At 51.3% G+C, this 144179-nt stretch overlaps 2 protein-coding genes and 1 long non-coding RNA gene across 7 annotated transcripts; 2 read left to right on the top strand and 1 right to left on the bottom strand.

The window, feature by feature from the left end:
- Nucleotides 1-64008: 64008 nt before the first annotated feature.
- On the bottom strand, nucleotides 64009-71287 carry LOC111749070 (uncharacterized). Its single transcript, XR_002784427.2, has 3 exons — nucleotides 69929-71287; nucleotides 66748-66966; nucleotides 64009-66293 (listed from the first exon to the last, which is right to left on the bottom strand). It is a non-coding gene; the product is annotated as an uncharacterized LOC111749070 (long non-coding RNA).
- Nucleotides 69592-106181, top strand: MAN2B2 (mannosidase alpha class 2B member 2). 5 transcript variants are annotated; one of them, XM_064286233.1, is made up of 19 exons: nucleotides 69592-69758; nucleotides 71900-72046; nucleotides 76524-76629; nucleotides 83842-84014; nucleotides 85619-85734; nucleotides 89508-89685; nucleotides 89820-90018; nucleotides 90704-90894; nucleotides 91899-92064; nucleotides 93393-93526; nucleotides 96285-96559; nucleotides 97672-97863; nucleotides 98799-99048; nucleotides 99922-100032; nucleotides 100115-100307; nucleotides 102019-102135; nucleotides 103423-103535; nucleotides 104265-104385; nucleotides 105715-105934. In XM_064286233.1, the coding sequence occupies exons 1-19, from the start codon at nucleotides 69627-69629 to the stop codon at nucleotides 105810-105812; spliced, it is 3012 nt and encodes a 1003-aa protein (XP_064142303.1). In that variant the 5' UTR covers nucleotides 69592-69626; the 3' UTR covers nucleotides 105813-105934. The 5 variants fall into 5 exon arrangements, with proteins under 5 accessions (XP_064142303.1, XP_064142302.1, XP_064142301.1 ...); XM_064286232.1 differs by having other exon boundaries at nucleotides 104265-104412; XM_064286231.1 differs by lacking the exon at nucleotides 103423-103535 and having other exon boundaries at nucleotides 105715-106181.
- Nucleotides 106182-128512: 22331 nt separating this feature from the next.
- On the top strand, nucleotides 128513-130654 carry LOC100659780 (MORF4 family-associated protein 1). Its single transcript, XM_064286235.1, has 2 exons — nucleotides 128513-129158; nucleotides 129647-130654. Exon 1 carries the CDS (start codon nucleotides 128777-128779, stop codon nucleotides 129146-129148), a length of 372 nt encoding a protein of 123 aa, XP_064142305.1. The 5' UTR covers nucleotides 128513-128776; the 3' UTR covers nucleotides 129149-129158; nucleotides 129647-130654.
- Nucleotides 130655-144179: the final 13525 nt, after the last annotated feature.

Below are 144179 nucleotides of genomic sequence, written 5' to 3'. Positions count from 1 at the left end.
AAGAATGAGGCCTGGCCAACAGGGTGCAGCATTCCAGGGAGAGAACAGTCAGAGGCGTGGTGTCTAGGGAGACGTGCGTCCCAGCAGAGAATGTAGCCACAGAGACAGAGTGGGCACGGGAGGGCCACCATGGCCGCGCAAACGCACCGAACGCACCCTTCACCCCTCCTCCACAAACCCCAAGAGTAGGTACTGCTGTTGTCTCCATTTCACAGATGGGAAAACTGAGGCTTAAAGAGGCTAAGCAACCTGTGCACACAAGCAGTGAACACAACTCAGATGCAGGTGGCCTGTCTCCAGAGCTGGGCTCCAAGCCTCTCCTCATATGCTCCAGAATTCCAGCCTTGAGCCCCGCCCGTTCTGCGCCTCCCCCCACACACTCCCCATTCTACTTCTTCCTGTTTAGCAGTTACCAGTTGCCATTGAGTCAGCCCGAATCACAGCGACCCCAAGTGCGTCAGAGCAGAGCCGAGCTCCGTAGGGTTTTCTGTGGCTGATTTTTTGAAAGTAGAATGCTAGACCTTTCTTCTGAGGTATCTCTGGGTGGACTCAAACCGCCAACCTCTTGGTCAGCATCTGAGCGCGTTAATCGTTTGCACACCCAGGAGTCCCTTTAGCACTAACACATCGCCCGTGTTGCCAGCTCCTCTGGTTATTGTTTGTTCGCCCACTAGGATGCCCGCCGCGCGAGGACGGGTTTTGTCTCTTCTGTTTGCTGCTGTACCCGCCCCTGCATCTGGCACGTAGTGGTCTTCACTCTACTCGTGGGGGAATCGCTAGGTGAGCAGATGGTTGGGGAGCTCTCCCCCTGCCTCCCTCCCTGACCCCCCAGTGCCTCCCACAGAGCAAGACACCTTCAGCGGGGCGATGGCCAGGGTGGGCTGGGGTGAGTGGCACGGTGGGTCAAGTCATGAGGCCGTACAGGCAGCAAGACCAGTCAGGCGTCCCTTAGCAAACCAGGGAGGCCAGTCCAATGTGGCTTCGGGGGGGGGAGGCAGTGGGGGGTTCAAACAGGAGATCAGCTGGGCCCGTCTTGGAGCAGGCTGGGAGCAGGCTCTGCCTGCTGGCCTTGCTGCATGGCCTGGGTGGACTGTGTCCTTGAGGGCCCAGCGAAGCGGGCACAGTGAGGGGTATTGATCAGAGCTCTCTAGCTGCAAGTGACAGAAAGTCAGTCAGAGCTGGCTTACCAGAAGAGGGGAGACAAGCCCAAACTCTGGAAGGTGGGCCCAGCCTGGGAGAGTGGATTCTCCTGTAGGGTGGCCTCAGTCTCTCCTGCTACAGATGGCTGGCGGGGAGGGGGAGGGTAGCCAGCAGCAGCTCCAGGGCAGACAGCAGGGTAGCTCCTCATGCCCACTGCAGCAGGAGCATCCCAGGAGCACCCCAACACCCCTGCCCGGCGCAAGTGCTGCAGGCCTGTGGCCTGCCCAGGGTCGACACTGAAGAGCCATGCCCCACCCCCATGGCCCACCTCTGATGTCCGCTGCAGCGCAGTAGACAGTTCTGAGCAGGCTCCCACTCGCCCTACTGCCCCCTCACTGCCTGTGCTCTGCCCCAAGGCCCTCCCCACTGGGTCCTGCATAAGCACAGCCCAGACTGGAGGGTTAAAGTCTCTGCACAGACCCCTACTCCCGGTCCCCTCTGCCCTCTCTGCTCTTCCTTGTCTCCAAAGCTTGTCCACTGTTTAGCACAAGCAGAGGCTGCTTGTTTATGGTGACGGTTATTTATCATCTTCCCCCCATTAGAATGTCCACAAGGATAGACTCTGGTCTTGCTCAGGAGTGTCCGGAGCACACAGCAAGTGCCCATGCGTGCTGGCAGGTGAACCATGCTGTTGGAACACGTGAGCTAATTTTAGAGTAAAAACAAACGGGGTGAATCCTGGCCATCACACCCGTGCTCTGCATGCACGTGGCACACCAGCAATCCAACCTGCGATGAACTGACAGCCTGCAAAACACAGGATGGACTCTCGTGGGTGTCTCCTGAAAGCAACGCTCGCGCAGCAGCCGCTCCCTTGCTCCCAGCTGATGCGCCCCTGCCGGGTGACAGACACAGAGACGGGCACACTCTGGTTTCACTCTAATTGCTCCTAACAGTCCCAGAGCCTCAAGCTGCATTTCAGCCCTCCCCCAGCCCCACCTCCATGAATGGTTTTCTCTATCTGAGGACTCTTTAGTGGAGGCGCAGCTCTAAAAATCACACCGTTACCTAGCAACAGCTGTAAATCAACAGAACACACTGGAATGTGAAGCTGTCAGTGGCTGGGCCTTTTCTATTCCAGCATGCTCACCTGCCCACCCTCAGCCTGCCCCCTTTCCTGGCCTCGTGGGGCACCCGGGTGGAGCGTCTGTAGAGCATCGCCAGGGCGGTCTGGTTTTACGGCCTTCTTTGAGATTTTGGGGTCTTTCGTGCCTTCTTGCCCAGAAGCACAACTGATGGACGTGGCAGGAGCAGGACCCCACCCCGTCCATCACGGCCCCACAGACAGAGACCTCGGCGACCCTGAAGAGGGTCCTTAAACATAGGGCACCCCCTTCCTCATAAAAAAATGCACAGACCAATTGCTGTGGAGTTGATTCTGATGCCACAAACCTGTGTTGCTGTGATGCTGGACAGGTCTCAGTGGAGCTTCCAGACTAAGACAGACTAGGAACAAAAGCCTGGTGACCTACTTCCAAAAATCAGCCAGTGAAAACCCTGTGGATCACAATGGTCAGATCCACAACTGATCACAGGGATGGCACAGGACCAGGCAGCGTTTCGTTCCGTGGTGCATGGGGTCGCCGTGAGTCAGGAGGGACTAGAGGACATCAGCTAGTGCATGGGGGGCAAGTGGACAGGGAGGAGTGACCCTGCCTGAGTGTAACACCAAAAGGGCAACAAACCCACTCTCCCTGGGGATGGCTCCCGAACCTCTCGGATGATGACACGTGGCCGGAGTCTACAACTGAGTAGGGGTCCCTCGGAGAAAAGTGGGGGATGGACGTGCCAGGTGAGTGATCAGAACCACGTGCAAAGGCAAGGAGACAACAAGAGGGTCGAGCAGGTTCATGGAGGCAGGGACGGAGGCGAGACACTTGTCACTTATTTGTAGAGGAGGAATGGATGGCGGAGGAAGAGGAGGAGTTGGGAAATTTGCCCCATCGGATAGCAAAGACTCAACACCATCATTCTGGAGACAGAGGAGGAATTGCTGCAAGGACAGACAGACAGGCTGGTGGGACAGAACAGAGTCCAGCCCGTGCACAGAGGGGACATGACCCACACAGACAGGACATCACAGATCAGCTTAGGCAATAAGTAGGCTGGAATTCTGTTCTCCTTTTGAAAAAAACTGGATCCTTAACTCAAACCCTACACAAAAATCAAGTCTAAGTAAGTTAAGGATTTAAATGTAAAAAACAAAACTTAAACACTTTTAGAAGACATCACAAAGGACTATTGTTGCCTTACCACTCAGGGGTAGAGTTACTTAGACACATCAAGAGCACAAGCCATCAAAAAATCAAGACCTAAGCTACTGTCAACAGAGAGAAGACAGGCCCACAAGCAGGAAGAATGTACTTGCATACATAAAATCAACGACTGATAGAGCATATTTTATAAAGAACCCCTGAAAATAAACAAGCAAAGAACCTGGTAAAAATGTTTTCGCAGAAACAAGGATTCCCTAGAAGGGGTGGTGAGACATACTTGTCCATTCCTGTGCTGTCTCTCTGCCACCAGACGTCAGCGTTGTGGGTGGCGGGAGGGACGTTGGTTTTCCCACCACTGCAGCCCAGGTGAGACCGTACCCACACGCACTAAGACCTTGACGAACCTTTGTGAAAGTCATCAAAGCTGCAGCAATGGGTCTGGTATGATTTTCCTTCAGTGGTAGAAGGAGGATATGAGAATCTGCCTCACTCCAGCCCTATCCAGCCTCATCCATTCGGGGCAGCTGGCCTCAGGACCTCCCATTGTTTGGAAGGGGCCCGAACCCCGCAGGGCATCTCAGCACCCCTCACCCAGGGCCCAGATGTCCCCAGGAGGGGCCCCTGATGTGGAGTGTGATCAGGCAGAAAAGGAAGGTTTCATCTGAACTGAGTCCTGAGGTAGAGGGTGTCTAGGGTCCCTACTTCCCACGGCCCTGCTTTGCTTACACCCCAGGGTCACCGGCTCCAAACCCCAGCATGGGACAGAATGCTCTAATTTGCAGAATTATCTGCAGCCTTGCGGCAAACAGAAGGAGCTGGGCGCCGTGTTCATGGTAATAAAAGCTGGCGCAGGAAGGCGGCTGAGAAGCCTCACCCCCGAGCACATGAGGCTGCGGAACGCGGGGGCTTGGGAACGTGGGGGACAGACAGCGAAGCCGGATGGTTGCAAAAGCAGAGCGCTGCCGTGTCTTCGCAGCTCTGGGAGGGGTAACAATCGCCGTGATCCAAGGCTTTTTAAAGCTGCGATAATTAGCTATGTTTTTCAGTGATCAGGACGCTATCTTCCCTCTGTCCTTCCGAGTACCACGGCTGGGATGCAGCACTCCGCATCCGCCCTCCCACCATGCTGCTCCCAGAAATCGTCATTGGTAACAGCGGAGGTGCCCACTCGGGTGAGCTGCCTTGAAGGTGGACTGCGACAGAGCCAAGAGGGGAGCCCCCTAAGTCAGAGCAAGGATGGGGCAGGGTCTGAACACGTCCACCCAGTAACACGGGAACTGGACCAGACCCCATTCCACTCTCCTCCTGTCCCCCAAACGCTGGTGGGGACCTGGCAGCTGGCCTTGGGGCCCACACCCCTCCTGAAGGCCTGTGCTCACACGGCCACCCCACGCAGGTCCACTCATGTGAACATCTGTGGCCTGACCACACTTTCACACACTCACTCAGTCTCATTCACTCAGCCGCACTCACTCGTTCACTCATCCATTCGTTCACTCACTGGATAAACATCTGCTGGCCCTGGGCTGGCCTCCAGAGAAGGTACCGGTGGGGGAGGTCAACGAGGCCCTGATCCTAAGGAAGAAGGCTTGTCACCCCCTCCACAGATGAGAAAGCTGACGGTCAGGGCGGCCCTGGAGCTCTGCCCGGCCCCTCTACCAGGCTGTCCCTGTAACCACAGCGACTCCTGCTCCCAAGTGGAGGCAGTGCACCGGAACCCAGGCCCCACCACAGCGAGGACCCAGCAGGCTCCCTCCACCAGGACACAGCTGTAAGAGAAGGGATGAGCCCAGCCCAGGGTGGCATGCTGGGGGCACTCAGGGTTGCCCTCGAATGAATAAATAAAGGAGTCAGAGTCTTTGGAAGGTAGACACTCCATCTATCTCTCCACCCTCCCACGTCAGCATCTCCATCCTCCCACATCCGTCTCTCCGTCCTCGCACGTCTGTGTCCCCATCTTCCCACGTCCTCTCTCTGCCCTCCCACTTCTCCATCCTCCCATGTCCGCGTCTCTGCCCAGACATGAAACACCAAGAAATATGGGGCCTAAGGAAGATGAACAGAACCAGGAAGGACCCTGCCCTAGAGCAACAGAGAAAACACGGCCTCCCAACCACAGAACTGTTCTTACAAGCCACGTGTTGTGGTCATTTGTTACAGAAGCCCGAGGAAACTACAGCAAGTATTTGTAGACGTAGCCGGGTGGGTCCCACAAGAAGCACTCCTGAGAGGTGTTTTATAAAAAGGGGAGAATGGACACCACACACTCAGGGGGGAAGAAAGACCCCAAGGACTGCCCAGGACTACTGACAACAAAGGACCCTACCGTGAGATAATAAACCCCCGTTCTTCAAAGCCACACACTGGGGGTATGTTTTGTTAGGGCAACACAGCTTCTAAGTTCCCACAAGTGCCAAAGCCTGGGCTAGGCCCTGGAGTTTCTTCTTTATTGTCATTAGGTACCCTCAAGTCAGTTCTGACTCATAGTGACCCCAAGTACAAGAGGACAAAACACTGCCCAGTCCTGCACTATTCTCTCAGTTGTTATGTTTCAGCCCATTGTTGCAGCCACTGTGTCAGTCCACCTCATTGAGGGTCTTTCTGTTTTTCGCTGACCCTCTACTTTACCAAGCATGATGTCCTTCTCCAGGAACTGATCCCTCCTGACAACATGTCCAAAGTCTGTAAGACAAAGTCTCGCCATTCTTGCTTCCAAAGAGTATTCTGGTTGTACTTCCTCCAAGACAGATCTGTTTGTTCTTCCGGCAGTCCACGGTATATTCAATACTGGGTATTGAATATACCATGAATAAGTAAGAAAACAAATGAAATAATAATAATAAAATGGAAGAAAATGCTCTGGAGAAATGCACATGGTGATAGGATCGGCTACCCGTCCTGTCCTCCAACAATAAGGCCCCTCTGTCACTTTGTGGGAAACCCTGGTTGCGTAGCGGTTAAGTGCTTTGGCTGCTAACCAAAAGGTAGGCAGTTTGAGCCCACCAGGCGCTCCTTGGAAACCGTGGGGCAGTTCTACTCTGTCCCATAGGGTCGCTTTGAGTTGCAATTGACCCAGCGGCAATGGGTTTGGTTGGGTTTGGTCGTTTTGTGGTGGAACCCTGGTGGCACAGTGGTTATAGCTTGGCTGCTAACCAGAAGGTCAGTAGTGTGAATCCACCAGCCAGTCCTTGGAAACCCTATGGGGCAGCTCTACTCTCTCCTATAGGGTCGCTATGAGTCAGAATTGACTCAGTGGCAATGGGTTTGGGCTTTTTGGGGGGCTTTATCATTTTGTGAGATGGATATACAGCGTCTACATTGTTGCAGTCACTCAGTGCTTCCGGCTGCTCAGGCCAAAGTCTTGGAGTTGTCCAGATGCCTCTCTTTCCCTGAAACCCCCAGCTGATCTGTCCACAGATCCCGCAGGGTCTGCCTGCAAGCACACCCCAGACCCGGCATAGAGCACCTTCACCAGGACCACCTCCCCCAGCCCTGGCCTGGATGCCGCTGTCGTCTCACGGAGTCCCAATTTCTCTGTCCCTGCCACTGTCTGTTCTCAACGCAATGCCAGAGTGACGATCCTCAAATGTCAGGTGGATCGTGTCAGTCCGCTGCTCCAGAGCTCCCCGGATGTCCCATCACGCTTATAGTAAACCCAGGTCTCATGTCATCTTCCCTTGATCTGCCCCACGTTGCTGGGGCCTCATTGCTCCCTCCCTCCCATGGCTCATCCACACCAGCCAGCACCTCAGGGCTTTGCAGCTGCTGTTCCCTCTACCTAGAACGCTGTTCCCCTAGACACGTCCACAACTCATGCAGGCTGAGTCGTGGCTGAGATGGTCCCATTGCCTACTGCTGTGTAACAGGGAGCTCTGGTGGCACAGGGAAGTGCGTGGCTGCTAACAACAGGGTCAGCAGTTAGAACTTACCCAGTGGCTCTGTGGGAGAAAGAGCTGGCAACCTGCCTTTGTAAAAATCACAGTCTAGAAAAGGCCGAGCTGAAAACAACTCGACAGCACCCAATGACCGATGAGGACTTTAACTACTGCTATGCAACAAACTGCCCCAAAACTTAGTGGCTTAAAGCAGGCGTTCATTGTATCTCCCTGGTACTGTGGGCTGACTGGGTCAGAGCCATGCCCACTTGATATCACTCTTGGTTGCAGTTGGAGTCGTCAGAAGGTTCAGCTGGCTGGACGTCCAAGATGCCTCTTTCACGTGCCTGGCGGCTGATGGTGGCTGTCAGCTGGGAGTCGAGCTGGGGCGGTCGACAAGAGCATGGCCCTTCAGCGTGACTCAGGATTCTCACCGCGTGGCTGTGGGTTCTGCCAAGAGCCAGCGTTCCAGGCGCCCCAGACAAAGGCTACTTGACTCACACATGACCCAGGCTCAGAAGGATCAGAGCATAGCAACGTCACTTCCACTGCATCCCACTGATGCAACAAGATGCTACAGCCAGCCCCAAGTCCAGGAGAGGGCAGCTGGGCTCCATTCCTGGGGTAAGGGGCAGCCCTGCACTGAGGGAGGGAAGAAGTTGCTGCTGGCCAGCATGGTGCTGTCTACCTCGGAAAGGAAAGAGCTGGGAGAATCCACAGAAGAAAACAGAGGCCGGGATGTGGGTGCACAGAGAACGAGGGTGGAGGTCGGACGAGATGAGGGTAGAAGAAGCCATGAGGAGGGCAGGTCTGCAGGGCCTCACAGGCCACCTAAGGAGTTGGGTTTTATTCTCAACAGGATCTGGTTTACATTTTAGCAGATACAGCTCCTGTGCAGGTCACGGATTGTAGAGGGCAGGGGGATGATTCAGGAGGTTCCTGAAATAGTCCAGCAACACAGATGGAAGACATGGGAGGAGTCAGACTGCACGTTGTGGGGAGAGCCAGGAGAACTGCCCATGGACTGGATGTGGGGGTGTCTTAGTCATCCAGTGCTGCTATAACAGAAATACCACAAGTGGATGGCTTCAACAGAAGCTTATTCTCTCACAGTCTAGTAGGTTAGAAGTCCAAATTCAGGGTGTCAGCCCCAGGGAAAGGCTTTCTCTCTTTATCAGCTCTGAGGGAAGGTCCTTGTCATCAACCTGCCCCTGGACTAGGAGCTTCTTTGCACAGGAACCCTGGGTCCAAAGAACTCGCTCTGCTGCCAGTGCTGCTTTCTTGGTGGTGTAAGGTCCCCCACTTTCTCTTTGCTTCCCTTTCCTTTTATTTCTTGTAAGGTAGAAGGTGGTGCTGGCCACACCCCAGAGAAATTCCCTTTACATTGGATCAGGGATGTGACCTTAGTAAGGGTGTTACAATCCCACCCTAATCCTCTTTAACATAATATAATCTTTCCTCCCAGGCAGAGATTAGGACTTAGAACATGTAGGAAAATTACAATCACAAAATGGAGGACAAACACACAATACTGGGAATCATGGCCTAACCAAGTTGGCACATATTTTGCGGGGGGGGGGGGGAAGCACAATTCAATCCATGACAGGGGCTGATGGGAACAAAAGGATCAAGGATGACCCCTCCTTGGTTCTGGGCCTGAGGAGCTGAGATGGGAGAAACGAGCCAGGAGGATGGGGATGCTGGTGAGGAAGAGGACTGCGGAGAAAAACCAAAGGTTCTGTTTTGTTCACGTTAAGTTTTTAAGACACCACTCAGAGGGGTTTAGGTTTAGAGTACACTATTCCTGTATGACCTCATTGTTGTTGGTGTTGAACCTGTACGTAGACCAAGGTTCATGTGGGATCTGTACACAGATCAAGAGGCAGTTGTTTGAACAGAACAAGGGGGGTACTGTGTGGTTTAAAGTCAGGAAAGGTGTGATTCAGGGTTGTATCCTTTCACCATACCTATTCAATCTGTACGCTGAGCAAATAATCCAAGAAGCTGGACTATATGAAGAACAGGGCAACAGAATTGGAGAAGACGACTAATTAACAACCTGTGTTTTGCAGATGACACCACCTTGCTTGCTGAAAGTGAAGAGGACTTGAAGCACTTACTGATGAAGATGAAAGACCACAGCCTTCAGTATGGACTGCATCTCAACAAAAAGAAAACAAAAATACTCACAACTGGACCAATAAGCAACATCATGATAAACAGAGAAAGGATTGAAGTTGTCAAGGATTTCATTTTACTTGGATCCACGATCAACAGCCATGGAAGCAGCAGTCGAGAAATCACATGACATATTGCACTGGGCAAATCTGCTGCAAAAGATCTCTTTGAAGTGTTAAAAAGCAAAGATGTCACTTTAAGGACTAAAGTGCGCCTGACCCAAGCCATGGTATTTTCAGTTGCTTCATCTGCATGCAGAAGCTGGACAATAATAAAGAAGACAGAAGAAGAACTGATGCCTTTGAATTATGGTGTTGGTGAAGAATATTGAATACACCATGGACTCCCAAAAGAATGAACAAAGCTCTCTTAGAGAAAGTACAGTCAGCTCCTTTTAAGTGCGGTTGGCTAGACTTCATCTCATGTCCTTTGGACACATTATCAGGAGGGACCCATCCCTGGAAAAGGACATCATGCCTGGTAAAGTAGAGGGTCAGTGAAAAAGAGGAAGACCTTCAAGGAGATGGATTGACACAGTGGCTGCAACAATGGGCTCAAACATAGCAATGTCTGTGAGGCTGGCACAGGACCAGGCAGTGTTTCCTTCTGTTGTACACGGGGTCGCTATGAGTTGGAACCACCTTGACGGCATCTAACAACAACAACACTGGGTGCCGTGGAGTCAATTCCGACTTATGGCAACCCCATGCAACAGAGCAGAAGGGCCCCATAGAGTTTTCCAGGCTGTAATCTCTATCCGAGCAGATGGCCAGGTCTTTCTTCCATGGAGCCCAGGTACAGGGGCTAAGGTTTCAACATATATTTTAGGGGACACAGTTCCATCTGTAACACTGCTGAAGGCTAGACCACTTGCCATTTCTCGGAGCTAGCCTCCCATGGGACCAGCCTCAGGCCACCAGCTCATTTTAGGCACAGAGAATACGAAGCGAACGCAGGCTCCATGCAGGACTGTGCCCTGAGAGTCCAGGTCATTTGCGCCAATCTTCCCCGAAACAAAGATGGCCACTGAGCACCCAGCCACCGAAGGGGGATGGAGACAATACAGTATGAACCATGGAAGCCCTCAGTCCAAGCTCACAGCGTGGTCCCACTTGGCCTTAAACCTCACAGTCTCTCCCAGATGGGGCAGGCAAGGGGAACACGGGGGAAAGCCAGCCCCTCCCTCCCAATTCCTCACGCGGGCTCCCTAACAGCAGAGCAGTCACAGATGCAGGACCTCAACCAGGTGTTTGTTCCGTGTTCACAGGCAGATCCAGGGCAGGCACGGTACTCAGCAACCTACCACTTCCAGCGAGTCAGCCCCGACTCATGGTGACCCCATGTGTGTCAAGAGTAGAACTGTGCACCATAGGGTTTCAATGGCCGATTTTCCAGTAGATTGCCAGGACTTTCTTCTAAGTCACCTCTGGGGGGATTCAAACCTCCAACCTTTTGGTTAGCGGCCAAGCACAGTAACCATTTGCGCTACCCAGGGACCTAAGCCATTTATAAACCCCGTGTTACCCAAGCCACTTGGGAAACTGAAGCTCAGAACACTTAAATAATTTGCCCAAACATACAAATGGTTCGTAAGCGTTCAGGCCCTGGAAGTGAGCACCTGGGCACGAAAAGTCTCCACCACGTATGACCGACCAGCAGAGAACTTCTCTGATCCTAAGTTTATCCATACTGACGTATGCGTTAACAAAAGCACCTACCTGCTCAGCTTCCTGAGGACTAAACCAGATATTCCCCATGAACGGCTTGCCATGCTGTGCTGAGTAATGTGAGGAGTGAAGCCCCCGACAAATGTTGGCTGATCCCAAACCAAAAAAAAAAGAAAACACCTCTTGCCATCAAGTCGATTCCAGCTCATGGCAACACTATGCGACAGAGTAGAGCTGCTCCACAGGGTTTTAATCTTCGCAGAAGCAGGCCATCAGGCCTTTCCAAGGCTGTACTGGGTGGGTTGGAACTGAACTGCCAACCTTTAGGTTAGTGTTGTCGTTGTTAGGTGCCGTCCAGTCAGTTCTGACTCCTAGCGACCCTATGTACAAGCGAAACGCTACCCTGTCCAGTGCCATCCTCACAATCCTTGTTATGCTTGATCTTATTGTTGCAGCCACTGTGTCAGTCCTTCTCTTTGAGGGTCTTCCTCTCTTCCGCTGACCCTCTACTTTACCAAGCATGATGTCCTTCTCCAGGGGCTGGTCCCTCCTGATAACATGTTTGAAGTACATGAGATGAAGTCTCGCCATCCTCGCTTCCAAGGAGCCTTCTGGTTAGTAGTTGAACACAAACCGTCAGCACCACCCAGGGACCTGGCTGATGGCAAACCTGACATGGAAACCGCCTCTGTCATTTGCTGGGTTGTCCGTCAGGTGCTGGCACCATGCGTTTTTGTACCATTTACTTTCAGAACAAACCTGGAGGCAGGTGCGATACCCTCAGGATACAGGAGGACACAGAGGCTCTGAGAATGGAGGTTACTTGTCTAAGGTCACACAGCTGGTAAGGGGCGAGTTGGGACTTCCCCTCACGTGATGACTGAACCATGGGCCTCACCTGACACTTTCACATCCTTGTAGCTCCCTAAACCAGGGTGCGGCCAGCTGCCCCAGGGGCTAGCAGTCTTGGGCTCCAGCCATTGCTGTGCTCACGGGTAAGTGGCTGGGCTCGATAGAGCTCAATGGACAATTCCTCAGCCCAGCAGCGTGCACCAGCTGTGCACTGCCAGGAGCCACCAGGTGAAGAGGTCTGGCTGCCATGCCAGACCCCTCCGCGCCGAGAGACAGCCCCCAGGTGTTGTAACCATCCTGGCAGAGGCACCAGGCAGATGACCAAGGCATCCTGGGTCACCCGGCCCAGTCATGCCTCCAGGTGACTACAAAGGCCACTGAGTGACATAATACCTACAGACGAACTGCCCAACCAAGCCCAGCCCAAGACCGGAGGAAATGGAGAGCAAAGAAATGGCGATTGTTTTAAACCACTAAACTTCAGGGAGATTTGTTACACAGCCATAGCTAACTGACGCACCCCGTAACGTCCCTCCATCCACTCCCCATGTCCCCTCAAGACCAGACCTCACCCTCCAGGCAACTCATTCTCCTCCTTTGGAACTGAGCTTCCTCACCTGCAAAACAAGAGGGTGCAGAGCTATCTTTCTGCTCTGAAAATTCAGTAATTTAAAAAACCTAAACCAAAGTGGTAACGAGCTTCAGAGCATGAAAACCAGCAGCAACTTAGTGTTCAGTTCCCAAGGAGGACAATTGTTGTTGTTGTTAGTTGCTGTCAATTCTGATTCATGGTGACCTCACACGTACAGAATAGAACTGATCCACAGGGCTTTCAAGGCTGTGACCTTCCAGAAGCAAATTGCCAGGCCTGTCTTCTGAGGCACCTCTGGGTGGGTTCTAACCACAAACGTTTCGGCTAGTAGTTGAGCACTTACCCATTTGTCCACCCAGGCACTCCACGAGGAGGATAATTAGGCCACTGTTTTCACTGCAGTGTTTAAAGCAACTTGAACTTCTCGGACAGAAGACTGGATTCCCCACGTGTTGGGACAGGACATTAACAGCCCTAAAACACTCTAACTCGAAACAAAAGAAAAGACTTGGAGGCCTTGGCTGTGGTCCTTCTTGATAATGATGAGCCAGCCTTCCCACAATGTCCAAAGGCAGGGCCAGTGCACTGTGTCAAAGATTTATGAACAAAAACAAAAGCGAGATTGAGGGGGGGAGTCGAAATGTCATTTAGAACTCAATACATGTGAAGAAAAAAATCAGTTGTGCTTCTGGCCAAAAATGAGTAAGTGGGAAGATAAGCCCTCCGACCAGGAAAAACAGCATGCTGGGTAAATCCACCCAGAAATCCAGTTTGCTCCAACGGCATTACGGCAGCTGTGTCGGCCTCTGACCCGTGACCCATGACACAAGCTTGCAGGGAGCACATGCCTGCCCTGCCCGTGGGCACAGCTGTGAGCAGACCACCCTGTGTTCGTGTGTCCAGTCAACAAGCACTCACTGGGTCTGGCCTTCAGTCTGGCTCCACTGTGTCCTCGTGGTGTGGCCTTGGCCTCTCTGTGCCTCAGTTTCCTCATTTGCTCCCACGGTACAACAATAGTACCAGCCGTCTGGGGTCTTCATGAGGGTGGAATGGCTTTGAGTGGCACGTGGTAAGAGCGCTGGGGGGTGATGGGATCTCACTTATGTTTAAAAAAAAAAGTAAGGCCACGTGGTATTTGCTGTGGTCGAGATCTTCAGCCTTCCCCTTCTGCACCCTCCAAGCATGTTGTCCATTGACCCTCCACTTTACCAAACATGATGTCCTTCTCCAGTGATTGGTCCCTCCTGATGACACGTCCACATATAATTGGTTAGTAACTCTTGTTGACTCCATTTCCGAAACGGACCTCAAATGTGTTCAGATCCCTCTGACTCTGCGGCCACAGCCATGTCCTGTCTGGACAGGCATTTCAGGCGGGATTACCCCTCCACACCTGCTTCCCTTCAATCCCCTCTCTACATGGCAGACAGTGGCCTTATTTTCTTATTCAACATAAGTGAGATCCCATCACCCCCCAGTGCTCCCCATTCAGCTCAGAATAAACACAAGCTCCTACCCACGGCTCACCTGGCCTGGCCCAGCCCCTCTCCCCATCTCACCCACCCCTCCCCTCCTCAAGACCCACCAGCCCCCTTTCTGCTCCGAGGACAAGGTGGGCTTGTGGCCGGCCTGGGTTTTTGCACTTGCTCTTCCCTCTCCAAGGAACTCTGGCCCCAGAACTTCCCCTCTTCCCCTTCTGGTCTCAATTCAAACGTCGTCGCCTATGCAGAATTCCCGGACCATCCACCCTCAAGTAGCCCTGCCCTGTCACCTCTGCCTCATCACCCTGTTTGACCTCTTCACAGCACTTGTGTCTATTTGGAACTGTCTTTGTTCATTTGTTTGCTTCTTCATTGCCTGTGTCCCATTGCCACCCCACGTGCACACGCACTGCTCACTCACAGGCATTCACATACATGTTCTCTCACGTGCACACACACATGCACACGGCCATGCTGACTCACATGCACACACACACACACACTGGAATGGAGATGCCCTGCCTCCTCGTGTTAGTTCTGTACCACCTAGAATGGTGCTTGATACACAGGAGCGCTCTCAAATAATACGTGTTGAATGAGTGAGTCCAAGCATCTGATTTGATTTCCCTCACTGACACTCACCAGCTGTGTATTTGAGAAAGTCTCTGTATTTCCTCATTATCACCTCCGTATTATTTCCTCATAAGTAAAATGAGGAGATAATTTGGAGATAATAATAATAATGCCTGTCTCCTGGGACTTAGGTAAGGGTTACATGAGAAAAGCATGTGAAATGCTTAGACCAGAGCCTGGCACAGAGTAAGCACTCAGTAAATGCCAGCTGTTCTGGTGATGACCGTGACGCTGCTGGGGGTGGTGACGCTGCTGATGGGGTGGTGACGCTGCTGATGGGGGTGGTGACGGTGCTGCTGGGGGTGGGGACGGTGCTGATGGGGGTGGTGACGGTGCTGCTGGGGGTGGGGACGGTGCTGCTGGGGGTGGTGACGCTGCTGATGGGGGTGGTGACGCTGCTGATGGGGGTGGTGACGGTGCTGCTGGGGGTGGGGACGGTGCTGCTGGGGGTGGTGACGCTGCTGATAGGGGTGGTGACGCTGCTGCTGGGGTGGTGACGCTGCTGGGGGTGGTGACGCTGCTGCTGGGGTGGTGACGCTGCTGGGGGTGGTGACGCTGCCGCTGGGGGTGGTGACACTGCCGGTGGGGTGGTGACGCTGCTGATGGGGGTGGTGACGCTGCTGGGGGTGGTGACGCTGCTGGGTGGTGTTGGTGTTGCTGGGGGTGGTGGTGATGTTAATGGTGGCGATGATACTAATGACCGTGATTATGGGGATGGTGCTGAGGGTGATGGTGACACTGGTGATGGTTTGATGATGGTTTGATGATGGTGATGATGATGGTGATGATGATGGTGATGATAACAGTGTTGGTGATGACGGCTTTGATGACGGCGACGCTGATGATGCACATGGTGACGGTAATTGTTACGGATTGAATTGTGTCCCCCAAAATTGTGTATCAACTTGGCTGGGCTATGATTCCCAGCATTGTCTGGTTGTCCTCCTTTGTGTAATTTGATGTAATTTTCCTGTGTGTGGTAAATCCTAATCTCCGCCTGTGGTTAATGACGCAAGATTAGATTACGTTAAAGAAGATTAGGGTGGGATTCAACACCCTTACTCAGGTCACAGCCCTGATCCAATATAAGGGGAGTTTCCCTGGGGTGTGGCCCATATCACTTTATCCTACAAGAGATAAAAAGAGAGAGAAGAGCGTAGAGAGAGAGGGACCTCATGCCACCAAGACCAAAGCGCCAAGAGGGAGCTCGTCCTTTGAACTCAGGGTCCCTGCTGAGAAGCTCCTAGACTGAGGGATGATTGATAATAAGGACCTTCCCCCAGGTGGACAGAGAGAGAAAGCCTTCCCCTGGAGCTGGCGCCCTCATCCGCAACCTCTAGCCTCATAAACTGTGAGAGGATAAATTTCTGTTTGTTAAAACCATCCACTTGTGGTATTTCTGTTATAGCAGCACTAGATGACTAAGACAGTAATGATGCTGCTGCTGAGGGTGATGGTGATGATGATGACGATGACAGTGACGACAGCAGGAGGGTGGTAATTGATGAGGACGAGGCATCGCCACGACTAGGGTCTGACGCAGCGATACGGTAGTGCTTGATGAGTGGTAAGTGCCTAACCACTATTGGTTTCATGTCATTTCATTGTAAAAGCACATGCGTCATCCTGGGATAAAACCCAGGAAGCTCAGCTCCAGTAAAACCACGTCATGGAACCCCAGCTGCACAGCACTGGCTGGTCCACACGTTGGATTACAGGAAGGGCCTCCCACGCTTTATCACATTGTAGGGAATTTTTTATAACACCATTAAGTTTGCTCCAAATGTGGGGATTTTAAAAGGACTTGCTGCAGTTAGTATAATTTGATTACATGTCAGAACTAGCAGTTTTTCCAAAGTATGATACCTGATTCATTCATTCATTTAAAAACATATGCTATGTGTGGACTCAACAAGCATTTTCAATTTTAAGAACCTAAGATATTAATGTGGAACCAACCGAATGTGGAAATTCTAGAACAAGATCATTAATATCACACGCAGGTAAAATTTTGCCGAAGATCACTCAAAAACGGCTGCAGCAGTATATCAACAGCGAACTGCCAGAAATTCAGGCCGGTTTCAGAAGAGGACGTGGAACCAGGGATATCATTGCTGATGTCAGATGGATCCTGGCTGAAAGCAGAGAACACCAGAAGGATGTTTACTGGTGTTTTATTGACTATGCAAAGGCATTGGACTGTGTGGATCATAACAAACTATGGATAACACTGCGAAGAATGGGAATTCCAGAACACTTAATTGTGCTCGTGAGGAACCTTTACATAGATCAAGAGGCAGTTGTTTGGACAGAACAAGGGGATAATGATTGGTTTAAAGTCAGGAAAGGTGTGCATCAGGGTTGTATTCTTTCACCATACCTATTCAATCTGTATGCTGAACAAATAATCCAAGAAGCTGGACTCTATGAAGAAGAACAGGACATCAGGATTGGAGGAAGACTCATTAACAACCTGCGTTATGCAGATGACACAACCTTGCTTGCTGAAAGTGAAGAGGACTTGAAGCACTTACTAATGAAGATCAAAGACCACAGCCTTCAGTATGGATTGCACCTCAACAGAAAGAAAACAAAAATCCTCACAACTGGACCAATGAGCAACATCCTGATAAGCGGAGAAAAGATTGAAGTTGTCAAGGATTTCATTTGACTTGGATCCACAATCAACAGCCATGGAAGCAGCAGTCAAGAAATCAAAAGACGCATTGCATTGGGCAAATCTGCTGCAAAGGACCTCTTCAGGGTGTTGAAGAGCAAAGATGTCACCTTGAAGACTAAGGTGCGCCTGACCCAAGCCATGGTATTTTCAATCACATCATATGCATGTGAAAGCTGGACAATGAATAAAGAAGACCGAAGAAGAATTGATGCCTTTGAATTGTGGTGTTGGCAAAGAATATTGAATATACCATGGGCTGCCAAAAGAATGAACAAATCTGAATTGGAAGAAGTGTGGCCAGAATGCTCCTTAGAGGCAAGGATGGTGAGACTGCGTCTTACATACTTTGGATATGTTGTCAGGAGGGGTCAGTCCCTGGAGAAGGACATCATGCTTGGCAGAGTATGGGGACAGTGGAAAGAGGAAGACCCTCAACGAGGTGGATTAACACAGTGGCTGCAATAATAAGCTCAAGCATAACAACGATTGTAAGGATTCTGTTGTGCATAGAGTCACTATGAGTCGGAATCGACTTGATGGCACCTAACAACAACAACAAGATATTAGTAGGAGTCCCTGGGTGGTGCAAAGGATTAACGTGGTCGGCTGCTAACCAAACGGTGGGTTGTTCAAGTCCACCCGGAGGCACCTCAGAAGAAAGGCCTGGCAATCTACTTCTGAAAAACAAAAAACAAGCCATTGAAAACCCTATGGAGCACAGTTCTACTCTGACACATGGGGTCACCAGAATCGGAGTCGACTTGGCAGCGCCTAGCCTTAAGATATGAATGGAACTTCGAGCTTGCTAACTGTATAAGTTAGTACTGGAAACTGTATTTTTCAGTTCGATGTAAACGAACAGGCCCTGGGATGAGGTGGGGCCTGTCCAAAGGGTGGAAACAAGCTGAGCAAGGCTGTGCTCTGCTCCCGTGAAGAGAGGAGGCTGGGGGCTCCAGGTTGGGGATCTGAGGAACTCGTGCCGCAAGAGGAATGGGAGAGGATTGCACGACAGACCAGCTTTCTAGAAAACGAGAAGCTTAACGGTAACATGAAGAGACAGTGAAGTTAACCAGCCCGAGAAATGGCCAGGCCACGCAGGGGACATCCGTATGGGGCTCCAGATTGAGCTGCAGGGACGCAGGGTCGGTGTAGTGAGCATGAAGGGACAGCGCAGGCGTGAGACAGGCAGGCTGGCCAGGAAAGGGTGGCTGTATGGAGCCCAGAGCATCCACCTTCTTCCTGGGCAGAGTGGACTCTGCAAAGATGCACAAAGGGGACGCCTGGGAATGGGACGCCTGGGGCAGGAAGCCCACAGAGGTGCCCTGAAAGCCCCATCTCCCCCCACCTGCTCAGTTTTCTACCTCAGGGAGCCCTCACTCTGTACAGCCCACACATTTTCCCTGAATGAATCACCTCCAGTCCAAAATAACTCAGGAAAATATTTTGCAAATCTGTGTCGAAAATAAATTACATCAACACTAATTTTGAGGCACGCTAAAAATGCTCAAATACAGATGGAGCGTGTGAATCTGGCCTCTTGCAGTGAGGAAGCTGAAGAATAAAAAAGCAGAACTATTTCAATGAGCACTGAATTAATTTTACGTAAGGAAAAACTTACCTCCATTTGATTTTTTTTTATTTTCGGAAAGTACAAAACCTGGTATAATTGAGTTATCCTTTTCCTATGTATCTAAATAGCACATGAAAAAGCTCTGCGAATAATCTTCTATTTTGTGAACCTACAATACCAACAGAAATGTAACTATCAGGAAGGTAATTTCACGCATTGAATGAACAACTGGAGGACTCGTCATTCTATGAAGTTCAATTCGAGAAGCATTTATTGAAGACCAGATGGGATTAGATCCTTCCCAGGTATTTTTGTATCTGTTCCCACTAATGAGCACGCCTCTCCATGTGATATCCTGTGGTCACTTCTACGGATGAGGTGCCCCAGGTCTCAATGTGAGAGTTCACCTGTCTCTGCTCCCGAGGCCCCTGGTATGTGTGTGAGTGATCCTAATTTCATTTTTTTTTAAATGCTCACATGAATTAAAATTACTAGTTACCTCCGACTTGCAGGGTTACAAGTGAATTTTCTTTATTGTGGTAAAAATATACATACAATCATTTACCAATTCAACTGTTTCTGCATGATTATTCAGTGACACTGATCACATGCTCCATGCCATGCCACCATCCTCTCACATGCTCCATACCGTGCGACCACCCTGTCTGCCCTTCTCCAGCTGACTCCACCACGACGAAAGTGACCTCAGTGTCCCTACATAGTGACTTCGCCTCTCCCTCTTCCCCGCCCCTGGTAGCCACTAATAAGCTTGTGTTTCTATTTGCCTGTTTTATATAAAGGAGATCAGACAATATTTGTCCTTTTGTGGCTGACACATCGGAATTTCATTCCTCTTTACGGCTCAATAATATTCCATTGTATGTCTGTCTTGGTTACCTACTGCTGCTGTAACAGAAATACCACAAGTGGATGGTGTCTTAGTCACCCAGTGCTGCCATAACAGAAATACCATAGTCGATGGTGTCTTAGTCACCTAGTGCTGCTATAACAGAAATACCACAGTGGATGGTGTCTCAGTCACCTAGTGCTGCTGTAACAGAAATACCACAGGTGAATGGTGTCTCAGTCACCTAGTGCTGCTATAACAGAAATACCACAGTGGATGGCGTCTCAGTCACCTAGTGCTGCTATAACAGAAATACCACAGGTGGATGGTGTCTAAGTCACCTAGTGCTGTTATAACAGAAATACCACAGTGGATGGTGTGTCAGTCACCTAGTGCTGCTGTAACAGAAATAAATACCACAGTGGATGCTGTCTCAGTCACCTAGTGCTGCTGTAACAGAAATACCACAGTAGATGGTGTCTCAGTCACCTAGTGCTGCTATAACAGAAATACCACAGTGGATGGTGTCTCAGTCACCTAGTGCTGCTGTAACAGAAATACCACAGGGGATGGTGTCTCAGTCACCTAGTGCTGCTATAACAGAAATACCACAGTGGATGGTGTCTAAGTCACCTAGTGCTGTTATAACAGAAATACCACAGTGGATGGTGTGTCAGTCACCTAGTGCTGCTGTAACAGAAATACCACAGTGGATGGTGTCTCAGTCACCTAGTGCTGCTGTAACAGAAATACCACAGTGGATGGTGTCTCAGTCACCTAGTGCTGCTATAACAGAAATACCACAGTGGATGGTGTCTCAGTCACCTAGTGCTGCTGTAACAGAAATACCACAGGTGAATGGTGTCTCAGTCACCTAGTGCTGCTATAACAGAAATACCACAGTGGATGGTGTCTCAGTCACCTAGTGCTGCTATAACAGAAATACCACAGTGGATGGTGTCTCAGTCACCTAGTGCTGCTGTAACAGAAATACCACAGGTGAATGGTGTCTCAGTCACCTAGTGCTGCTATAACAGAAATACCACAGTGGATGGTGTCTCAGTCACCTAGTGCTGCTGTAACAGAAATACCACAGGTGAATGGTGTCTCAGTCACCTAGTGCTGCTATAACAGAAATACCACAGTGGATGGTGTCTCAGTCACCTAGTGCTGCTGTAACAGAAATACCACAGGTGAATGGTGTCTCAGTCACCTAGTGCTGCTATAACAGAAATACCACAGGGGATGGTGTGTCAGTCACCTAGTGCTGCTGTAACAGAAATACCACAGTGGATGGTGTCTCAGTCACCTAGTGCTGCTATAACAGAAATACCACAGTGGATGGTGTCTCAGTCACCTAGTGCTGCTATAACAGAAATACCACAGTGGATGGTGTCTCAGTCACCTAGTGCTGCTGTAACAGAAATACCACAGGTGAATGGTGTCTCAGTCACCTAGTGCTGCTATAACAGAAATACCACAGTGGATGGTGTCTCAGTCACCTAGTGCTGCTACAACAGAAATACCACAGTGGATGGTGTCTCAGTCACCTAGTGCTGCTGTAACAGAAATACCACAGGTGAATGGTGTCTCAGTCACCTAGTGCTGCTATAACAGAAATACCACAGTGGATGGTGTCTCAGTCACCTAGTGCTGCTGTAACAGAAATACCACAGGTGAATGGTGTCTCAGTCACCTAGTGCTGCTATAACAGAAATACCACAGTGGATGGTGTCTCAGTCACCTAGTGCTGCTGTAACAGAAATACCACAGGTGAATGGTGTCTCAGTCACCTAGTGCTGCTATAACAGAAATACCACAGTGGATGGTGTCTCAGTCACCTAGTGCTGCTGTAACAGAAATACCACAGGGGATGGTGTCTCAGTCACCTAGTGCTGCTATAACAGAAATACCACAGTGGATGGTGTCTAAGTCACCTAGTGCTGTTATAACAGAAATACCACAGTGGATGGTGTGTCAGTCACCTAGTGCTGCTGTAACAGAAATACCACAGTGGATGGTGTCTCAGTCACCTAGTGCTGCTGTAACAGAAATACCACAGTGGATGGTGTCTCAGTCACCTAGTGCTGCTATAACAGAAATACCACAGTGGATGATGTCTCAGTCAAATAGTGCTGCTATAACAGAAATACCACAAGTGGTGTCTTAGTCACCTAGTGCTGCTATAACAGAAATGCCACAGTGGAGGGTGTCTTAGTCACCTAGTGCTGCTATAACAGAAATACCACAGTGGATGGTGTCTCAGTCACCTAGTGCTGCTGTAACAGAAATACCACAGTGGTTGGTGTCTCAGTCACCTAGTGCTGCTGTAACAGAAATACCACAGTGGTTGGTGTCTCAGTCACCTAGTGCTGCTGTAACAGAAATACCACAAGTGGATGGTGTCTCAGTCACCTAGTGCTGCTATAACAGAAATACCACAGTGGATGGTGTCTTAGTCACCTAGTGCTGCTGTAACAGAAATACCACAGTAGATGGTGTCTCAGTCACCTAGTGCTGCTGTAACAGAAATACCAAAGTGGATGGTGTCTCAGTCACCTAGTGCTGCTGTAATAGAAATACGACAGTGGAGGGTGTCTCAGTTACCTAGTGCTGCTGTAACAGAAATACCACAGTGGATGGTGTCTCAGTCACCTAGTGCTGCTGTAACAGAAATACCACAGTGGATGGTGTCTCAGTCACCTAGTGCTGCTATAACAGAAATACCACAGGTGGATGGTGTCTAAGTCACCTAGTGCTGTTATAACAGAAATACCACAGTGGATGGTGTGTCAGTCACCTAGTGCTGCTGTAACAGAAATACCACAGTGGATGGTGTCTCAGTCACCTAGTGCTGCTGTAACAGAAATACCACAGTGGATGGTGTTTCAGTCACCTAGTGCTGCTATAACAGAAATACCACAGTGGATGGTGTCTCAGTCACCTAGTGCTGCTGTAACAGAAATACCACAGTGGATGCTGTCTTAGTCACCTGGTGCTGCTATAACAGAAATACCACAGTGGATGATGTCTCAGTCAAATAGTGCTGCTATAACAGAAATACCACAAGTGGTGTCTTAGTCACCTAGTGCTGCTGTAACAGAAATGCCACAGTGGATGGTGTCTCAGTCACCTAGTGCTGCTATAACAGAAATACCACAGTGGAGGGTGTCTCAGTCACCTAGTGCTGCTGTAACAGAAATACCACAGTGGATGGTGTCTTAGTCACCTAGTGCTGCTATAACAGAAATACCACAGTGGATGGTGTCTCAGTCACCTAGTGCTGCTGTAACAGAAATACCACAAGTGGATGGTGTCTTAGTCACCTAGTGCTGCTATAACAGAAATACCACAAGTGGATGGTGTCTTAGTCACCTAGCGCTGCTATAACAGAAATACCACAGTGGATGGTGTCTCAGTCACCTAGTGCTGCTGTAACAGAAATACCACAGTGGTTGGTGTCTCAGTCACCTAGTGCTGCTGTAACAGAAATACCACAGTGGATGGTGTCTCAGTCACCTAGTGCTGCTGTAACAGAAATACCACAGTGGTTGGTGTCTCAGTCACCTAGTGCTGCTGTAACAGAAATACCACAGTGGTTGGTGTCTCAGTCACCTAGTGCTGCTGTAACAGAAATACCACAGTGGTTGGTGTCTCAGTCACCTAGTGCTGCTGTAACAGAAATACCACAGTGGTTGGTGTCTCAGTCACCTAGTGCTGCTGTAACAGAAATACCACAAGTGGATGGTGTCTCAGTCACCTAGTGCTGCTGTAACAGAAATACCACAAGTGGATGGTGTCTTAGTCACCTAGTGCTGCTATAACAGAAATACCACAGTGGATGGTGTCTCAGTCACCTAGTGCTGCTGTAACAGAAATACCACAAGTGGATGGTGTCTTAGTCACCTAGTGCTGCTATAACAGAAATACCACAAGTGGATGGTGTCTTAGTCACCTAGTGCTGCTATAACAGAAATACCACAAGTGGATGGTGTCTCAGTCACCTAGTGCTGCTATAACAGAAATACCACAGTGGATGGTGTCTCAGTCACCTAGTGCTGCTGTAACAGAAATACCACAGTGGTTGGTGTCTCAGTCACCTAGTGCTGCTGTAACAGAAATACCACAGTGGATGGTGTCTCAGTCACCTAGTGCTGCTGTAACAGAAATACCACAGTGATTGGTGTCTCAGTCACCTAGTGCTGCTGTAACAGAAATACCACAGTGGTTGGTGTCTCAGTCACCTAGTGCTGCTGTAACAGAAATACCACAAGTGGATGGTGTCTCAGTCACCTAGTGCTGCTGTAACAGAAATACCACAAGTGGATGGTGTCTTAGTCACCTAGTGCTGCTATAACAGAAATACCACAGTGGATGGTGTCTCAGTCACCTAGTGCTGCTGTAACAGAAATACCACAGTAGATGGTGTCTCAGTCACCTAGTGCTGCTATAACAGAAATACCACAGTGGATGGTGTCTTAGTCACCTAGTGCTGCTGTAACAGAAATACCACAGTAGATGGTGTCTCAGTCACCTAGTGCTGCTGTAACAGAAATACCAAAGTGGATGGTGTCTCAGTCACCTAGTGCTGCTGTAATAGAAATACCACAGTGGAGGGTGTCTCAGTTACCTAGTGCTGCTGTAACAGAAATACCACAGTGGATGGTGTCTCAGTCACCTAGTGCTGCTATAACAGAAATACCACAGTGGATGGTTTCTTAGTCACCTAGTGCTGCTATAACAGAAATACCACAGTGGATGGCTTTAAGAAACAGAAGTTTATTCTCTCACAGTCTCGTAGGCTCGAAGTCCAAAATGGGGGCGCCAGCTCCCAGGGAAGGCTTTCTCTCTCTGTGGGCTCTGGGGGAGGGTCCTTGTCTCTTTTCAGCTTCTGTTTCTTGGTTCCTTGGAGATCTCACGTGGTGCAGCATCTGTTATGGGTTGAATTGTGTCCCCAAAAAATGTGTGTCCATTTGACCATGATTTCCAGCATTGTGTGGTGGTCCACCATTTTATGATCTGATGTTGATTATCCTGTATATTGTAAATCCTAACCTCTGTGGTGTTAATGTCATTCAAACAGAACAAGGTCATACTGTGCGGTTTAAAGTCAGGAAAGGGTTATATGCACCAGGGTTGTAACCTTTCACCATACTGAATCAATCTGTATGCTGTAACATGAGACGACAGTCGTACCCACCGCGCCACATCACTGGATGGATTCAACGCGGGAGTGCTGTGAAGTGCTCACGGGAGTGCCCGGCACACAGGAAACATGCAGTAAATCCTAACTATCTTTAAACGCTTTGGCCCAGTGCCTGGCATACAGAAAGTACTCAGTAAACCTCACTCACTCAGCAAATGTCTATCAAGCTCCTACTGTGTGTCCAACTGCCCACCGTCCCCCACGCCTCACTAGGACCTGTATCGGGGCCCCGGGGTCTCCAGGACAGTCCGCAGGAGTTTCTTGGCCTGCAAGGAGGACAAAGACAAGGACTCCTCCCAGGGACATCAGAGTGTGCACTGCGGAGCTGACACAGACCCGTGGCCTTACCTGGCTCCAGCGCTGCCCTTTGAGGTGACATCCTCCCCTACCTGCAGGTGAGAGGTGGCATCTCATGAAGGGCCAGCCACCCTCCAACCCACGTGGAAGGCCCAGCCCATGTCCTGATCCCAGCCGTCACCTGGCTCCACCCTTCCCAGCGCCAGGTCCTTTGGACGCGTGGACATAAAACTGGGGCAGAACTGGACCAGCCAGGGCCCAGAGGGAGGTTTTCGTACAATCATCTGTGTCCAGGGCAACGGCTTGCCCTTTATTCTGATATTAGGCCCTTTCCACCTGTTGGCCATTGACATTTTATCTTTTCTGACACGGTGGTAACAATGCACTGACCCTACCTCCTGGCTCCTGTAACATGGTGTTTTCACCCCCACACAAGGAGCCCTTCTCCACCACATCTGCCACCTCTCCAATGACCTCCCTCAGTTTACCCTTTGGTCAACACCCCAAGGTGCGAGCTTCAAATCTAGCTGACGGATAAACCCCGTGTGCTGACCTCTCCCCGTCATGCTTCCCATAGAAACCCCAACCAAGGTGCTGTCACGCCTGCTCCATCCCACCTGGGACATCTCCCCAGGTGACCCCGCAGGAGACCTGGGAACACAGGACCTGTGTGGCCAAACCCTTCCATGTGCCCGGCCTCCCTTTCCTGACTCGAGCTCAGCCTTACCATCCCTTAACATCACTATCATATCAAGTTAAAAAGAGAAGCAACCTTCCTTTCAGAAGTCCTTACTCGGCAGAAAAAGCAGCTGGAACTAATGTCCTCTGAGTCTCAGTGGGAGACGTCACTGGCCCCCAAGACCTGCCCACAGACCCCACTCCCTCCCACTGTGAACCCATTCAGCAGCTGTGGTGAGTGCCCCTTGGGCAGGGCGCCTCAACGCAGCCACTGAGCATCAGAAATTCAGAACCTTGGGGCCATTTATAGACGAGGCAGTTTTCCTTAAAAAGCCCTGCTGCTGACGGCTTCTTCCCACTCCCTGGCTCCCAGAAATAGCCTCCCTGTGGCCTCCGGACCACTGACCAGTTCCTCCTCCCCCACAAGGCCACCAGGTTGCTCACTCAGCAGGAGGTTCGGGAACTCTGGGCCAGAGGCAGGACTAGCCCTGCTTGATGACGCCTGCCCAGAGGTGTGACGGGCACCGTATGGGCACACATCCCACCTGCTCTAACCTAGGTGGCCGCCTGGAGTCACCCACCTGGGCCCAAGACAGGCTGGACCACTTGCTAGCTGGGTGACCTCTCTGAACCTCAGTCTCCTCCTTCGCGAAGTGGCAATAGTAAGAGGAATTACCACCCCCAAAGGAGCACTGGTGGCTTAGTGATCGAGCACTCAGCTGCTAACCAAAAGGCTGCAGCTTCATCCTACCCAGTGGCTCTGCCGAAGAAAAGAATACAGCCTAGAAAACCCTAAAGGGCAGTTCTACTCTGTCACATGGTGTCACTGAGTCAGAATTAGCCTGACTACTTACAACCACCACCACCCCCAGGGGTAGACAACACCTGCCACAGGTCAGGTGCTGCCGTAATAGCAGTAATACCACTATTGTTCTCCTGAAACGTAGATGCCTGGTCCCCACTTCACAAACAAGGGGAGGGGAGCTCTGAGAGGCTCTGTGGCTGTCCCACAGTGCTAGGACGAAGAAGAGAGAAGGCACTGGATGCAGGCGATCCAAGAAGTCCTCCTACAGAAGAACGTCCCCCTCCCATGATCTACCTCTTCCCTCCTTTAGCAGATTCATTTCCCGGCGTTCAGGAAGCTGAGCTGGGAGCACCTGGAGCCCGGGGTGGGGGGGGTTGCGGTGCTGGGGCTGCAAGCCAGGCAGAAGGGGGCTTGCACGCAGGGCCCGCTCACAGCACCCAGGGTCCAGGTGGCCTGAGAGGTGGGCACCCAGCTCCCTGCTCTCTCGTTGTCATTGTTAGGTGCCATCGAGTCGGTTCTGACTCATAGCGACCCTATGTACAACAGAATGAAACACTGCCCAGTCTGGACCATCCTCACAATGGTTCTGCTTGAGCCCCCTGTTGCACCCACTGTGTCAGTCCATCTGGTTCAGGGTCTTCCTCTTTTTCACTGACCCTGTTCTTTACCAAGCCTGATGTCCTTTTCCAGACTGGTCCCTCTTGACAACACGTCCAAAGTATGTGAGATGAAGCCTTACTTCTAAAGAGCATTCTAGCTATATTTCTTCCAAGACAGATTTGTTCGTTCTCCTGGCAGTCCATGGTATATTCAATATTCTTCGCCAACACCAGAATTCGAAGGCGTCAATTTTTCTTTAGTCTTCCTTATTCATTGTCCAGCTTTCACGTGTATATGATGCGATTGAAAATACCATGGCTTGGGTCAGGCGCACCTTAGTCTTCAAGGTGACATCTTTGCTCTTCAACACTTTAAAGAGGTCTTTTGCAGCAGATTTGCCCAATGCAATGTGTCGTTTGATTTCTTGGCTGCTGCTTCCATGGCTGTTGATTGTGGATCCAAGTAAAATGAAATCCTTGACAACTTCAGTCTTTTCTCCATTTATCATGATGTTGCTTATTGGTCCAGTCGTGGGAATTTTTCTGTCACGCACTCCCTGGCTCCACCTAATGGTTCCAGAAGTGAGGACAATGAAGAGACCCCCAAGTGTCATCATTCTGCCACCGCCCCCCTCCGACTCTCCCAACCACACTGGGGAACAGCCCAGGGCCTTCGATTATAGGCCTGGTCCAGGATGGCATGGCAGCCCTCACGGGACTGGAAAGGAATGGGATGTAGGGGGAAGGAGGGCAGAGCAGAGCCACAGGCAAATGCAGACCCTCAGCTCTGCCCAGCCCCCAGCCCCACTCCCATCACACCACCCCCTCCACTCCAGCCACACAGACCTCCAGGCCATACTGTCTCCTGCTGCAGGGCCTTTGCACCTACTGCTCCCGCTGCCCTTTTGGTAAGTCTGTACCTCCCCCACCAGGTGGTGAGCTCCAGGAGGGAACTCACATCCATGCAGCCTCGCTCGGGATCCCCAGCACCTGACAAGAGAGCAGGTATGTGTCATTGTTGTTGTCATCACGTCGGCTCTGGCTCATGGTGACCTCACATACAACAGAACAGAACGCTGCCCCTTCCTGCACCATCTTCACGATCGTTGGTCCTGTCTGAGTCCATTGTTGCAGCCACTGTGCATGTTGAGTGCCTTCCCCTGTCAGGGGCTCATCTTCCAGCGCCGTATCAGACAACGTTCTGTTGTGATCACAGGGTTTTCACTGGCTGATTTTTGGAAGCAGATCGCCAGGCTTTCTTCCTGTTCTGTCTTAGCTGGAAGCTCCACTGTGCATGTGGGACCCTGCGTGTGGGACCCTGTGTGTGGGACCCTGTGTTTTCAACCCTGTGTGTGGGACCCTATGTGTGGGACCCTGTGTTTGCGACCCTGTGTGTGGGACCCTGGGTGTGGGACTCTGGGTGTGGGACCCTGTGCTTGGGACTGTGCGTGCTGGGTGCAGCCACCACAGTAGGACAGACTGACATATGGTCGTGGACCAGATACATGGGGAAGGCTTAAACCACATTTGTCAGATAAATAGATACATAAGTGAATTTTGTTAACAGACCACCTGAGTTAACAGGGGAGAGGCTCTCAGTACACAGCTGAGCACTGAACATCGTAGGCTGTGCCTCGGTCAGCTTCTGCCAAATTCATTTGTTCATCCATTCATTCATTCATCAACAGTGTGCACTGCATGACAACACGGCAGTCACATCCCCTGAGTAGCTGGGGTGGCATTCCTCTCGGGGAGAAACTGTCGTTTAAGAGAAGCCCTTTGAAGCTTCTAGGAGCGGGGGTAGGAAGGACCCCAAAGCCAGGGGTCTGGCAGGGCTCCGGCTCCCGCAGAGAAGAAATGACCGTTTCACGTAGCCTGAGGAGGAGGGCCTGGGCACCTCAGTCCCAGGAGCGGGAGGAGAGGCCCAGAGAGGGAGGAGAGGACCGCCCAGACCCGGGAGGCAGAGGCTGGAAGCCTGTGAGAATGGAGGTTCCCTGTGGAAGGGCAGCCTCCTGCCCAGGCCCCAGGACACAGGATGGGGGCTGCAAGAGGGAGGGGAGGCGAGGACGAGGACCAGGCCACCATGACTGCGGGGTGGCTCCCAAAGAGCTCCAGGGGCCTTCCCAGATCCCTCAGAACAACAGGGCAAGGAAAAGCCCCAAGCCTTAAGAAGAATAAGAAACAGAAACACCACGGACTGGAGCCTGGGAGCCGGGGTCGGAAGGCGCAGGCGAAGCAGCCGTCCGTCCTCCTGGGTGAGTGCAGCACCTCAGCCGGGACACCGCAGCTGCCTGTCCCCCCGCCCCCGACCCCGACACAGCCCAGGCCACCCAGCAGCACCCCCAAAGCCCACCGCAGCCGGGACACCGCAGCTGCCTGTCCCCCCGCCCCCGCCCCCGACACAGCCCAGGCCACCCAGCAGCACCCCCAAAGCCCACCGCAGCCGGGACACCGCAGCTGCCTGTCCCCCCGCCCCCGACCCCGACACAGCCCAGGCCACCCAGCAGCACCCCCAAAGCCAGGGAGGCTGCTCGAGTCAGCCCCTGACTCACGACGACCCCATGAACCGTGGGACAGAGTGCTGCACAAACTGGCTGTGGATTGCAGTGCTGCGACCACAGGGTTTTCACCGGCTGATTTTCCGAAGTTGTGGGGTGGGGAGTCAGTGCTTGAGAGTATGGACTTGGAGCTGGTTTAAGGCCTCAGCTTTCTAAGGGGAAGATTTCCCAAAGAGGGCTGGACACCCAAAGGGAGGGGCCAGCAGAGACTGGGAGGCAGGGTCTGAGCCGGGGGTCCAGGGAGGCGCCCCGAAGCCTGGCAGCTGGCACCACCACCCACGGCTCGGGAAGCCAGCCCACTGCCAGACGCCCACCTACACACCACCTGCCACTGTGTCCCGCCTGGGTTGGGGTGAGGGGAGTGGGGAGGACCGGCCGCCAGTGCCAGGCCAGGTGCAGTGGGGTGTGGGGCCCTGAGCTGGGTCGGCCCCACCTGCTGGGCTGGAACACCTGGGGCCTCGCCACTGCCATCGCCCCCTTCAGAGGCAGCAGCCAGCACGGGCTGTGGGCTTTGGGGTTCACAGATGCCCCTATGACCTCAGCACGGCCCAGGGCACAGGGCAAGGCTGACCCTGGAGGGAGGAGGGGGACACGCAGGCCAAGTTAAAGCCACAGAGAGAGGGTCTTCCCGGGGCCAAGAGGGAGGCTCACTGGAACTCCGGGGGCCCCTGGAGTAAAATGAAGGAAACCTAAGACCATGTTCACACAACTGAGAGGGGAACCCAACGGGACCAAGAACAAAAGTGGGAGCTGCTGGGGGTGGCCACAGCCAAGTCCTCTCAGTTTCACAGCGGAAGCTTCCTGCGTGATTCCCAAGGGCCTCCCAGCCGCCCTGGGAGAGCCAGGGAGCAATGCAGGATCTTGTCATTTTATTTGTAAACTTTTCTGTTTGTTTTCAAGTCGCCCCTGCCTCAGGGCGACCCCGTGGTCCCCCACACGGAAGGGGACATTTCTACCACTGAACCATCACTGCCTGGGTGGCGCAAACAGTTAAGCACTCGACGACTAGCTGAGCAACAATTGGCTCAAACGGCGACTGTGAGGACGGCGTGGGACTGGTCAGTGTTTCGTTCTGTTGTGCGTAAGGTCGCTGTGAGTCGGAGCCAACTTGACAGCACCTGACAACAACTAGCCAAAAGGTTGGGGTTTGAATCCACGCAGAGGCACCTCAGAAGAAAGGCCTGGCAATCTACGTCCAAAGCTCACAATCCTGAACACCCCATGGGGCAGTGCTACCCTGTACACGGGGTCCCTATGAGTCAGAATCGACTCGGTGGCAACTAACAACAACAAAGCAGGAAGGTCCCTCCCTGGGGGACAGGGGCCCCTGGTGTGACTCCTCGTAAGACCTGGTCTCTGCCCAAAGCAGAGTGCACCCCACCACCCCCACGCTGCACGCTCGAAGGCCCGCCGTGGGGAGCGGGGGACCCCAGGAACGCAGCGTTAGCTCTCAGGCTGCTAGTGCCTAAGGCTCGAAGCTGGTCACAGCCAAGGCGGGAACGTAAGTCCCGTCCACGTCACCATCCGAGTGCAGGACCGCAGGGTTTTAAGACTCTCTGAGGATGTGACTTCTGCCCGAAACGGGAGTTCAGAAATGAAACGTCACACATCGTCCGTAACTGTGAGCGACGGCTACAACGTCCAACGACAGGAGACGCAGGCCTGTCCACAGGACGGCTAAGGAGCTGACGACTGAAAACGGGGCTCTGAAGTGAAAGATTGTTGCTGCCGTTGTTGACAGCCGCCGTGGAGTCCGCACGACGCCTGGAGCCCCCACACGTGGCGGAACAGAACCCCGGTGAGTACCGCACCGTCCCCAGGGTCGGTTGTGGACTAGGCCGTTGCGATCCGTCGGGTTCACCGTCCCCAAGGTCGGTTGTGGACTAGGCCATTGCGATCCGTCGGGTTCACCGTCCCCAGGGTCGGTTGTGGACTAGGCCATTGCGATCCGTCGGGTTCACCGTCCCCAGGGTCGGTTGTGGACTAGGCCATTGCGATCCGTCGGGTTCACCGTCCCCAGGGTCGGTTGTGGACTAGGCCATTGCGATCCGTCGGGTTCACCGTCCCCAGGGTCGGTTGTGGACTCGGCCGTTGCGATCCGTAGGGTTCACTGTCCCCAAGGTCGGTTGTGGACTAGGCCGTTGCGATCCCTCGGGTTCACCATCCCCAAGGTCGGTTGTGGACTAGGCCATTGCGATCCGTCGGGTTCACCGTCCCCAGGGTCGGTTGTGGACTAGGCCGTTGCGATCCGTCGGGTTCACCATCCCCAAGGTCGGTTGTGGACTAGGCCATTGCGATCCGTCGGGTTCACCGTCCCCAGGGTCGGTTGTGGACTAGGCCATTGCGATCCGTCGGGTTCACCGTCCCCAGGGTCGGTTGTGGACTCGGCCGTTGCGATCCGTAGGGTTCACTGTCCCCAAGGTCGGTTGTGGACTAGGCCGTTGCGATCCCTCGGGTTCACCATCCCCAAGGTCGGTTGTGGACTAGGCCATTGCGATCCGTCGGGTTCACCGTCCCCAGGGTCGGTTGTGGACTAGGCCGTTGCGATCCGTCGGGTTCACCATCCCCAGGGTCGGTTGTGGACTAGGCCGTTGCGATCCCTCGGGTTCACCGTCCCCAGGGTCGGTTGTGGACTAGGCCGTTGCGATCCGTCGGGTTCACCGTCCCCAGGGTCGGTTGTGGACTAGGCCGTTGCGATCCGTCGGGTTCACCGTCCCCAGGGTCGGTTGTAGACTAGGCCATTGCGATCCGTAGGGTTCTCGCTGGCTGATCTTTCGGTGGTAGATTGCCAGGACTTCCTTCCTATTCCCCCTTAGTCGGGAAGTTCTGCTGAAGCCTGTTCAGCTTCACCGCAGCCCACAGGCCTCCGCTGCAGACGGGTGGTGGCTGCACACGAGCTACATCGGCCAGGAATCGAACCCGGGGCTCCCACACAGAAGGTGAGAGTTCTACCACTAAACCACCAGTGCCCTGTAAGTGAAAAATCAGGGCTTTCAAATGCGTATGTGAGAACTCCCACCCCAACGCACGCACAGAAACAGAGGGGCTGAGAGGGAGAGAAGGGGAAGGGACGTAGAGGAGCGGGGACAGGAAAGAAACCCGCACAGTGTTGCCCGCAAGGGGCCGCTGAGCCGTTAGGCCACCTCGGGGGTGGGGGCGGGTGCCACTACAATGGAAACTGAGCCCTCCCACCTCTGACAACACCCTTCCAGGGTCTTCTAGGCCCACCCCAGACAGACGCTAAAGTACTTACAAAGACCTGTGTGTGCCTTCATGAACCCACGTACCTCAGGCCCTTTGCACTGGCCATTCCTGGGCCAGAGCCCCCTTTCCCACGCTCTGACTCAGGTGCACCAGCCACCTCCACCACAGTCTGTTTTGTCCATGACACGAATCAACATTCAAGCTCTGCTCCATTTACCTCTTGGCTTTGTCCACGTCTGTGTCCCTGACCCGGCTGGGGGCTCCCAAGGGCACGGCCACGTCCGCCTTCCTCAGCCCCGTGCCCCCAGGGTCTGTCCAGTGAGTGGGTGAACGCTCACAGCCCACGCTCTCCTGCCTGGCCTCAGACACACAGCCCCACATGCACGACCCCACACGCACAACCCTACACACACGGCCTCACAGGCATGGCCCCACACACACAGCCCCAGACTCACGGCCCCGCGCACACAGCTCCAAGCGCACAGCCCACGTGCACGGCCTTGCACACACAGTCCCACACGCATGGTCCCACATGCATGGCCTCACACACGTGGCCAGCCCGAGGTGGCTGCGTGTGGCCGTATGTGAGAATGACCTGGCTGCTCAGGAGGAGCAGGGGACAGAGTGGCTGGGAGAGGGGCGGGAGCTGAGCAGGGGCGTCACAGGAGGACGCAGCAGAGAAGGGAGGGGAGGGAAGAACAGGGGAGGTGGGGCTCAGGGTTTCCCCTGTCAGACTGAAGCATCCCCTGTGTCCTGACCCCCGTGACCCCCAGTCTGGGGTCGCTGAGCCTGGCATAAGGTTGTGGACACAGCTGACCGGTCACCTGGCAAAGCGCCGCCGTCTTACCAGAAATTTCAGTGAGCCTGGGTCGTCCCAGTGTGTCCGCCGCAGGTGCCCTGAGAGAGCTCACTAAGACAGGCCATTTAACAAAAAGAATCCTTCATCTTTTACTTGTATAATCAGAAAACCAGTAAGGACAAGCAACACCTTGGTAAGCTGCACGGCGGGAGGCGCCTGGAGTCAGAAGCCAGGCCTCTCAGCCTCAGTCTCCGAGTCTGTGAAACGCAGATAAAAACTTGCCACCTCGCCCTCGGGCTGCTGTGCCCTGTGAGGCCACCCTCATGACCCCTCACTTACTCTCTCACTCTCAGCCGCTCCTTCCCCACGCCCGAGAAGGCCCCTGACGTGAGCAGCATTCTCTGGCCGACCTCAGAGCCTGAAGGTGAGGCCCCACGCTGCCTTCCCCTGTGCTGAAGGGAACTGTTACGGACTGAACTGTGTCCCCAAATGCTGGTGAAGTCCTCGCCCCTGTACCTGTGAATGTGCCTGTCTGGAAATACAGTTTTCTTTTGTTAATAAGATCATACTGGAGTAGTTGTTGGGAGATTCCAATTCACAGTGACCCTATGTGACAGAGTAGAACTGCCCCCCACAGGGTTTCCTAGGCTGTAATCGTTACGATGAATAAGGAAGGCAGAAGAAGAACCGACGCCTTGGAATTATGGTGTTGGCGAAGAACATTAAACACACCGTGGACTGCTGGGATGGTTGAGAGTGTGTGTCAACTGGCTGAGCCATGATTCTCAGTGTTTTGGCAGTTGTATCATGTTGTGATCACTTTCCTGTTGAAATGAGACATGTGATCACCCCCATGATGGAATCTGCTGAGTGGTACCAGCAGGGGTGGGGCCTAGGGTGGCTCACCACCCCCTCAGCCTTCATCTCTCGACCTTCTCCCACCTACTTCCTTCCTGCTCGCTTTGCCAAGGCTTTTGGCTTGTTCTGGATCCTGCAGCTGCCTCTTGTCGTCTGACCTCCCGTTCCTGGGACTTGAGCTAGCAGCTTACCTGCCAATCTTGGGATTCATCGATTTTCACAGCCTGTGAGCAAGAGTCCTGCTCCCCGACCTGCCAATCTGGGGTTCCCCAGCCCCTGCAGCTATGTGAATCGGGAGAAGCCTTGCGGTCTTGCCTGCCGATCTTGGGATTTGTCAACCTTCGCAGCTTGTGAACGGGAGCCCTGCTCTCCGACCTTCAGATCTGTGGTTCCACAGCCCCTGCAGCTGCGTGAATCTAGAGAAGGCTCCATCCTGGTCAACAGACTTGGGATATTCCAGCCTCTACAATCATGTGAGCTGTTTCTTTGATATAAATACATATATATATTTTTATATTATATATATGCTTTACTGGTTTTGATTCTCTACAGAACCCAGCCTAAGACAACTGCCAAAAGAATAAACAAATCTGTCTTGAAAGAAGTACAACCAGAATGCTCCTTAGAAGCAAGGATGGCGAGACTGCGTCTTACATACTTTGGACATGTTGTCAGGAGGGGTCAGTCCCTGGAGAAGGACATTATGCTTGGCAGAGTACAGGGTCAGTGGAAAAAAGGAAGACCCTCAAAGAGGTGGATTGACACAGCGGCTGCAACAATGGGCTCAAGCATAACAACGATTGTGAGGATGGTGCAGGACTGGGCAGTGTTTCCTTCTATTATATATAGGGTCTCTATGAGTTGGAATAGGAAACCCTGGTAGCATAGTGGTTAAGAGCTACAGCTGCTAACCAAAAGGTCAGCAGTTCAAATCCACCAGGCGCTCCTTGGAAACCCTACAGGGCAGTTCTACTCTGTCCTATAGGGTCACTATGAGTCGGAATCGACTCAACGGCAATGCGTTTGGTTTTGGTTTACGAGTCGGAATTGACTCAACAGCACCTAACAACAACAACAATCTTTATGGGAGCAGATCGCCAGCTCTCTCTCCCACAGAGCCGCTGGATGGGTTTGAACTGCCAAACTTTCAGTTAGCAGCTGAGCACTTAGCCGTCACACCACCAGGGCTCCTGTACTGGAATAGGATGGGTCCTAAACCTAGTTTCCAGCAAGGGGTGTCTTGTAGAAAGAGCAAAATAGACACAGACATGCACGGGGAGGACAGAGTTCATGGAACACCAAGGAACTCCCTGGCTGCTGACAAAAAAGAACCTTCGCCTAGAGCTGCAGCCTGTATTCAGACTCCCAGCCTCCTGAACTATAAGAAAACAAACTTCAGCTCTTTAAAGCCCCCTACTTGTGCTGTTTCTGTTGTGGAAGTCCTAGGAAACTGAGAGTGATTTAACCCAATTCTCCAGTCAGTGAGCAAAGACCCCTGCCAAGCCTTGGCAGAAATACCCTACCTCCAGGAAGCCCTCCGTGATGCTCATGGCTGCCACTACGGCCCGCCCTGCAGTCCATTCAACTAATTCAACTAGCTCCTCCATGTGGTCGCCTGGCTGCCCTGCCTGTGCCCTGACACCCCCCTACCCAGCTCTCATAACTTACAAAATGTGAATTAAACCAGAAATGTGCCCTTTTTCAAATATGAGAGTAACGAGAAAGCAGTCCCTCATGGGGGTGTGGTCAGTGGGGAAAGCTCTCTCTGCCGTGTCTGGAAGCACAAAACGTGCAGCTCCGTGGAGCGCCACCGGACAAGGTCGGCGTCTGAAATGCAGGCGCCTTGTCTTCCGGGGCTTCCTACAGGTGCCCTCACACCTGCTGCCGTCAAGTCGTTCCTGACTCACAGCGACCCTATAGGACCGAGCAGAACTGCCCCATGGGGTTTCCAAGGCTGTCATCCCTATGGAAACAGACGGCCACGTCTTCCTCCCCCGGCACAGCTGGTGGGTTCAAACCGCTGACCTCTCAGCAGCTGAGCACTTAACCACTGCGCCACCAGGGCTTTTCACATGTACGTAGGCGCTCATAAATGCAAGGAAACATCTGAAAGAATGCCCAAGAGACTCCTAAGAGGGGTCACCTTCGAAGGCACCTGGGTGGCGTAAGCGGTTTGTGCTCGGCTGCAAACCTAAAGGTTGGAGGTTCAAACCCACCCAGCCGTGCTGCGGAAGAAAGACCTGGCGATCTGCTTCTGTGAAGAATACAGCCCAGAAATGCCCAAGGAGCACAGCTGTACTCTGTAACACATGGGGTCACCATGAGGGGGACATGACGGCAGCTAACAAGAGCCTTCGAGGAGTGGATCTGAGGTTAAGGGGAGGGAGGCTGGACCTTGCACTCCCTGTCCTTTGTGGTTTGACCTCGTTTGCCGTGTCCAAGCATTTATTTTACCTACAACATAAAATGTGTCCTGTTTTTTTAATGCATGGCAATTTACAGGTTACAAAACTGCTCCACACCTGTCACCTAATTTAATCTCCCAACGAGCCCAGCGAGCACTGCCCACATCATACAGACGAGGCGGCAGAGAGAGGCTAAATGAGGCATCCCCGGCCTGCATCAGACATGGGCATCAGACCAGATCCGCCCTTCACAGCTCCTGCCCCCAACCGGCTGCTTCCTCCAGGCAGAGAGCGGCTTCTGAAGGTTCAGCAGCACCCGCCTGCCTGTCCACAGACACAGCACATAAGCCACGTTACTGCCCCTGCTGGGTGACTCTGATGATATGAGCAAAATGGAGAAACGCAGTGATAATGTCAACGACTCTGTCAGGATCAAGCCAAACAGGTCCAACCCCAGGGCCTCGCTGGGAGAAGACACACCCCGCCCGTCACACTATGAAGAAAAATGAGACAGTTCATGTCATTTCTCTAATTCCAATAACGTGGAAAATGGCATTTTAAATGGCAATCTGGAGCTGTGCACCATGTGAGCAGACACCCCCTCGCCCGGCGCTTCTCTGAGCTCAGCATCCGGCCTGCACCTGCCCCTCGCTCTGGTGGAAGGCGGCAGCTGTAGGCGCTGGACCCGCTCCAGGCCCGTTAGGTGGTGTTCTTCCTCCCCACCGCGGGAGCCACTGGAGGGGGGACGTGTAGGTTTGTCACCGCAGCTCCTGGTGCTGTCCTGGAGCAGGCACTCAACAAACACTGAACAAGCACCTCTCAGGCCAGGACACCAGGACCCCAGCCCCGGCCTCCCTACTGCTTGTTGTGGTTGTCATTTTTCCGATCTGCCTGCTGGGTCTTCTACAGCCTCCAACCACGTTAACCACCAAAGTGTATGACACACTTATGGATCCTTGGGTGGCAAAAATGGTTAACATGCTCGACCACTAACCAAAGGTTGGAAGTTCGAATCTACCCAGAGGCACTTAGGAAGAAAGGCCTGGCAATCTACTTCCAAAAACTCAGCCACTGAAAACCCTATGGAGCAGAGTTCTTCTCTGACACACACGGGGTTTGGTTTGGGTTCTCACAACAGGTCTTAGCATCATGCGGGGCTAGTCCTGCCATTGCTTCTTTCTCTCCCTTTTCAGAAAATTTCAGCAATTCCGAAGGCTTTCTTCTGCAAAGCCAGGCTTCAGAAGGGTGCATAGATTGGTCCCAGGTGGTAAACGAATGGGGACATGAAGTAATCAGAGCTAAACATTCTGACGCTTGGTGTTCTGTGTTTATCTCCTTTGATGCTCACAATAACCTGAAGAGAGAGTCGGCTCCCACCCGACACGCGGGGTCACAGGCACAGACTAAATCCCACAGCTCACAGATGCAAGGGGGGGTGGGGGGGTGGCAGGCTCACCTCACGTTCTCTGGGCACCAGCCGGTGGCCACGTCCCGCCGACCAACGGGAGCTGCAGACAGCTGTGCTCAGAGCCTCACCCCCGCACCACCAGCTTTTCACACGAAAGCACACGCGCTCTTTTTTTTAATAACAGCTTTATAGCTGTTATTTATATTTATAGGTGACACAGAGATATAGTTCACATACCATTAAATTTGCCCTTTTAGAGTGCACAATTCAATGGTTTTAGTATATTCACAGAGTTGTGTGACCATCACCACCTAATTTTAAAATACTTGCATCGCTCCAAAAGGCCATCCCCTCAGCCGTCACCCACCAACCCACCAATCCTCCAGCTCCCTCCCCCAGCCCCTGGCAGCCATTAATCTGCTTTCTGCCTCTGGGTTTTGCTGGTCTGGACATTTCACGGGAACAGAGTCACTTGGTCTTTTGTACCTGGCTTCGTTCTCTCAGCTCACGTTTTCGAGGTCCACCCGTGCTGTAGCGTGTATCAGGACGTTGCTCCGGTTTATGACTGGGTGACGGTCCACGTGTGGGTAGACAGCACTTGGTCTGCCCAGCCGTTGCGGACGGGTGTTTGGGTCATTTCCATCCTTGGCTGTCATGAGTAATGTACAGGTTTTGTGTGAACATGTTTTCAGTTCTTCGGTATATTCAAAACGCCGAGCTTAGCCTTTTGAAAGCAGCCCTGGTGGTCCAACGGTTAAAGCATTTGATTGCTAACAGAAGGGCCGGAGGTTTGAAACCATCAGCGGCTCCACATGGCAGTCGCTTCTGTAGAGATTTACCGCCTTGGAAGCCCTGTGGGGTCACTATGAGTCGAACGTGACTCGACGGCAGTGGGTGGGTTTTGGCCTTTAAAAAAAGCACCAGGCTGTTGTCCACACGGCCACGTGGGCTCACGCCACACTGGTGACAAGGGCACCACACGCTTTTTCTCTGCACACAGATGGGTGGGCTGAGGCACCCTTCCCTTGCGAGGTGAAGCTGGCAGGGTGCTTTGCTGTGGTTCCTTGCTGTCGAGTGAATTGCAACTCACGGACATCTTACGTACAAGAACTAAATGCTGCCTGGCCCTGTGTCATCCTCACAATCCAGGAGGTTCAAGTCCATTGCCGTGGCGATCCATATCAGCAAGGGTCCCCCTTGCTGCCGCTGGCCCTCTACTTCAGCAAACCCAGTGTCCTCCTCCAGCAGTTGATGTCCAAAGTTGGTTTCGTGCTAAAGGTTGTAGTGATTAGAGGCATGAAGCTGCGGAAGGCGAGTGCTCACGCGGGCCCCCTGGGGGAGGAGGTTTCCACAGAAAGCTTTGTTACAGAGAGAATCGTGTCCCCAAAATACGTGCACCTGTAAGTAGGAGCCTGGTTTGAAACTGGATTATCTTTGTTATGCTAAGTTGGTCATACCCAGCAGGGTGGGTTCTAAACTGAATCCCTTCTGAGTTCTAAAAATAGCAGGTTCTACATGGAAGCAGGAGCCAGGGGGCAGACAGACGCCACAAGAGGACCCCCTACAAGTCAGGGAGCCACAAGGGCTCCCAGGGCTACAAGGAAGGAATCGACAAGGCCGACTCCTAGCTTCCCAAGCTGAGAATATAAATGTCTGTCCTTCAAGTCTTCCCTTTGTGGCCCCAGAAGACTAACACCAGCCTGAAGAGAAGGAAGGATGGGGCATCAGTCACCAGGCACAGAATCCATGTGTGGCCACACAGGACGGACCCTGACGATGACAACAGCTGCTACCACTCAGCACGGGCCATCTCTGGCCACGGCACTCAGTGCTTTGTAGATGCACCCACGGAGGCTCTGCAAGCCTGGGTGTGGTCAGAACTTGACCCAAGAGGAAGGTGCAAGGCCAAGGTCAAGAGAGGGCTGCAGGATGCCTCGAGCCAGACGACTGGCCACAGATGAGGCAGGACTGGGCTGGACATCACATATCCTAGCCACCTCTTGGAGGGGATGCTCTGGGAAACTCTATGGGCTGAAGGACCCCTGACACATAGGAGGTGCTCAATAACCAGAAGACACAGTGATAATATCTTGAGATTACTAAAATCTGTACCACCTCATTCATGTTCAATAACCCCTGAAAGGAGGTGCAATAGTCATGCCCATTTCACAGATGAGAAAATCAAGGCCCAGAGAAGTGAAGTGACTGGTCCAGGGCCACAGCTGATGAGTGGCAGCTTCTGACCTAGCTTCTAATGCCTGCGTCCTTCCTTAACCATCGCAGTGGTCCCTTCCCCTTCTGTTATGGATTGAATTGTGTCCCCCGAAAACATACGTTGAAGTCCTAACCCTGGTACCCGTGAACACTATCTTATTTGGATATAGGGCCTTGGCAGATATTATCAGTTAGGGTATCACAAGGTCACTTTGGACCAGGTAGGTCCTGATCCCATCTGACGGTGTACTTCCATTATAAGAGAAGAGACGCAGAGAGACAGAGAAAGACACCACATGTCATGGATTGAATTAAAAACAATTGAATTGTGTCCCCAAAAAATATGTGTATCAACTTGGTTAGGCCGTGATTCCAATAGTGTGTGATTGTCCATTTTCTCACCTGATGTGATTTTTCTGTGTGTTGTAAACCCTATCTCTATGATGTTAATGAGATGGAATTAGTGGCCAGTTATGTTAACGAGGCAGGACTCAATCCACAAGATTAGATAGTGTCTTGAGGCAATCTCTTTTGAGATATAAAAGGCAGAAGCAAGCAGAGAGACAGGGGGACCTCATACCACCTAGAAACAAGAGTCAGGAGAATTGTGCTGAGAAGCTCCTAGACCAGGGGATAATTGATGACAAGGACCTTTCTCCAGAGCCGAAGGAGAGAGAAAGCCTTCTCCCGGAGCTAACGACCTGAATTTTGACTTCTAGCCTACTAGACTGTGAGAAAATTAATTTCTCTTTGTTAAAGCCATCCACTTGTGGTATTTCTGTTATAGCAGCACTAGGTGACTAAGACACCATCCACTGTGGTATTTCTGTTACAGCAGCACTAGGTGACTGAGACACCATCCAATGTGGTATTTCTGTTACAGCAGCACTAGGTGACTAAGACACCATCCACTGTGGTACTTCTGTTATACCTGCACTAGGGGACTGAGACACCATCCACTGTGGTATTTCTGTTACAGCAGCACTAGGTGACTGAGACACCATCCACTGTGGTATTTCTGTTACAGCAGCACTAGGTGACTGAGACACCATCCACTGTGGTATTTCTGTTACAGCAGCACTAGGTGACTGAGACACCATCCAATGTGGTATTTCTGTTACAGCAGCACTAGGTGACTGAGACACCATCCACTGTGGTATTTCTGTTATAGCAGCACTAGGTGACTGAGACACCATCCACTGTGGTATTTCTGTTATAGCAGCACTAGGTGACTGAGACTCCATCCACTGTGGTATTTCTGTTACAGCAGCACTAGGTGACTGAGACACCATCCACTGTGGTATTTCTGTTACAGCAGCACTAGGTGACTGAGACACCATCCAATGTGGTATTTCTGTTACAGCAGCACTAGGTGACTGAGACACCATCCACTGTGGTATTTCTGTTACAGCAGCACTAGGTGACTGACACACCATCCACTGTGGTATTTCTGTTATAGCAGCACTAGGTGACTGAGACACCATCCACTGTGGTATTTCTGTTATAGCAGCACTAGGTGACTGAGACACCATCCAATGTGGTATTTCTGTTACAGCAGCACTAGGTGACTGAGACACCCTCCACTGTGGTATTTCTGTTACAGCAGCACTAGGTGACTGAGACACCATCCACTGTGGTATTTCTCTTATAGCAGCACTAGGTGACTGAGACACCATCCACTGTGGTATTTCTGTTATAGCAGCACTAGGTGACTGAGACACCATCCACTGTGGTATTTCTGTTATAGCAGCACTAGGTGACTGAGACTCCATCCACTGTGGTATTTCTGTTATAGCAGCACTAGGTGACTAAGGCACCACATGAAGATGACTTATAAGTCCAGAACCCCTGGGGCCACCAGGAGCTGGAAGAGGCAGGGAAGGCTCCCACCCACCAGAGCCTCCAGAGAGAGCGCAGACAACGCCTTGAGCCTGGAGTTCTAACCTCAAGAATAATGAGAGGATAAATTTCTGTTCACTAAAGCTATCTATTCTATGGTGCTTTGTTATGGCAGACCTAGGGTACTTATATCTCTCATATACATGAGAAAGCTGGACAACAAATAAGGAAAACCGAAGAAGAATTGACGCCTTTGGCTTATGGTGTTGACGAAGAATATTGAACATACATACCATGGACTGCCAGAAGAACGAAGAAATATTTCTTAGCAGACATACAGCCAGAATGCTCGCTAAAAGCGAGGCTTAGACTTCGTCTCATGTACTTCGGACATGTTATCAGGAAGGGCCGATCCGTGGAGAAGGACGTCATGCTTGGTAAAGTAGAGGGTAGGCGAAAGAGAGGCAAGCCCTCGATGGGATGGACTGACGCAGTGGCTGCAACAATGGGCTCAAACGTAACAATGATTGTGAGGATGGCACAGGGCTGGGCAGTGTTTCACTCTGTTGTACACAGGGTTCCTGTGGGTGGGAACGGACTCGGTGGCACCTAACAATGATAAGGAAACTGACATCTTCCAACCTTGGGGATACAAAGGTCAGGAAGCAGAGCTCAGGAAGCTAAAGTCATGTGTTCACAGGACGTAAAACTGTGTTTCAAAGGGACAGAAAAGAGGGCCGGCGCCCTCAAGAGCTCATGGACCCCAAAATGCCCCACCTGCTTCCTCGATTTCAGGGCCAAGAACAGCAGCTGACTTGGGTCACAGCGCCCCCTGGTGGACTGGATGAGAAAAAAGCAGGACATGGAAGGGGGCTCTGAGGTTAGAATGGTCTTGGAAAAGTGGGGGGTGGAAGAGGAAAGGGAGAGAGGAGAAGAGGAATGACAGAGGGCCCCCAACTACAGGCAGCAGAGGGTCACCACAAAAGCTCCAAACTGTGCACATCCATCTGCGACTTGGGGGCATGGGGGCGGGGGGCTGTGTGACCCAGACTTGGTCTTTCAAAACATTTACTCAAAACACGGAATCACTCAGAGACAACAGTTTTCAAGATCTACCAATTTGCTTCATCTCTCCCTTTTTCCTCTTGCTTATTTTTCTTTAGGAGTCCCTAGGTGGTGCAAATGGTTAGGTCCCCAACTATTAACCAAAAGGCTGGCCGCTGGAATCTACCCAGAGGACCCTCAGAAGAAAGTCCAGGCAATCTGCAACCGAAACATCAGTCACTGAAAACTGTGAACAGTTCCACTCTGACACACACAGTGTCACCACAAGTCGGAATCAGTCACTGAAAACTGTGGACAGTTCTAGTCTGACACACAGTGTCACCACGAGTCGGAATCAGTCACTGAAAACTGTGGACAGTTCCACACTGACACACACAGTGTCACCACAAGTCGGAATCAGTCACTGAAAACTGTGAACAGTTCCACTCTGACACACACAGTGTCACCACGAGTTGGAATCAGTCACTGAAAACTGTGGACAGTTCCACTCTGACACACAGTGTCACCACGAGTCGGAATCAGTCACTGAACACTGTGAACAGTTCCACTCTGACACACAGTGTCACCACAAGTCGGAATCAGTCACTGAAAACTGTGAACAGTTCCACTCTGACACACACAGTCACCACAAGTTGGAATCAGTCACTGAAAACTGTGAACAGTTCCACTCTGACACACACAGTCACCACGAGTCGGAATCAGTCACTGAAAACTGTGAACAGTTCCACTCTGACACACACAGTGTCACCACGAGTCGGAATCACTCACAGAGAACTGTGAACAGTTCCACTCTGACACACAGTGTGACCACGAGTCGGAATCAGTCACTGAGAACTGTGAACAGTTCCACTCTGACACACACAGTGTCACCACAAGTCGGAATCAGTCACTGAAAACTGTGAACAGTTCCACTCTGACACACAGTGTCACCACGAGTCAGAATCAGTCACTGAAAACTGTGGACAGTTCCACTCTGACACACACAGTGTCATCACAAGTCGGAATCAGTCACTGAAAACTGTGAACAGTTCCACTCTGACACACAGTCACCACGAGTCGGAATCAGTCACTGAGAACTGTGAACAGTTCCACTCTGACACACACAGTGTCACCACAAGTCGGAATCAGTCACTGAAAACTGTGAACAGTTCCACTCTGACACACAGTGTCACCACGAGTCGGAATCAGTCACTGAACACTGTGCAACAGTTCCACTCTGACACACAGTGTCACCACAAGTTGGAATCAGTCACTGAAAACTGTGAACAGTTCCACTCTGACACACAGTCACCACGAGTCGGAATCAGTCACTGAGAACTGTGAACAGTTCCACTCTGACACACACAGTGTCACCACAAGTCGGAATCAGTCACTGAAAACTGTGAACAGTTTCACTCTGACACACAGTGTCACCACGAGTCGGAATCAGTCACTGAACACTGTGCAACAGTTCCACTCTGACACACAGTGTCACCACAAGTTGGAATCAGTCACTGAAAACTGTGAACAGTTTAACTCTGACACACAGTGTCACCACGAGTGGGAATCAGTCACTGAAAACTGTGAACAGTTTCACTCTGACACACAGTGCCACCACGAGGGGGAATCAGTCACTGAAAACTGTGAACAGTTTCACTCTGACACACAGTGCCACCACGAGTGGGAATCAGTCACTGAACACTGTGAACAGTTCCACTCTGACACACACAGTGTCACCACAAGTCGGAATCAGTCACTGAAAACTGTGAACAGTTCCACTCTGACACACACAGTGTCACCACGAGTCGGAATCACTCACTGAGAACTGTGAACAGTTCCACTCTGACACACAGTGTCACCACGAGTCGGAATCAGTCACTGAGAACTGTGAACAGTTCCACTCTGACACACACAGTGTCACCACAAGTCGGAATCAGTCACTGAAAACTGTGAACAGTTCCACTCTGACACACAGTGTCACCACGAGTCAGAATCAGTCACTGAAAACTGTGGACAGTTCCACTCTGACACACACAGTGTCACCACAAGTCGGAATCAGTCACTGAAAACTGTGGACAGTTCCACTCTGACACACAGTGTCACCAAGAGTTGGAATCAGTCACTGAACACTGTGCACAGTTCCACTCTGACACACAGTGTCACCACAAGTTGGAATCAGTCACTGAAAAATGTGAACAGTTCCACTCTGACACACAGTCACCACGAGTCGGAATCAGTCACTGAGAACTGTGAACAGTTCCACTCTGACACACACAGTGTCACCACAAGTCGGAATCAGTCACTGAAAACTGTGAACAGTTCCACTCTGACACACAGTGTCACCACGAGTCGGAATCAGTCACTGAACACTGTGCAACAGTTCCACTCTGACACACAGTGTCACCACAAGTTGGAATCAGTCACTGAAAACTGTGAACAGTTTCACTCTGACACACAGTCACCACGAGTCGGAATCAGTCACTGAGAACTGTGAACAGTTCCACTCTGACACACACAGTGTCACCACAAGTCGGAATCAGTCACTGAAAACTGTGAACAGTTCCACTCTGACACACAGTGTCACCACGAGTCAGAATCAGTCACTGAAAACTGTGGACAGTTCCACTCTGACACACAGTGTCACCACGAGTCGGAATCAATCACTGAACACTGTGCAACAGTTCCACTCTGACACACAGTGTCACCACAAGTTGGAATCAGTCACTGAAAACTGTGAACAGTTTAATTCTGACACACAGTGTCACCACGAGTGGGAATCAGTCACTGAAAACTGTGAACAGTTTCACTCTGACACACAGTGCCACCACGAGGGGGAATCAGTCACTGAAAACTGTGAACAGTTTCACTCTGACACACAGTGCCACCACGAGTGGGAATCAGTCACTGAACACTGTGAACAGTTCCACTCTGACACACACAGTGTCACCACAAGTCGGAATCAGTCACTGAAAACTGTGGACAGTTCCACTCTGACACACAGTGTCACCACGAGTCAGAATCAGTCACTGAAAACTGTGAACAGTTCCACTCTGACACACAGTCACCACGAGTCGGAATCAGTCACTGAAAACTGTGAACAGTTCCACTCTGACACACACAGTGTCACCACAAGTCGGAATCAGTCACTGAAAACTGTGAACAGTTCCACTCTGACACACAGTGTCACCACGAGTCAGAATCAGTCACTGAAAACTGTGGACAGTTCCACTCTGACACACAGTGTCACCAAGAGTCGGAATCAGTCACTGAACACTGTGCAACAGTTCCACTCTGACACACACAGTGTCACCACAAGTCGGAATCAGTCACTGAAAACTGTGAACAGTACCACTCTGACACAGTGTCACCACGAGTCAGAATCAGTCACTGAAAACTGTGGACAGTTCCACTCTGACACACAGTGTCACCAAAAGTTGGAATCAGTCACTGAAAACTGTGAACAGTTCCACTCTGACACACAGTCACCACGAGTCGGAATCAGTCACTGAGAACTGTGAACAGTTCCACTCTGACACACACAGTGTCACCACAAGTCGGAATCAGTCACTGAAAACTGTGAACAGTTCCACTCTGACACACAGTGTCACCACGAGTCGGAATCAGTCACTGAACACTGTGGACAGTTCCACTCTGACACACACAGTGTGACCACGAGTCAGAATCAGTCACTGAAAACTGTGAACAGTTCCACTCTGACACACATAGTGTCACCACAAGTCGGAATCAGTCACTGAAAACTGTGAACAGTTCCACTCTGACACACAGTGTCACCACGAGTCGGAATCAGTCACTGAAAACTGTGGACAGTTCTACTCTGACACACAGTGTCACCACGAGTCGGAATCAGTCACTGAAAACTGTGGACAGTTCCACTCTGACACACACAGTGTCACCACAAGTCGGAATCAGTCACTGAAAACTGTGAACAGTTCCACTCTGACACACAGTGTCACCACAAGTCGGAATCAGTCACTGAAAACTGTGGACAGTTCTACTCTGACACACAGTGTCACCACGAGTCGGAATCAGTCACTGAAAACTGTGGACAGTTCCACTCTGACACACACAGTGTCACCACGAGTCGGAATCAGTCACTGAAAACTGTGAACAGTTCCACTCTGACACACACAGTGTCACCACAAGTCGGAATCAGTCACTGAAAACTGTGAACAGTTCCACTCTGACACACAATGTCACCATGAGTCGGAATCAGTCACTGAAAACTGTGGACAGTTCCACTCTGACACACACAGTGTGACCACGAGTCAGAATCAGTCACTGAAAACTGTGAACAGTTCCACTCTGACACACATAGTGTCACCACAAGTCGGAATCAGTCACTGAAAACTGTGAACAGTTCCACTCTGACACACAGTGTCACCACGAGTCGGAATCAGTCACTGAAAACTGTGGACAGTTCTACTCTGACACACAGTGTCACCACGAGTCGGAATCAGTCACTGAAAACTGTGAACAGTTCCACTCTGACACACACAGTGTCACCACAAGTCGGAATCAGTCACTGAAAACTGTGGACAGTTCTACTCTGACACACAGTGTCACCACGAGTCGGAATCAGTCACTGAAAACTGTGAACAGTTCCACTCTGACACACACAGTGTCACCACAAGTCGGAATCAGTCACTGAAAACTGTGGACAGTTCCACTCTGACACACACAGTGTCACCACGAGGCGGAATGAGTCACTGAGAACTGTGAACAGTTCCACTCTGACACACACAGTGTGACCACGAGTCGGAATCAGGCACTGAAAACTGTGGACAGTTCCACTCTGACACACAGTGTCACCACGAGTCGGAATCAGTCACTGAACACTGTGCAACAGTTCCCCTCTGACACACAGTGTCACCACGAGTCGGAATCAGTCACTGAACACTGTGCAACAGTTCCACTCTGACACACAGTGTCACCACGAGTCGGAATCAGTCACTGAAAACTGTGAACAGTTCCACTCTGACACACACAGTGTCACCACGAGTCGGAATCAGTCACTGAAAACTGTGAACAGTTCCACTCTGACACACACAGTCACCACGAGTCGGAATCAGTCACTGAAAACTGTGGACAGTTCCACTCTGACACACACAGTGTCACCACGAGTCGGAATCAGTCACTGAGAACTGTGAACAGTTCCACTCTGACACACACAGTGTCACCACAAGTCGGAATCAGTCACTGAAAACTGTGAACAGTTCCACTCTGACACACAGTGTCACCACGAGTCGGAATCAGTCACTGAACACTGTGGACAGTTCCACTCTGACACACAGTGTCACCACAAGTTGGAATCAGTCACTGAACACTGTGCAACAGTTCCACTCTGACACACAGTGTCACCACAAGTTGGAATCAGTCACTGAAAACTGTGAACAGTTTCACTCTGACACACAGTGTCACCACGAGTGGGAATCAGTCACTGAAAACTGTGAACAGTTTCACTCTGACACACAGTGCCACCACGAGTCGGAATCAGTCACTGAAAACGGTGAACAGTTTCACTCTGACACACAGTGCCACCACGAGTGGGAATCAGTCACTGAACACTGTGAACAGTTCCACACTGACACACAGTCACCACGAGTCGGAATCAGTCACTGAACACTGTGAACAGTTCCACACTGACACACAGCCACCACGAGTGGGAATCAGTCACTGAAAACTGTGGACAGTTCCACTCTGATACACAGTCACCACCAGTCGGAATCAGTCACTGAAAACTGTGAACAGTTCCACTCTGACACACACAGTGTGACCACGAGTCTGAATCAGTCACTGAAAACTGTGAACAGTTCCACTCTGACACACACAGTGTCACCACAAGTCGGAATCAGTCACTGAAAACTGTGAACAGTTCTACTCTGACACACACAGTGTGACCACGAGTCGGAATCAGTCACTGAAAACTGTGGACAGTTCCACTCTGACACACACAGTGTCACCACAAGTCGGAATCAGTCACTGAAAACTGTGAACAGTTCCACTCTGACACACACAGTGTCACCACGAGTCGGAATCAGTCACTGAAAACTGTGGACAGTTCTACTCTGACACACACAGTCTCCACGAGTCGGAATCAGTCACTGAAAACTGTGAACAGTTCCACTCTGACACACACAGTCACCACGAGTTGGAATCAGTCACTGAAAACTGTGGACAGTTCCACTCTGACACACACAGTGTCACCACAAGTTGGAATCAGTCACTGAAAACTGTGAACAGTTCCACTCTGACACACACAGTCACCACAAGTTGGAATCAGTCACTGAAAACTGTGGACAGTTCCACTCTGACACACAGTCACCACGAGTCGGAATCAGTCACTGAAAACTGTGGACAGTTCTACTCTGACACACACAGTCACCACGAGTCGGAATCAGTCACTGAAAACTGTGGACAGTTCCACTCTGACACACAGTGTCACCACGAGTCGGAATCAGTCACTGAAAACTGTGGACAGTTCCACTCTGACACACAGTGTCACCACGAGTCGGAATCAGTCACTGAAAACTGTGAACAGTTCCACTCTGACACACAGTGTCACCACAAGTTGGAATCAGTCACTGAAAACTGTGAACAGTTCCACTCTGACACACAGTCACCACGAGTGGGAATCAGTCACTGAAAACTGTGAACAGTTTCACTCTGACACACAGTGCCACCACGAGTGGGAATCAGTCACTGAACACTGTGAACAGTTCCACACTGACACACAGTGTCACCACGAGTTGGAATCAGTCACTGAAAACTGTGGACAGTTCCACTCTGACACACAGAGTGTCACCACGAGTGGGAATCAGTCACTGAAAACTGTGAACAGTTCTACTCTGACACACACAGTGTCACCACGAGTGGGAATCAGTCACTGAAAACTGTGAACAGTTCCACACTGACACACAGTCACCACGAGTCGGAATCAGTCACTGAAAACTGTGGACAGTTCCACTCTGACACACAGTGTCACCACGAGTCGGAATCAGTCACTGAAAACTGTGAACAGTTCCACACTGACACACAGTCACCACGAGTCGCAATCAGTCACTGAAAACTGTGGACAGTTTCACTCTGACACACACAGTGTCACCACGAGTGGGAATCAGTCACTGAAAACTGTGAACAGTTCCACTCTGACACACACAGTGTCACCACAAGTCGGAATCAGTCACTGAAAACTGTGAACAGTTTCACTCTGACACACAGTGCCACCACGAGTGGGAATCAGTCACTGAAAACGGTGAACAGTTTCACTCTGACACACAGTGCCACCACGAGTGGGTATCAGTCACTGAACACTGTGAAGAGTTCCACACTGACACACAGTCACCACCAGTCGGAATCAGTCACTGAACACTGTGGACAGTTCCACTCTGACACACAGTGCCACCACGAGTGGGTATCAGTCACTGAAAACTGTGAACAGTTCCACTCTGACACACAGTCACCACGAGTCGGAATCAGTCACTGAACACTGTGAACAGTTCCACACTGACACACAGTCACCACGAGTCGGAATCAGTCACTGAAAACTGTGAACAGTTCCACTCTGACACACAGTGCCACCACGAGTGGGAATCAGTCACTGAAAACGGTGAACAGTTTCACTCTGACACACAGTCACCACGAGTGGGAATCAGTCACTGAAAACGGTGAACAGTTTCACTCTGACACACAGTGCCACCACGAGTGGGAATCAGTCACTGAACACTGTGAACAGTTCCACACTGACACACAGTCACCACGAGTGGGAATCAGTCACTGAACACTGTGAACAGTCCCACTCTGACACACAGTGCCACCACGAGTCGGAATCAGTCACTGAACACTGTGAACAGTTCCACACTGACACACAGTCACCACGAGTCGGAATCAGTCACTGAAAACTGTGAACAGTTCCACTCTGACACACAGTGCCACCACGAGTCGGAATCAGTCACTGAACACTGTGAACAGTTCCACACTGACACACAGTCACCACGAGTGGGTATCAGTCACTGAAAACGGTGAACAGTTTCACTCTGACACACACAGTGTCACCACGAGTCGGAATCAGTCACTGGACACTGTGAACAGTTTCACTCTGACACACAGTCACCACGAGTGGGAATCAGTCACTGAACACTGTGAACAGTTCCACACTGACACACAGTCACCACGAGTCGGAATCAGTCACTGAAAACTGTGAACAGTTCCACTCTGACACACACAGTCACCACAAGTTGGAATCAGTCACTGAAAACTGTGAACAGTTCTACTCTGACACACAGTCACCACGAGTCGGAATCAGTCACTGAACACTGTGAACAGTTCCACACTGACACACAGTCACCACGAGTCGGAATCAGTCACTGAAAACTGTGAACAGTTCCACTCTGACACACACAGTCACCACAAGTTGGAATCAGTCACTGAAAACTGTGAACAGTTCCACTCTGACACACAGTCACCACGAGTCGGAATCAGTCACTGAAAACTGTGAACAGTTCCACTCTGACACACAGTCACCACGAGTCGGAATCAGTCACTGAAAACTGTGGACAGTTCCACTCTGACACACAGTCACCACGAGTCGGAATCAGTCACTGAACACTGTGAACAGTTCCACTCTGACACACACAGTGTCACCACGAGTCGGAATCAGTCACTGAACACTGTGAACAGTTCCACTCTGACACACAGTCACCACGAGTCGGAATCAGTCACTGAACACTGTGAACAGTTCCACACTGACACACAGTCACCACGAGTCGGAATCAGTCACTGAAAACTGTGAACAGTTCCACTCTGACACACAGTGTCACCACGAGTCGGAATCAGTCACTGAAAACTGTGAACAGTTCCACTCTGACACACAGTCACCACAAGTCGGAATCAGTCACTGAAAACTGTGAACAGTTCCACTCTGACACACACAGTGTCACCACGAGTCGGAATCAGTCACTGAGAACTGTGAACAGTTCCACTCTGACACACAGTGTCACCACGAGTCGGAATCAGCTCAATCTACTCTGACACACACAGTGTCACCATGAGTCGGAATCCGCTCAAACGCCATGGGGTTTTTTTGGTTTTATTTTCCTTTACTGAAGATTTTAAAGTCACACCTTACACTTCAGCATGAATCTCTAAAACCATGGGTGTTTCTCACATAACCACAAGGCCTTGATCACACCAGACAAAAGCAACAGTTCCTCATCTAGTAGATTCCATAATGTAATTGGCATAATCTAAGCCATGAGATAAAAGATTGAGAAGGAAGTGGACCATAGAGGGGTCAGGTTCTCACCCTGAATTCACTGGCCAACCTGGGTTTCAGTAACAGTGACACTGGGAGCCCCAGGACGGGATGCACTGGGAAGCCCACCACCCCAAGAACACCAAAGACACCAAATTTCTTGCCAAGAAAAGCAACGCTGAGCGAAAGCTAATAAAACCACTACAGGTGCCAAACAGATCACAGAACGTTCAGAGGACGGAGGGGACTGCCAGCTGACACCACAAGGAAGCAGAGCCACGCAGAAGGGGACATTCTGCAGGACAAACGACCTGATTTCTGCAACAGGCTTGCAGCACGGCGTAAAAGACCCAGGGTCGTCTTTTCAACAAATGGTGCTTTAACAATTGAACACCTGTCCCCGTTACCTAGTGCTGCCATAGCACAGACACAGAGTGGGTGGCTTTAAAGAGCTGGAACTTGTTGTTTCAGTTCTGGGGCCTGGGGTCCAAGATCATGAAGTGGCTCTAGAGGACAGTCCTCCCATGCAGTCGCCCTGGGAGTTTCTTGGCATTCCTTAGCATCTGTCTTCCCCTGTGTGTGTCTGTGTAGAACTTGACTCAGTAGGGTCTTAGTGATTAGGTTTAGGACCCACCCTGCTGTGCTGTGACCTCGTTGTTGTTGTTGTTAGTTGTCTACTACATCAGGTCAGCTCAGGCTCATGGCAACCTTATATATAACAGAGTGAAATGCTGACCAGTCCTGCGCCATCTTCATGATCATTGCTGTTTGAGCCCTTTTGTTCCGGCCAGTGTCAATTCATCTCACCAAGGGTTTCCCTCGCTTTCACGGACCCTTCACTTTACCAAACATGATGTCCATTTTCTGCAATTGCTCTTTCCTGTTGACATGTCCAAAGTCTTGTCATTCTTGCTTCTAAGGAGCATTCTGGCTGTACTTCCTCAAAGAGAGATTTGTCCATTCTTCTGGCAGTCCACGGTATACTCAACATTCTCTGCCAACAGCTCGAACGCACCAGCTCTTCTCCCATCTTCCTTTTCATTGTCCGGATTTCACATAAGTATGAGGTGACTGAAAACACCGCGGCTTAGGTCATATGCACCTTAGTCATCAAAGTAACACCTTTGTTTTTTAAAACTTTAAAGAGGACTTTTGCAGCAGATTTGCCCAAAGCAGTATGTCGTTTGATTTTTTTTTATGTATTATCTTATTTAATCCAACTGAATGCAGAAATTATTGAACAATATCATTCAAAAACGGCTGTAGCAGTGTATCGACAGGGAACTGCCAGAAATTCAGGCTGGTTTCAGAAGAGGATGTGGAACCAGGGATATCATTGCTGACGTCAGATGGATCCTGGCTGAAAGCAAGGAATACCAGAAGGATCTTTATCTGTGTTTTATTGACTATGCAAAGGCATTCGACTGTGTGGATCATGACAAATTATGGATGACATTGCGAAGAATGGGAATCCCAGAACACTTAATTGTGCTCATGAGGAACCTGTACATAGACTAAGAGGCAGCCAATTGGACAGAACAAGGGGATACTGACTGGTTTAAAGTCAGGAAAGGTGTGTGTCAGGGTTGTATTCTTTCACCATACCTATTCAATCTGTATGCTGAACAAATAATCCGAGAAGCTGGACTATACGAAGAAGAACAGGACATCAGGATTGGAGGAAGACTCATTAACAAACTGTGTTATGCAGATGACACAACCTTGCTTGCTGAAAGTGAAGAGGACTTGAGGCACTTACTGATGAAGATCAAAGACCACAGCCTTCAGTATGGATTACACCTCAACAGAAAGAAAACAAAAATCCTCACAACTGGACCAAAGAGCAGCATCATGATAAATGGAGAAAAGACTGAAGTTGTCAAGGATTTCATTTGACTTGGATCCACGATCAATGCCCATGAAATTAAGAAATCAATCGTCACATTACATTGGGCAAATCTGCTGCAAAGGACCTCTTTAAAGTGTTGAAAAGCAAAGATGTCACCTTGAAGACTAAGATGCACCTGACTCGAGCCATGGTGTTGTCAGTTGTCTCATATGCACGTGAAAGCTGGACAAGGAATAAGGAAGACTGAAGAGCTGATGCCTTTAAATTGGTAAATATTGATGGAGAATATTGAATATACCATGGGCTACCAGAAGAACAAACAAATCTGTCTTGGAAGAAGAGGAGAGCAAATTAAATGTAAAGAAAGCGGAAGAAAGGAAATTAAAATAAAATTGATTAGGGTAGAAAGTAATGGGGGAAAACTAAGCATATAGGTAAGCAGGTAAATAAAGTCAAATGTTAGTTGGTTGAAACTACTGATAAAAGGAACACATCCTGGTAAAGACTAGCCAAGAAAACAACCTACAACAAGAAAGCACAGACAGAGGAGAGTGGCATAAATAAAGCTCCTTAGAAGCGAGGACGGCGAGACTGCATCCACGTACTTTGGACATGTTGTCAGGAAGGATCGGTCCCTCCACGTACTTTGGACATGTTGTCAGGAAGGATCGGTCCCTGGAGAAGGACATCATGCTTGGCAAAGTAGAGGGTTGGCGGAAAAGAGGAAGACCCTGAATGAGACAGACTGACACAGTGGCTGCAACAATGGGCTGAAGCATAACAACGATTGTGGGGATGGTGCAGGACCGGGCAGGGTTTCATTCTGTTGTGCACGGGGTCGGTATGAGTCGGAACTGACTCGACGGCACCTAACAACAACGACAACTGTGATTTTTCCTTTTTTAGCGGAAGATAATTTTGTGTGTGTGTGTGTGTGTGTGTGTGCTTTAGGCGAAAGTGTACAGAGCAAATTAGTTTGCCATTCTATTGGTTTTTACAGAAAGTGTTTCATGACCCTGGTTTTATTCCCCACAATGTGTCTGTGCTCTCCCCATTTCCACCCTGGTTTCCCCCATTTTCTTTCATCCTGATTATCTATCCCTTCCGGTCTTCTCATCTTATAATTGATTGTTCTAAGAAATACGATTCTCTTGGGTGTTATCGTTTATCTTATGTGCTTGTCTATTGTTTGGCTGGGAGGCCATCTCTGGGAATGGCTTCAGTTCCACCTCAGAAGGGCATCTTAAGGCCATAGTTTCAGAGGTTTCTCCAGTCTCCATCAGACCAGCAGGCCAGGTCTTTTTTTTTTAATTTCAGTTTTTTTCCTACAATTTTTTACCACTCTGTCCAGGACCCTCTGTTGTGATCCTGATCAGAGCAGTTGTTTGATTTCTTGACTGCTGCTTCCATGGACATTGATTATTGATTCAAGCACAATGAAAATGTAGACAACTTCAATTTCTTTGCCACTAATCATGATGCTGTTTATCAGTCTGGCTGTGAGAATTTTTCTTTTCTTCACTTTCAGGTGTAATCCATACAGAAGGCTGTAGTCTTTGAACTTCATCAGTAAATGCTTCGAGTCCTCTTGGCTTTCAGCAACCAAGGTTGGGTCATCTGCATATCTCAGGTTGTTAATGAGCCTTCCTCCAATTCTGATGCCCCATTCTTCATATAGTCTAGCTTCTCCGAATGTGGAAATTATCAAACAATATCATTAATATCACATGCTAGCCAAATTTTGCTAAAGATAATTCAAAAACAACTACAGCCCTGCATCAACAGGGAACTGCCAGAAGTTCAAGCCGGAGTAAGAAGAGAACATGGAATGAAGGGTATCATTGCTGATGTCAGAATGGATCCTGGCTGAAAGCAGAGAATAGCAGAAAGATATTGTCTTCGTCATCTAGTGCTGCTATAACAGAAATACCACAAGTGGATGGCTTCGAGAAAACGAAGTTTATTTTCTCACAATAAAGTAGGCTACAAGTCCAAATTCAGGGTGTCAGCTCCAGGGGAAGGCTTTCTCTCTCTGTCAGTCTTCTCATCAATCTTCTCCAGGACCGGGAGCTTCTTTGCACAGGAACCCTGGGTCCAAAGGACTCGCACTGCTTCCTTGGTGGTATGAGCTCCCCAGGTCCCTCTGCTCGCTTCTTTTATATCTCAAGAGATTGCCTCAAGACACAATCCGACCTATAGAGTCCTGCCTCACTAACACAACTGCCGCCCATCCTCCCTCATTAACATCATAGAAGCAGGATTTACAACATACAGGAAAATCCCACAATCACGGGAATCATGGCCCAGCCGAACTGATATACACCGAATTCGACCCATGACAGATGTCTACTTGTGTTTTATTGGCTATGCAAAGGCATTCAGCTGTATGAATCATAACAAATTATGGGTAACATTACAAAGAGTGGGAATTCCCGGACACTTAAGTGTGCTTGTGCCGAGCCTAGACATAGACCAAGAGGAGGTCGTTCAAACATAACAAGGGGATCTTGCGTGGTTTAAACTGGAAAAGAAGTGAGGCATGGTTGTATCCGAGAGGCTGGATTACAACCTCACTAATATAAAAAAAGAAATCCCTACTCCCAAACAGCATCATATTTACAGATACAGGGGTTAGGTCTTCAACACATACTTGGGGGCTACAGGCGGGGCAACACAATTCAACCCACAACAGACATATCCATAAAAAAAAGAAAAAAGAACCTGGAAGTATACCTCACACCTTACACAAAAATTAACTCAGTTGGGTGGTAGACCCAAATGAGCTGAGGGTTCTGAAGCTGGGTCTGCCCCTCGCTGGTGTGCGGTACTGAGTAGGCAACCCTTTTCTCTGGTCCTTGGTCCTCACCTCAACACGAAGGTGACAACAGATTCCACAGTCCACCCTGCCACCCTGGAGGTGACCTAGCCCCAGCTGGGGCCTGGCAAACACAGAGCTCAGGAGGTGGCCCCACCCCACCTCTCAGCCTCACAGGCCCACAGATGTGGGGGTGAGCATTAGTGTCTGGGGAGGGACATGCTGAGGAGACAGCTGCAGAGAGTATCCCACAAAGTGACACCCTCACCCTGCCGTAAAGAGCCCCTGACCCACCACAGCGCTGCATTTTTAACCTGTCGCAGCTGGGGCAGGAGCGTCACACCACAGGGGGAGGGGTTACAGCATGGGGTCTAATGGCACAGGAGGCAGAGAAGGGTCACAGCACCGGGGGGGGGTCACAGCATGGTGGGGTCACAGCATTGGGGGGTCACAGCATGGGGGGGTCACAGCACAGGGGGCAGAGAAGGGCCACAGCATGGGGAGGGTCACAGCACAGGGGGCAGAGAAGGGCCACAGCATGGGGGGGGTCACAGCACAGTGGGCGGAGAGGGGTCACAGCATGGGGGGGTCACAGCACAGGGGGCGGAGAGGGGTCACAGCATGGGGGGGTCATGGTTGGGGGGTCACTGCAGGGGGTCACAGCATAGGGACACGGAGGGGTCACAGCGTGGGGACTGCAGCACAGGGGGGTCACAGAATAGGGGGGTCACAGCATGAGCCCTGGAAGTCTGGGCACGGGGGGAATCACAGCACAGGGGTCAAGGGGGAGTAACAGAATGGGAGGGTCACAGCACAGGGGGCAAAGGGGGGGTTGCAACATGAGAGGGTCACAGCTTAAGGGCACAGTGGGGTCATAGCACAGGAGAGTAACAGCGTGGGGGGTCGCAGAATAGGGTCATGGGGGGGTCACAGCACGGGCAGGAACAGCACAGGGGTCACATGTGAGGGGGCAGCCCGTGGCAGGACCTCAGAGGCCCTTTGTCCCACCCCACACTCTGCCTGTGTGACCTTGGGTGTCAGTCATGGGATCCCTCTGGCCCTCGGTCCCCACGCCTACTTCCACCTTCCTTCCCTTCCTCCCCATGGTCAACAGGTATAAGTCCTAAAACACAGGTGCAACCAGCCCCCAGCGCCTCAGGCCAGCACCCTGCGGGTTGCTGTGAGACCCTCCCCACACTGCCCCCACCCTCACCCATCTCCTCTTCTTTCCTCCTGGGCCCTGACTCCCCGGCCAAGCCCCCCAGCCCTCCACTAGACAAGCCGGGCTCTCTCCAATGCCAACACTGGGCGTGCACCCCAGGAGGGCCTGCCCTTCATGGACCAGCTTCTGCTACAGGGAGCCCTTTCCACCCCCAGTTGACACTCCCCCCAGGGTACCTGGGGCAATCCACAGTGCTCCCTGTGGTGGTGGTTAGCTGCCCCATCTCATGGCTGCCTCAGGCACCACGGAAGGAAACGCTGCCCGGTCCTGCACCACCCTCATGGTCAGTTTTGGATCAGACCATCACAATCCATAGAGTTTTCGTTGTCTGATTTTTGGAATAGACCAACAGGCCTTTCTTCTTAGTTATTTTGGCACCTTTCACAGCACTCTTTCTCTACTTTCTGAACAAAGGGTCCTATGATCTCATTTTACACTGGTCTTGAAAATCACATATCTGGGCCTGGCTTGGAAGGAGGGGGAGGACTCGTACTTTTCACTTCAACATTCTCCACACCGTTGAGTGTTTCTCTGACATGCAGGTGTTCAAGGATTACTTTTGCAATTAAAAATACTCCAAAAAGAGTTTAATGGCCACACTACATGTACACACACGTACACACACATGCACACACTGAGCACACCCGCTGACTGACCTGTGTACACACGCATACACACATGCATACTCGCACACGGGGGCCTGGAGCCCGTGAAGGCCCTGACCGGCTACCTGCCCGGCGCAGGCCCTGGGGAGCTGAAGAGCACAGAGGCTGAGAGAAGGCTCTGAAGCCGGCGGGCGAGGCGGAGCCCCTTCGTCAGCAGCCGAGAGGGACAACGTGCCATTCGCTCGTTCCTTCACGCACTCAGGACTTTTTCCCATACCCCGCCAACAGTCCCACGTTCACAGTCACTACTTTCCGAGTGGGTCCAGGATCCGCAGATGTGACTGGGAGCGGCCCCGCCCTCAAGGCGGGCTGAGAGGATTTCTAGAGACAAGGATCCCTGAGCTGGGGATGTTCACAGCTCACCAGGCAAGGATGTTCCAGGTGGGAGGTGGGATGGGACAGACGTTCAGGGGCCTGCAGGGCAGTCAGTGTGAGCGAGTGACCAGGGCATGGTGCAGGGGTAGGGGGATGATGAAGCTGAGGAGCAGGACAGGTCCTGGGGGCTCTCAGCCAGCCCCATGGAGACAGGGTGCCTCATCCCTGCAGTGACCACCAGCCCTTTGACAATCAGGTGCCTCCTCCCAGCAGCAGCTCCCACCCCCTTACACCCCACGCCCCACACCACCCACACCACGCCCCCATGCCCCACACCACACCACCCCACTCCCACCCCACAACACCCCACCCCACACCACCCCACTCCCATGTCCCACCCCACACTGCCCCACCCCCACCCTTCCATTTGTGCTGACCACAGGGCATCTCCTGGCAGCAGAGCTAACAGGCAAACAGGGGAGCTGCCCCAGCAGAGTGCCCTGAGCCCTGTCCCCTGCAGCCGTGTGGCCTCAGCAAGTTTCTGAGCTTCTCTGTGCCTCAGTTTCCTTGGACTGTGGTGGTATTTGCCTGGCAGGCTGTGGTGGGCCCGTGGTGGACATGAGGGGCACTCAGGACACAGCGGGCTACTGACTCATGTTAAACACGGGGCTGTATCTCCCTCCCATGGACCCTTGAAGGAAGGGAGGAAACCACACTCACCCCCTGGACGCCTCCCACCTCCCCACCAGGAGAGGGTGGGCCTGTGAGGGGAAAGGACTGTCTGAGCACATCACGCCCCAGGTGAAGGAGGGCTCCCCCCTCCAAGAGCCCAGGCCAGCAGCCAGAAGGAAATCTGCCAGCCTCTCCAGGGTACAGATACTCCTGCCCAGGGAACCATCCAACACTCCTGCTGTCCCTGGACACTCAGGCCCCTCGGGCACTGCCAGATAAGGCGTCTCCACCCAGCACAGTGTGGCCTGACTCAGCACCCAAAGATGCCTGGCAGCTGGAGAGGCCTGAGGACCTCGGACGGTCAGCCCTATGCTGGACCCTGCTGGCCATATGCCCACACTTTCTCATGCAACCCCCACACCAGTGAGCCCCACGGCAAGGTGGGGCAACCACCCTGGTTTACAAAAGGGAAACTGAGGCTCAGAGAGGGACCCAGGTCTGCCGGCTCACCCAGCTGGTGCCTCTTGGAGCCAGGGCTCCAACCCAGGTCAGTCGGTTCTCTCGAGTCCTCAGGCTTGGGGTGACCCAGTTCTTTCTGTGCCCCGCAGAGGCTGCCCTGCCCAGGACTGCGGCCCGGCCCAGTCCGGGACGCCCCGGCCCTGGATCTGCACCCTCCCTTCACACCGCGTTATCCTGGCTCCCTAGGGCTCCATCCCGGGCGCGGCGCGGCGTGAGGACCTGGCGGCAGGAAAGGCTGGGGGCGCGGGGGGAGGACGGGCGGGGGCTAGAGCGCACCCTCAAGCCCGCGCTTACCTTCGGAAACTTCGGGGTCGCCGGTGCCATTGAGCTGGCACAGGCACCAGGCGGCTTCGTCCCCGGCGGGACCCGCGGGCGCTGTGCGGGTGCGGCCGCCTGCAAGATATCCGGGCGGGAGTAAGCGCGGGGCTGGCCGAGGGCGGGCGCGGGGCGCGGAGCGCTGGCTCACCTGGCTGCTGGGACATGAGGCCGCGGGGCTCCCGGGCTGAGGCTTCTGCGCCCCGCAGGCTGAAGGCCGGGCGTGGCCGCGGCTCCTCCTCCCGCCGCCGCCGTGGAGGGCCTGCGCGGGTGGGGCGAGAGGGAGGCGCGTCCCGAGGCTCGGGCCGGAGCGCAGGTGCAGGTGCAGTCTCGGGGCGCGGGGCTCCGGGAACGTGACGTAGGGAGCCGGGCACCGGGTGTAAGGTATGGGGCGCGGGCTGAGAGGTGCAGGGAGCCACAAAGTGTGGGGTGCGGGCGCTGGACGCGGAGCTGGAGCCACCGCCCCACCAGCCTGCTCTACCCAGCTGGACCGCGCCGCCGCCTCTGCGCGCAGACCCTGCGCTGGGATAGCCGGCCTTATTAAACCGACCTTATTAAAAAATTACGATGCCCATTTTACAGAGAAGAAACTGAGACGAGGAGAGGGGAACGGACTGAGTCGAAGTAAGCGGCCAAGGCAGCCTCAAATCCGGGACTGATGGCCTCCAGCCTGAGACCCATTCGGCGCCTGTGCTCGTTGTTCCCCAGTGTTTCCAAAGCAGGCCACGCTGGGAGGGAGAAGGACTGCTAACCCCCAACACAGTGTCCACCCCTGGAGTCTGATGTCCTTTGGAGGAGGATCGGGTCCTGGTGGGAGGACAGGGGGTGCCCCAAGGAGGTGACCCTGAGGAGGTCACCTCAGCCCAAATGAACACAAATGTCCCCTTCATGGCACCCATGTGCATACAGTGCCAGCACCAAGCCAGGTAGGCAGACGTTAATACCCCACAACACCAAAGAAGGAAGGGGCAGGGGCTGGCCAGGGGTGTTGGAAGGTGAGAAAGGAGTTCCCAGCGGAAGGGCAGAAGGGTGGGCCACCCATCTTGACCTGTCTCTGCTGCCAGACCCTCTACACCTTACCTCTAGGAGGCCTGATGACCATCTCCACCATACCCTGACCCCTGTACACCTCACCAGGCACCCTGCTCACTCTGTTTCCTCTGACGTCAAAGCCCCTGACCCCTCTCCCTTCTTTCCTGGCCTTGGAGGCCCAGGTCCTTGGCCCCTTCCTCCAGAAAGGCCGCCAGGCCCTCCCAGGATCCTCTGCAGCACCAGAGCTGTTTCCTCCACTCTGGGCAGCGCCCACCATGGCCACAGTCTGTCCCATCCCAAGGGCACTCCAGGCATCGCCACCTCCCATTCTCACTGTGCCCCTGGTGCCCAGCACAGACCGTGGTGGGATTGGGGCTTGGTGGGTGTTTACTGAGAAGGCGAGAAATAGAGTCCAGGCGCCAGATGCCTATCTCAGAGCCTGCTCATCAGTGAGCACCCACTGTGGATCACTGGCGGCCAGTCACTTGTCGTTGTCGTTCGCTGCCGTCAAGTCAGCCCCTGACTCATGGCAACCCCATGCACAACAGAACAAAATGCTGCCTGGTTGCAATAGGACCCTTGTAATCCATAGGGTTTTCATTGGCTGATTTCAGATGTAGACGCCAGGACCTTCTTCTTAGTCTGGTTCAGCATCACAGCAACACACCAGCCTCCACTGATAGATGGGGGATGGCTGTCCATGAGGTGCACTGGCCAGGAATGGAACCCGGGTCTCCCATATGGGAGGTTAGAATTCTACCACAGAGCCACCGCTGCCCCCGTGGGGGTCACTCTGTAGGCCCCAAGCACATAATACCTGCAACAACTCTATAGGTGGGCAACAATGTCCCCATTTTATAGGTTGGAGTCCTGAGGCTCCTGTCAGGCCTCCAAGAGATGCGCTGTCCTCCCTCCAAGGCTACCTGACTTGCCCAAGGACAAGCGGAGGTAGGGGGAGTTGGGGTGCACCACAAGCTTACCTCTGCCCTGAGCATAGAAGGGAGACAGGTATGCACCCCCCAATTAAATTCCTTAGTTCTTTCAACCAAAATGCACAGCTCCCCCTTTGTCCCAGGTGCAAATACAGGTGTGAGCAAAGTAGGACCTTGTGGCGCTGATGAGAGGGGGCGAGAAGACAGTAAGGGAACACACATGAACACAGAATTCCCCACAATGATGCATGCTAGTGAAGGGGTCTGGGAGGCTCGTGGAGGCCTCTCTGAAGGTGCAAGACAGAAGGGGGACTAGTGGTCAGCCAGGCAAAGTGTGGGCTAGCTGTCAGCCAGGCAGAGGGTGGGCTAGCAGTCAGCCAGGCAAAGTGCAGGCTAGAAGTCAGCCAGGCAGAGGGTGGGCGAGTAGTCAGCAGGGCAAAGTGCAGGCTAGAAGTCAGCCAGGCGGAGGGTGGGCTAGCGGTCAGCCAGGCGAAACGTGGACTAGCTGTCAGCTGGGGCAGAGGGTGGGCTAGAAGTCAGCTGGGCAAAGTGTAGGCTAGCTGTCAGCCGGGCAGAGGGTGGGCTAGCAGTCAGCCAGGCAAAGTGCAGGCTAGCTGTCAGCCGGGCAGAGGGTGGGCTAGCAGTCAGCCAGGCAAAGTGCAGGCTAGAAGTCAGCCAGGCAGAGGGTGGGCTAGCGGTCAGCCGGGCAGAGGGTGGGCTAGCCATCAGCCAGGCGAAACGTGGACTAGCTGTTGGCTGGGGCAGAGGGTGGGCTAGCAGTCAGCCATGCAAACTGCAGGCTAGAAGTCAGCCGGGCAGAGGGTGGGAGAGCGGTCAGCCGGGCAGAGGGTGGGCTAGCGGTCAGCCGGGCAGAGCATGGAGGAATGGCCTGCCAGGCAGAGGCAACAGACCTGGAAAGGCCCTGCGGTGGGAGAGCGCAGCTGAGCAGGAAGGATTTGGCTGTTTGCGGGGGAGAGGCTGGAGGAAGTGCACCGTTCTGGGCAGAGGAAGCACATGGTTGGGATGCTGTGTAGGAAGGGTCTCGGGGTGGGTGCAGTGGCCTGGCAGCAGTTGCCGTCAGGGCAATCATAGAAGGAAGGGCAGGAGAGGTGAGGCCAGAAAGGCAGGCTGGGGCCAAGCCCTGAGGCGTCTGAGGTGCAGGCTCATCCAGCTTCTTGGGACTAGAACCTGGGCAGCTGTCTGAGTCCTCCGGGGCTGCTGTAACACAAATACCTCACGTGGGCGGCTTTAAAGAACAGAAATTTATTATCTCTCAGTTCCGGAGGCTGGGAGTCCAAACCGGGGCATCAGCTCTAGGGGAGGGTCCTTCCTTGTCAGCAGCCCTGGGTTCCTTGGCTTGTAGAAGGATCTTCATATGATCTTTTCCGTGTGTCCTCATGTCTGTGTACTTTTTTATAAGACACTCTTAGAAGGGATTAGGGTTAGGACCCACCCCACTCGGGCATGGTCTCATTAGCATAACAAAAGAAAACCCCTGTTTGACAGGGTTATGCTCACAGGTACAGGAGTTAGGAATTCCACGTAATTTTGGGGGGACACAATTCAGTCAGTAACAGTTGCTATGGAAGGTTTGGTGGCAGAGGGGTGCTGGGATCCATGCTGGTTGAGAAGGTCATTTGGGTGTGGTCCCAGGTGGTTTGCCCGTCGCAGCCAGAGAGCCCCCAGACCTGACTCGCTTGCCCCAGAGGACGACGAGCACCCCCATGCCACTGGGTCCAGATGCAAACTCCCCCATGCCTGCAAAGAATGGCCAGGTGGCCGCTTTTTCTGGGTCACAGCAACTGAGGCTGTTGAGGAAGGCGAGGATGGGCCCTAGACCGGTCAGGGGCACTGATGGCCCACAGCCCCGTGTGTCGGGAGACAGGTTGCCGTGGCTGTGGGGGAGTTGCAGGCCCCTGTGTCTTCACCATTCAAATCCCGAGCATCTGCGGTACACCCGATTGGAGAGGAAACACACTTGGCACCAGCTTTTTTCTGACGACAATTTGCTACCAGTAAGCAAAGTAAGAGAACTCAAAACCTAAAATAGCCCCTTCAAGCTGGGCGAACCAGAAGCTGTTCCTAGAAAGAACTGTGTCTGCGTGGTAGCCTGTCCCTGCCGTGAGGTGCCTCCCCCAGCGAGGTGAGGTGGCACAGGAGCTGCCAGGCTCTCCCCCAGCCACACAAGGTGTCCCCTAACTCGGCACCGGGGCCCCAGGGTGGACACTTGAAGCTTCCCTTCCTCACGCCTGATGCAGCTCAGAAAACAGCGAGAAAAAACAGAGAGAGAGGGAAAAAAAAGAACCATGAGAGGGTGGGAAGGGACACGAACCCTGCACTTAGGTCTTAACCTGCCACAAACGTCGTCACAGACCTCGGGCTCCCCCTGGGCTCCCCTCCTCCTCTCACACCCACATCAAGTTCAGCAGCAAAGCCCATCAGCTCTTCCTGCAAAGTGCAGTCAAGTCCGAACAGCCTCCCCCTCCTGCCTATCACCTGGGTCCAAACCTCCATCGCCTCCCACCGGGCTGCTGCAAGAGCCCCCCTGCCTCTTGCTTCCACCTGGCCTCTGACCGCAGCTCAGCGGTCAGAGCAGCTCTGTGAAAACTCAGGTCTGATCTCGCCACACCTCTGCCCAGCATGCTTCTCTGGCCCCACACATCCTGAGTCCACAGAGCCCACAAGGCCTGCCCACACCCTCCCACCCTGCCCTCTTCACCCCCTGCCCTACCCCCACCCCGGCTCACTCCACTCCAGCCACACTGACCTCCCTGTGGGTCCTAGAACACAGTCCTACCCCAGGGCTTTCCCTTGGCCAGGAGAGCTTTCCCCAGACATCCACGCAGCTCCTCCCTCGCCTCCAGCTCAGACATCGCTTCTCGATGAGGCTTTTTCTAGTCAGAACCGTGCCTCTGTCCCTCTTTGCTTTGATTTTTCCTTGTTGTCAGGTGCCCTCAAGTTGGTTCTGACTCACGGTGACCCTGTGTACAACAGAAAGCAACACTGCCTGGTCCTGTACCCTCACAATCGTTGCTATGCTTGAGCCCACTGTTGCAGCCACTGTGTCAATCCATCTCGTTGAGGTCTTCCTCTTTTTCGCTGACCCTCTACCTTATTAAGCATGATGTCCTCCTCCAGGGACTGGTCCCAATAGAGTTACCCAACAGAGTGTGTGTACATTTGGCTTATTTATCTCACCTATTGTCTGCCTCTGCCCACAGCACGTAAGCCCTATCGAGGTGGGGGTCTTTCTGCTGACCCCCAGTGCCCAGAACAGTGCGTGGGGTACAGTAAGTGCTCAGTAAACGCTTTCTTCTTCCCGACATGAGAAACCGAGGCAGGCAACTCTGAGACACTGAGTGACTTGACCTAAAAGAAACAGCCCACACCATTAGCCCCACACACAGGTTGCTGCTTTCGCCCTACGGGACTCACCGGGATAACTGTGCCTTTGTAGGCTTATTCCGAATTGATGCATCCAAATTGTGGAGCTAGCTCTGACGTAGGTTTGGAGCTGGATCACCCCGTCGTGGTGGGGGTGGTGCACACAGTTCTGAGAACATGGTAGTGATACAACTGCTCACACATTCACGGGCGTTGAACCAGGGCGTTTTACCCGTGCAAGGAGCTGCATGTTGGGAGCAACACGTCAGGCTTTGGGGGAAAAGCAGAGACAGAGAGTATAATCGAATGATGTTCCAAAAAGTACAGCTGTCACTCTGGTGACTAAGGTGTGCCTGACCCAAGCCATAGTCATTTCAACCACCTCGTAGGCAAAAACTGAACAATGAAAAAGGAAGACAAAGTAAGAATTGATGTGTTCGAACCATGGTGTTGGCAAAGAATACTGAATATAGCGTGGACTGCCAGGAGAACAAACAAATCTGTCTTGGAAGAAATCCAATCAGAATGCTCTTTTACAGTGAGGATTTCCTTTGGGCACGTCATTGGGAAAGACCAATCCCTAGGAAAAGACATCACGTTTTGTAAAGTGGAGGGTCAGCAAAAACAAGGGAAACCCTCCATGAGATGGACTGACACAACAAGCCACAACAATGGTCTTAAACACACCAACAATCATGAAGACGGTGCAGGGCTGGCGACACCATCAGCCGAGCACCAGCACCGCACAGAGGCCCAGAGATGGAGCTGTCCTCTGCAGCCAGGGCTGATGGTGGCAGGTGAGAATAACATGATACAGAAACAAGAGGCCAGGCAGATGCACTAACCATCAGGACCAAGTTTGGTGCGATTGTGGTCATAAGCACCAAAGTCGGACTGGCAGCAAAGTCCACCGCTAGCCGTGGGTGGGTGCTAGAAGACGGCAGCCCCAGGGGACAATCAGACGGACAGCTGGCATGGTGACATTCAGCCTGGATCTTAGAAGAACCCACAGATGGCGATAGCGAGCCTGAGGGCAGTGCCCCAGTGAGAATACAGGGTCTCCCGACTGCTCTCCAGACCCTAGCCCATTGATAGGAGGAGGGACGGTGTCCCTGGGAAAAGGCCTCTATCCCACCATGTGGCATATGGGAATGGTTCCCGCAGTCCTTCCCTGGTAACCAGTCACTGGGGAAAGTGGAATACTGATTTATTTATTTGACCACTATGGTTAAAACAATAAATATTATCATCCTGGTTTCCATAGATGAAGAATTCGGGAGCGGCTCAGCTGGGTGTTTCTGGCTCAGAGTCTTTCATGAGGTTGTGGTCAAGATGGTGGCAGGGTCTGCACACACTGGTGGTTTGATTAAGGCTGGGGAACCTGCTCCCAAGGTGCTGGCTGTTGGCCGGAGACCTCAGCCCCTCTCTGCTCCACATGGCCTCTCTACCAGCTGCTTTAGTGTTTGTGTTTGTGACACAACTGCTAATTTCCTCCAGACCACATGGCCCCACAGAAGACACAGCATCCCCCCGGGTCAAGGAACCCACTTTGCAACAAGGAGGTCAGCGGTGGGCGCATGGCCATAGGTCCACTGGCCCTGTTACAGGCTGTACCATCTGGGAGCTGTGGCCTGATAAAGCAATGGAAAAGCCAGCTGAAGGCTCAGCTGCTGTGCTGTGAAACTTGGCTCTGCCACTGACTAACTGTAGGGTTTGGGGTAAGTATCTCCCCTGCTGCCATCTGTAAAATGGACTAAGAGTCCTCCCCACACAGAGCTGCTGAGAAGAGTGACTGAGTTAACACGTGTAAAGTGCTCCAAAGGCTGCCTAGAAGTAAGTGCTCAACAAATGTTAGCTAGTAGGCAAAAGGTTGGCAGTTCAAACCCACCCAGAGGCTCTTCGGAAGACAGGCCTGGCTATCTGCTTCTGAAAGGTCACACCTTGAAAGCCCTACGGAGCAGTTCTACCCTACACACGTGGATCGCCATGGGTCGGCAGCTAACAACAACAACGTGAGAAGACAGTTCGCCTCTATGGAAAAGGGACCAAACCTGAACGTAAACTCTGACCCTCCGGCTCCAAGCCAGATGCTGGTGAGCACTGCCTAGATGTGAGGGTCGGGGCTGGGGCCACGGTTTTGACCCATGGAGAGCCCAGCTGGAGGCCCAGCCATTTGGTTCTCCACAGCAAACCTAACCCCACAAACTGTTGTTCTCGGGGAAGGACAGACAGGGTGCCAGGCAACAACCTCCCCTCAACCAGCGCGGCTGGCAGGGCAGAGGGGAAGGAGAGCTTTCGCCTGCATCCTCTCACTCTACTCCCATCTCCTCCCACCCATCTTATGGGTGCTGAGCTGAGCCTCGAAGGTCACAGACCCTGCCCCCTGTCACCACACACAACCCGGGCCTAATTCTGAAATCTCCAGGGAACCTTGGCTCCTCACTAGCTGTGGGAGGTGACAAGGTTAGTTTTTCCCTTTTAACCGAGTTAACAACCCCAGAGTTAACAAGCCCAGACAGGGCGTGCTCCTGGGATGGGGAGGGCCATCGGGCCGGCTACTCAGTAGGAGCAGAGGCTCAGGGTGGTCATGTGCAGGTAACACCAAGGGCCACCACACGGGGTGGGGAGGTCTCCTCTGGTTGGGGGAAATCTGGCAGGCTTCCCGGGGTAGGTGGCATTTGGGATTCAGCTCCAAGGCTGGACTAGACGGCCAGGAAACCGGAGATGAGGGCGGAGCCAGTGTCCCCAGGCGCCTCCCTGGGGCACAGGCGCCCAGGGCCCCTCCCCGCTGTCCCCGGGGGCGGCACCCTGTCCCCGGCTTTGGCCCGGCCCGCCGCCCCGCCTCACCCTGGGCGGACCCGGAAGGGAGACCGGCACCCGCCCCACAGCCTGCCCCTCTGCAGGTCCCCGCCGCCGGCCTCCCCGCCGCGATGGGGCCGCTCCGCTGGCTGCTCGTGCTGCTAGCGCTGCTGCGGCCGCAGGGGGTCCGGGCCGGAGGCCCCATCCGGGCCTTTGTGGTACCCCACAGCCACATGGACGTGGGCTGGGTCTACACGGTCCAGGTAGGTGGCGGCGGCGGCGCCCGCGCCCCACAGCTGCAACCCCCTCCTCCCTGCAGGGATCCGGGTGTGGGTGTGGGTTTGCACCCAGCCACCTGGGGCTGAAGCCAGCTAGGAGGAGAGTCAGCCTGGGTTCCAGCGCGGACTCTGCCGAAGCTGGTCGAGAGACTGACCTTGGGCTGCTGGCTTCCTGCTCTGAGCCTCAGCTTCCCCACATGAAGGGAAAGTTGGAGGTGGTGGAGGTCAAATGAAGAGCCTCTGGCCTGCAAGTTGGACCACTGTCACCGTCCTGGTCTGGGGGACCCTGCAGGTTGTGCTCCCTTCCTGGGCCTCAGTTTCCCTTCTGCAGGGTGGTACTTTGACTGGATGGTCCCTGTGTTCCAGGTTGGGGAGGAAGGGGAAACCCAGTGGTAGGGGCCTCCAGTGTGGAGGTGACCCACTCCCAGGGAAGCTGGGAGGAGCAGGAGGGGCGGGGCTGGCTGCAGGTCAGGTGATAATCAGCTTCTTCAGGTCAGGTGGGTGTCAGCTGCTAGGCAGGGCCCCTGTGAGCGGGAGGCTGGAGGACAGCTCAGCCAGCGTCCCTGGGGACAGACTTCGGGGTTGGCCCTGTGGTCACCTCAGGGCTCTGCTCAGCACCTCCGGCGAGGCCTTGCTTCCTGAGCCACACTTGTTTCCCCACCTGCGGAGTGAGAACAGTACTTCCTAGCCTTCATCCAGGGGCCCTGGGAGCCACAGGAGGTGCTGGATTTTCCACACGGCTCTCAGCACCTGGGGCTGCCGGAGCAAGGCAGCCCTGGAGTTCCCAGGGCAGCTGGAGGTTTGGCCTCGGGACTCTGGACAGCCCCTGGACAGCCCCACCGAGGCTGTATTCCCACCCCTCCTCTGCACCTTCAGTGAGAGGGGAGGGAGGGACCAGCACCCTCACCTTTGTCGTCATGTCACTGCGCGTCGCGGGTGTTAGCCGTGTGCCCACCAGCCGAGACATCTAGAAGCTCCTCTCTTCCCTACAACTCTGCAGGCAGTAGTGTTCCTCCCCCCACCCTCCCGCTGCTTCACTGGCCCCAGCCACTCTGACCTCCTGCTCGTCCTCCAGCACCCTGGCTGCTTCTGCCTCAGGGCCTTTACACTGGCCATTCCTGCAATGCTTTCCTCCCAGAGGTCTGCGGGCCTCAACCCTTGTCTCCCTTTAGGATGTGACTCAGTGGCATTCTTGGCGAGGCCTTCCCAGCCCCCTCCCTCCTGTATGTCCTTTATCACTTGTCACCATGGACAGACCAGACCTTCTCGTTATCAGCACAGACCCTCCCCCACCTGATCTGAGCAGATTACCATGAGCACTTGTGAACGAATGACTGACATGAGTGCAGAAAGAGGAGAAAGCTCTGCTTCCTTAGGCCTTGGGGCAGGTAAAGGGTGCTGTTACCCAGGCCTCCAGCACTTTTCTGGGATGAGGAAGGAGAGACCTGAATCAGTGCCTAGAAACCCCTGTGATTATGGACACAGTTAACTTTGCAGGATGTTAATAAGAGAGGTCGAGGGGGGAGCTTTGATGCTGAGTGTCAGCTCCGGTCCTGGGGTGCACTGGGGAGCCTTGGGGTTGTGGGCGACCCACTCAGATGGAGACGCTGAGGGCTGGGGAGCTTGCTGCCGTGCTCAGTTTACAGAAGAGGAAACTGAGGCCCAGAGAGGGCTGCTCCTTGCCCAGGGTCACTCAGGAATAACCCGAGGTCTCTCCATTTATTTAACGGGCTCTCTGGCCCCCTCTGCTGCAGGCCCTGAAATTCCGAGCGGAAGCGGCTGTGGCTGCAGCCGTCAGAGCTCCCAGCTGAGGGGGGTGGCCTCTCTGGGGTCACTGGGCCAAGTCCGCTCACTCTTGGGACTGCCTGTGCGATCCCCATTCCCACCACAGGTCCCAGACTGCCCACCCCCCACCCCAGGAAGCTGTCTGGCCCCCCCATCATCCCTGTGTCCTGTGCTGTCCCCCAAGGGAGCAGGTCACGCTGTCTCTCTGTGCCCAGCCCTCGCCATGCACTCTGGGAGGACAGGGCCCTGGGCACACTCTTTCGCCCGGATCTTCCTTTGGCCCTTGGGGCCCGAGGGCTCTGGGGACCCTCAAGGGCGGTGTTGTGGTGGCCTGTCCCCAGGAGAGCATGCGGGCCTACGCAGCCAATGTCTACACCTCCGTCGTGGAAGAGCTGACCCGCAGGCCGCAGCGCACCTTCATCGCCGTGGAGCAGCAGTTCTTCCGGCTGTGGTGGAGCCACGTCGCCTCAGACGAGCAGAGACGCCAGGTGACTGGCTGCCGGGGTGGCCCTCATGGGGTGGCCGCGGGGGCAGCCGCGGGGGCAGCCGCAGCAGACCCCCCCGCCCCGGGCTTACTTAAATCAGGGAAGGACAAGTTTTGGCCAGCCCCACACCCAGGAGAGACTCTTGAGCCCTGGCCTTCTGGCTATTCCTGAAAACGCCTCAGCTTTGGCCGCCTGCATCACCAAGAGGCGGCCACCTCCTAAGGCTGGACGCTCCCGGGCTCTGAGCCCCACACTCGACTCCCTCCTCTGCCCAGTCCCTGTGGGCACAGGAGCTGGTGAATCATGAGGGTGAGACAGTTCCTGGGCCGGGATGTCCCCATGTGCTGAGAGTGGGCAGGGATCGCCTCCTACAGTCCCTGCTGTATGGCTGGGCAGCCAGACCCGGTCCCGCCTCTGCCACCTCCATGACTGCAGACCCCACCTCCTAGAGAGGCCATTCCAAGGATGGAAGTGTAGTGTGAGCACCCAAAACAGGATGCAGGGGCTCCATGTCCAGAGACATAGTGAGAGAGGGCACAGAGGGGGCGAAAGCCAAGGGCGCACCAGCCGATGCACAGAATGACATCCTGAGGCACCACAGACATGAAGGGTTCCTGACTGGGGCAGCCAGACAAGAGGGAGAAACATTTCTGCTGAGGCGTCGCCACTATCAGAGTCAGTTCCTCTTGAAACTGGGGGCGGGGTGCGACTTAGAGATTGCCCCGGGCACTCATTACCCTGCTATGCCTCTGTCCATGTCCCTTCCCCAGCACCCACCTTCCTCAGAGCAGTCACAGGAGGTAACACGCAGAGAGGCAGGGCCCCTGCTCAAGGTAGACAGCTAAGAAGGTGAGCAGGGTGTTGGCCAAGTGCACTGCCGAGGCAGAGCAACCTGGCATTGGATGGTCGTGCACCTTGGGCCAGGGTCTGGCTGGTACTTCGCACACATTGCCTCTCTGAATCCTCACTACAGCCCTGTGAGGTAGGGTTGTTACCCAACTTTACAGAGAAGGCATGGGGTCAGAGAGGGCAGGCCGCTGGCTTGTGGTCACACAGCTCACGAGGGATAGGTGGGACTCCAAGCCTGTCTTTTCGGGAGTGTCCCGTGGGCAGTACTCTCCTCTTTATGGGACATTACCAAGCCCAACTGCCTGTCCCCATCCCTACCCTTACCTCCCTCAACGAGGTGTGGCTGACTGGTGGTGGTGGTGGTAGCGGTGATGATGGTGGTGGAGGTGGTGGAAGTGATGGTGATAGTGGTGATGGTAGTGATGATGATGATGGAGGTGGTGGTGATGGTGGTGGAGGTGGAAGTGGTGGTGCTGGTGGTGGTGGTGGTGATGGTGGAGGTGGTGATGGAGGTGGTGGTGATGGTGGTGGCGGTGGTGGTGGTGATGGTGGTGATGGAGGTGGTGGTGGTGATGGAGGTGGTGGTGATGGTGGTGGCGGTGGCGGTGGTGGAGGTGGTGGTGGTGATGGAGGTGGTGGTGGTGGTGATGGTGGTGATGGAGGTGGTGGTGGTGGTGATGGAGGTGGTGGTGGTGGTGGTGGCGGTGGCGGTGGTGGAGGTGGTGGTGGTGATGGAGGTGGTGGTGGTGGTGATGGTGGTGATGGAGGTGGTGGTGGTGGTGATGGAGGTGGTGGTGATGGCGGTGGCGGTGGCGATGGCGGTGGCGGTGGTGGTGGTGATGGTGGTGATGGAGGTGGTGGTGGTGGTGATGGAGGTGGCGGTGATGGTGGTGGCGGTGGCGGTGGTGGAGGTGGTGGTGGTGATGGAGGTGGTGGTGGTGGTGATGGTGGTGATGGAGGTGGTGGTGGTGGTGATGGAGGTGGTGGTGGTGATGGAGGTGGTGGTGATGGAGGTGGTGGTGATGGTGGTGGCGGTGGCGATGGCGGTGGCGGTGGTGGAGGTGGTGGTGGTGGTGATGGAGGTGGCGATGGTGGTGATGGAGGTGGCGGTGGTGGTGATGGAGGTGGTGGTGGTGGTGATGGTGGTGGCGGTGGTGGTGATGGAGGTGGTGGTGGTGATGGAGGTGGCGATGGTGGTGATGGAGGTGGCGGTGATGGTGGTGGTGGTGATGGAGGTGGTGGTGATGGCGGTGGCGGTGGCGATGGCGGTGGCGGTGGTGGTGGTGGTGATGGCGGTGATGGAGGTGGTGGTGGTGGTGATGGAGGTGGTGGTGATGGTGGTGGCGGTGGCGATGGCGGTGGCGGTGGTGGAGGTGGTGGTGGTGGTGGTGATGGAGGTGGTGGTGATGGAGGTGGTGATGGTGGTGATGGAGGTGGTGGTGGTGGTGATGGTGGTGATGGAGGTGGTGGTGGTGATGATGGAGGTGGTGGTGGTGGTGATGGAGGTGGTGGTGGTGGTGATGGTGGTGGCGGTGGGATGGTGGTGATGGAGGTGGCGGTGGTGGTGATGGTGGTGGCGGTGGTGGTGGTGGTGATGGTGGTGATGGAGGTGGTGGTGGTGATGGAGGTGGTGGTGATGGTGGTGGCGGTGGCGATGGTGGCGGTGGTGGAGGAGGTGGTGGTGGTGATGGAGGTGGTGGTGGTGGTGATGGTGGTGATGGAGGTGGTGGTGGTGGTGATGGAGGTGGTGGTGATGGCGGTGGCGGTGGCGATGGCGGTGGCGGTGGTGGTGGTGATGGTGGTGATGGAGGTGGTGGTGGTGATGGAGGTGGTGGTGATGGTGGTGGCGGTGGCGGTGGTGGAGGTGGTGGTGGTGATGGAGGTGGTGGTGGTGGTGATGGTGGTGATGGAGGTGGTGGTGGTGGTGATGGAGGTGGTGGTGGTGATGGAGGTGGTGGTGATGGAGGTGGTGGTGATGGAGGTGGTGGTGATGGAGGTGGTGGTGGTGGTGATGGTGGTGGCGGTGGTGGAGGTGGTGGTGGTGGTGGTGATGGAGGTGGTGGTGATGGTGGTGATGGAGGTGGTGGTGGTGGTGATGGTGGTGATGGAGGTGGTGGTGGTGATGGAGGTGGTGGTGGTGGTGATGGAGGTGGTGGTGGTGGTGATGGAGGTGGTGGTGGTGGTGATGGTGGCGATGGAGGTGGTGGTGATGGAGGTGGTGGTGGTGGTGCTGGTGGTGGTGATGGTGGTGGTGGTGATGGAGGTGGTGATGGTGGTGATGGAGGTGGTGGTGGTGGTGATGGTGGTGATGGAGGTGGTGGTGGTGGTGATGGAGGTGGTGGTGGTGATGGAGGTGGTGGTGGTGATGGTGGTGATGGAGGTGGTGGTGGTGATGGAGGTGGTGGTGGTGGTGGTGCTGGTGGTGGTGATGGTGGTGGTGGTGATGGAGGTGGTGGTCATGGTGGTGGCGGTGGCGGTGGTGGTGGTGGAGGCGGTGGTGGTGACGGTGGCGGTGGTGGTGACGGTGGCGGTGGTGGTGACAGTGGCGGTGGTGGTGATGGTCGCGGTGGTGATGGTGGTGATGATGGTGGTGGAGGTGATGGTGGTAAGGATGGTGGTAAGACCTGGTCAAGAACTTCCACGGTACAGTTCCAATTTCTGTCCTTTGCCGCCTGTAGCCCTGGGGCTCAGAGAGGGGGTTGCATGTAGTAAGTAGGTCCTCATTCAACTTGTGTTGAGTTAGTGAACTCCAGATACTGCACCTTTCGGAAACAAACCAAAATATAGTGTCTGAGGGGCATGGGAGCCTCCTATACCCCACATTCTTTGGCCATCATTAAACCTTCCTACTTCCCATTCGCAGACTCAAAAAATGTATCATTGAATCATGAGACAAACCCAAATTGAAGAACATTGTACAAAATAACCAGCTTGTGATCTTTTAAAGTGTCAGTCATGTGAAAGAAAAAGGCGGAGGAACTGTCCCAAAGCAAAGGATATTAAAGAGAAATGATTAAATGCTATGAGTGACCCTCGATTGGATCCTGCCCCCAGAAAAGTGACATTAGTGGGACTGTTGGCGAAATTTGAAACAAGTTTGTGAGTTAGATAGCAGTGCTGTATCCGTGTTAAGCCTCCGGATGTTTGACTGTCCTGTGGCGGTAGTTGTCCTGGCTCTTAGGAAACAGCGGAGTATTCAGGACACAGGGGCACGATCCTGCTGACTTATTATTCAGATGGTTTAGAGAGAAGCACCGTAGGTACGTAGAGAAGGGGGAGTGTTAGAGCAGAATGTCGGCGGCCAGTGAACCTGCATAAAGGCTGTACGGGGGCTCTTTGTACTATTCTTGCAGTGCTTCTATAAGTTGGAAATCATCTTAAAAGTACAACTGAGACACAGGTATATTTAATGTCAAGAGCCCACCATGCCCAGGTGCTGCCCTAGGTGGGGGGCACGGTGCTGACTGGGACAGACAGGGCCCTGCTTTTGCAGAGCTTACAATGGAGGGGCTGAGAAGAACAGGCATTTGAGGATGAGGTGCTCTAAGGGGAGCAGGCCCCCCACAGACCCAGCCATCCCCAGGGCTGTTACCTGACTCTTCTCTTTTTCTCACTGCCTGCCTGTGCCAAGGTCCGCAAGCTCCTGGACACGGGACGCCTGGAGTTCGTCCTCGGAGGCCAGGTCATGCATGACGAGGCCGTGACCCACGTTGATGACCAAATCCTACAGCTTACAGGTTCGGCCACACAGCCCTACACTCAGGGTCCCTCAGCACCTCCACCTGGGCTGGGGCAGGGTGTCTGAAGACCGGGGTTCTGGCTCTGTCCGCCCTTGTAGTGGGGGACCGCGGCCAGTGAGCGAGCAGTGATTCTCCGCTGGTGTCATGCTCACACCTGCGCTGGGGCGATGGAGTCCAGGGATAGAGGGTTCTAGAGCCAGAGAGGCTGGGCGTGTCCTGCTCTGCTGATCCCAGCCTGTGACTCTGGGCAAGGCAAGTAGCCCCTGGGCCTCAGTTTCCTCGTTCATAAAATGAGCTTGGTGGCAGCACCCACCTCAAAGGGTTGCCGTGAGGAGTAAATTGAGCTAATGCGAGTAAAATCCCCTGAGCAGCGTGTGTGGTCCCAGTAAACACTCAGGAAATTCATTATCATCTTGCTGCCATGCTGCCTCTGAACACCTTGGAAGCAGGTGGCATTGTTCATAGCCCTGTTTCTTAGATGGGGAAACTAAGGCACAGAGTGATGCAAGGATTGGCATGCATGAGTAGTAGAGCCAGATCTCAAGCCCGGTCAGCCTGGCCTCTCTGCGTCAGACGTGTGGTCCCAGGGAGGGGAAGAGGGCGTGTAGGGCTGTAGGCGGGGCGCGCGTTGGACCCTCGGTGAGGCCTTTTCAAACCACACGTTCCGATGTTCTCAGAGATCTAGCTTCACCTTACACACAGTGGGTGAGGGGCTCTCAGGTATGTGGGCAAGTCACGCTGGACTTCGGGGTCCCTGGTTGAACCTGCTGAGAGTCGAGCCCTAGACAGGGGAAGAAGAAGGAGGTCTGCAGGCAGGGACCAGGGTGGGTGGGTTTAGGGCCGTGCCTCAAGGCCTCTGACCTTTCTCTGGGCACATCTCCTCCCCCAGGGCCCCCCATCCACCTGCCGTCCCCAGGACCCCCTGGCCACCTGCCATCCCCGGCACCACCCTGCCGCCCACCGTCCTCGGCACCCCCTGGCCATCCGCCATTCCCGGCACCCCCAGGCCGCCCGCCATCCCCAGCACCCCCTGTGGCTTCCTCCATCCCCAGCACCCTCTCCGACTGCCCACCATTGGCCAGGTGGCCATCAGGCCTGCCAAGGAGCTCACTGTTCTCACCTTCCCTCCTCACCACCTGTTCTCTGCAGGCACATCAACACCCAACACCCACCTTAATTTTAGACTTGACATTTCTCAAGAGGGAAAAAGCGTTTGTTCTCAGCACTTCCGGGATTATGAGGAGCTGCTGTGGCCAGCTGCCCTGGGTGGGGGCTTTCACCCCTCTCCCGGAGCTGCGGGTCTCAGCAAAACCTGGAGCAGCGGAAGCTGCGAAGGGAGACCCACCATCCCACCCTGCTCTGGATCGGGGGAGCCCAGCTTGGGCTTTGGAGGTGTCGGGACCCCCTGAGCAGGAGTGGAGAAAAGAGGGGAGTCCAGGCCGAGAGAAGGGAGACCAACTTCAGCCCCGCCTCAGCAGCCCTTACCTGCGCTGTCCTGGGTGGTCACTGTTATCCAGTGTGGTCACTGCTGTCCTGGGCATCACTGCTGTCCTGAGCGGTCACTGCTGTCCTGGGTGGTCACTGCTATCCTGGGTGATCACTGCTGTCCTGGGCATCACTGCTGTCCTGAGCGGTCACTGCTGTCCTGGATGGTAACTGCTGTCCTGGGCATCACTGCTGTCCTGAGCGGTCACTGCTGTCCTGGATGGTAACTGCTGTCCTGGGCATCACTGCTGTCCTGAGCGGTCACTGCTGTCCTGGGTGTCACTGCTGTCCTGAGCGGTCACTGCTGTCCTGGATGGTAACTGCTGTCCTGGGTGTCACTGCTGTCCTGGGCATCACTGCTGTCCTGGGCATCACTGCTATCCTGGGTGATCACTGCTATCCTGGGCATCACTGCTGTCCTGAGCGGTCACTGCTGCCCTGGGTGTCACTGCTGTCGTGGGCATCACTGCTGTCCTGGATGGTAACTGCTGTCCTGGGTGGTCACTGCTGTCCTGGGTGATCACTGCTGTCCTGGGCATCACTGCTGTCCTGAGCGGTCACTGCTGTCCTGGATGGTAACTGCTGTCCTGGGCATCACTGCTGTCCTGAGCGGTCACTGCTGTCCTGGATGGTAACTGCTGTCCTGGGCATCACTGCTGTCCTGAGCGGTCACTGCTGTCCTGGGTGTCACTGCTGTCCTGAGCGGTCACTGCTGTCCTGGATGGTAACTGCTGTCCTGGGTGTCACTGCTGTCCTGGGCATCACTGCTGTCCTGAGCGGTCACTGCTGTCCTGGGTGTCACTGCTGTCGTGGGCATCACTGCTGTCCTGGGTGATCACTGCTGTCCTGGGTGGTCACTGCTATCCTGGGTGATCACTGCTGTCCTGGGCATCACTGCTGTCCTGAGCGGTCACTGCTGTCCTGGGTGTCACTGCTGTCCTGAGCGGTCACTGCTGTCCTGGATGGTAACTGCTGTCCTGGGTGTCACTGCTGTCCTGGGCATCACTGCTGTCCTGAGCGGTCACTGCTGTCCTGGATGGTAACTGCTGTCCTGGGCATCACTGCTGTCCTGAGCGGTCACTGCTGTCCTGGATGGTAACTGCTGTCCTGGGCATCACTGCTGTCCTGAGCGGTCACTGCTGTCCTGGGTGTCACTGCTGTCCTGAGCGGTCACTGCTGTCCTGGATGGTAACTGCTGTCCTGGGTGTCACTGCTGTCCTGGGCATCACTGCTGTCCTGAGCGGTCACTGCTGTCCTGGATGGTAACTGCTGTCCTGGGTGTCACTGCTGTCCTGGGCATCACTGCTATCCTGGGTGATCACTGCTATCCTGGGCATCACTGCTGTCCTGAGCGGTCACTGCTGCCCTGGGTGTCACTGCTGTCGTGGGCATCACTGCTGTCCTGGGTGATCACTGCTGTCCTGGGTGGTCACTGCTATCCTGGGTGATCACTGCTGTCCTGGGCATCACTGCTGTCCTGAGCGGTCACTGCTGTCCTGGGTGTCACTGCTGTCGTGGGCATCACTGCTGTCCTGGGTGGTCACTGCTGTCCTGGGTGGTCACTGCTGTCCTGGGCATCACTGCTGTCCTGAGCGGTCACTGCTGTCCTGGATGGTAACTGCTGTCCTGGGCATCACTGCTGTCCTGAGCGGTCACTGCTGTCCTGGATGGTAACTGCTGTCCTGGGCATCACTGCTGTCCTGAGCGGTCACTGCTGTCCTGGGTGTCACTGCTGTCGTGGGCATCACTGCTGTCCTGGGTGGTCACTGCTGTCCTGGGTGGTCACTGCTGTCCTGGGCATCACTGCTGTCCTGGGTGATTGCTGCTGTCCTGGGTAGTCACTGCTATCCTGGGTGTCACTGCTGTCCTGGGTGGTCACTGCTATCCTGGGCATCACTGCTGTCCTGAGCGGTCACTGCTGTCCTGGGTGTCACTGCTGTCCTGAGCGGTCACTGCTGTCCTGGGTGTCACTGCTGTCGTGGGCATCACTGCTGTCCTGAGTGGTCACTGCTGTCCTGGGTGATCACTGCTGTCCTGGGCATCACTGCTGTCCTGGGTGATCACTGCTGTCCTGGGTGGTCACTGCTATCCTGGGTGATCACTGCTGTCCTGGGCATCACTGCTATCCTGGGCATCACTGCTGTCCTGAGCGGTCACTGCTGTCCTGGATGGTAACTGCTGTCCTGGGCATCACTGCTGTCCTGGGCATCACTGCTATCCTGGGCATCACTGCTGTCCTGAGCGGTCACTGCTGTCCTGGATGGTAACCGCTGTCCTGGGCATCACTGCTGTCCTGAGCGGTCACTGCTGTCCTGGGCATCACTGCTGTCCTGGGCATCACTGCTATCCTGGGTGATCACTGCTATCCTGGGCATCACTGCTGTCCTGAGCGGTCACTGCTGTCCTGGGTGTCACTGCTGTCCTGAGCGGTCACTGCTGTCCTGGATGGTAACTGCTGTCCTGGGTGTCACTGCTGTCCTGGGCATCACTGCTGTCCTGGGCATCACTGCTATCCTGGGTGATCACTGCTATCCTGGGCATCACTGCTGTCCTGAGCGGTCACTGCTGCCCTGGGTGTCACTGCTGTCGTGGGCATCACTGCTGTCCTGAGCGGTCACTGCTGCCCTGGGTGTCACTGCTGTCCTGGGCATCACTGCTGTCCTGGGCATCACTGCTGTCCTGGGTGATCACTGCTATCCTGGGCATCACTGCTGTCCTGAGCGGTCACTGCTGTCCTGGGCGTCACTGCTGTCCTGGGTGATCACTGCTGTCCTGGGTGGTCACTGCTATCCTGGGTGATCACTGCTGTCCTGGGCATCACTGCTGTCCTGGATGGTAACTGCTGTCCTGGGCATCACTGCTGTCCTGAGCGGTCACTGCTGTCCTGGATGGTAACTGCTGTCCTGGGCATCACTGCTGTCCTGAGCGGTCACTGCTGTCCTGGATGGTAACTGCTGTCCTGGGCATCACTGCTGTCCTGAGCGGTCACTGCTGTCCTGGGTGTCACTGCTGTCGTGGGCATCACTGCTGTCCTGGGTGGTCACTGCTGTCCTGGGTGGTCACTGCTGTCCTGGGCATCACTGCTGTCCTGGGTGATTGCTGCTGTCCTGGGTGGTCACTGCTATCCTGGGTGTCACTGCTGTCCTGGGTGGTCACTGCTGTCCTGAGTGGTCACTGTTGTCCTGGGTGATCACTGGTATAATGGGTGTCACTGCTGCCCTGGGCATCCCTGCTGTCCTGAGTGGTCACTGCTGCCCTGGGCATCACTGCTGTCCTGGGTGGTCACTGCCATCCTGGGTGTCACTGCTGCCCTGGCATCACTGCTGTCCTGAGTGGTCACTGCTGTCCTGGGTGGTCACTGCTGTCCTGAGTGGTCACCGTTGTCCTGGACGGTCACTGCTGTCCTGGACGGTCACTGCTGTCCTGAGTGGTCACCGTTGTCCTGGACGGTCACTGCTGTCCTGGACGGTCACTGCTGCCCTGGGTGGTCACTGCTGTCCTGAGTGGTCACTGCTGTCCTTGGCGTCACTGCTGTCCTGGACGGTCACTGCTGTCCTGAGTGGTCACCGTTGTCCTGGACGGTCACTGCTGTCCTGGACGGTCACTGCTGCCCTGGGTGGTCACTGCTGTCCTGAGTGGTCACTGCTGTCCTTGGCGTCACTGCTGTCCTGGACGGTCACTGTTGTCCTGAGTGGTCACCGTTGTCCTGGACGGTCACTGCTGTCCTGGACGGTCACTGCTGCCCTGGGTGGTCACTGCTGTCCTGAGTGGTCACTGCTGTCCTTGGCGTCACTGCTGTCCTGGACGGTCACTGCTGTCCTGAGTGGTCACCGTTGTCCTGGACGGTCACTGCTGTCCTGGACGGTCACTGCTGTCCTGGGTGGTCACTGCTGCCCTGGGTGGTCACTGCTGTCCTGGGCGTCACTGCTGTCCTGGGTGTCACTGCTGTCCTGGGTGTCACTGCTGTCCTGGGTGTCACTGCTGTCCTGGACGGTCACTGCTGTCCTGGCATCACTGCTGTCCTGGGTGTCACTGCTGTCCTGGGCATCACTGCTGTCCTGGGTGGTCACTGCTGTCCTGGGCGTCACTCCTGCTCTGGTTGTTCAAACCGCAGCTGTCATCCTCCCATCAGCTGGACCAGTAACCCCTCCCTCATGTGTCATCAGACTCCCCTAACATCCCTCCGTGTGCTCTGGCTCCTCCCAGCCAACTCAAAAATATCTGAAATGTGATTTTACAAAGAAGGAATGCAGGTCGCTCCAGCTGAGGTCGCAGCCACACTTCGTGTCCCCTTCTGTTCCCCGATTGGCCCCTGCAGCCTGGCCTCTGCCCTGCACACTCTTGCCAGGTGCATCTTGACCTGGTCATTGTACTGGTTAGGATCCCAACTTGCCTTCTTTAATAGGGGCCAATACCAGCGGCTCAAAGAGAGGGAAAGTTTCTTTCTCTCTGTAGAAGTTTGCCCTTGTGGGCCATCGCGGGCAATCGGATGGCTCTGCTCCACGGGGTGGTGCAGGGATCTAGGCACTACCTTCCATATTGTTGCTCTGCCACACCTAGGGTGCTCTCTTGTCCCATGGTGGAGGCTGGCTCACTCCGCTGGATTGCCATTCCAGCCCCAGAGAAGGGGGAAAGGGAGGGAAGGGGGACAAGGCTAGGGTTAGGCAGCCTCTCTTTGAGAGCATGATCCAGAAATTGCCACATCACTTCTGCTCATATTCCATTAGCCAGAATGTGGCTGCATGGCCTCTAGCTGCAGGGTAAGCTGGGAGATATAGTTCATCTCTTTTGCTCACATCCCATTGGTCAGAACTTAGTCACATGGCCTCCACTGGCTGCAAGGGAGACTGGGGAATGCAGTCCTTCATTCTGCTCAAATCTCATTGGTCAGAATGGAGTCATGTGACTTCACTAGCTGCAAGGTAGTCTGGTTGGGAGGTCATGTGCCTTGCTAAAACTAAGAGGGAGCATGTGGTTCAGTTACTAAAAGGAAGAAGGAGAGAATTACAGTTTCTGTCATTAAACATCTCCTCAGGAATGCCTTCTACTGGAGTGCCAGAAAACCTGAGTAACAGTGGCTTTTACGGACATGTATTGCTTAGTTAACAAGATGGGGATAGTTTGGGGGCCAGTCAGGCAGCTCCATGATATCTCTGTTATTTTCCTGAACTTCCTCTCATGGTCACAAGACGGTTGCCACAGCTCCAGGCATCATGTCACCACCCCAGCCATGTTCAAGCAGGAAAGAGGGAAAAGGGGCTTTCTTTCCAACTGTCTCTTTTTAATTAAGGTGGGGAATTTCCCCTGAAATCCCCAAGCAGGCTTAAGTCACGCATCATATTGGCTGTATCTATGGTCCACACCCACTCTAGCTGCCACACAGACTAAGAAAACAAATCTCTGGCAGAAAGGGATAAGCGTGCCACGTCTGGTTAGTTGTTGTTAGGGTCTGTCGACTTGGCCGTGACTCACAGCCACCCCATGTACAACAGAACGAAACGCTGCCCAATCCTGCGCCATCCTCACAATCGTCACTATGTTTGAGCCCATTGTTGTAGCCACTGTGTCAGTCCATCTCATTGACATGCTTCCTCTTTTTGCTGACCTCTACCTTACCAAGCATGGTGTCTTTTTCCAGGGACTGGTCCCAATAACATGTCCAATGTACATAAGACCAAGTTTCACCATCCTCCCTTCTAAGGAGCGTTCTGGCTCTCTTTGCAGAAGGACACGGCTTTCTCTATGAAACGTTTGGGATCCGGCCACGGTTCTCCTGGCATGTCGATCCCTTTGGGGCATCCGCCACGACCCCCACGCTATTTGCCCTGGCCGGCTTTGATGCCCACCTCATCTCCCGGATCGACTACGACCTGAAGGAGGCCATGCAGGAAGCCCAGGTGAGGGGCACCCCTTGTCTGCCGCTACCAACAGGCCGCCAGTGCCCCACCTTGAGAAAGTCCGCGTGTGGTCTGGGGCATGCAGGAAGTCCCAACAGCCTCACACACCTTCCACCAGGAAGCCCCCTCCCCACGTGCCTGGCTTCCCACCATGCTCAGGCCCAGCATGGATGCCCCTGCCTCCAGACACCTTCTCTGCCCTCAGCTGGGGCCGGAGCTGGGGCTGAGTCCTGCGGAGGCCCTGCCAGGGACTAGGACAGACCCCTGTTCAGTAGACGGGATTGCCAGACTCGAGGGAGTGGCGGGGGTTTCCGTGGGAGACAGTCAGCAGGGACGTCCCAGCTCTTAAGGGGTGCAGGCAGCTCTCACAGGATTGATAATAGCAACAAACAACAACACAGATTTTCCAGTCTTGGGCCCCTACCACGCACCGGGCTGGTGGGGAGCAGAGCTCCGCCTTCCTCCTCTTGACTCCTCACAGCAGCCCTAGGGGGCGGGCACTGTCACAGTTATCCCCATTTTACAGATAGAGGAACTGAGGCCCAGAAAGTTAAGTAACCTGCCGGGATCGCACTGATGGTGAGGATGAGGCCTGGGTGGGAAGCCTGAGCTTCTGCCCCGACCCCCACCTGCGTGCTCGAGCCCGGAGTACAGCCGGAGGCCTGCCAGGAGGCAGTTTACAGAAGTGGCTGTGGGCTCTAGTGGGCCAGGAGAGTAACACTGTATCCAGTCACCCAGCTGCCACACTGAACAGGCCTGCGTGTCAGCTCGTTCACCTGCAGGGGGCGCTGTGTGCTGCCTGTTCCCTGCATTTGCGTCTGCAGGAACCTCGCAGAGAGCTCCAAGGACCTGTGTGTGGTCCCAGCACCAGACAGAACCAGGACCTTATCCCCGCTTTGTAACCTTGAGCTCCTAACCATCAGAGCTACTAAAAATAGACCGGGAGACTTTAGCAGAATCCTCATCAAAAGGGAGAATATGCAGAACAGAATTTAAAATTTTCATAGAATCCAGACTTTTTAGAGCCACAGGCTGGATGAACCCCTGAAACTATTGCCCTGAGATAATCTTTAAATCTTAAGCCAAAAATATCCCCTGAAGTCATCTTAAAACCAAACAATAGTTTAACAAGTAAAGAATGTCTGTCTCGAGGATTGTAGCATTTTAAGAACTATCTATATGGGATCAAACTGACAACATCTTGAAAGAGTAAGTAGTTGATGGGGGAGGAACAACTCAGAAAAGAAGGGTGAGAATGGCCACACAACTTAAAGACTGTAATCAATGTCACTGAATTGTACATGTAGAAACTTGAATCGGTGTATGTTCTGCTGTGTATCTCCTCAACAACAACACAAATAAACAAATCACTTTTAAAAAATAGACTGAGAGAGGTGATGAGCTCCCCGCTCCTGGAGCATTCAAGCAGAGTTAGAGGACTCCTCCTGGAGGCCCTGGCAGGGTGGGCTGAATGAGCACACGGCCCCTCCCAGAGGGCAGGTGCCTCGACTTTGTGGATCTGGGAGCTCAGGGAGGGAGACCTCATCTGTGAACCATCCGAGGGAGGGGCCCAGCCCTAACACTGTCACTCGCCCTTCTTGCAGGAGCTGCAGTTTGTGTGGCGAGGGTCCCTGTCCCTGGCAGAGCAGCAGGAGAGCTTCACGCACGTCATGGACCAGTACAGCTACTGCACCCCTGCCCACATCCCTTTCTCCAACAGGTCCGTGCCCCTCCAGGTGCCCTGCCTGTTGGGTCTCAGCACCCACCTCAGGGACTCTGCAGGCTGTGCTTACGCAGGCCCCAATTTCAGCAGTTCTTGGGCAGGTTTGTGACGGCAGCTTGTTAGGCTTCCCGTGTGAGGTTTCCCATTGTTAAGCCTTCCAGCAACTCAGAGTGGATAGCATCATTAACCCCACTTCACAGATGAGAAAACCCAGGCTTGGAGAGGGGACGTGGCCAAGGTCACTGTATGAGTGTCCTGGGATTGCTGCAACAATTACCGCACATCGGTGGCTTCAAACAACAGAGAGGCGTGTTCTCACAGTTCTCGAGGCCAGGCGTCTGAAATCAAGGGGTTGGCAGGGCCGTGCTCCCTTCGCAGGCTCTAAGGGAGGATCCTTCTTGGATTCCTTCAGCTTCTGGTGGCCCAGGTGTTTTTTGGCTTGTGGCCGCATCACCCCAGTCACACAACCTCTTCTGTGTCTGTCTCTTCTCCTCTCGTAAGCACATTAGTCTGGACCAGCGTCCATCCTACTCGAGTTCGAGCTCATGTTAACCTAACTGTTAACATCTGCAAAGACCCTATTTCCAAACAAGGTCATGTTCGCAGGTACCAGGGTTAGGACATGTTGTCAGGTGCCATCCAGTCAGTTCCGACTCACAGCAACCCTATGCACAACAGAACAAAACACTGCCCAGTCCTGCGCCATCCTCACAATTGTTGTTATGCTTGAGCCCATTGTTGCAGCCACTGTGTTAATCCACCTCCTTGAGGGTCTTCCTCTTTTCTCCTGACCCTCTACTTTACGAAGCATGATGTCCTTCTCCAGGGACTGGTCCCTCTTGATAACATGTCCAAAGTCTCACCGTCCTCGCTTCTAAATAGCATTCTGTTGTACTTCTTCTAAGACAGATTTGTTTGTTCTTTTGGCAGTCCATGGTATATTTCAATATTCTTCACCAACACCACAATTCAAAGGCGTCAACTCTTCTTCGGTCTTCCTTATTCATTGTCCAGCTTTCACGTGCATATGATGTGATTGAAAATACCATGGCTTGGGTCAGGTGCACCTTAGTCTTCAGGGTGACATCTTTGCTCTTCAACACTTTGAAGAGGTCCTTTGCAGCAGATTTACCCAATGCAATGCATCTTTTGATTTCTTGACTGCTGCTTCCATGGCTGTTGATTGTGGATCCAAGTCAAATGAAATCCTTGACAACTTCAATCTTTTCTCTGTTTATCATGATGTTGCTCACTGGTCCACTTGTGAGGATTTTTGTTTTCTTTATGTTGAGGTGTAATCCATACTGAAGGCTGTGGTCTTTGATCTTCATTAGTAAGTGCTTCAAGTCCTTTTCACTTTCAGCAAGCAAGGTTGTGTCATCTGCGTAACGCAGGTTGTTAATGAGTCTTCCTCCAATCCTGATGCCCCGTTCTTCTTCATATAGTCCAGCTTCTCAGATTATTTGTTCAGCATACAGATTAAATAGATGTGGTGAAAGAATACAACCCTGACGCACACCTTTCCTGACTTTAAACCAATCAGTATCCCCTTTTTCTGTCCGAACAACTGCCCCTTGATCTATGTACAGATTCCTCATGAGCACAATTAAGTGTTCTGGAATTCCCATTCTTCTCAGTGTTATCCATAGTTTGTTATGATGCACACAGTTGAATGCCTTTGCATAGTCAATAAAACACAGGTAAACCTCCTTCTGGTATTCTCTGCTTTTAGCCAGGATCCATCTGACATCAGCAATGATATCCCTGGTTCCCCGTCCCTCTTCTGAAACCAGCCCAAATTTCTGGCAGTTCCCTGTGAATATACTGCTGCAGCCGTTTTTGAATGATCTTCAGCAAAATTTTACTTGTATGTGATATTAATGATACTGTTTATTAATTTCCATATTCCGTTGGATCACCTTTTTTTGGAATGGGCACATATATGAATCTTTTCCAGTTGGTTGGCCAGGTAGCTGTCTTCAAAATTTGTTGGCATTGTCTGTCAGTTTGTCCTACTGTAGTGGCTTGCGTGTTGCTGTGATGCTGGAAGCTGTGCCACCGGTATTCAGATACCAGCAGGGTCACCCATGGAGGACAGGTTTCAGCTGAGCTTCCAGGCTAAGACAGACTAGGAAGAAGGACCCGGCAGTCTACTTCTGAAAAGCATTAGCCAGTGAAAACCTTATGAATAGCAGCGGAACATTGTCTGATATAGTGCTGGAAGATGAGCCCCCCAGGTTGGAAGGCACTCAAAAGATGACTGGGGAAGAGCTGCCTCCTCAAAGTAAAGTCGACCTTAATGACCTGGTTAAGAGGTAGACATATCTTTTGGGGAACACAATTAAACCCACTGTAGTCGCCCAACCTGGTATGTGGAGAGCTGGGATTGACTCAGTTCTGTGTGACTCCAAAATCCTTGCTCTGAGTCTTCCCACAGTGGGATGATCTGAAGAGTGAGGTCTTACTTCCACCCTGGCCCACTGGGTCCCTCCCGCTCGGTCCTGGGCTTCCCCTGTCTGAGGGAGAAGAAGTTGAAGTGGGCAGTTCCTGGAGCCCCGGCACCACCCAGCCCCCTCTTCCTGTCCACGCCGTCCCCCAGGGCGTGTCCAGCTGTGGAGGAGCAGTGCTAGCATCCTCTGATACCCTCCACCCACCCGCAACTCTTGACAATGACATCACCTCCAGGCCCCCATCCCACCTCTGCCTGGAGGGCGTGGACTTCAAGCCAGAGGGTGCTGGGCTGGGGGTGGGGAGAGGCCCCGCCATGGCCTGGCTTCGTCCCCACCCACCTTGCTCCCTCAGGTTGCCAGGGCAGTTGGCATGGCGAGAGTCCCTATCCCTGCCAGGTTGCAGCAAGGAGGGGAGGGGGAGAAGAAAAGGGGTCCCACAGCGGAGCTCAGCTGGACCACCGCCATCCACCCTCACCTTGATGCACGGCTCCCTGTCCCGGGGAGTTTGGGTGAAGACACAGCGGGGCCCAGAGCCCCAGGGTAGGGTAAGGGGTGAGCCCAGAAGGCTGACCTGTGGCTTCTTGGGGTCAGTGCCCAGAGAGCCACACTGGAGCCTGAGGCAAAAGGGAAAACCCATAATACTGATCCTGTCCTTTTTTAAACATTGATGTTTTGTTCATCCTGGATTTGGGGCATCAATTTTTATTTTTAAGGTGTTGCCTTAAGCTGTCATTGATCTTGATGACTGAGACTCTGGGCACCCAGGGAGTGCCTCACCTGCCTCACCCTAGCCTGGCCCTGCTCCTGCCTCCAGCCCCGGGTCTGACAGGCAGGGAGGCGACTGGACAAGCAAACAGACAAGTGCCTTGATTTGACCCATGGCTGCATGGGGGCAGGAGGCAAGCTGCTGACCCACATGACAGCAGGGGGAGTCAGGGTGAAGTGACGGGCTGCGGTCCCCACTGGTAAATGGTGGAGCTGGGATGGAGCCTGTCCATCTACAAGGCTCTGCTCTCACCTCACAGATGACCAGAGGGAGGGTCAGCAGCCCCCAGCTGGACCCTGCTAGGCCTCCCTGACCCTGGGGGGTTACCTCTCCATGAAGCAGGGTTCCCTGACCCTGGGGGGTTCCTTCTCCCTGAATTGGGGCTACCTCACCCTGAGGTGGACGTCTGTGACCCTGGTGGGCCGCCCTCACCCTGGAGGGTCTCTCTGACCCTGGCGGGGGGCCCTGATGCTGGGGGCGTCTCTCTTCCCTAGCAGGAGCTCCTTCACCCTGCTGCCAGTTGAGGGGCCCCCTGACCCTGTTCTCTCCTGCAGGTCTGGGTTTTACTGGAACGGTGTGGCTGTCTTCCCGGATCCACCCCCAGATGGGGTGTACCCCAACATGAGTGAGCCCGTCACTCCAGCCAACATTGACCTGTACGCGGAAGCCCTGGTGGCCAACGTGAGGCAGCGGGCCGCCTGGTTCCGGACGCCCTATGTTCTCTGGCCCTGGGTATGGGGGTCCTGGTCCTGGCATCCTCCACACAGCCCAGGGACTGCTGTGGCGAGACGCCAGGGATTTGATGTGGGAGCCAGCTCGGGGGGGAAGGGGTGGCGGGGTGGTGATGAGCCCCCACCTGCCCGCAGGGATGTGACAAGCAGTTCTTCAACGCCTCGGTGCAGTTCACCAACATGGACCCCCTGCTGGACCACATCAACAGCCGCGCGGCCGAGCTGGGCGTCTCTGCACAGTACGCCACGCTGGCTGACTACTTCGGTGCGCTGCACGCTCTTAACACCACCTGGGGCGTGCGCGGCCACCAGGACTTCCTGCCTTATTCGTCAGGTACCAGCACCGCGACCTCAGCATCTGTGCCATCTGCCCTCCAGGCCCCCAGGGTGCCACAGGCCTTGTGGGGTGCGGGGCAGGGACAGCCTCATCCCCACCCTCCGCTCAGACACCCTGGCTGACCTCTCACGACTTCCACACCCAGAAGTCCCCTGCCTCCACACCTCTGCACCCACAGATCCCCTGCCCAGGCCCCCCTCCCCTCTCTGCATGGGCCCCGCTTACCCTCCCAGGTCACCAGCTCCAGGAAGCCTTTCTGAGTGCAGCTGGGCCGCTGCCTTCTTGGGGTTCCGTGGGCCCCAGGTTTCCTTCTGTTACTGCATGGTCATGTGGGGGCTGGTCTGCTTCATGCCTGGCTCCTGGGCTCTGGACACATCCCTGCTGGGAGGGAGGGGAAAGGACCAGGCCAAATCCAGCATCACACTGAGAGCCAGGGGAGGCAGAGAGCACCCTCCAAAGCCCAGGCCTGCAGGTCAAGTTCCGGAGTGCCCATCCTCTCAGTGTGCAATCCTGGGAGTCCCTGCTACCCCCAGGTTGTGCCCTGGGGGCCCCCAATCCTCTCACACCTCAGGAGCCCCCGTTGCCCTCAAGGCCACCCCCTGGAAGCCCCCATCCCCTCGGGGTCTCACCCCAGCCCTCTGGCTGGTGCCTGGAGTCTCAAGCCCCATCTCCCGGTCTCCAGAACCGTTTCAGGCCTGGACTGGTTTCTACACGTCCCGAAGCGTGCTCAAGGGGCTGGCGCGACGAGCCAGCGCCCTGCTGCATGCTGGTGAGTCCATGTTCACACGCCACATGTGGCCGGCCCCCCACAGGCTCCTGGACCCGGCCTGGGCCCTGCAACAGCTGCGACAGCTCCGCTGGGCTGTCTCCGAGGTAACAGGACCTCCCCACTCATCTCAGCATGTCCTCCTGCACACAGAACACTAGAGCCCACTTCACAAATGGGAAAACTGAGGGGCCTTTTGATCACGAGGTTGGCATGGAGGCCTGACGGCCTGTGTAAGCTTGAGGTTTCTCGTGTGGATGATTTCACCAGAGGGTTAAAGGGCAGGGGGGTGGGGTCCGCTGTCAGGCATGGTGCCTGCCACACAGCAAGTTGTTCATAAATTCCACCCCCATTGTACAGATGTGAAAACTGAGGGCCAAGAAGTCCCGTAACTTGTCCTCAGTCACCCAGCCAGGAAAGGGCTACCCAGCCATGCCGTTTTTACGATTACCTAAAGAGAATTGCTGGCAGGATTTTCATCGTGTTGGGGTGAAATGGATGGATTTTAAAGCCTGGCAGAGTGGGTGTGCCAAGGGGTGTCACCCGTGGCCTCGGTTCCCCCTCTGAAGTGGAGATACCCTGCCTCTGCCTCAGGGCGGTGCTGTTGCTGCCACTGGCCCTGACCCACAGTGGCCCATGTGACAGAGCAGAACTGCCATAGCCTTTTCTTGGCTGTGACCTTTCAGGAGCAGATCTCCAGGCCTTTCTTTTGTGGTACTGCGGGTTGGGTTCAAACCACCAACCTTTAGTTTGGGACACCTAGGGACTGTCTCAGGGCTGTAGGGAAATGTAAATGTGTGTCGTGTGGAGTGGGCCCAGCGCGGAGTAGCTGCAGGTGTGGGAAGACTGGGTGGAGGAGGGCAACCTGGAATGGCCCTTTCCAGAAGTCTGTTTTCTGCCCCAAGTAGAGAAGCCTGACGAGGTCAGGAAAAGTGAGGCAAGTTCCTCAGTCTCTGAGCCTCAGTTTCCCCTTCTGTAAAATGGGGCGACGCCAGCCTCCCCCACTGCACTTGGTGAGACTGAGCAGAGCTGCTGGGGGCCAGGCAGGCAGCTGGTGCAGAGCGAAGGCGGTCCTGACCCCACTCTTCCCTGACACGGGGTGGGGACACAGGTCCAGCACCACGACGCCATCACCGGCACCGAGTCCCCCAAGGTGAGAGACATGTACAAGGAGCACTTGGCCACAGGGATGCTGGGAGTGCGAAAGCTGATGGCCGCCATCGTCCTGGCCGGGCCTGAGGCGGGGGAGCGGCGAGCAGTGCCGGCGGCAGACTCAGGCAAGCAGCCCCGAACCGTGGGTGAGAGGTCCTGGCAGGGCAGGGAGGGGCCTGAGTGCCATACTCTGAGTCCAGATCCCTCGTCAACCCCAACCTGCAGTGTGAGCTGCAATGCTGTTTCCTGTCTGTGCCGCCATTCCTCATCTGTGAGATGAGAAGGGACAGATGGATGTTCAGTTACACGTTGTCAGGTTGTCAGGTGCCATCGAGTCATCGGCTCGATGAGACAGTCTCTGAGCCCAAGCCTTCCCGCCTCTCCTGCTCCCCACACTAGCCTCCATCGCCAGTCTGCACCCCCATCTCTCCCACTGCTGCCCTTCCCCCATCTCACTGACCTTCAGACGCTCTCCAGGCCCCTGATGACCAGGGATGGAGCAGACTGGGCCCTGCCCTCGGGAACGACACTTGCTGGAGACAGCTGGAGAAGTAGAGCTTGCTGCCAGGCCATTCACTGCAAGGGGCATGCCGGGCAGCTTCCCTGAGCGATGACAAGTCAGAAATACCCAGGAAGGTATCCCAGGCCAGGGTAGCTGCAGAGGCCAGAAGGCTGGGTGTGCGCACCTGGTCAGGAACCCAGGGTCCTCAGATTGGAGGGGTTTAAGACACGTGGGCTGCCAGGATGGGACCAAAGGGCTGGGGCCCTCACTGCAGGGCCTCAGAGGGGGAGCCCAGTCCTCACTGCAGGGCCTCATAGGGGAGCCTGGTCCTCACCACAGAGCCTCATAGGGGAGCCTGGTCCTCTCGGCAGGACCGCAGAGGTGAGCCTGGTCCTTACCACAGGGCCTCAGAGAGGAGCCCAGTCCTTACTGCAGGGCCTCAGAGGGGAGCCCAGTTCTCGCTGCAGGGCCTTGTAGGGGAGCCCAGTCCTTACCATAGGCCTTGTAAGGAAGTCCAACCCTTACCACAGGGCCTCAGAGGGGAACCCAGTCCTTACCGTAGGGTGGCTGAGGAGAGCCCAGTCCTTGGAGGCTGGCTCGGCAGGTGGACATGGCCCTCCAGGCAGCAGAGATGGCCCTGGCCACTTGGTCCCCAGGGCTAAAAGCTTGTCCTCTGAGAGCGGGGTCCACTTGGGCCTCAATGCCCTCATCCGTAAGGTGGAGCTGGGGCAGGTGTGTGAGGAGTGGCCAGGGACACCCCACCCCCTCCCCCATCAGGAGCTGGTTCACAGCAGCCTCAGTGGCCCAAGCCACCTGCAGTACTGATCAGGACTTGACATCTGCCACAGCTGTGAACACCACCTGTCCTCCTGTTCCTCCCCAAGGGCTCCCAGAGGGCGGCTCAGTGGCCAAGTGAGTGGTTGGGGCCAGTCCAGCTTCTTCTCTGTGCAGGTGCGGGGCCTGAGGGGCACTCTGCTGTGGTCTACAACCCGCTGGCCTGGACTGTCACCGCCATCGTCACCCTGACTGTTGGCTTTCCCGGAGTCCGAGTCACAGATGAATCAGGCCACCCCGTGCCTGCACAGGTATGGGGGTGAAGCCCACTGGGGGCACTGCTATACTCACGTGTCATCCTCCCTGGCCCTGCCCTGCGAGGGGGAAACTGAGGCCCCACGCAGCTGGGAGGGGGCAGAGCTGGGATTCTAACTCAGATGGGGCTGGCGGGGGCAGGGGAAGTAATATCAGCTCCTAACTCCAAATGTCGCTGACCTAACAAACCCGTGCTTAGAGTTCCACCCTCACTAAGAGGCCTCACCAAGGGGGCACCTGTTGGGTGAGGGCAGCTGCATGTCATCCAGCCAACCCTGCTTGGGGGGAGACTCAGGGACACCCCTCGGTCCTTCAGCAAACACTTTTGGAAGTGAGTCTGGGCCCAACCGGGGCTGGTGGGGGCCCTGACGTGAGTGAGGCCAGTCCCTACCCCTGCAGGCCACCTTCCAGCAGAAGACACACAGACATGACGGAGGCGGGGAGATGATAGCGGGGCACCCTTGGGGAGAGGAAGGTTCGTCTGGAAAGTTGGGGGAAGCTAACACTCGTACCCGAATTAACACTGAGGAGGAGTCCGCCCACTCACCAGCTGTTGTGGGGTGCCTGCTCCTGGTCTACAGAAACAACAGGCAGAGACCCCGCCCTTGGGGCTGATGGTCTAGGGAGGAGGCAGGCAGCAAATAAGATAGGAGCCCATGGCGTGTGACGAGGGATGACTGAAGAGGGAGGTCGTTGGGGAGGACAAGGGATGCAGGGTGGAGGTGGAGAGTGGGTTCCGCCGGGCTAGAGGCCACACAGCCCATGAGGCTTGTTAGCAGGGCCCCCAGCCTCCTCCCTCAGAGACTGCTGCTTCCCTTAGGGGCTGTCCCCTCTTCAGTACCCCCAATCAGGTAACGAGAGAGGAGAGGCCAGGAGGTCAGCCTGGACAAAGTTGTGTTGACGGAAGACACTGCAGTGGGAGGCATGGGGGGAGGGGCAGGTGGTCATAGCATGTGAGGGCACGATGAGACTGGGCCTGCTGGACCTGCAGACTGTGGGGACAGGGGTGGACATGGGGAGACCAGTGAGGACTCTGAGCAGCCATAGAGGCGGTGCATGGCAGCTTTGACCAAGTGGAGGCCACAGGGGAAGGGGTCCTGGGAGTCCCGAGAAGGGGCCTGAGCAGGCCTTGGTGGAGGGTGGCCTTCAGGGGTGGAAATGGCTGTGGGGGGGTGAGGTGGAGTGGCTGTGGGGTGGGTGCGGGAAGGACCACGTTGGCGCGGGACTGTGGGAGGTGAGCTGGTGTGGGAGGGGGTGGGTCTACTCCGGACATGCGAGTGGCTGCCTCCAACATGGATGTTCATGGTCCTCAGGAGAGGTCTGAGATCAGGACCTGGATTGGGGCCACCCACTGCCTTAGTCTCCTAGTGCTGCTGTAATAGAAATACCACAGGTGGGTGGCTTCAGCAAACGGAAATTTATTTTCTCGCAGTTTGTTGTTAGTTTCAGCTGAGTTGGCTCCCAACCTATAGTGACCCTGTGTACAGCAGAGCAAAGTGTTGCCCGGTCCTGCACCATCCTCATCAGTGTTGCTATGCTTGAGCTCATTGTTGCAGCCACTGTGTCAATCCGTCTCATCGAGGGTCTCCCTTTTTTTCACTGACCTTCTACTTCACCAAGCATGATGTCCTTCTCCAGGGACTGGTGCCTCCTGATAATATGTCCCAAGTATGTGAGACAAAGTCTCACCATCCTTACTTCTAAGGAGCCTTCTGGCTGTACTTTGTCCAATACTGACTTGTTTGTTCTTCTGGCAGTCCATGTGGTATGTTCAGTGTTCTTCGCTAACACGAGTTCAAAAGCATTAATTCCTCTTCAGTCTTCTTTATTCATTGTCCAGCTTTCGCAGGTAGATGAGGCAGTTGAAAACACCACGGCTTGGGTCAGGTGCACCTTAGTCATCAAAGTGACATCTTTGCTTTTTAACATTTGAAAGAGGTCTTTTTTAGCAGATTTGGCCAATTGTTTGATTTGACTGCTGCTTCCATGGACATTGATGGTTGATCCAAGTAGAATGAAATCCTTGAAACTTCAGTTTTTCACCATTTATCATGATGCTGTTTATTGGTCCAGTTCTGAGATTTTCATTTTCTTTATGATCAGGTGTATTCTCGCAGTCAGGAGGCTAGAAGTTCGAATTCAGTGCGCTGGCTCTAGGGGAAGACTCTCTCTGTCCGCTCTGGGGGAAAATACTTGTCTCAGCTTCTCTAGTGTTCTTGGCATTCCTTGGCAATCTCCACGTGGCATGTGTCTTCCCCTCCATTTGTGCTTGCTTCTCTGTGCCTAATCTGCTCTTTTTATATCTCAAAAGTGAGTAGGTTTAAGACACACTACAATGATACGAACTCATTAACATAACAAAACCCTATTCCCAAATGGGATTATATCCATAAGTATAGGGGTTAGGTTTCCAACACTTATTTTTGGGTGACATATTCAATCCATAGCATCTGCCTTTGGCCGAAGAGGAAAGATAGAAGGCTAGGAGTGCTCACCCTGAGTAGAAGGCATAGGGGGAACCAATGATTATCTCTAGGTCACTGAAGGGCTACCTGGGGCCAGTGAATCTGGGAGTCCTAGAGGGTGAAGCCAAGCCCAGGCGAAGGAGGCAGAGAGGAGAACGCAGGACAGTACAAGAAACGTGGATAGTGAGCACCCCCCTCATCGGAGTGTGCAAGCCAGGGATACTGAGGAGACTCGGGTGTCTTCTAGCCATGAAATCCATCATTTCCTTCCATCCTTCTGGCTTTGCAGCTCCAGAACTCAACATCCACGCCATCCACATACGACCTGCATATCTTGACCACAATCCCGGGCCTCAGTTACCGACACTATAGCATCAGACCTACTTTGGGGGCTCAGGAGGGCATCCAGGAGCCATCTGCCACCGTGGCCAGCATCATCCAGTTTGACCGCAGGCCGAGGAGACGTGCCAGCCGTAAGGGCAGGCGCCTGGTGCCCATAATGAATGACTGCTACACTGTGCTCATGGACCAGGACACCAACCTGATGCACAGCATCCAGGAGAGGTGAGGTGCAGCCATGGCTGGCTCTGAGGTGGAAGGGGTGCCCTTGGGCCTGGGCACGTCACACCCCCACCTGGAATCTCTGTTTTTTCACCTGCTCAGAAAAGGACCAGATGGTGCTGCAGACTGTTAACACTGTTACGACCTTTACTTCTAGGAAAGTGACTTAGGAAAGCCTTTCTTGCACTTTTTCCTTCTGGGGTTGTTGATCCATAGACAAAGAGGTGTTGAGCAACTCCAGGGAAAAAATGCAATATTCATGTTACCCACTTTTTTAAGTTTAGAGAATCAAAATCTGTGTTCAATAGTCATACTGGCTTTAGAGTATGAAGGGACCTTGGAAATCATCTAGTCCAACCCACACACTCATCATCTATCCACCTGCCCACCCATCCATGCATACACCCACCCACCTACCTATCCATCTTCCACTCACTTACCTATCCATCCATCCACCCACCTATCCACCCATCCTCCCATCCATCCACCCAACCACCCCCCATTCACCCATCTACCCATCTACCCATCCACCCATCCATCAACCCACCCTCCTATCCATCTACCCATCCACCTACCCACCCATCCACCTATCCGCCCATCCATCCATTCATTCACTGACAAGGTCATTCCTTCAGCAGCTCTTAGTTGACAGCAGCAATGGCCATTGACCACCCAGGACAGGACTTCCCCATGGTTTGTGGCCAACCTGTCCTTTCTCAGGCTTTGTCTCCCATACCCCGTGAAATGAGTAGGCCGTGTGCCCCTTCTCAGTCTGCGCTGCCATCTGCGCTGGCGCATCCTCTCTGCAGTGGCCGGGGTGATCCCCTGTCCTCTCATGATCTGTGATCCACTCTGGGACCCGGGTCATCAGCCTAGTGTTAAAGCCTTGTGGAGACAAAGGCCACATTGGTGCTGGGTGGGGTCTGATGAGCCCGATAGGGACCAGATGTAGGAGCTTTGTTGCCTGGTCCTGGAACAGTTGCCTGGGCTTGTTGGGGTCATTTGCATCCCTCCTGGCTCACAGCAGCATCTGGGGTGAGGGGTACACTTGATCCCCAACAATGACCCTCTGCTCTCTCACCCATGAGAAGAACAGTGTCCTCTTGCCTCTGCAGCTGGAGTAACCGAACCGTGCACGTGACCCAGGAGTTCCTGGAGTACCACGCCAACGGCGACGTGAAGCAGGGCCCTATTTCTGACAACTACATGTTTTCGCCCCACGAGGCAGCCGTTCCCGCCTGGGGTGCTGTGGGGATGGAGATCGTGGCTGGGAAGCTGCTGACAGAGGTCCGGCAATACTTCTACAGGTGCACACAGTAGGGGTGCAGTGAGCGGGATGAGGGAGAGGGCCTGGCTCTGCTCTGGGGTTGCCACTGCGGCTGCTGCTGAATGTGAATAGAGGAAGGTGCTCCGGTGTCTGTCAGTCCCATGGTGTCTGCGTGGCCTGGTCTTCTGGTTAGGAGCTAGGCTCAGGGCTGGGACAGAGCCCCCAGGTCATCAGGTTAGGAGCTAGGATCAGGGCTGGGACAGAGCCCCCAGGTCATCTGGTTAGGAGCTAGGATCAGGGCTGGGACAGAGGCCCCAGGTCATCTGGTTAGGAGCTAGGATCGGGGCTGGGACAGAGCCTCCAGGTCATCTGATTAGAAGCTAGGCTCAGGGATGGGACAGCCCCTGGGTCCTCTGGTTAGGAGCTAGGCCTAGGGCTGGGACAGAGCCCCCGGGTCATCTGATTGGGAGCTAGGTTCAGGGCTGGGACAGAGCCCCCTGGTCATCTGGTTAGGAGCTAGGCTTAGGGCTGGGACAAACCCACACATGGAGGAGTCCTTGTTTTGTCAATGTGTAGACATCATGTCCAGGGCTGGCTCAGCTGCCCTCCAGCACCAAGGACCCAGGCCCTCTCGTCCCAGTGCTCAGTGTCTACACGGGGCCTTCTTCCACACAGTGCCAAATTGTGCCCCACCCTGCCTCCTCACCTGCCTCCCTGCTTCTCTGCCCTCCCCCTCCCTCCATCCCTGCCCCTTCCCCCCGTCCCTGTCCCCTCCTGTCCCTCTCTCCTTCCTTCCCTCCTTCTATTCCTCCCTCCATCCCTCCCTCCTTTTCTCTTTCTTCCCCTTTCTCCTTCTCTCCCTCCCTCCCTCCGTCCCTCCTGCCCTCCCCCCAGCTGACCCCTGGAGAAAGGCAGGAGGGACGGAGCATCCAGAAGGCTCCTGGCTGTATTTCCCGGCTCCACGTCTTCCTGCAGGGACCCAGCAGACAAGGAGCACACATACGCCATCCACTCCCGGCTGGTCCATGTGCCACCATCCAAAGGGGAGCTGCTGTGTGGACGAATTGAGCAGGAGTACCGGGCGGGCCCACTGGAGCTGAATCGCGAGGCCGTGCTCAGGACCAGCACTGACCTGGACAGCCAGCAGGTCATCCACACGGACAACAACGGGTACCAGATGCAGCGCAGGCCCCACCTGGCACACGCCAACAACAGCATCGCTCGGGTACACCCACAATGCCCCGGGGCTGCCCACCATGCACCCTGCTGGGCCTTAGGGGCTAAGAGGTGGGCTTGGGGTAAACGACGGGGACAACAGGTACTGAGTGACCTCAGCCAGGTCACTGAAGGGGTCTGTGCCTCACTTTCCTCTTCTGTAAAATGGACACCTCACCAAGGGTTGTTCTGAGATGAAGGATGACATCAAGTATTTACAGGGCCTGGACCCACATTAGCAGGTCTTACTAGGAACGCTGCCCAGCTGCTCAGCCACCCTCCTGTGTCCTCGGGAGGGGGGTGACACCCCTGAGCTGTGAGGCTGGGGCTGGTACAGGCACGGTGCAGCACTGAGCACTTGTGGCCTTCAGCAAGCCGACCCTGTTCCTCCCGTGGCTCCGCAGGGGCGGTCCCCATGCTGCTCTGCTTTCTTCCTGCTTCTCTCCTTCCATTCTGTCTCGGTGGTTCTCACGGCCACGGCTGGGAGGCCTGTGAGCCGAGGCTGGGAGGCCCATGAGCCAAGGCCGTCCCCTCCAACGGGCCAGGTGCAGGGGCTTTGTGCTGCTACCCCAGCCGTCCCACAGGTTTCTGCCTAGTGACTGTTGATGGAGGGCCAGCCCCAAGCTGTACTGGCCCACACGCATTCACTCGCCCCTTCCAGCCATTGTGTGACCCCGCGTTACAGGTGGGAAAACAGGCTTGGGCAGGCAAGGCCGATCCCCCAGGGCCCTGTGGCCAGGAAGCAGCAGAGCACCCTGCCAAGGCTCTGCTCCAAGCTGCTGCCATGCTGTGTGGACAGTGATTGGGTGGGCAGAGGTGAGCCCTGACCCCTGGCCTCCTCGCCCTCCTCCCGGTGGTCAGCCTAGCGATGTTGTGTCCGCAGAATTACTACCCCATGGTCCAGACGGCCTTCATCGAGGACAACCGAAGCAGGCTGGTGCTGCTGTCGGAGCGGGCACATGGCGTCTCCAGCCAGGACAACGGGCAGGTGGAGGTACGAGTGGGCGCAGGCAGCCCTTTGGCGGTTCTCCTGGGCGCCTGGTGAGAGACTGGCCCAGGAACAGCCTGTCCTGCAGGTCATGCTTCACCGGCGGCTATGGAACAACCTCGAGTGGGACCTGGCCTACAACCTCACACTGAATGACACCTCGATCGTCCGGCCCACACTCTGGCTGCTCCTGGCACCCCAGCCAGTCACGGCCACCCTGCACCCGAGAGACAGGCTGGCGCTGCAGCACAGGCCCGTAGTACTGTGCGGGGAGCTAGCTGGTGAGCAGACGCCTCAGAGCTGTGTTGGCACCACCCCAGAATGCACCAGCCTGGCAGGGTGGGCTTTGGGACAGGGTCTTGGAGTTCTCTAGAAAAACAGAACCAGTGAGATATGTACACATAGAGAGGGAGAGATTTACTTCAGGGAACTGGCTCACTCAACTCTGGGGAGCTGGCAAGTGCAAGATCCATAGATCAGGTGACAAGTAGAGCCCAGAGTCCACTTCTGCCAAAATATCTGTTTGTATTCCGGAGGCAGGACGTGCCCTAGGGAAACTCCCTTTTCAACTGACTGCTTGAGGACATTACGTTATGGAAGATCATTACATCACATTACACTGTTGCTGTTGTTGGGTGCCATCTAGTCGATTTTGACTCATAGTGACCCTATAATTCACAGTAGAACTGCCCCATAGAGTTTCCTGGGCTGCAGTCTTTACAGGAGCAGATTGCCAGGTCTTTCTCCTGCAGAGTCGCCAGTGGGTTCAAACTGCCAACCTTTCAGTTAGCAGCTGAGTGCTAACCATTGCGCCAACAAGGCTCCTTACACTGCATTACATTCTATTATGGAACAGCACCTAGATTAGTGTTTGGCCAAACCACTGAGAGCCATAGCCTAGCCAAGTTGACACATAAAATTAATCATCACAGAGGGTTTGTGCCCTCAGGGATCCAGGCAACTTTTGAGCAGGAAGGGACCTCAGGGACCACCTGTCCAGCCCTCATTTCATAGATGGGCAAACTGAGGTACAGAGAGGATCAGGGGCTCGCTGGAGGTCAAACAGCTCGTCAGCGGCAGGGCTAGGACTCACCCCTCCACCTTGCACCCTCCCCTGAGTCTTCTCCATCCTCTTCCCTCCTGTGCCCAGTTCTTTCTAGTTATGACAATATGACCATGTCAAGCTCAGGGTCAGGAGAGGTCAGGATCCACTCCTGGATCTGTTAGGGGCCATGGGCCTTTCCCAGACATGCGAAGCTTCTAAGTCTGGGAAAGTCCACAGCTCCTGCCTGCCCCATACAACCTGGCCCTGCTCTGGTCTCTGCAGCTGCAAGAGAAACCCCCTTGAACCAGCTTGACCAAAGGCAGTTATTCCAAGGCCCATGACCAAGGGAAGGGCAGGGGTAGAACTGGGCCCAGGGACTGGAACTGAGACAAGGCTGTCCCTCTGTCCCATCCCTCCCCTGTGGATGGCCCTGCAGCTGCAGGTTCCCCCCACCCATGAGGAGCCGAGCCCCAGACTTCCTGGTCCCCAGTGTAAATGTCCAGGGAAAGGTTTTGATTGGTCCTTTTAGGTCATGCAGCCTGGTCTTGAACCAATCACTGAGGCCTGGGTGTTGGGAGAGGGCCATTCCAGCCAAGAGCCTAGAGTTAGAGGGAGGAGGGGGCCGTGGCACCTCCAAGCAGAAAGAGAGACAGACAACAAGACAGGGAGGAGCGGGCTCGGCGTGAATTGCTATGTGGTCCTGAGCAGACCCTATGCCCTCTCTGGGCCTTAGTCTCCTTGTTTGTAGTTTGAAACCGCTGGACTAGGAGACACAGGGTCTTCCCACTGTCAGCATCTATGATCCCACAGGTGGGCGTGTGGGGGAGGGGATCGGCTGGAGAAGGGTAGGGGTGTAGTGGGGGAGCCCTGGACAAGGAGTCGGGCCCAACGATCCTCTCCTCACTCCATCCGTCCGCCCCTGGGGGCTCTCCTGTTCTCACCCCCAGGACCACGGCAGCGGGCAGCCGTGACGCTTCCCCCCAACCTTCACCTGCAGACCCTGAGCATCCCTGGCTGGAACTACAGCTCGAACCACACCGAGCACCTGGAGAGTCTCCGGAAAGGTGAGGCAGGTACACAGGCTATGTGCAGGCCCCAAGCCCCAGATGAAGGGGCTTCCCTGATAGCTTGTCATGACTTTCGGAGGTCACCTGGCCCCTTATCTGACAAACAAGGAGACCGAGGACACAGGGCCGTGACCATCTTCACACCACCACAACAAGTTTCCACAAACCAAGGAACTTAAACAGCAGGGATGTTCTCTCACAGTCTGGAGGCAGAAGTCCACAATGAAGGTGTGGGCAGGCCCTGCTCCCTCCAAAGGCTCTAGGAGAGGATACTTCTGGTCTCTCCCTGCTTCTGGTGCTTTCTCACCATCCTTGGCTTTTGGTCACATCACTCTGCCTCCATCTTCACATGGCAACCTTCCTCTGTCTCCCTGTCTTTCTGTGTCTCTTCTCCTCTTTTACAAAGACATCGCTCCAACATAGGCTCAGGGCCCACACTGCTCCAGTACGGTATCATGTTAACCTAACTGATAACATCAGCAAAGACCCTATTTCCAAATAGGCCAGATTCATGGGTACAAGGATGAGGACTTGAACATGGCTTTTGGAGGACATAATTCAACCCATAACGGGGCAAACGCAGGCCTAGACTCCAGATCTCTGACCACAGCGAGGTCTCCAACCCTCCCAGTTCTCTGAGGGAGTCCCTTCCAGCCTCCACATCCTGCCGACCCTCAGGGGCCCACTTAGCCCTGCCTTCCCCAGGTGTCCTGGAGCCCAGAATGCTGAGCCCACTTCTCTGAGCTCAAGCAGCCTAACTGTTACACAAGTAGGTCCTGTGCTAGGAGCTGAGGATGGAGCAGGGACAGGTGGGCACAGCCCTGGGCTTACCACACTCTTGTCTCAAGGGAGTCAGCATAGTCACCAGACAGGATGGCTGTGATCACAGAGAACCCCTAGCAGAGACATCAGGGAGGGCTTCCTGGTGGAGGGAAGGCCCGTGGGAGCTAATGTGACCTGTCTCAAAGCATTTGGTCCAGCCACAGCCTGCCTGCCCGCCTAGACTGAGCAGCTCTGAGGCTGGGGCTGACGGTACCACAGCCTTCCTCAAGTTCCACACCCCTTCCAGGGCTGGGCTCCCCTGGACAAGACCAGAGGTTTCCAGGCCTAGACTTGGCCCTCCCTCCTGCATCGCCTGGAGCCTTGGTATGGTGCCAGTCCAATGGGGGCCATGGCCGGCCTCATGGGGTTCAAGGATGCACAATGGGGTCATGTGTACACGCCAGGCGCAGACTCAGGGTACAAGGCTAGATGGACCTCTCACTGCTCCCTCTGTCCTCAAAGGCCGCCAGGGGGAGGTCGAGGCCAACCTGCGCCGAGTGCTGCTGCGGCTCCACCACCTGTATGAGGTGGGGGAGGACCCAGTCCTGTCTCAGCCAGTGACCGTGGATCTGCAGGTACACTTGCCACGGGCACCTCAAGCCCCAAGGCTGACGGGGAGTAGGGGCTGCCAGCTGCACCCTTTCTCCCTGGTATGGAGGGAGCCTCTCGTAGTCAGGAACAGCTTGGCTGTGAGCAATGTGGCTGGACGCTGTCATCATGGGCAGTCTCCTCCATGTCCCCACCTGGCTGCCCTCAGCACATGACCGTTGTCTTCCTGATTGTCAACTCAGTGTCACAAGGCATCACAGCATCATGAGCGTAGGGAAAGGCAGAGGGGGTGGGGTACAGCCACCCCTGGGGCTCTCTCCTGTCACTCAGGGATGCTCTGAGAGCCACCACTGCCCCCAGCAGGCTTGTCTTTCCTCCCAGTGGCAGACGGGGCCACTGTCCCCACATCTGTGAGGCAGGCTGGGGTATGGCTATTTGTGGGGGGTGGGGAGTAGCTGTGCCACTCCTTCCCTGGGCTAAGCACGCATCCTGGGCAGGGAAGGGGACTCCATGCTGGGAGGCAGCTAACATGCTGCCCATTCCTGGGTTTGCACATCCAGCTGCCCCAGCCTCAGTTTCCCCATCTCCAAGCCTGTCCTTGCAGATTTGCTGTGAAGGTTAAGAGAGCGACTTGTGAAGCTCTGGGGCAGGGCGGCACCGGGACACTCAGTCCGAGGCGTTGTCACCTGCTGCTGTTCTCATGCTGGGATCTGGGGTCTCCGTGTGGCTTGCCCTCCCCTGCTCTGTCCCTGCAGGCCGTGCTGCGGGGCCTGGGGACTGTGGTGGCCCTGGAGGAGCGCTCACTCACAGGGACCTCGGATGTGCATGCGCTGCGCCGCTGGAGCTGGAGGACACGGACCCACCGCACCCGCGGAGGTGGGAGCTCTGCTCGGCCCCACGGAGGTAGAGGGGGCCCCACGGAGGTGGTACCCCCCTCCCTACTCGGCCTCCACTGGGGTTCCCAACGTGGCCGTCAGCACAGACAGGGAGCTAGGCAGACCAGGTTCAGATCCCAACCCTGCCCCAGGAGCCACAAGATAAGTCTCAAAGAATCCGCAGCCCTCCTCAAGCTATCAGGCCTGCCAGGGCCCCCGTGTGTTTGCATGAATGTATACATGTGTGTACCATATATACGTGTGAGCATTGTGTGCTGTGTGCATGTTTGGGGTATGTGTGTGCATGTGTACTGTGTGATTACGTGTGTATACATGTGTGTGTCTATTGGCCTGTCCGTCACTTTTGGTCCTGGAGCTGCACTAGCCCTGCCCATGCCCCAGGTCAGAGCCAAGCTCTCCAGCTCACAGGGTTGCGCCCAGCCCGGCCCCGCTGTCCTCTGCTGTCCTGCACCCACCCTGCACCGCATGGTCAGCTCCTGCCTACACAGGCAGCTTCTGCCACTCCCTCTGCCTGGAACACCCTCATCCATTCTGGCCTGCTCCCACTCAGCCTCCCCCGAAGCCCTCCCCAAGTCCCATGCTGGGTCACACACCTCCTCTGCTCTCCCAGCCCTTCCCCATGTTTCTGCTGTCTCCTACATCTCTTCTTTATCCACTGCACACATACTTCCAGGTTCAGAGTAGACATTCAGTCAATGGTGGAAGGATGGCTGGATGAACAGATGGATGGATGGATGGATGATGGATGGACAAATGGATGGATTGTGAATGGATGGATGGACAAATGGATAGACAGATGTGTAGATGGATGATGGATGGATGAATGTGTGTGTCTGGATGGACAGATGAGTGGATGGATGCTTGGATGAGTGGATAGATGGCTGAGTGGGTAGATGAATGGATAGATTTGTGGATGGATGGATGAACAGACTTCTCTCCCAAGGGTGAAGCCCAAACATCAGGGCATGGCTTCAGTGGCGCCTAGTGAGGTAAAGGGCAGGGCTCACCTGATGGTCTCAGAAAGCCCTTAGATGTCTAATGCAACACCCTTTGGGGAAATGAGGCTGATTAGGGCCAGAACTAGCCTATTAATAGCTTCCGCCATGGGCTGGGCCCTGGGGGACAGCAGAAATGTGAGAGACCCACTCCCACCAGGAGTCCCAGGGCAGAGGGGTAGACAGCCATCATCACAGTGGGAGCCACGGCAGACTGTAGGCAGGTGTAGGGTTGTGAGGGAGGATGGGGAGAAGCGTCCTGGAGAAGCAGGTGGCTCCAGAGCAGTTCTGGACAGACCACCTCTGTCCCCTAGATGGCACCAGCTCCAGTCTGAGGCCGCCAGGAGGCACCACCGTCACAGTCCACCCAAAGGAAATCCGCACGTTCTTCGTTCACTTCCAAGAGCAGTGAGCCCTCACGAATGCTCCAGGCCACCAGTGACTCCATGTAACAGAACAGAACAGAATACGAAACGAAGGAAAGCAGTGTGGAGGGTGCCAGGAGGCCAAGTGTCTGAATCGGCACTGCCAATTCAGCTGGCTAACTTCAGGAATTGGTCATTTGGGGCCATGGTGGCTCAGTGGTTAAGCGTTTGGCTGCTCACCAAAAGGTTGGCAGTTCAAATCCACCAGCCACTCACTAGAAACCCGATGGCGTAGTCCTACACTGTCCTATAGGGTCACTATGAGTCAGAATCAACTCAATGGCAATAGTTTTTCTTTTTTTTGGTCAGCTTTGCAGTTTTCTTTCTTCATTTTATAAATAAAATTTAAATTACAAGGTCCTGTTTCTTACCCTCCCCCATTCAAGCAGCCTTCCTGTCTCACAGGCATGGTATTTTCACACACACACACATGCGTCTTCATTCACTTTCAAAAGCCAACCCCAGGAAGTTCTGGGAAAGGCAGCGAGGAATCCACAGTGACACCTGAGAATTCTAGAAAGGGCACCATCCTATATTGAAAGAGCAATACCCCTATCCCTCCAGACCTGGGGCAGCACAGGAAACAAACCCTGATATCCCTGCAATGAACACTCAGGTGTTCACACAACACTGGGTGAAGAACCACCACAAACAACTTCACATCTACAAACCAGGTCTCGCCACCAAAGGAATCGCAAAGAAGCGTTCCACTTTCAGAGTTGTTTAGATTTCAGAACTGTGGCTGAGTAGGTGTGGACCTACCTCAATAGATGCATAATCAATTTATATTAACTGTTAAATCATAAAATTTAGTACCTGTATTGTCTTCCTGGGATGGCTGTAACAAAATACCACACACTGGGTGGCTTATAAGAACAGAAATTTATTCCCACAGTTCTGGAGGCTGGGAGTCCGAGATCAGGGTATCAGCCTTGTCGATTCCTTCTGAGGGAAAATCTATTCCATACCGCTCTCCCAGCTTCTGGTGGCTCCAGGCATTCCTTGGCTTGTGGCTGCAGTGTCTCATGGCATTCATCCTCTGTCTCCCTGTCTCTGTCTCTTGTCTTGTAAGGACACCGGTCATATTGCATTAGGAGCCACCTTACTCCTTTATAACCCTGTGTTAACCTAACTGATAACATCTTCAAAGAGCCTATTTCCAAACAGGATCACATTCACAAGTACAGGGGTTAGGATTTCAACATATCTTTCTAGGGGGACAAAATTCAGTCCATAACAGTACCCAAAGTACCTTCTTGCCTTCTACTTGTTTTTTATAAAATCTAGAGTTAAGTTCTTTGGTTAGAAAATCAATAATACCAGGTATCAACCCAAGACTACAACACTGGACAGAGGAATCAAATGTCAACCCAGACAGGGAAATCACAAAAATAAATCAAGATTAAAAAACGCTGAAAACAGGGAAACAGCGATGTCATAATGTAAAAGAAGGCAACGTTAAAACAATAAAGAGGGACTAAGAAATGTAGTCACAGATCTTTCATATGGAGAGGAAGACAAGGTGATATAAAGAAATAAAAGTTAGGTTTAAACTTAGAAAAATAAATATTAAGGAAACCACAAAGGAGACTAACTACCCTACTCACCAAAATAAAATACAAGGAAAAAATAGAGGCTCAGCAGAAACAAAATCAACAACAATGAATAAGAGGAAAAGCCAATATATAAAGATAAACTACTCAGCACAAGAAGGTAAATGGGAAAAAGAAACAACACACAAAGACATCAAAATGATAGCACTAAATTAATACCTATCCATAATCATGCTGAATGTAAATAGACTAAATGCACCAATAAAGAGACAGAGAGTCTCAGACTGGATAAAGAAACACGATGTGTCTATATGCCGCCTACAAGAGACACACCTTAGACTTAGAGACACAAACTAAAAGGATGGAAAAAAATATATAAAGCAAACAACAATCAAAAAAGAGCAGAAGCGGCAATATTAATTTCTGACAAAATAGACTTTAAAGTTAAATCTACCACAAAGGATAAGGTAGGACACTATATAATGATTAAAGGGGCAATATAACAGGAGGATATATCCATATTAAATATTTATGCACCCAATGACAGTGCTGCATGATACATGAAACAAACTAACAGGATTGAAAAGTGAGATAGCTCCACAACTATAGTAGGAGACTTCAACACACCACTTTCAGTGAAAGACAGAACATCCTGAAAGAAGCTCAATAAAGACACAGAGGATCTAAATGCCACAATCAACCAACTTGACCTCATAGACATATACAGAACACTCCACCCAACAGCAGCCAAGCATACTTTCTTTTCCAACGCACATGGAACATTCTCTAGAATAGACCACATATTAGGTCATAAAGCAAGCCTTAGCAGAATACAAAAACATTGAAATATTAAAAAGCATCTTCTCTGACCATAAGGCCATAAAAGTAGAAATTAATTACAGAAAAAGCAGGGAAAAGAAATCAAACACTTGGAAACTGTACAATACCCTGCTCAAAGCAGCTGGGTTATAGAAGACATTAAGGATGGAATAAAGAAATTCATAGAATCCAATGAGAATGAAAACACTTCCTATCACAACCTTTGGGACAGAGCAAAAGCAGTGCTCAGAGGTCAATTTATATCAATAAATGCACACATACAAAAAGAAGAAAGGGCCAAAATCAAAAAAATTATCCCTATAACTTAAACAAATAGAAAGAGAGCAACAAAAGAAACCTTTAGGCACCAGAAGAAAGCAAATAAAGATTAGAGCAGAATTAAATGAAATAGAGAACAGAAAAACAATTGAAAGAGTTACCAAGACCAAAAGCTGGTTCTTTGAAAAAATTAACAAAATTGATAAACCATTGGCCAAACTGACAAAAGAAAAACAGAAGAAGCAAATACCCTGAATAAGAAATGAGATGGGCGATATTACAACAGATCCAACTGAAATTAAAAGAATCATATCAGATTACTACGAAAAATTGTACTCTAACAAATTCGAAAACCTAGGAGAAATGGATGAATTTCTAGAAACACACTACCTACCTAAACTCACACAAACAGAGGTAGAACTAAATAGACCCCTAACAAAAGAAGAGGATGAAAGGTAATTAAAAAACTCCCAACAAGACCTCCTAAAAATCAAACACCTATGCTCATCCAAAGACTTCACCAAAAGAGTAAAAAGACTGCCTATGACATTCCCGATCCGTGCCTGATCTCTAAAATCTACATGATACTGCAAAAACTCAACTACAAAAAGACAAATTACCCAATTAAAAAATGGGCAAAAGATATGAATAGACACTTCACCAAAGAAGACATTCAGGTAGCTAACTGATACATGAGGAAATGCTCACAATCATTAGCCATTACAGAAATGCAGATCAAAACTACAATGAGATACCATCTCACTCCAACAAGGCTGGCATTAATCCAAAAAACACAAAATAATAAACGTTGCAGAGGTGGTGGAGAGACTGGAACACTTATACACTGCTGGTGGGAATGTCAAATGGTACAACCACTTTGGAAATCAATTTGGGGCCTCCTTAAAAAGCTAGAAATAGAACTACCATACAATCTAGCAATCCCACTCCTTGGAATATATCCTAGAGAAATAAGAGCCTTTACATGAACAGATATATGCACACCCACGTTTACTGTAGCACTGTTTACAATAGCAAAAAGATGGACGCAACCACGGTGCCCATCAACGGATGAACAGATACATAAATTATGGTATATTCACACAATGGCATATTACACATCAGTAAAGAACAATGATGAATCCGTGAAACATTTCACAACGTGGAGGAATCTGGAAGGCATTATGCTGAGTGAAATTAGTTGGCTGCAAAAGGACAAATATTGTATAAGACCACTACTATAAGATCTTGAGAAATAGTTTAAACAGAGAAGAGAATATTCTTTGACGGTTATGGCGGGGGGAAGGACGGAGGGAGAGGGGTTTTCACTAATTAGGTAGTAGACAAGAACTATTTTAGGTGAAGGGAAAGACAACACACAATACAGGCGAGGTCACCACAACTGAACTAAACCAAAAGCAAAGAAGTTTCCTCAATAAACTGAATGCTTTGAAGGCCACCGTAGCACAGGTAGGGGTTTGGGGACCATTGTTTCAGGGGACATCTAAGTCAATTGGTGTAATAAAATCTATTTAGAAAACATTCTGCAACCCACTTTGGAGAGTGGTGGTCTGTGGTGGTCTGGGGTCTTAAACGCTAGCAAGTGGCCATCTGAGATGCATCAATTGGTCTCAACCCACCTGGAACAAAGGAGAAGGAAGAACACCAAAGACACAGGGTAATTATGAGCCCAAGAGACAGAAAGGGCCACATAAACCAGAAACTACATCAGCCTGAGACCAGAAGAACTAGATGGTGCCTGGCTACAACGGATGACTTCCCTGACAGGAAAAATAACAAAGAACCCCTGAGGGAGCAGGAGAGCGGTAGGATGCAGACCTCAAATTCTCATAAAAAGACCAGACTTAATGGTCTGAGACTAGAATGACCCCAAGGTCATGGTCCCCAGACCTTCTGTTAGCCCAAGACAAGAACCATTCCTAAAGCTAACTCTTCAGACAGGGATTGGACAATGATACTGGTGAAGAATGAGCTTCTTGGATCAAATAGACACATGAGACTATGTTGGCATCTCTTGTCTGAAGGGGAGATGAGAGGGTAGAGAGGGTCAGAAGCTGGCCAAATGCACACAAAAAGAGAGTGGAGGGAAGGAGTGTGCTGTCTCATTAGGGGGAGAGCAATTAGAAGTATATAGCAAGGTGTTTATAAATTTTTGTATGAGAGTCCGACTTTATTTGTAAACTTTCACTTAAAGCACGATAAAAATTTTGTTAAAAAAATCCATAGTTAACATATTCCTTCAAGTACTTGTCATATGGATTACACCTTAACAAAGAAAACAAAAATCCTCACAACTGGACCAATAAGCAACATCATGATAAACGGAGAAAAGACTGAAGTTGCCAAGAATTTCATTTTACTGGGATCCACAATCAACACCCATGGAAGCAGCAGTTGAGAAATTAAATGACATATTGCATTGGGCAAATCTGCTGCAAAAGGCCTCTTTAAACTGTTAAAACCCAAAGATGTCACTTTGAGGACTAAGGTGTGCCAAACCCAAGCCATGGTCTTTTTAATTGCCTCGAATGCATGTGAAAGTTGGACAATGAATAAGGAAGACTAAAGAAGAACTGATGCCTTTGAATTGTGGTACTGGTGAAGAATATTGAACACACCACGGACCACCAGAAGAATGAACAAGTCTGTCTTAGAAGAAGTACAGCCAGAATGGTCCTTAGCAGTGAGGATGGCGAGACTTTGTCTCATGTACTTTGGACACGTTATCAGGAGGGACCAGTCCCTGCAGAAGAACATTATACTTGATAAAGTAGAGGAACAGCAAAAGGGAAGAAGATGGACTGACACAGTGGCTGCAACAATGGGCTCCAACAGCGACTGTGAGGATGGCACAGACAAGGCAGTGTTTCATTTTGTTGTACATAGGGTAGCTATGGATCAGAACCATGGTTTACGTCAGGTGTTAGCCATGCTTTATGCCATGGATTGGGTCAGGCACACCTTAGTCTTCAAGGTGACATCTTTGCTTTTCAACACTTTAAATAGGTCTTTCACAGCAGACCTGCCCAACGCAATGCATCTTTTGATTTCTTGACTGCTGATTCTATGGCTGTTGATTGTGGATCCAAGTAAAATGAAATCCTTGACAACTTCAGTCTTTTCTCCATTTATCACGATGTTGCTCCTTGGTCCAGTTGTGAGGATTTTTGTTTTCTTTATGTTGAGGTGTAACCCACACTGAAGGCTGTGGTCTTTGATCTTCATTAGTAAGTGCTTCAAGTCCTCTTCACTTTCAGCAAGCAAGGTTGCACCATCTGCATATCGCAGGTGGTTAATAAGCCTTCCTCCAATCCTGATGCCTGGTTCATCTTCATACAGTACAGCTTCTGGGATTATTTCGTCAACATACAGACTGAATAGGTATGGTGAAAGGATATAGCCCTGATGCACACCTTTCCTGACTTTAAACCACCCAAATATCCCATTGTTCTTTTCGAACAACTGCCTCTTGATCTACGTACAGGTTCCTCATGAGCACAATGAAGTGTTCTGGAATTCCCATTCTCCACAATGTTATTCATAATTTGTTATGATCCATACAGTCAAAAGCCTTTGCATAGTCAATAAAACACAGGTAAACATCTTTCTGGTATTCTCTGCTTTCAGCCAGGATCCATCTGACATCAGCAATGATATCCCTGATTCCACATCCTTTTCTGAATCCAGCCTGAATTTCTGGAGGTCCCCTGTCGATATACTGCTGCAGCTGCTTTTGCGTGATCTACAGAAAAATTTTACTTGCATGTGATATTAATGATATTGTTCGATACTTTCTGCATTCAGTTGGATCACCTTTCTTGGGAACAGGCATAAATATGGATCTCTCCCACTCGGTTGGCCAGGTAGCTGTCTTCAAAATTTCTTGGCATAGATGAGTGAGCGCTTCCAGTGCTGAATCTGTTTGTTGAAATATCTCAGTTGATATTCTGTCAGTTCCTGGAGCCTTGTTTTTCGCCAAGGCCTTCAGAGCAGCTTGGACTTCTTCCTTCAGTACGATCGGTTCCTGATCATATGCCACCTCTTGAAATGGTTGAACGTCAACTAATTCTTCTTGGTATAATGACTCTGTGTATTCCTTCCATCTTCTTTTGATGCTTCTTGCATCATTTAATATTTTCCTAATGGAATCTTCACTATTCCAACTCGAGGCTTGAATATTTTCTTCAATTCTTTCAGCTTGAGAAACACCGAGCATGTTCTTCCCTTTTGGTTTTCTATCTCCAGCTCTTTGCACCCGTATTGTAATAGTTTACTTTGTCTTCATGGGCCACCCTTTGAAATATTCACTTCAGTTCTTTTACTTCATCATTTTTTCCTTCTGCTTTAGCTACTCAACGTTCAAGAGCAAATTTCAGAATCTCTCTGCCATCCATTTTGTTCTTTTCTTTCTTTCCTGTCTTTTTAATGATCTCTTGCTCTCTTCATGGATGAAGTCCTTGATGTCATTCCACAACTCATCTAGTCGTCCATCATCAGTGTTCAACAAGTAAAATCTATTCTTGAAATGGTCTCTCAATTTAGGTGGGATATACTCAGGATCATACTTTCACTCTTGCAGACTTGTTCTAATTTTCTTCAGTTTCAACTTGAAATTGCATATGAGCAATTAATGGTTCATTCTGCAGTCAGCCCCTGACCTTGTTCTGACTGATAATACTGAGCTTTTCCATCGTCTCTTTCCACAGATGTAGTCGATTTGATTCTTGTGTGTTCCATCTGATGAGGTCCACATGTATAGTCACCGTTTATGTTGGTGAAAAACGGTCTTTGCGATGAAGAAGTCATTGGTCTTGCAAAATTCAATCATGTGATCTCCAGCATTCTTTCTATCACCAAGGTCATATTTTCCAACTACCGACCCCTTATTCTTTGTTTCCAACTTTCACATTACAATCACCAGTAATTATCAAAGCATCCTGATCGCATGTTCGATCAATTTCAGACTGCAGAAGCTGGTAAAAATCTTCAATATCTTCATCTTTGGCCTTAGTGATTAGTGCATAAATTTAAATAATAATTTTCCTGTATAACAGGATAATATCATTAACTGGCATATGGATATTATCCTATCACTGACAGCATTGTACTTCAGGATACATCTTGAAATGTTCTTTTTGACGATGAATCCAAAATATTCCTCTTCAGGTTGTCATTCCTGGCATAGTAGACCATATGATTGTCCAATTCAAAATGGGCAATGCCAGTCCATTTCAGCTCACTAATGCCTAGGATATCAATCTTTATGTGTTCCATTCCATTTTTGACGACTTCCCATTTTCCTAGGTTCATATTTTGTACATTCCAGGTTCCGATTATAAATGGATGTTTGCAGCTGTTTCTTCTCCTTTTGAGTCATGCCACATCAGCAAATGAAGGTCCCAAAGGCTTGACTCCATCCACATCAGTAAGGTCAACTCTACTTTGAGGAGTTTGCTCTTCCCCAGTCATCTTTTGAGCGCCTTCCAACCTGGGGGGCTCATCTTCCAGCACTATTATCAGACAATGTTCCGCTGCTATTCATAAGGTTTTCAGCGGCTAACTCTTTTCAGAAGTAGACTGCTGGATCCTTCTTCCTAGTCTCTCTTAGTCTGGGAGATCAGCTGAAACCTGTCAGCCATGAGTGACCCTGTTGGTATCTGAATACCAGTGGCATAGCTCCTAGCATCACAACAAAACCCACGTCCCCACAGTACAACAAGCTGACAGACTTTCCAATAGTAGATAGGGTTAATAGATTATGGCCGTTATTATTGAGCCATTGTGGTGACTTGCTGTGCCCCTTCCTGAATGTCAAGTTGCCCAGCTGTGTTGGGAGAAATGGGGAAGGGCTGCAGGTCCCTGGCTACACCCCTCTTCTCGGGAACTCTGCAAGTCTCCTCTTTTTGAAACAAGTGGCTCTGCGGGTTGGGTGAAAAGAGGCAGTCCCACTGGACCCCAATAAGGCCACAGAGTTTCACCAGTGGCTCACCATTTTCCCTCTGTTACTGTTAGGTGCTGCCAAGTCAGCTCTGACTCACAGCCACCCCAGAACAGAACAGCCACAACAGAACAAAATGTTGCCTGGTCCTGAACCATCCTCACAATCATTGCTGTGTTTGACCCCATTGTTGCAGCCACTGTGTCAATCTATTTCATTGAGGGTCTTCCTCTTTTTCGCTGACCCTCTACTTTACCAAGCATGATGTCCTTCTCCAGGGATTGATCCTTCCTGATGACATGTCAAAAGTAAGCCAGATGATTTATACAAAGGCAACAGCCAACATCACCTTAAATGGAGAGAGCCTGAAAACTTTCCCATTGAGATCTGGAGCCAGACAAGGATGCCCTTTATCACCACTCTTATTCAACACTGTGCTAGAAGTCCTAGACAGAGTAATTAGGCTGGATAAAGAAATAAAGTGCATCTACATTGGCAAGAAAGAAGTCAAAGTATCTCTATTTACAGATGACATGATCTTATACACAGAAAACCCTAAGAATCCTCCAGAAAACTACTGAAACTAATAGAAGAATTCAGCAGAGTATCGGGATACAAGATAAACATACAAAAATCAGTTGGATTCCTCTACACCAACAAAGAGAACATTGAAGAGGAAATCACCAAATCCATGCCATTTACAGAAGCCCCCAAGAAGATAAAATACTTAGGAATAAATCTTACCAGAGATGTAAAAGACTTATACAAGGAAAACTACAGTACACTTCTGCAAGAAACCAAGAGACTTACATAAGTGGAAAAACATACGTTGCTCATGGATAGGAAGACTTAACATTATAAAAATGCCTATTCTACCAAAAGCGATCTATACATTTAATGCAATTCTGATCCAAATCCCAATGACATTCTTTAATGAGATGGAGAAACAAATCACCAACTTCACATGGAAGGGAAAGAGGCCCCGGATAAATAAAGCATTACTGAAAAAGAAGAACAAAGTGAGAGGCCTCACGCTACCTGATTTTAGAACCTATTATACTGCCACAGTAGTCAGAACAGGCTGGTACTGGCACAACAACAGATACATGGACCAACGGAACAGAATTGAGAATCCAGACATAAATCCATCCACATATGAGTAGTTGATATTTGACAAAGGCCCCAAAACAGTTAAATGGGGAAAAGTCAGTCTTTTTAACAAATGGTGCTGGCATAACTGGATATCTATCTGCAAAAAAAATGAAACATGACCCATACCTCACTCCATGTACAAAAGCTCACTCAAAATGGACCAAAGACTTAAATATAAAATCCAAAACAATAAAGATCATGGAAGAAAAAATAGGGACAATGTTAGGAGCCCCAATACATGGCATAAACAGTATACAAAACATTATAAAGAATGTAGAAGAAAAACTAAATAACTGGAAGCTCCTAGGAATCAAATACCTATGCTCATCCAAAGACTTCACCAAAAGAGTAAAAAGACTACCTACAAACTGGGAAAAAGTTTTTAGCTATGACATTTCTGATCAGCACCTGATCTCTAAAATCTACATGATACTGCAAAAACTCAACTACAAAAAGACAAATTACCCAATTAAAAAATGGGCAAAAGATATGAATAGACACTTCACCAAAGAAGACATTCAGGTAGCTAACAGATATATGAGGAAATGTTCACGATCATTAGCCATTAGAGAAATGCAGATCAAAACTACAATGAGATTTCATCGCACTCCAACAAGGCTGGCATTAACCCAAAAAACACAAAACAATAAATGTTGGAGAGGCTGTGCAGAGACTGGAACACTTCTACACTGCTGGTGGGAACGTCAAATGGTACAAGCACTTTCGAAATCGATTTGGTACTTCCTTAAAAAGCTTAAATAGAACTACCATACGATCCTGCAATCCCAGTCCTTGGAATATATCCTAGAGAAATAACAGCCTTTACATGAACAGATATAGGCACACCCATGTTTAGTGCAGAACTGTTTACAATAGCAAAAAGATGGAAGCAACCAAGGTGCCCATCAGTGGATAAATGGATAAATAAATCATGGTATATTCACACAATGGAATACTACGTATCAATAAAGAACAGTGAGAAATCTGTAAAACATTTCATAACATGGAGGAACCTGGAAGGCATTATGCTGAGTGAAATTAGTCAGTTGCAAAAGAACAAATACTGTATAAGACCACTATTATAAGAACTTGAGAAATAGTTTAAACTGAGAAGAAAACATTCTTTTGTGGTTACGAGAGGGGGGAGGGAGGGAGGAGGGGAGAGGAACATTCACTAATTAGATAGTAGATAAGAACTACTTTAGGTGAAGGGAGAGAGCACATGATACAGGGGAGGTCAGCACAATTGGACTAAAGCAAAAGCAAAGATGTTTCCTGAATAAACTGAATGCTTCAAAGGCCAGCGTAGCAGGGGCAGGGGCCTGGGGACCATGGTTTCAGGGGACATCTAAGTCAATTGGCATAACAAAATTTATTAAGAAAACGTTCTGCATCCCACTTTGAAGAGTGGCATCTAGGGTCTTAAACTCTAGCAAGCAGCCATCTAAAATTCATCAATTGGTTTCAATCCACCTGGATCAAAGGAGAATGAAGAACACCAAGGACACAGGCGATTACGAGCCCAAGAGACAGAAAGGGCCACATGAACCAGAGACTACATCATCCTGAGACCAGAAGAACTAGATGGTGCCTGGTTACAACCGATGACTGCCCTGACAGGGAACACAACAGAGAACCCCTGAGGGAGCAGGAGAGCAGTGGGATGCAGACCTCAAATTCTCCTAAGACCAGATTTAATGTTCTGACTGAGACTAGGAGGACCCCATTGGTCATGGCCCTCAGACCTTCTGTTGGCCCAGGACAGGAACCATTCCCGAAGCCAACTCTTCAGACATGGATCGGACAGGACAATGGGTTGAAGAGGGATGCTGGTGAGGAGTGAGCTTCTTGGATCAGGGGGACACTTGAGACTATGTCGGCATCTCCTGCCTGAAGCGGAGATGAGAGGGTGGAGGGGGTTAGAAGCTGGTGAAATGGACACGAAAAGAGAGAGTGGCGGGAGAGAGCAGGCTGTCTCATTAGGGGGAGAGTAATTGGGAGTGTGTAGCAAGGTGTATATGGGTTTTTGTGTGAGAGACTGACTTGATTTGTAAACTTTCACTTAAAGCACAATAAAAATTATATATAAAAAAAAAAAGTAAGCCAGATGAAGTCTCTCCATCCTCACTTCTAAAGAGTATTCTAATTGTACTTTCTCCGAGACAGATTTGTTCCTTCTTCTAGCAATCCGTGTTGTCTTCCAAATTAATTGGCATAGATGAGTGAGCACTTCCAGTGCTGCATCCATTTGTTGAAACGTCTCAACTGGTATCTGTCAGTTCCTGGAGGCTTGTTTTCCACCAGTGCTTTCAGTGCAGCTTGGACCTCCTCCTTCAGTACCATCAGTTCTTGATCGTATGCTACCTCCTGAAATGGTTGAATGTCGACCAATTCTTTTTGGCACAGTGACTCTGTGTATTCCTTCCATCTTCTTGTGATGCTTCCTGCATCATTTGATATTTCCCCAGTAGAATCCTTCAATATTGCAACTCAAGGCTTAAATTTTTTCTTCAGTTTTTCAGCTTGAGAAATGCCAAGCATGTTCTTCCCTTTTGGTTTTCTGTCTCCAGGTCTTTTGCACATTTCATAATAATATTTTACTTTGTCTTCTTAGAAACCCTGGTGGCATAGTGGTTTAGAGCTACATCTGCTAACCAAAAGGTCGGCAGTTCGAATCCACCAGGCACTCCTTGGAAACTCTATGGGGCAGTTCTACTCTATCCTACAGGATCGTTGTGAGTCGGGATCAAGTCGATGGCAACGGATTTGGGTTTTTTTGGTTTGTTTTGTCTTCTTGAGCTGCCTTTTGAAATCTTCTGTTCAGCTCTTTTACTTCATCATTTCTTCCTTTTGCTTTAGCTACTCTATGTTCAAGAGCAACTTTCAGAGTCTCTTCTGACATCCATTTTGGTCTTTTCTTTCTTTCTTGTCTTTTTAAGGACCTCTTGGTTTCTTCATCAATGATGTCCTTGATGTCATTCAACAACTCAGCTGGTCTACGGTCATTAGTGTTTAATGCATCAAATCTGTTCTTGAGATGGTCCCTAAATTCAGGTGGAATATACTCAAGGTCGTACTTTGGCTCTTGTGAACTTGTTCTAATTTTTTTCAACTTCAACATGAACTTGCATACGAGCAATTGATGGTCTATTCCACAGTTGGCCCCTGGCCTTGTTGTGCCTGATGATATTGAGCTTTTCTATCATCTCTTTCCACAGATGTATTCGATCTGATTTCTGTGTATTCCATTTGGTGAGATCCATGTCTACAGTAACCGTTTATGTTGGTGAAAAAGATATCTGCAATGAGGAAGTCATTAGTCTTGCAAAATGCTATCATGCAATCTCTGGTGTCATTTCTATCACCAAGGCCATGTTTTCCAACTATCAATCTTTTTTTGTTTCCAACTTTTGAATTCCAAATGCCAGTAATTATCAATGCATCTTGACTGCAAGTTTGATCAATTTCAGACTGCAGAAGTTTGTAAAAATCTTCAATATCCTCATCTTTGGCCTGAGTGGCTGGTGCATAAATTTGAATAATAGTCACATTAACTGGTCTTACTTGTAGGCGTATGGATGTTAACCTATCACTGAAAGGATAATATCATGAACTGGCATATGGATATTATCCTATCACTGACAGTGTTGTACTTCAGGATATATCTTGAAATGTTCTTTCTCTCCAATTTGTCATTCCCAGCATATAGACCATACGATTGTCTGATTCAAAATGGCCAACACCAGTCCATTTCAGTTCACTAATGCCTAGGATATCAATGCTTATGCATTCCATTTCATTTTTGATGATTTTCAATTTTCCTAGATTCACAGCCAACCAACTGGAAGAAATCCCATATGTGTACACATCCCAAGGAAAGGCAATCCAACAGAATGCAGAAATTACCAAACAGTATCATTAATATCAGACAATGTTCCGCTGCTATTCATAAGGTTTTCACCAGCTAATGCTTTTCAGAAGTAGACTGCCGGGTCCATCTTCCTAGTCAAAGGGCCTCTCGAGAAGACAAAGTATTGTAATGACATGTGTAAAGAGCTGGAGATGGAAAACCAAAAGGGAAGAACACGCTCAGCGTTTCTCAAGCTGAAAAAACTGAAGAAAAAATTCAAGCCTTGAGTTGCAATAGCGAAGGATTCCATGGGGGAAAATATTAAACGATACAGGAAGCATCAAAAGAAGATAGAAAGGAATACACAGAGTCATTATACCAAAAAGAATTAGTCGATATTCAACCATTTCAACAGGTGGCATATGATTGGGAACCGATGATACTGAAGGAAGAAGTCCAAGCTGCTCTGAAGGCATTGCCAAAAAACAAGGCTCCAGGAATCAATGGAATATCAACTGAGATGTTTCAACAAACAGATCAGCGCTGGAGGTGCTCACTCGTCTATGCCAAGAAATATGGAAGACAGCTTCCTGGACAACTGACTAGAAGAGATCCATATTTATGCCTATTCCCAAGAAAGGTGATCCAACTGAATGTGGAAAATAAAGAACAATATCATTAATATCACACGCAAGCAAAATTTTGCTGAAGATTATTCAAAAACGGTTGCAGCAGTATATGAACAGGGAACTGCCAGAAATTCAGGCCGGTTTCAGAACAGGATGTGGAACCACTGATATCACGGCTGATGTCAAATGGATCCTGGCTGAGAGCAGAGAATACCAGAAGGAGGTTTACCTGTGTTTTATTGACTGTGCAAAGGCATTGGACTGTGTGGATCATAACAAACTATGGATAACACTGCGAAGAATGGGAATTCCAGAACACTTAGTTGTGCTCATGAGGAACCTTTACATAGATCAAGAGACAGTTGTTCGGACAGAACAAGGGGATACTGATTGGTTTAAAGTCAGGAAAGGTGTGCGTCAGGGTTGTATTCTTTCACCATACCTATTTAATCTGTATGCTGAACAAATAATATGAGAAGCTGGACTATATGAAGAAGAATGGGGCATCAGGATTGGAGAAAAACTCATTAACAACCTGCATTATGCAGATGACACAACCTTCCTTGCTGAAAGTGAAGAGGACTTGAAGCACTTACTGATGAAGATCAAAGACCACAGCCTTCAATATGGATTACACCTCAACATAAAGAAAACAAAAATCCTCACAACTGGACCAATGAGCAACATCATGATAAACAGAGAAAAGACTGAAGTTGTCAAGGATTTCATTTGGCTTGGATCCACAATCAACAGCCATGGAAGCAGCAGTCAAGAAATCAAAAGATGCATTGCATTGGGTAAATCTGCTGCAAAGGACCTCTTCAAAGTGTTGAAGAGCAAAGATGTCACCCTGAAGACTAAGGTGCGCCTGACCCAAGCCATGGTATTTTCAATCACATCATATGCATGTGAAGCTGGACAATGAATAAGGAAGACCGAAGAAGAGTTGACGCCTTTGAACTGTGGTGCTGGCGAAGAATACTGAATATACCATGGACCGCCAAAAGAATGAACAGATCTGTCTTGGAAGAAGTGCGGCCAGAATGCTCCTTAGAGGCAAGGATGGCAAGGATGGCGAGACTGCATCTTACATACTTTGGACATGTTGTCAGGAGGGATCAGTCCCTGAGAAGGACATCATGTTTGGCAGAGTACAGGGTCAGCAGAAAAGACGAAGACCCTCAACGAGGTGGATTGACACAGTGGCTGCAACAATGAGCTCAAGCATAACAACAATTGTAAGGATGGCTCAGGGCTGGGCAGTGTTTCATTCTGTTGTGCATATGGTCACTATGAGTCGGAATTGACTCGACAGCACCTAACAAGAACAACAACAATCATTAATATCACACACAAGTAAAATTTTGCTGAACTTCATTCAAAAGTGATTGTAGCAGTACACCAACAAGGAACCACCAGAAGTTCAAGCTGGATTCAGAAGAGGACATGGAACAAGAGATATCATTGCTGATGTCAGATGGATCCTGGCTGAAAGCAGAGAATATCAGAAACATGTTTACCCGTGTTTTATCGACTCTTCAAAGGTGTTCAACTGTGTGGATCAAAAAATAACATTACGAAGAATGAGAATTTCAGAACACTTAATTGTGCTCATGAGGAACCTGTACTTAGACCAAGAGGCATTTGTTCAAACAGAACAAGGAGATACCGTGTGGTTTAAAGTCAGGAAAGGTGTGCAGCAGGGCTGTATCCTTTCACCATACTTATTCAATCTGTATGCTGTGAAAATAACCCAAGAAGCTGGACTCTATGAAGAAGAACGTGGCATTAGGATTGGAGGACGACTCATTAACAACCTGCATTATGCGGATGACACAACCTTGTTTGCTGAAAACGAAGAGGATGTGAAGCACTTACCGATGAAGATCAAAGAATACAGCCTTCTGTATGGATTTACACCTCAACATAAAGAAATCAAAAATCCTCACAACTGGACCAGTAAGCAACCTCATGATAAATGGAGAAAATATTGACATTGTCAAGGATTTCATTTTACTTGGGTCCACAATCAATGTCCATAGAAGCAGCAGTCAAGAAATCAAATGAAGGATGCCCTTTATCAACACTCCTATTTAACACTGTGCTGGAAGTCCTAGCTAGAGCAATAAGGCAGGGAAAAGAAATAAAGAGCATACAAATTGGTAATGAAGAAGTTAAACTGTCCCTGTTTGCAGATGATTTGATAGTATACATAGAAAACCCAAAAGACTCTATGGGAAAACTACTAGAACTAATAGAAATATTCAGCAGAGTAGCAGGATACAAGATAAACATAAAAATCAGTTGGGTTCCCATACACCAATAAGGAGAAGGATGAAAAAGAAATCAGGAAAACAATACCATTTATAATAGCCCCTAAAAAAATAAAATAAAATAAAAATAATTTTTTTTTTTTTTTTTTACTTAGGAATAAATCTAACCAGGGATATAAAAGACGTATACAAAGAAAACTACAAAGCACGACTGCAAGAAACCAAAAGAGATCTACATAAATGGAAAAACATACCATGCTCATGGATAAGTAGACTCAACATTGTGAAAATGACAATTCTACCCAAAGCAATTCACAAATACAATGCAATCCTGATCCAAATACCAACAACGTTCTTTAAAGAAATGGAAAAACTAATCATTAACTTTATACGGAAAGGGAAGAAGCCCTGAATAAGTAAAGCACTACTGAAGAAGACTGAAGTAGGAGGACTGGCACTACCTGACCTCAGAACATACTATACAGCTACAGTAGTCAAAATAGCCTGGTACTGGTACAACAACAGATACATCGACCGATGGAACAGAATTGAGAACCCAGATAGAAATCCATCCACCTACAATCACCTGATATTCAACGAGAGCCCAAAATCCATCAAATGGGGGAAAAGACAGTCTTTTTAACAAATGGTGCTGGCAAAACTGGATGTTCATCTGCAAAAAAATGAAAACAGGACCCACACCTCACACCATATACAAAAGCTAACTCAAAATGGATCAAAGACCTAAATATAAAGCCAAAAACTATAAAGTTCATAGAAGAAAAAATACAATCAACATGAGACACCCTACCCATTGCCATCGAGTCAATTCTCACTCAGAGCGACCCTATAAGACAGAGTAGAACTGCCAATACAGTTTCCAAGGAGCACCAGGTAGATTCGAACTGCTGACCTCTTGGTTAGTAGCTGCAGCTGTTAACCACTACGCCACCACGGTTTCCAGAGGCCCTAATACATGGCATTAACAGGATACATACCATAACCAACAACACACAAACTTCAGAAGATAAGCTAGATAACTGGGATCTTCTAAAAATTAAATACTTAAGCTCATCAAAAGACTTCACCAAAAGAGTTCAAAGAGAACCTACAGCCTGGGAAAAAAATTTTGGGTATTACAAATGAGACAAAGGTCTGATCTCTAAAATTTACAAGAAAATCCAACACCTCTACAACAAAAAGACAAATAATCCAACTAAAAAAATGGGCAAAGGACACATAAATCAGAGACTACGTTAGCCTGAGGCCAGCAGAACTAGATGGTGCCTGGCTACAACTGATGACTGCCCTGACAGGGAACACAACAGAGAACCCCTGAAGAAGCAAGAGAGCAATGGGATGCACACCTCAAGTTCTCATAAAAAGACCAGACTTAATGGTCTGACTGAGACTAGTTGTATCCCGGAGGTAATGGTCCCCAGACCTTCTGTTAGCCCAAGACAGGAACCATTCCCGAAGCCAACTCTTCAGACAGGGATTGGACTGGACTATGAGATAGAAAATGATACTGGTGAGGAGTGGACTTCTTGGATCAAGTAGACACATGAGACTATGCGGGCAGCTCCTGTCTGGAGGGGAGATGAGAAGGCAGAGGGGGACAGAAGCTGGCTGAATGGACATGGAAATAGAGGGTGGAGAGAAGGAGTGTTCTGTCTCATTAAGGGGAGAGCAACTAGGAGTATATAAAAAAAAGGTGTATATAAGTTTTTGTATGCGAGACTGACTTGATTCATAAACTTTCACTTAAAGCACAATAAAAATTAATTTTAAAAAAATGGGCAAAGAAAATGAACAGACACTTCACCAAAGAAGACATTCAAGCAGCCGACACATGAGAAAATGCCTGCAATCGCTAGCCATTAGAGAAATGCAAATTAAAACCACAATGAGATACCAACTCACCACAGCAGTACTGGCACAAATCAAAAAAAACGGAAATAACAAATGTTGGAGAGGCTGCAGGGTGACTGGAACTCTTATGCACTGCTGGTGGGAAGGCAAAATGATACCACCATTTTGGAAAACGATATGGTGCTTCCTTAGAAAGCTAGACATAGAAATACCATATGATCCAGCAATTCCACTTCTAGGAATATATCCCAGAGAATTAAGAGCCATCACACAAATAAACATATGCACACTCATGTTCACTGCAGCATTGTTCACAATAGCAAAAAGATGGAAACAACCTGGATGCCCATCAACAGATGAATGGATAAACAAACTATGGTACATACACACAATGGAGTATTGTGCAACAATAAAGAACAATGATGAATCTGTGAAGCACCTCATAACATGGAGGAATCTGGAGGGCATTATGCTGAGTGAAATAAGTCAATCACAGAATGACAAGTATTGTATGAGACCACTACCGTCAAAACTCATGAAAAGGTTTACACACAAAAAGAAACAATCTTTGATGGTTACAAGGGAAGGAGTGGTGGGGATGAAAAAACACAAAAATGGGCAATAGATCAGTGGTAACTTTGGTGAAGGGTACGACAGTACACAATACTGGGGAAGCCAGCACAACTTGTACAAGGCAGGGCCATGGTAGCTCCATAGACACATCCGAACTCCCTGAGGGACCGAATTGCTGGGCTGAGGGCTGTGGGGACCATGGTCTCAGGGAACATCTAGCTCAATTGGCATAACATAGCTTATAAAGAAAACATTCTACATTCTACTTTGGTGAGCAGTGTCTCGGGTCTTAAGAGCCTGTGAGCAGCCATCTAAGATACAACACTGGTCTCACCCCTTCGGGAGCAAGGGACAATGAAGAAAACTAAAGATACAAGGGAAAGATTAGTCCAAAGGACTAACAGACCACATCTACCACAGCCTCCACCAGACTGGCTACCACCACCAACTGCTCTAACGGGGATCACAACAGAGGGTCCCAGGCAGAACTTTAGGAAAATGTAGAACACAATTCTAACACACAAAAAAAGAGACTTACTAGTCTGACAGAGACTGGAAAAACCTGAGAGCACGGCCCCCAGACACCCTTTTAACTCAGTAATGAAGTCACTCCCGAGGTTCACCCTTCAGCCAAAGATTAGACACGCCCATAAAACAAAACAAGGCTAAAGGCGCACACCAGCCCAGGGGCAAGGACTAGAAGTCCAGAGGGAACAGGAAAGCTGGTAAAAGAGAAAGAACCCAAGGTTGAGAAGGGAGAGTGTTGACATGCCATGGGTTGTTAACCAATGTCATAAAACAATATGTGTACTAACTGTTTAATGAGAAACTAGTTTGTTCCGTAAACCTTCATCTAAAGTACAAAAAAAATCAAAGGATGCATCGCATTGGGCAAATCTGCTGCAAAAGATCTCTTTAAAGTGTTAAAAAGCAAAGATGTCACTCTAAGGATGAAGGCGTACCTGACCCAGGTCATGGTGTTTTCAATTGCCTCATATGCATATGAAAGCTGGACAATGAATAAGGAAGGCCAAAGAAGAATTGATGCCTTTGAATTACGGTGCTGTCAAAGAATACTGAATATACTATGGACTGCCAGAAGAACAAACAAATCTGTCTTGGAGGAAGTACAGCCAGAATGCTCATTAGAAGCAAGGATGGCGAAACTGCGTCTCACGTACTTTGGACATGTTATCAGGAGGGACCAGTCCCTGGAGAAAGACATCATGCTTGGTAAAGGGTCACTGAAAAAGAGTAAGACCCTCAAGGAGATAGATTAACACAGAGGCTCAGGCATAATGACGATGGTGAGAATGGCCCAGGATTGGGCAGGGTTTCATTCTGTTGTACAAAGTGTCGCTATGAGTTGGAACCGACTCAATGGCACCTAATAACAAAAACTAGCAGTCCGTGGTATATTCAGTATTCTTTGCCAAAATCACAACTTAAATGCGTCACTTCTTCTTCAGTCTTTCTTTTTCCCTGTCCCCAGCTTTCACACGTCCCCTCCACCTGCTGGGGCAGGCCTCTGGTGGTCCCTCCAAAGGGCTTGGGAGCTGTGTGTTGCCAGTGAAACCCTGATTCCATGAAAAAGGAAGCAAACTCTCTTGGCCAATGGATGCCCAGGCAGTGGGCAGGGTGTGGACAAGGGGTATTTGCCTGTTGTGGGCATCATATTTGACATGGACACATGGCGTCCCGATGTTCGTAAGTCATTACAGTCCAGAGAAGTAGAGTTTGGGGAAGCATCCCAAATTTTAGGGTTTGTGACAGAGGAGTTATTCCTAGGGGTGAGATTGGCGACGATTCTGATGATCAGGTTTTATAGGTCCCCAAGGGTGCAGTCTGCCAATAACCTGCACCTCGTAGATGTCAGCCAGACACTGTCAGACAGGCTGAAGGGTGCACAGGGTATGGGTTGGGCCCTAGAGAGAGTGAGCACCTTTTCTAAGGGACACCAGTGGGGGCCCTGGGAGAAAGGATAACAATGACAGGGAAGGGGGGAAGAGATGAGAATGGCACCCAGGAAACAGAACTAGGAAAGGCTCAATGCCAAGAATGGACCATCGGGAGACTGGCGAGGATTTCTGGGCAGCAAGACCAGAAGGTGTATGGGGAAGAGTTTGAGACCCCAGGAAGCACTGGCCCAGCTGGGGCTCATGGGCACCACAGGAGACATTTTTCCATTGTGGCGAAAATATACACAAAACATTGAACAATTCAATAATTTCTACACGTATCATTCAATGACATTGATTACATTCTGCATATTATACAACCATTCTCACTCTCCTTTTCCAAATTATTCCACCAACAACATAAATTCACTTTCCCCTAAGCAAAAATTTCCCTTTTCCCCCTCATCCTACCCGATAATCACTTATAATCTTTAGTTTCTATATATTTGCTGATTTCTTATAAGTAAGATGATGCAGTATTCATCCTTTTGCAACTGACTTATTTTACTCAGCATAATGTTTTCAAGGTTCATCCATGCTGTGGTGTGCATCAGGACTTCATTTCTCTTTATGGTGGAGTAATATTCCATTGTATGTACATAGCACATTTTGTTTATCCACCTTCTGTTGATGGGCACTTGGGTTGTTTCCACCTTTTGGCTATTGTGAATAATGCTGCAATGAACACTGGTGTACAGGTTTCTGCCTTCATTTCTTGAGTCATATGGTAATTCTATATTGAACTTTTTGAGGAACCTCCAAACCGTTCTCCACAGCAGCTGTACCCCGGACAACTTTTAATCAAGCTTGTAGCCAACAAAACTTTAAACAGTTGAGGAAAGCATTAAGAAGAAAGTAGAACTCACCCCAGATCCCGCCCTCCCCCCCCCCACCCCCGACACATCACCACAGATGTTCTGTAGACTCCCTTTCCAAGGCTCCAAACACACCAGTGGGGCTTCTCAGTCGGTCTCTGCGATGGGATGGGGGCGCCACTGGCATGGTGGACCCTAGCCATGCTAGGTGCAGAGAGAATGCACCACCCAGACCTCCAACCGCAGGAAGCCCAACTGATCAAGGCCCGGCGTTGGCTCCCACAGATCCATTCTGGGGAAACACAGGACTTCTCTGACCAGTTTTGCGTTGAGGACCTTGGAACCTATGGCACTTGTGCAACCGAGATTCCAAATTTGTATTGCTGTTCTGGGACTGGGTCCAGGCCTCTGAAATTAACATATCCTTTCTTAAAATTCTGTGCTGACGTGAATGTCAAAGCAAATTTGCTAACGTGTGCCCAGCTCTGCTCAGGGCGTTAGGGACACAGCCCAATGAGAAGACGCCAAATGGGAGTCTCAAGCCCGGAAATGGCCGGGACAGGGCCTCAAGATGAGTCACATCAGGCCTTTTATCTTCGGGCGTGGGGGCCTCAGTGTGGTGGAAGGCTCCCCGCCACTTCTGACTGGAGTCGGAGAAGAATGAAAAGTAAGCTTAAAGCGGCTGCACTGAAGAGAGAGGGCTGTGAGCGTTGGCCCGGGGACGTCACAGCCGCCGGCTACATTATGACGTAGGGTGCGCCGCTTCTAACGTAGGAGGGTTGCGCTTAGACCTGAACAGGCGTAAACGCCAGCAGGCGGCCACTGGAAGGGCCCGCTCGGCAAACCGGGACGAGGTGGGCGTGGCACGGCGCAGAAGGGGCGGACGACGGCGAGCGGGCGCGCAGGCGCGGCGGGCCGGCTGCCTCCCCTTTATTGACGGGCGCGCGCCCTCCCCTAGCGCCTTCCAGCGGCGTGACCGTAAAGAGGCACGGCCGCGTTGTGAAAGGCCGCAACGCGCAGAGCGCTGCTTGACGGCCGGGACTCCATTTTGTTCGCCGTTTCTCAGCTTGCCAGTCGCGTCTGCCCGCGGCTTCCCTGAGGCGAGAAGTTTAAAAGGGCTGAAAGTTTTCGGGAGTATTCTGGAGCTCCGCTGGTAAGCGCAGCGGTCCCCACTCGCGTCTCCCCGGCAGTCGTCGGCCCCGCGGCCCCGAAGCAGCAGAAGATGCGGCCCCTGGACGTGGTGGAGCTGGCGGAGCCCGAGGAGGTGGAGGTGCTGGAGCCCGAGGAGGACTTCGAGCAGTTCCTGCTGCCGGTTATCCACGAGATGCGGGAGGACATCGCGGCGCTGACCCGCGAGCGCGGCCGGGCCTACCTGCGGACCCGGGGCAAGCTGTGGGAGATGGACAATATGCTCATCCAGATCAAGACGCAGGTGGAGGCGTCGGAGGAGAGCGCGCTGAACCACCTCCAGGACCCCGACGACGGCGCGGCCGCGAGGGGCGACAAGGCCGAGGAGAAGGCCAGGGAGATGGCGAAGATGGCAGAGATGCTGGTGGAGCTGGTGCGGCGGATAGAGAGGAGCGAGTCGTCCTGAGCGCGGGGCGGTGAGTGAGGAGGAGTCGCCGCACACCTGCGAGCCGCCGGGGGGAGAAGCGCTGATCCCGTGGGCTGGGAGCGGGGCAGGGGCCACGGGCGTCGGGAAGGGCGACGTGAGCGGAGCCCCAGCAGACACCGTGTTAAAGCTTTTCTTTTTCACCCTGACAATTAGGGAAGTTAAGTGGGGGGGCGGTTTGTTGGCTTATTTTTGCGCGGTGTGGGTTTGGTTCAAACCGAAGGCCGCATTCAGCGTAATTGTGGATAATAAGGCGATGTGGCCGTTGCCGAGGGAGCAGAGACACAACCTAGGCCATCGGGCAGGGGAGGGGAGAAGCAGAGTCGTTGGACAGCCCCAGATCTTGCCGGAAGGCTGCAGTGAGCTTCGTGGCGTCCCAGCAGAGGTGGCCCCTGCGTGATTCAGTTCGCGAGGATTTGGGGCTTGTTTTTCCCTCAGGACTAACCTCTCGGTGGGAATTTTCTCCTGATTGCGCTTTAGGTTTACAGCCAGTGGATCTGGTCGACTGGTGGAGATTGGCTGACACCCTGGAGAAGTTGAAACAACCAGAGAGCCTGTTGCTTTCTCTCGCTCCCTTTTTTTTTTTTTTCTTTCCTTTGTTTTCCCCACCTTCTGTCTGCACTTACACTACGTTTCTGCTTTGGTCTGTGGTTAATGACCTCGATATGAGTTTTGATTGTTGACTGTTTTTGTTTTGGGAAATAACTTTTATTTGGAAAATGCGCTCATATAAGGGAATTAGGGCCTAGACTGTAAGCTCTTGTAGCAGTCACATTTGTTCCTGGGCTTGGGTGGTTATTTTTAAATTTTGAGGTGCTTTGCTCTTTCCTGTGTGGCCTGGTAAGCTCCCTGGAACTTTGGGTCTCTGTGACACGTGAGCCTCAGAGCTGGAGGTCTCCGGCTCCGGAGGTGCTCGAAGAGCTGCATTCGTTCAGGAAGACATCTCCATGCCGCGACTGCTGAAGAAGCTGAGGAAGGGACCGGACTTCAGTTGTGGCGTGAATGGGCTGATCTGGCTGGGATGGAGATGAATCAGAAGACGGGCTGGAGGATGGCGTTGTCTGTGTTTTGGGACTTCATTTCTGTGTGAGACCAAAGGAGGAGAGATGTATTTTCAAAACTCAAATTTCCTGTGGCACATTATCTCATGTAACCTGTCTGGTCAGTTTGTTTGGACAGCCTAACTCAGCTTTATTTGACATAGCAACTAGAATAGCAGATGAGATTTTGGTATTCTGTACACGGGGGTTCTGGGCATAAAATGAAAGAAATATGTGCAGAGGCCTTTGAGGGCTGGAGAACGGAAGCATGGAACTGTCTGCATTGGACCCTAAACTGGACAAGAAAGAGGCATCCTGAAGGTTCATAAGTTGTCCAGCTGTAAGTTCATTTGAGTCGCAGACCTGACAAATATTTGAGGTCAAAACCCTGCCATGTTTTAAAAAAAAAAACTTACCATGTTAATAAAAGTATTCATTTGCTTGAAAAGACAACCAAAAAGTGATTCATTGAAAAGTCTAATTTCTTTCAGAAGGAAACCTTCTTTATCCTTGGCTCTCACTGTCAAGTGGGGTATGAACTACATATGGTTTAGGAGGCTCTCTGTAAGCCTCTCCTTGTGGGGAGGTTTGATCTCGGGGCGCTGCTGTAGGAACTGCCCAAGGGATGAGCAGACAGCTCTCAGTGTAGGAGGAATCACAAAGGATCCTGTGGTCCAGACTCCTGCCTTCAGGGAGCCAAAGTGCCTTCACTTTTCAGCAGATAACAGAATGTGTTGTAGTCCTTTCACTATGGACATAGCAGTAAGATGTAGGGGGGAGGGGGCACATACAGTAGAGGCACCACCCAGATGCCCCTTAGGAGTAAGGGATTCAGTCCGCCAGCTACTGGAGGTGTGCTGACAGAGCCCTCTCTGGGAAGTGCCTCTGTGGAGAAGCCTTGGTCAAGGTCATGCCTCCTCCCTGGGTGGCCCACCTCCAGTAACTAACAGCCTGAGAGTTTAAGGCCTCTGCCCCTTGCTCTGCAACTTGGGACAGCTTTGAAGGGCATCTCAGCTGCAGAGTCCTGGTGGATTCTGCTGAGGCTTTTGTTGGGGCTTCATCACATCCCGACTTCTGCCTTGCCCAGTCCTGCCTCGCTTTCCTTCCACGGGTGTTAATCCCTAATAAATGACCTGCATTCTAGTCTTCATTTCAGAGGCTGCTTCCTAAGGGACCGAGCTTGTAGACAAATGAAAACCATCAAGGACCATGTGCCACAAGCTGTGATACAGATACATGTCTCAGGAGAGCACTGGGGGGAGCGTAGGAAAGCTTTTCAGAGCACTTACTGGTGAAATTGGCCTTGAAAGATGAGTACAGCTTCCAAGGCCGAGAGGAGAATGGGGGACATCCCAGTCACAGAATGAGAAGATGCCAGAAGTTCAGAATCTTCCATGTGAGTTCCAGGGGTGGGGAGAAGTGGGCAGGGTGGAATTATGAGCCAGGAAACAACAATAATATGCTATACTTGGTACGTTTGTCAAAACTAAGATGTTAACGTTCGCACTGAAGGCTTCTTTACGATTTTACGTTTTCCACTAATGGCATTTTCCTGCTCCAGGATCTGTTCCAGAGTACCACACTGCAATAGTTCATACTTAAAAACGGCACAGAATTTAAAAAGTACAAAACAGGTAAAAGCGAACCTCCCTCTCTCCCCAGCTTCCCTGTTCCCTTCCCAGGAGACAACTGTTTACCAGCTTCTTGTATATTCTTCCAGATACGCATGTTTTTGAGCAGGTACATATATAAAGCTCCTCCGCTTTTTTTAGTGTAAACAGCACACTGTGTGGAGTGTTAAGCCCTTTGTTTTTGTTTTTACTTTTAAAAAACAGCTCAGAAATCTTTCCCTGTTTAGACATCTAGGTCTGCACTCTTTGGCTGTGTAGCGTTCACTGAAACATAAATGGTTTACACAGTCACAAGTGATCTCACACAGGGAAATTTGAAAACAATTGTCATAAATTCCTTAGTCCTCTCCTTCGTCATTCCGGTTGCCGTCACAGTGCAGCCACCAATTGCCAATTTCCTCAGCTCCTGAGATTCCTCCCAGCTTGCTAGCAGTTGGAGGAACAGATGGCCCTTGCCTTTTCTAAGCAAAGAATGTGTGGTAAGGACCATTCTGAGAGACAGTCTTACAGGGCTGTACAGTCAACATGAGTCCTGCTGGGGTCATCAGAACTAGATCATAAGTCCGTGTGTCCCTCACAAGCCCCAACCTCTCTGTCCCTGTCCTGGGTGCTCTGCAGAGGCCAGGGCATGGGTGTCTGAAGAAAGGCCAGTGGGGGGATGGGTTTCTGGCACTGCAGAGGCCAACACAAGCTGGGACTACCTTTGCTCAGGATTAGGGTGTTTGATACGTGACAAGTGTCTTTTCATGTCAAGGTGCTGTTACAGAAGGAAGCATGGGGGCTGTGGGAGCTTGGAGGTGTCACCCAGGTGAGCTGTGCTGTCAGGAAAGGCCTCCAGGAGGAGGCAGACATTATTGAAAAAGCTCTGATGAGAGTGAGTGAGGTACACAAAAGGTTCAGACCTGCTGGTCCCACCTGGTCAGAGTGAGGCGGGGGAGACCACAAAGTACTGCAGAGGCCTCTGCATCTGGGTATTTCCTCAGCTGAGATGACCCCTTGGAAGAAAGCAAGCTTAATTCTGGTGGGCATCATGGTGGAACTGGCAGCAGCCAAGGACATGATCAACATTTGAGGGAAACAAGCATTAACAACTGTCTGACCCCAGGTAAAGGGAGGACACTGGGAAGAAGCTGTTCTAGCCCCGCTGAAGATAAAACCTCGGGAGATAAACCCTGGAATGCAGGGGCCGGGGGACAGGAGACCTGGTGTCCAGTTACCCTGCTGCTTGTTCTCTGTGTCATCTCCGGCAAATAACTGGCTCTCTCTGTCCCTCATTTCCTTTAAAATTTCCATACCATAAAGCGGTTGCACTGGTTGGTCTCTGAGGTTCTTTCCAGCCCCGGCATCCTGTTACACTAAGTTCCATAAAGAATCCCTAGCCACTTGTAGAACCAAAGCTTTTCTGGGATAAAATGCGGAAGGTCATTAATGCTGCTCAGCAAACAAACACCAATTCTCCTCTTCTGTGCACAAGACCACCTCGCAGGCTGGCCAGCCTCAGGGTGGCCCTCGTGGGTAGGTGGGGCCAGGTGACTAATCCTGGCCAGTGAGTGGTGAGAGAAGGTAGCACATGGCACAGCCAAGCCAGAACGTACAATGGGAGACCCCCGAGCCCTCTCTTCCCTCTGGCACAGTGTCCAGCAACGTTCCAGATGGTGGTTCATCCATCTGCCTGTGCTCCTGGGGCCTTTGATGAGCCTCAGCCCATTCTCCACCTCCCCCCCGCCCGCCCCCAACCATGATGAGCACGCGGCCACCAAGGAAAAACAGTCGTTTCAAGCTGCTGAGATCTGGAGTTATTTGTACTATAACATAAGCTAGACCAAAATGACTGACTCAGGTGTTCTCACCCCTTCCTTTCCTCCTGTTTTGATGAAAGGTTTGTCGTTCCATCTACCCAAGGCCTCTGTCCTCATTGTGACCTTACCCCTCCCACTTAAACCAAACTCACTGGCGTAGAGTCAATTCCAACTCAGTGACCCTAGAGGACAGTGTAGAACTGCCCCCTAGAGTTTCCAAGGAGCGCCTGGTGGAGTCGAATTGCCGACCTTTTGGTTAGCAGCCATAGCACTTAATCACTATGCCACCAGGGTTTCCTGCTCGGGGACACTGCCCAGTAAATCATCTCTCATCGCTCCTTCGTTCATAGCTGTTCACTTTCCTCTGCCGTCTAATGACCCCAGGGTGAACCCTGCCTAAATTCAGGTCCCTGCCCCTGGGCCCCTCTCCCCCTTCCCACTTCTGGGCAGCAGATAAACATGGAGAGTCCAAATTTCTGCCATCTTCCAGAGGTTACTGGGGATTTGTTACCATGGCTAACATTGTGACCACATAAATTGATTTAATCCACCCAGGACTTGCTTCACTTGCTCCCAAAATATGTAAGAGCCTACCCTAGACCCTCAATGAGATGGATTGACACAGTGGCTGAAACGATGGGCTCAAACACAGTAACAATTTTGTGGATGGCACAGGACCAGACATTTCGTTCTGTTATACATGAAGTCACTATGAATCGGAGCCAACCTGACAGCACCTAAGAACGACAACCCTGGTGAAGGATATTTTCTCCTTTTCTGATCTCCCTAATGCTCTCTGTAATTCCCATCTCCTGGTCTATGTTCCATTCCTTCCTCCTTCCTTCACAAATCTCCATTCTATGATTCACAAAATCCTCCACTTAGTTGTTCCCCAAACTCATCCATATCATTCTTTGCCTCTTACAACAGTGTTTCTTGACCACCTACAACAGCTGAGACTGCGCTTCCCCGAGCCCTGGGCTTTCCTACAGCCCTGTTGATGATGGTCTCTAGCACCCACTAGAATTTCCCATGTTGCCAGGTGCGGGCACAGATGGTGGGGCAAACTGGGCTCATCTAGGGCTGTGTTTGTGCCAGAGGAGAGTGAAGAAAAAAACACAGACACACAGGAGGAGCAAGAGATCCAGGGCTTTGACAAGGACATTACTGCAACAATGGACCGTGTACTCTATCTAAGCAGATTCGGGGGGAAATGAAGAACAGGAGTGGACTGAGGCGTCAGAAATGACAAAGTGTTAGTGACTTAGTGGAAGAGTTACCAGGAAGGATGGGGGGCATGTTGAAGGGAGGAGGGCTGATTTTGTGATTTTGGAGGTGGAGCAGGTTTGAGGCAATAACAAGCCCCAAGTCACCGTTGGGGGTTGGGGGAGCTCACTGGATATGAGGAGGCTGAGGGCCTGGGAGGCCTGGTGTGAGATTCGTGACCTCGTGAGCATGGAACTCACCCAGGATGATGGCAGGACTTGAAGAAGAGAGGAAGCCCAGGGGCTAAAAAAAAAAAAAGTCTGTAATAAATGGCGGGAATCCAATGGGGGTGGATGAGGATAATAGAGATGAGGAGGGGAGAGGGCAGTCAGTGACCAGCAAGCTCTCCGAAGGAGCAAGGCTTTGGACAAGAGGGAGGGCAGAGAGTGGTATGGAAATGGCCAGGGAGAATGTGAATCCCAACCCTGACCCTGAGGCATGCAGGACGTGGGGAGATAACTGGCTTTCCCTTCTCAGGCCTGAGGCACTATCCTGTGAGGACAGTCCAGCAAGGGGGAAGGTGGGTGTGGAAGGTGGAAGCCAGGCAGTCCTGGCAACGCTCACCTTCCCCCAGACCCAAGAATCAGCTTGGGTGGGGAGGAGCAGAGGGCTGTTTCTGACCAAAGAAGAACAGAGCATTATGGGAAACTGGATGTAGAGAACAGCTCCCTGGGCTGACATTTGCTTGGTTCTTCAGTGGGTGACACAGGGTGACAGGCATGGCCAAGTTAGCCCTGAGCTTAGTCTCTTTGAGGGGGCTTTGGAGTGACAAATGTGGTAGATGGAAAGAGGTGGTGGCTGGAGGTTGTTGCCCCACTGTGCTCCTTGCAGTGGCTTCTCTGAGGGAGATCTTAGAAGCCACTAGTATTGGCAATGTAAGGCCTCAGAGGGTTAACAATAAGGGGTCTGTGTCCACAACTGGAATTTATAAAAGGCGGCTCCAGGGGACACTGTTTCCAAGGGAGATGAGACTGAGGCCCCAAGCCTTTCTCAAGCATCTCCACTAAAGGTTCTTCCCAGACGGTGGGCACCAACCACATGGCAAACTCCAGCTCAGGACTGTTACCTTCCCATCAAAGCCAATGGTTCCAATGGAAACCACTGAGTTGAGAGAGTAGGGGAAGGACAGAGCTCAGAGACCAGTAAATAAAACTCTAGAGTCTTTGAAAGATTTTTGTCTGGGATTACCTGCACATGGAACCGATTGAACAAAGTATATTGCCAAAGAAATTTCAAGCCAGGTCTGCTAAAACCTGTGGTCATTCAACCCTTGAAGGAACTCCTGAGCCCTTGTACCTGTACCAGCAGGAAGCAGGCCACAGAAGATGTATAGCTCCCAGAAGGGCACGTTCCCCATGGCATTTTTCATTTATGTCTGGGAAGGTAGTAGACAAAGAAGAATTTGACCGAGGGCGAAAGCCATGAGCCCAGAGGAAAGAAGACAAGATAGTTCCTCTCAGAGAACAGAACAGGAAGTGCTGAATGTGCCCACCGGGGTGTCTGCACTCCCTGCCTGGTGGCCTTTGATGGCACTTACCGGCCAGGGGTGCCATGTGCTTCCCACTCTTCTTTTTTCTGAATGGAAGTTTTATTCAGCCTGTCCTGTACCTGTGCCTTGCCATATGACTTCTCTGAGGGCAGCCCACAACATGGGAACTGGCTTCCCTCCGACGAAGTGATCCAAGAGAGACAAGAGAATGCTCAGACAACAGCCGCAGTCTTCTTACAACCTAATATCAGAGATAGATAGAAAACCAAAAGAGAAGAACATGCTTGGCATTTCTCAAGCTGAAAGAGCTGGAGAAAAAATTCAAGCCTCAAGGTGCAACATTGAAGGATTCTACTGGAAAAGGAAACCCTGGTGGAGTAGTGGTTAAGACCTATGGCTGCTAGCCAAAAGGTCGGCAGTTCAAATCCACCAGGCACTCCTTGGTAGTAGTCAATAAAACAGAGGTAAATGTCTTCTTGACACTCTCTGCTTTCAGCCAGGACCCATCTGACATCAGCAATGATAACCCTGGTTCCACGTCCTCTTCTGAATTCAATTTGAATTTCTGGCAGTTCCCTCTCGGCGTACTGATGCAGCCACGTTTGAATGATCTTCAGCAAAATTTTACTTGGATGTGATATTAGTGATATTGTTTGATAATTTCCACATACAGTTGAATCATCTTTCTTGGGAATAGGCATAAATATGAATCTCTTCCAGTAGGTTGGCCAGGTAGCTGTCTTCCAAGTTTCTTGGCATAGAAGAGTGCATCCAGCGCTGCATCCGTTTGTTGAAACATCTCAGTTGATATTCTGTCAGCTCCTGGAGCCTTGTTTTTCACCAATGCCTTCAGTGCAGCTTGGGCTGCTTCCTTCAATACCATCAGTTCCCGATCATACGCTATCTCCTGAAATGGTTGAAGGTCAACCAGTTGACTGTGTGCATCATAACAAACTATGGATAACACTGCAAAAAATGAGAACTCCAGTGCACTTAACTGTGCTCATGAGGAGCTTGTACATAGATCAAGAGGCAGTTTTTCAAACAGAACAATGAGATACTGGTTGGTTTAAAGTCAGGAAAGTTGTGCATCAGGGCTGTATCCTTTCACTATATCTGAGCAAATAATCTGAGAAGCTGGACTATATGGAGAAGAACAGGGCATCGGGATTGGAGGAAGACTCATTAACAGCCTGCGTTATGCAGATGACACAACCTTGCTTGCTGAAAGTGAAGAGGACTTGAAGCACTTACTGATGAAGATCAAAGACCACAACCTTCAGTATGGATTACACCTCAACACAAAGAAAACAAAAATACTCACAACTGGACCAATAAGCACCGTCATGATAAACAGAGAAAAGATTGATGTTGTCAAGGATTTCATCTTACTTGGATCCACAATCAACACCCATGGAAGCAGCAGTCAAGAAACCAAAAGACACACTGCTTGGGCAAATCTCCTGCAAAAGACCTCTTTAAAGTGTTGAAAAGCAAAGATGTCACCTCAAAGACAAAGGTGCGCCTGGCCCAAGACATGGTGTTTTCAATCACCTCCTACGCATGTGAAAGCTGGATGATGAATAAGGAAGACCAGAGAAGAATTGATGTCTTTGAATTATGGTGCTGGCGAAGAATATTGAATATACTATGGACTGCTAAAAGAACCAACAAATCTGTCTTGGACGAAGTGCAGCCAGAGTGCTCCTTAGAAGCAAGGATGGTAAGATTTAATCTCACATACTTGGACATGCTATCAGGAGGGACCAGTCCCTGAAGAAGGGCATCACGTTGGATGAAGTAGAGAGTCAGCGAAAAAGAGGAAGACCCTCGGCGAGATGGACCGACACAGTGGCTGCAGTGATGGACTCAAGCATAATGACAATTATGAGGATGGCGCAGGACAGGGCAGTGTTTCATTCTGTTGTACATAGGGTCACTTTGAGTCAGAACTAACTCAATGGCACCTCACCTATCAGAAAGGATATCCCATCACTTCTGCTGCATTTTGTCAGAAGCAATTCCAGCCTACGCTCAGGGGAGGGGAATTCAGCTCTACCTCTTGAAGAGAGGAGTAGCAAAGAATTTGTGGACTTATTTATAAATCACCACAGTTATTATTATTACATTGCAATGATATGCTGTCTTTGAAATATCATATTCGAAAATAATCTAAGGATAAATATTGTTGTTGGGTGCCATTGAGTCGACTATCTTTTCATAGAGACCCTGTGTGACAGAACAGAACTATCCCGTAGAGTTTCCTAGACTGTAATCTTTAAGGAAGCAGGTCAGCAGGACTTTCTCCCATGGAGCCACTGGGTGAGTTTGAACCACTGATCTTTCAGTTAACAGCCGAGCATTGAGCCTTTGTGCCACTAGGGCTTCTTAAAGAAAGATAACTACCATTAATAAAAGACTTTAACAAGATTTCTAGAAGCAAAATCAGTACATAAAAGGCAGTGGTGTTTCTATTCACCAGCAACTAAAAGAAGATATGTTTTCTAAAAGGTACCAAGACTCAAGGCATGGTATTTTCAATCCTCTCATATGGATGTGAAAGTTGGACAATTAAAAGGAAGACCAAAGAAGAATTGATGCATTTGAATTGTGGTGTTGGCGAAGTGTGCTGACCATACCATGGACCTGCACAAGAACGAACAAGTATGTCTTGGAAGAAGCACAGCCAGAATGCTCCTTAGAAGCAAGGGTAGTGAGACTTGTCTCCTTTACTTTGGGCATGTTATCAGGAGGGATCAGTCCCTGGAGAAGGACATCATGCTTGGGTAAGTAGAGGCTCAGAGAAAAAGAGGAAGACCTTCAACGAGATGGATTGACACAGTGGCTGCAACAATCGGCTCAAGCGTAACGATTGTGAGAATGGCGCAGGATCAGTCTGTGTTTTGTTCTGTTGTACACAGGGTCACTGAGTCAAAGCAGACTTGAAGGCACCTAACAACAATAATCATGTATAATATGAACAACAAAAAAATTTTGACAGTAACTAGGAAAATTTTAAGAAAATATATATGAAACCTTTATGAATGGTGTCATGGACTGAATTATGTCCCCCCAAAAATGTGTGTATCACTTGGGCTGGGCCATGATTCCCGGTATTGTGGGATTTTCCTATATGTTGTAAATCCTGCTTCTATGATGTTAATGAGGGAGGATGGGCTACAGTTCTATTAGTGATGCAGAACTCAGTCTACAAGATTGGATTGTGTCTTGATGCAATCTCTTGAGATATAAAAGAAAGAAGTGAGCAGAGAGACAGAGGGACCTCATACTACCAAGAAAGCAGCACCAGGAGCAGAGCGCGTCCTTTGGACCCGGGGCCCCCACGCCTGAGCAGCTCCTGACCATGGGAAGATTGAAGACAAAGACCTTCTTCCAGAGCTGACAAAGAGAGGAAGCCTTCCCCTAAAGCTGACGCCTTGAATTTGGACTTTTTAGCCTATTTTACTGTGAGGAAATAAATTTCTCTTTGTTAAAGCCATCAACTTGTGGTATTTCTGTTATGGCACCACTAGATGACCAAGACAAATGGAATTGTAGAATTGTATTTAAACACATTAAAGAACAACTAAATAGATTGGGAGAATTAGTATCATGTTAAATATTAACTAAAAATTAATAGTTGTTTGTGCCAGGTGCAAAAACCTTTCTGAGAACAAATAAATCAAGAGTCATTTGTGCCAAGAACAAAATTTGTGGTGTTGGCGAAGAATATTGAATATACCGTGGACTGCCAAAAGAACGAACAAATCTGTCTTGGAAGAAGTGCAGCCAGAATGCTCCTTAGAGGCAAGGATGGCGAGACTGCGTCTTACGTACTTTGGACATGTTGTCAGGAGGGATCAGTCCCTGGAGAAGGACATCATGCTTGGCGGAGTACAGGGTCAGCGGAAAAGAGGAAGACCCTCAATGAGGTGGATTGACACAGTGGCTGCAACAATGAGCTCAAGCATAACAACGATTGTAAGGATGGCACAGGGCCGGGCAGTGTTTCGTTCTGTTGTGCACAGGGTCGCTATGAGTCGGAACCGACTCGACGGCACCTAACAACAACAACAACAAAATCTGACAGAACAATAGAGAATTTTTAGTGTTCTAACGGTAATATATAAAAACCGTAAACACTTTTTTGTAAAAACAACTTGACAATTCAAAATGTTTCTGACTCACCATACCAGACTCACCAATCCCCGACAGACAAGTGTAGGTACTTAAAAAACCAATGACAGAAACATCCCCCACTTTGTAAGACCCTCCCTTCGTTAAAAGATATACCCAAGATCCAATCGTTGTAACTGCCCTACTGGAAATCCCCTTCTTTTAAAAGCCCTGTATTTGACCTGCTCATTCTTGCCCCTTGCCCTATTCTGCTTGAATGCTTCCTGTTCATGAATACCTTCTCGCTCAATAAACCCTATGAACTCTAACTGACTTGTTGATCAATATTTTCTTTCAGACAATTATAATTCTTCTCTACATTGGCCAAATGAGTCAATGCAATTCCAATAAAAGTTTCATCAGGTTGGTCTGTTTGAATTTTTGCTCAAACTTGAAAAGCTAATTCAAAATTTAGATGGACAAACAAAAAAGCCAGGATATCCCTGAAGAAGAAAAACCAGGTGGAGAGACTTGCCCTACTCGACAAGTTATCTATACTTATATCATAAAGCTAATTCAGTAACTAATTCAATATAGTAATGGCTCAAAGATAGACAAATTCACTAGTGGGATAGACAGCTGAGCTATAGACACGAACAAATGTGGAGACTTGACACGTGACAGATGTTACATTGCAGACCACAAATAATGGGTAAAATGTTCAGGAAGGAGGGCTAGGACAACTGCTATACATGAGGGGAAAATTAATATTAGATCCGTATGTGCCACAATACATACAAAAATCACTTCCAGATGGATTAACGCACAAATATGAAAAACTAAACATGAAATATTTTTGAGAATAATATGAAAACTTTTTTTTTTATGATCTCAGGCTAGGGAAGGATTTCTTAGGACATAAAAAGAACAAAGCATAAAAGAAAAGCTTGATATTTTGACAACATTAAAATTAAAATTTTCTCAAAGAACCATATTTTGACTTCATTAAAATTAAAATTTGGTCAAAGAACCATAATCAAAGTAAAAAGTTGAGCAGTAAACTCTCTATATCAATTTTTCTGAAAATAAAAATAAATAAAGTATATTAAAAAAAAAAGTGAAGTCGCAATTGAGAGAAGATACTTGCAACACACACTGACATGAAATGAGACTGCAGAAGGTAGAGAGGAGGTGCAGAGGAGCACAGGCCCGGTAAGGCCTGGAGGGCCTCCATCCACCTTCCCCTCCTTAAACTCAGCTTTCTCCAAACCTTATTCAAACTTGTTGCAGGCTAAGCTTCAAGCCCCTACTCCCAACCAGACTGCTCTTGTATTAGTTTTCTACTGCTGCTGAAAAAATTACCGCTGCTGAAAAAATAGACTTAGCAACTCAAAACAACACGAGTGTATTGTTACACAGTTTTGTATGTCAGAAATCTAGGTTAGTTTAACAGGTTTCTCTGTTTCAAGTCTCACAAGGCGGAAATCAAGGTGTTACCTGGCTGGGCCCTCATGAGGAAGCTCTGGGAAGAATCTACCTCCAGGCGCAGTCAGGTTATGGGCAGAGTCTAGCTTATGTGGTTGTAGGACTGCAGTCCCTGTTTTCTTGCTGGCTGTCAGGTAGGGCTGCCCTTAGCTCCTAGAGGTCTTTCTGGTTCTTGAATGTGACCCCTCACATCTCAGGACCAGCAATGGGGATCAAATCCTTCTCATGTTTTGGATTTGTCTAAAGTCTCCCAACCAGCATGCTGTGAAGCCAGGGTCCAACCACCTACATCTCAAAGCCAGCAATGGCACATCCAACCATTCTCATGCTTGAAATCTCTCTGACTTTAGCTAGAGCTCTCTACTGCCTTCCTTTTCTACCGCATCTCTGGCTGGAGTCAGAGAACTTTCTCTAATTCAAGGGCTCAGTGATTAGATTGGGACCACTCTGGGTAACCTAGACTAATCTCATTTTAAGGCCCTTAATCTAATTGTCCACCACTGATCTGTCAGTTTGTTGCATTGTGGTGGCCTTCATGTTTCTGTGATGCAGGAAGCTATGCCACTGGTGTTTCAAATACCAGCAGGGTCGCCCATAGTGGACAGGTTTCAGTGGAGCTTCCAGACTAAGACAGACTAGGAACAGGGACCTGGCAAACTATTTCTAAAAAAATTAAAGCAGCCAATGAAAACCTTATGAATAGCAGCAGAACATTGTCTGATATGGTGCTGGAAGATGAGCCCCTCAGGTTGGAAGGAACTCAAAATACGACTGGGGAAGAGTCGCCTCCTCAAAGTAGAGTAGAGCTTAAAGATGTGGGTGAAGTCAAGCTTTCAGAACCTACATTTGCTGATGTGTTACAACTCAAAATGAGAAGAAACAGCTGCAAACATCCATTAATAATCAGAACTTGGACTGTACTAGGTATGAATCTAGGAAAACTGAAAATCATCAGAAATGAAATGGAACACATAAAGATCGATATCCCAGGCATTAAAAAAAACCATTGCCGTCAAGTCGATTCCAACTCACAGTGACGCTATAAGACAGAGTAGAACTGCCCTATAGAGTTTCCAAGGAGCAGCTGGTGGATTTGAACTGCTGATCTCTTGGTCAGCAGCAGTAGCTCTTAACCACTACACCACCAGGGTTTCCATCCTAGGCATTAGTGAGTGAAAACGGACCTGTATTGGCCATTTTGAATCAGACAGTCATATGGTCTACTAGGCCAGGAATGACACTGTGAAGAGGAATGGCATCACACTCATCATCAAAAAGAATATTTCGAGATCTATCCTGAAGTACAACACTGTCAGTGATAGAATAATATCTATATACCTACAAGGAAGACCTGTTAATACAACTGCTATTCAAATTTATGCGCTGACCACTTACGCCAAAGAAAAGAAATTGAAGGTGTTTACCAACCTCTGCAGTCTGAAATTCATCAAACATGCAATCAAGGTGCGTTGATAATTTCTGGTGATTGGAATGTGAAAATTGGAAATAAAGAAGAAGGATCAGTAATTGGAAAATACGGCCATGGTGATAGAAATGACACCAGAGACCACATGATAGAATTTTGCAAGGCCAATAACTTATTCACTGAATATACATTTTTCAGCAACATAAACAGCTACCATACATGTGGAACTTGCCAGATAGAAAACCCAAGAATCTAATCAACCACATCTGTGCAAAGAGACCAGGGAGAAACCCAGTATCATCAGTCAGAACAAGGCCAGGGGCCAATTTCAGAATAGATCATCAATTGCTCATGTACACGTTCAAGTTAAAGCTGAAGAATATTAGGACAAGTTCATGACAGCCTAAATACTGCCTTCAGTATATCCCCCCCGAATTTAAAGACCAGCTCCAGTATACATTTGACACATTGAATACTAATAATCTAAGACCAGATGAGTTGTGGGATGACATCAAGGACATCATACATGAAGAAAGCAAAAGATCATTAAAAAGAAAGATAAGACCGAAATGGATGTCAGAAGAGACTCTGAAACTTGCTGTTTAACACAGAGTAGCTAAAGCAAAAGGAAGAAATGATGACGTAAAAGGGCTAAACCGAAGATTTCAATGGGCAGCTTGAGAAGACAAAGTAAGGTATTATAAGGATGTGCAAAGGCCCGGAGTTAGAAAACCAAAGGGAAGAACACACACAGCATTTCT

This window comes from Loxodonta africana, chromosome 5 (genome assembly GCF_030014295.1).
Source record: "Loxodonta africana isolate mLoxAfr1 chromosome 5, mLoxAfr1.hap2, whole genome shotgun sequence".
In the NCBI taxonomy this organism is placed as follows: Eukaryota; Metazoa; Chordata; class Mammalia; order Proboscidea; family Elephantidae; genus Loxodonta; species Loxodonta africana.
Note: the sequence above shows the minus strand (reverse complement) of the source record. Positions and strands in the feature narration are given on the sequence as shown.

Bases quoted from the DNA above. Each gene is read 5' to 3' on its own strand.
- MAN2B2 (XM_064286230.1), top strand. From the start codon at position 69,627: ATGGGGCCGCTCCGCTGGCTGCTCGTGCTGCTAGCGCTGCTGCGGCCG. The intron at 72,047-76,523 runs GTGACTGGCTGC...GCCTGTGCCAAG, and splicing joins CAGACGAGCAGAGACGCCAG to GTCCGCAAGCTCCTGGACAC. The intron at 100,308-102,018 runs GTGAGCAGACGC...TCTCACCCCCAG, and splicing joins ACTGTGCGGGGAGCTAGCTG to GACCACGGCAGCGGGCAGCC.
- LOC100659780 (XM_064286235.1), top strand. From the start codon at position 128,777: ATGCGGCCCCTGGACGTGGTGGAGCTGGCGGAGCCCGAGGAGGTGGAG.